Source organism: Chelonia mydas, chromosome 7, assembly GCF_015237465.2.
Source record: "Chelonia mydas isolate rCheMyd1 chromosome 7, rCheMyd1.pri.v2, whole genome shotgun sequence".
In the NCBI taxonomy this organism is placed as follows: domain Eukaryota; kingdom Metazoa; phylum Chordata; order Testudines; family Cheloniidae; genus Chelonia; species Chelonia mydas.
Window position 1 is genome coordinate 24127254 of NC_057853.1, and position 144179 is coordinate 24271432.

General features: G+C 42.1%; 1 protein-coding gene across 8 annotated transcripts; it reads right to left on the bottom strand.

Moving 5' to 3' along the window:
• Window positions 1-2030: 2030 nt before the first annotated feature.
• FLNB (filamin B) lies at window positions 2031-114958 on the bottom strand. 8 transcript variants are annotated; one of them, XM_037905333.2, is made up of 48 exons: window positions 114819-114930; window positions 113989-114541; window positions 70764-71012; window positions 69475-69572; window positions 67805-67952; window positions 64369-64487; window positions 62907-62984; window positions 60482-60644; window positions 58184-58381; window positions 56157-56294; window positions 54538-54664; window positions 53900-54036; window positions 53351-53544; window positions 52759-52872; window positions 52063-52206; window positions 51566-51689; window positions 51098-51258; window positions 50157-50247; window positions 49680-49849; window positions 45797-45914; window positions 43597-43859; window positions 42312-42909; window positions 41892-42065; window positions 41341-41503; window positions 40705-40865; window positions 37533-37700; window positions 35918-36010; window positions 34949-35072; window positions 34233-34389; window positions 31857-32046; window positions 29615-29862; window positions 27730-27804; window positions 26878-26980; window positions 25720-25860; window positions 24672-24800; window positions 23855-24028; window positions 22872-23030; window positions 22212-22415; window positions 21200-21352; window positions 20030-20152; window positions 17660-17926; window positions 16496-16633; window positions 16284-16399; window positions 14059-14191; window positions 12470-12646; window positions 8025-8243; window positions 6336-6539; window positions 2031-3811 (listed from the first exon to the last, which is right to left on the bottom strand). In XM_037905333.2, exons 2-48 carry the CDS (start codon window positions 114428-114430, stop codon window positions 3624-3626), a joined length of 8055 nt encoding a protein of 2684 aa, XP_037761261.1. In that variant the 5' UTR covers window positions 114431-114541; window positions 114819-114930; the 3' UTR covers window positions 2031-3623. The 8 variants fall into 8 exon arrangements, with proteins under 8 accessions (XP_037761261.1, XP_043408395.1, XP_043408394.1 ...); XM_043552460.1 differs by lacking the exon at window positions 114819-114930 and adding an exon at window positions 114627-114645 and having other exon boundaries at window positions 35948-36010; XM_043552459.1 differs by lacking the exon at window positions 114819-114930 and adding an exon at window positions 114627-114645.
• Between the last annotated feature and the right edge of the window lie 29221 nt (window positions 114959-144179).

Genomic DNA, 144179 nt, shown 5'->3' on the forward strand with positions numbered 1-144179 from the left:
AAAAAGCTGGTATTTCAAATCTGAATGGTCGCAGCTCCTTCATCGTCACCCTTCCCCCAGTTCAGAAATAAATGAGGCACTATCCACACAAAGGATTTTTGGGAAGTTAGCCAAATAGCCACATTTATGCATAATCTTTATCTGTAAAATTTTAGTGGTGGCCATATTCCAAGATATGGATTGAGACCCATTGAAAGAGCCTTGTGTGCAATCCCACTACTGTTACTGGAACTATAGTGGGTAATGGGTTTGTGTAGCAGAGAAGGGAACCCAGAGTTAAGTTATTCTAACGTGTCTAAAATTCAAGCTTTATGGTTGTGGTGCTGAAGTTTTGATTCCAATAGGGCGAACTTTGCTCCCAGAGCGGAGACAAACAAACACACAGCCAGAGTGATAAAGGTTACATGAAACTTGAGGGTTATTTACACTAAATCCAGCATTTGGTAGCAATACGTTTAGGTAGTTCAATTTTGTGGATAAGTCACACCAGCTCTTGTATATACCAGTAGAATTGCCTACATTCTATAGCATAAATAGCAATATGGCACAGAATCAGTGTTCAGAGTCTTGCATAAAAGTAATCTGGATGAAGGACTGTGAGGACAATTCTTTGGGTCAGCTACAGGATAAGGCAGAGAAGGATTAAATGGTAGCAGGCAAAAAAACTTCTGCCAGAGCACAGTATGCAACCCTTTGGTAGTGAGAGTTAGCAGGACAGGCACACCCATTTTCTCAACTCCTGTTTGCTGCAATGGGTGGGATAGTTTCACATTAATGAAGAGGTCAGCCTTTCCCTGGCTTCATTAGCTTTGTGCTAGGTCAATTGTAACTAGGAAAGACAGATAAATGCAATACCGGAACCTCCTTGGCAGCAGTAGCCTGCAAACAGTTTCTGGTTTCCCAGCTATTATTTGGAGTGGGAGTGCTTGTTTAGAGAAACATCTGCTCGTTTCTACGGCAACATATTGCTGAGTTAAACCTAAGGAGATAAGGGTGTAATAAGCAGGTGGAAGCCACCCACCTTTTCCGATTTTGTAAATGCAGGTTCTGCCTTTCAGTTATCAAAGGAAAGCCCCTAGCCTAGAAGGGAGTTTTGGACCATCAAAACTAATGAATTTAATGACGGACCAAATAAGTGCTGCTGTATTAGCCATCCAGACTGAAGCACAACAGATCCAGCAGGAACAGTAGCAGCTTTGAAAGCCTGTGCTTCATGCAGAACACACTTCAGTTGCCACATGCAGTCCTTGGCCGAGACCACCAGCAAGGTGCTGGGCCAGGCCTGGACACTACTCTCCTGGGAACTGGACTGAAGCCTTCAACTCCTTTAAACGAAAACCTCACTGAACATCCAAATGTTCATTACTAGAGACCCATCTGCAAGCCGTTCAGTCCACCTACTGCCTTTGGAGTTGGTAAACCAAACATTTATCATCAAGTGCCTCATTTTTTGAGCCAAGCACAGTCCGATGTTTACTACACATCGGCCACACAATTGCAGCTTATAAACAACTAATTTAAGTGAAGCAGGTGTGGTTGAGCATGAACTGAACATTAGCAATACCAGTGGTGAGGAGGACAGTAATTGAGTGGAGACAGTATAGTGTATGCGCCTTCTTCATTTCTACTGTGTATCTGTAAGTCACTATTTGTCCTCAAAACTGTATCAAAAGGCAGACCACATAGCGCTGCTAGTTCACTCTGAATCATGTGAACTGTGAAGCTTCTCAGTGCAGTATGATTGTTTTGCCTAGATTTAATATCATGTACTGCCCAGTCGTTTTAGCAGCAAGAGAGTCAGGAATGTTTTAGACATGGCCAAATAGTTTCATTACGAGAATACTTGTCAAGTCTAAAGTAGGGTCAAATATGACTGTTTTAAGGATTATTGTTGGTGACTAGTTTTAGGGCCAGTAGATGTACACAATAACAGTACATGTGGTTGGAAGTTAGACATGAAGCCACACAAGCGTGATATTGTATTAACCAAGCTAAAACTACCGTTTCTTCAAATAGAAGACAATCTGAGGTGGTTTTTAACATGCACATTTTAATGAAGCCAACATTGTTTTAATAAGTTAAGATACAATTTTACAATCCTGCATTTTATTCCAGTTTTATTTGTTTTTACGTCCTAGTTTACAATGTAGTAAGCATTTCACATTAAGGCACAAAGCACAGTAAAAAAAGTCAATTTCCCCAAGAAACTGTGCTCAAAAAGTAGTGCATTGACATACAACTCCTACAGAATAGCTGTATGTGGGAACCTCTCACTAGGGATAGGAGGTAAGCATCAACATATTTCCAACAAATCCTTCCTAATCATACAAAGTTAAAGCTATTTAGCCAAAACTTGTGCTCAAACACAGCAGTTGGCAGTAAACTTCAGTTCAGCATTTGGAATGTATTTGTTATGGAGGAAAATGTCACAATCATGAAAGTTAGAACTAAACATTCATTCCTTACTCATAAGAAGGATGGATGAGCCCTTGTGCATTTTAGAAACTTTGCAGCATGAAAGCGATTTCAGGAGATAAAGGTGCTTTACTGAAGTCTTTGGATTGCAGTTCTCATAAAAGGATTAGGATGTGATCAAGTAGCTTGTGCCTACTACGGTTACCTTGTGGATTCAGAGCACTATTAGACACGCTACTGTGCAGAGCTAGTTTTCAAAGTTAAAGTTTGGAGCAGGTGAATACCCCAAATGTGAAGCTAACCTTTTGATCTTTTCCTTTTATGAGAGGCTTCTGAGCTGTATGGAGTCACACCTGGCTTGGATAACTTGATTTAAACCAACTGACTGGAGTTTGTGCTTAGAAGCAAAGACTTTTGGGAAGTTATGACCAAAGTAATGATTGATCACACACTGGCAATCTGTGGAGCAAGCATCTATAGTAAGTTTCACTAGAAGCCCAAGCTAATTAAAGCCACCATTACAAGCATCATGGAAAAAAGCTAATATATTTTTACAAGGCATTAAATGCAGAAGGGCTGAAAGCAGACTGAAAGTTACTTCCTGGTAGCTTAAGGGTTGCTATAGCAAAATTAAGCACTCTTTTCTTAAGTGTAAACAATTAGCAAAGCATTTTGTAAAATATTCTCTTGAGTGGTAGTGCCACTTGAATAGCTTTTCATAATGTTAAGTATTAAAATTGGTCAAGTATACAAAGGCACGTATTTAGTACCAGTTTTACCTCACTTCTTTACAGAAAAAATCTGAACTGGGGACAGCCCAAGTCATATTCCACAACTTAATGTAAAGTCTCTAGTCAAAAAAACAAATCAGTAGTTTAAGATACCCAATTTCAAAAGACAAATTCCAGTTTTCAATTAATACCTTAAGTCTTTAACATCCACAAAGGAAATTAGTGTCTTAGTTATCCACGATTAATGTTGATAGTTACCCACTGACAGTAAAGTTACAATTTTAAAAAGGATATTAAATAGATTTACATTACATAGTATTCTATTTAGGTAAAAAGTTGGAACACTTCTAAAAACAGTTATAGAATTTACTTTTGGATGTATTGAAATGTGAGCTGCATGTATATAGTCACAACAGAACTGCAAACAGTTTTAAAAATCTGAATTGCAGATGCAAAGATTATAGATCGTAGAAGAACTTAAGGAACAGTGACATGGAATGGACTTCCAGGAATGTGCGTTTCGCCCCACTTCACTGCCAGAGTATAGTCACCCTTCTCTTTGACCACATAAGTTACATTGTATTGGTGGTTTCCCAAGTGTTTCACAGAAACTTCTTCGCATGGTGTTGTGGGTCCATGGACACCAACTAACAGCATATTTGAACCTGTGGTACAAATGAGAGACCATTAGCTTTTATAATTATGACTAGGTAACCGGTGACTTACCAACAGTCTTTGTTGCTGTACCACCCCAAAAATGGTCTCCCAACCCAAAGCGCTTACCATCTTGTTGCATGTTTTGGGCCATTACTGTAGTGATTTGTTTATCTAGCAATAGTCTGAGGCTTGGTTAAGCCATTTTAGAACCTAGAAGGATTTTGTATTTACATCTTTGGAAGTACCCCCCTCATTAAGCTAACATTTAATCTGCATGTATGGTGTCTGACCTGCATACAAGATGTTGCTACCATCATTGGCCTGGGTTGACATGAGTAAGTGGACATGGGTGGGGCCTTATGTCTTGGGAGACAGGATTAGGGAAGTAAATGGATCAGCAGGCTGGAAACAATGACTGTACTAGCTAAAATGAGGAGGAATACCCAAGGAACCATTTTACAGAGGACAAGATAACCCTGGAATATTATGTAAGAGAAAGACTAAGTCATGCATGGACAATGACTGATATACAGGGACTTTCCTATAAAGGGACCAAGACAATCCCAAAACACATGATGCAATGTATAGTAAATGCAACAACGTACAAGTTTGCGGTGTAATTTTGGATGTGTGGTACACCCTATATCCACCCCCTATGCTTTCATCTGATCAATTAGCACAGCTTTGATGTGTGCCAAATAAAAAGGAACTTGAGGGAGAAGACTGGAGTCGAATGGGTTTTTGGGGTGCCCCCCCAACATAGTGGTGCCCTGACTCATTCCATTCATCTGGAGCAGGTAACAGTATAGCTTATTACACTTGTAGGTCAAGGTCTGAGGAAGTTTGTACCACACTGGAGAAGTGGGTCAAATAGAAGGGTGGACCCAATGAATTCCCCAGAGAACTAGAGGGAAAGTGGGACTGGGTGCAAAAGAAACTCCAGAGCAAGGTATTGGAGAAAAATGCTTGGCAAAGCACAGTGAAGGTCTGTTAAATGCCACTGAAATTTTCAAAGAATAGAACCCCTTGGCAGCAATGGAAAAGACAATATCTAGTTATCCTTAAGGCAAAGGGAACCCAAATCAAAGCAGCAGTTTCACAAGGATTATTTTTGATAGCTAACACTAACAAAATGTGCCACCTTGAGGGAGGACTGTAAAAGTCATAAAAGGCAAATTAAAATAGTAAAAAAGCAACTTAAATGTGTTATCTGCTTATAACTTCCAGTTTACAAAAGAAACTTCTAGAGTGTAAAGCCATTTTAGGAAAAGTTCAAAGGGGCTTAGCTATGCCAAACGAGTTTAAAATATTTATTTGGTCTTGCACAACTGTTTACAACTTAGCAAGGGGCTGCAAAAATTTTTTAAAAATACCTCTTAAAGTAGAACGTGTAAAATAAATTGGCTTTTAAAAAACTCCGTCCATCCAAATCTTGAATTCAAGGTTGCAAAGCTGACACACTCTTTGGGCAGTAGCCATCATCTGGCATGCTTAACTTTGTTAGTTAACCCTCAAGGGGTCAAGGCTTTTACAGAATTCATTTTTTAAATTTGGTTATCAATGTTAACCATAAATTGAAAATAAGGACAGAGCAACCAGAATTTACAGCACAAGAGGGCCAAGTACTGCAAAAAAGTGTACAATTTTTGCTTTAAGATATTTGTAGGTTATAACAGTTTGGAGTAAGGCTGTGCTATCTTTTCCACTATAAAAAAATCCTTTGTGACACCTATGAAAGTTGGCTCATTAATTGTTGGGATTTACAGGGTGTCATTAAAAGATTAATAGTGACTGCTGATTATCCTGAATACTTCACTTGCATCTGTTAACCCTGCTCCACACTGGGGGCCAGGAGGAGTCGACCTAAGATACACAACTTCAGCTACACGAATAGCATAGTTGAAGTCAGCGTATCTGGGGCCGACTTACCAGGCCGTGAGGACAGCAGCGAGTCAACCACTGCCGCTCCCCCATGGACAGGGAGCGCATTCGGGGATCGATTTATTGCATCTAGACGAGATGTAAACAAACCTATCCGCAATAGATCAATCACTACCTGCCGATCCAGCGGGAAGTGAAGACCTGCCCTTAGATTTACTTTGTAGAGTCCCTGGCTCAGAGTTCAGGCAGGGTCTGATATCTACTCAATCACTAGTTTATTTGGCCTCGCATGCATGGTGCTATGCACAATCTTCCATTAGAGCAAATGTAACAGTTGCAAGACAAACCTCTCCTTTCACTGCATGGATTTCAACCCAACTGATTTTTCCCCTTCCTGTCATTATGCTAGTTTATGACTGATTCATCAGTCAAGTGCCACTCATTCAGTTCTGATTAATGGCTAACAATAGGCAGCTCAAAAGCACAGTCACATTCCTGTACTCTAGAGATGAATTCAGTTAGCTGGCAGTTTACCTCCCTGGGATCCAAGAGCTTAAGTTTTTCATCCTGGTCTCCCACTGGACCCTTAAGGCCATAAATTAAACAGTTGCATATATGTATTGCTTTGAGATCAAATCCTTAAACCCATACCTGCTTTGCTGCAGTCTACAGTAAAGCTGCTTTTTTGACCCACAAAAGCCTTTGAGAGTCCTGCACCTCTAGAGGTCACTCTGCTGGCATCAGATGTAGACTTGGGAATGGCACTGTAGCAAGTTTCTGTTGATGACCGCGTCACCGATTCCACCATGATTGAGCTCGTTTCATTTGCGCTGCCTGGGCTAACCAGTCGCTGGCCTACAAAAGGAAAGCAGATTTGCAATAGGCAGGGTTCTCAGTACATTTAGAAGGAATTCTGGAAAGTCAGAGAAAGTTATGTCAATAGGCTAAGCTAATATTTTGATCTTAATCACTTCCCTGCAGTAGCACCTGGAGGTTCTGTCAGGAACAAGGATTTAATACTGACCCTACACAAACATGGCACATCCATGCTCTAGAAAACAGACTTCTGGTAATTCAGTTCTCTTCTGTTCACTGCCCACTCTAAGTTTGTGGTGAACCTGATTTCTCATCAGAAAGAAATGCACTCCCAGGACTGATAGGTATAAAGAGGTTAGAGAACAGTACTAGCACTCTTCCACTCAAGCCGGATTTTCACTTCAGCAGTACAGAGGCTAATACAAAGTGTTCAGTTTGTATCTAGCATGGTAATAGGCACACTGCAGACTTCAGAGCAAGTAATCAAGATTTTTCTATTTCTTGAACATTTTGATTTACAAACCAGGTGCTGGTTATGCTTGCAAACTGTTTAAGAGTAGTACGTGAACCATGATTAAGTGTTGGGCAATATTTAAAGATGGATTTGTTCATCATGCTTTTGCAGATTGGCTCCTACTCGGATAGAGGATTTGAATGAACATGCGTTATTTCTGGAAGCAATAGCAACCCCAGTGCTTTTAAGCCAACAGCAAGGCAGCTGCAGTGCTTGAAAGCCAACAGGGACTTCAGATTTCATGAAGTGAAACAAACTGGCTGAGAGAAAGGAGAATTGTGCTCGAGTTGCTAAAGGCCAGTGAGACTTTATACACTTGAGCTGGCAGAACAGAGTGGGTGCAACTTTGTAGAAAACTCTGAAAACAGTCTGCCCAGGACTTTGCACGAGTGTGGTGGCATTTTACAGATGGGACAGCTAAGACAAATTGTCGTGTGATCTTTAGCACATCAAGGCCACTGGCAGTTTTAGAAACTGAACTCCATTCCATGCTTTGAGCACAGTATTAGCAGACAGTGAAAGTCCACTGAGTTTTCCTGTATTTTCTTAAGAAAGCTGTTCAGAAGGTACCATTATCTGTCGATACGCATGTCCTTGTCCTTAAAGGAAGGGAACCTCTTTAAGGAAAAGTCAAAGACTAGACTGCATCCAGTAAATTTGCCTTTTATATCATGGCAAGAGACAAGTTTTGTAGTTGTCACTGGGAAAAGTGAGCTATGTTTCGCCCCTAATGCAGTGTGCTGGAGCTGCTGAATTTTCAGTATGTTCTAGGGAAGTTTTTGTTCAGCCACGGACAAGCTTTCAATAGCAGGCACCTCAGTGGTGCTTGTCTCAACTAGTTCTGAAATAGGATTTCATTATCTAGAAGATATGAGGTGGGGGAATGCTCTGCCCTTCATAGTCTTCAACGTTGCTGCCAATAAATCCCTTTGTGGTATTGCACAGAGATATGCTACAGAGAACTAAATTAGTAGTCTTTAGTTTATGCCATCACTGGTTAGTATTTTTACCTGTGACTTTTGCCTTGAAAGGGCTGCCCACTATATGGGTAGGTCCACCATACTTAATTCCAATAAGATAGTTTCCTGGAGCCATTGGTGTATACATGACATCATAACCCTCAGGAGTTTCCTGGCAGTCCATTTTCACCTTTGAGGGCCCTTCAATTGTAACGGAGAGTGTTCCTGGACCAGCTTTGGTTGTGTTTATGTGAAACTCCGATTGCAATCCTGGAAAGAGGTTTAGCATAAGAATAAAAACCAAGGGTGTAGGAAAAGTAGTAATGCTTACCTATGTATGCAATCACCAGCATGTACTGTTACACAAGATCAATGTGCAATTCAGTTAGTAAAGTAAGGCAAGAATATGGTACTTAAAAGCTTGGTCACCTTTACAGTGTATGGAACAGCAAGACGACCATGAGTAGTCTAAGCGATGTTGATGCTTTGAAACAGATAATTAAATACAGTAGGTCAAGCTCTTTGGCCCAGTTCTGCTCACTTATTCTGGCCTCATGCCAATGAAACTAGTGATTTCAGTGGGGTTACTTCAGCTCTACACTTGTATAAAAGCAGAATTTTGCCTTTAGTATGCATGTTTTACCTATATGAAGCCATTATTGGCTATTCCTAATCAAATGCTTTTACCCATTTCTTGGGCATCAGAAACAGAGGAGAAAAGCCCTTCAGGAGTTTAACAGGAATTGGGGAGGATCTTTTATGCATGAGAGGCTAATTTAAAGGCAATTAAACTCTTAAGATAAACCTTTCAGTCCCCTTTGCAGCCTACACTGAGGCAGGTCTTCTCCAATCCTAAACCCAGGTAAGATCCCCATCTCCCTGCAGGATTATAGCCACTCATCACTGAAGGCCCCCTTAAGAGTTGTCAATAGGTCACACCAGCAACACTTGGTCAGGATAAATCTTTGGCTACAGCTCTTGCAAAACAGTTATTCAGATCGCCTTGGGTAGCACTCCAAGCATTCTGCTGGAGTAGAAACAAAGCTTTGTTTCAGTTATAGAATCAGTAAGTACTGATTTGTGTTAGCAGTAACAGCACAATGCTATCAACATTACAAAGAAAGCTTTAAGCAAGGCTTTCAGTCTCAGTCTACTGTCAGATATCTCGAAGCAGGTCAGCTGTGCACAGATGACCAAACACTACAATTAAGCTTAATTTAACATTCCCTTTCCAAGGTTTCTTATTCCTAGTCTAGTTTAAGTCTTTAAATGTGGTATCAGATGGAACAGAAGTTGCTAATTCCCGTTTTCTCACCAGTGGAAAGCAGGAACTGTTTAGTAGAATGCCTGCTACCATGGGGAATGGAGGAATATAGATGTGCAATCCTGTATCAGACTACAGAATCCACATAATATGGCATCTTCTCTAGCATTAGCCAGTACTCAGGGTCTTTGGGAAGGAGATTCTCTTTTACTCCAACTCAATTTGTTTATTGGAAGAGCATTCTTTCCTTACCTCTGTAAGTGATCAGTTTACACCATGCAGCATAGGAATCTATTCCCTTTCTCTGCTTATGCACCTATGTGTATGACTACACAGGGACAAGAGACCTGTGGCACATCCCTGGCTGGCCCAGGATGCATTTGGGCTCTGAATGCAGCCTGAGCTCTGGGACCCTCCACTCCTGCAGGATCCCAGAGCTTGCGTTCCAACCTTAGCCCAAATATCTACACAGCAATTTTTCAACCCCCAGAGCTGGAGCCCAAGCCTGAGCTAGCTGACTGTGGTCAGCTGTGGTTTATCCATGTGTAGACATACCCTCTGAGTGTGTTAATGTTCAACTTGACCTCCCATAGCAGTGACTTCCACCAGTGTGTTTACAATCAACTGCCCTTTTCTGCAGATTTAAGGGACTAGGAGGGAAAGATGGTTTCAAGCGTTCCTAGCTATTGGCTACCAAAACCTCGAGTCCTTCAGACTGGTCTACTGTTCAGGAGTCCTGCCATGTTGCCTCCAGCAGTTCCCACGTTAACATGAACTCTTAGTTACAGAATGTGGTCAGTGGTCCCTTATGGGAGTTAATACTGGTGTCTTTCAGTGCAAAATTACCGAGCAACATGTTTTATGGATTTAAAAGATTCAATTGGAAATGTGTCAGTGGGGACTTTCGTTTCTCTCAGGTAAAAAAGGGTGGGGATATTTTATATCCCTCACTGCTTTTCTGCACCCCACTGGTTACACTGCCAGGAACAGCTTTACACAGGGATTGCTAGGGATCTACATTCTACCTTTTGAGAATGGAAGTACTGCAAAGAGTCCACAGCAGGGGAAAAGGAAACGAAGCAGGGAAACCATGCTAGCTGTGGGTGACATCACTACATATCAAAATGTGAAAGCTTAAGTTTTAGTTGGCTACAGTGTTTGGCATAATTTAAACTGTCCATAATATGAGCACAAGAATGTCTTTGTATTTGATTACAAAGGGTAAAATTAAGTTATCTTCATTTGTTTGAATGTTTAAAGAAACTGGCAGACTATTTGCAGGCAGGAGAGCTGAAATAATGGAGATTCCAGACTTCCAACAAGAGCAATATTTAAGCAAGATTTTAAACCAACTTTCTCTACACAGTTCCTAATACATAATCGAGAGATGCAATTTCTTTCAATTTAAGCTTTGGCTGCCATTTAAAGACCCCCTTAAACTTCTAAAATTGCTAAGTGCTAACAAGAAGTAACAAGTATCTAGTCAGCTTTCAAGTGTTATATAGCAATATAATTTAAGTTGGGAAATGTAGAGAAGATCTGCACCTTTGCTTGAGGAGACCCCAATCCACAAAGGTACTTAGGAGCCTAAGTCCCAGGTATAAGCTCCACTGCGATCCACAGAACTCCTGGTGAACCCTGTAGGTGCCTAAACTCACTCGGCACTTAAGTTCTGCCCCTCCCCCCCCCCGGGGGGGGGGGAGGTATGTACACACACAGCGCTGTCCCTCTAAGCGCCGAAACACTTATTTCCCACCAAGGCCCAGAGCAATTCACAAACTGGGCAAGATAGGTGGACGAATATCTAGTAGGTGTGGTCAGAGGTCACCTACCAGATTGGGTCCATTTAAAAAAAAAAAAAACAAACACACCTCAAAGGTGCCTCCCACCTTAACTTCTAACCACGAGGTTGCATTGCTCACTTGGGATGTGGGAGACCCAGGTTCCATTCCCCCCCCCTTTGCCAGAGAGAAACTAGTACTGAACAGGGGTCTCCTACCTCTCAAAGTGCTCTAAGCACTGGGTATGTGATATTGTGATGTGGAGCTCTATCAATCTGTTATTTATCCACAGTGGATAATCTTCAAGTCACTGGACCAGAGTGGAACTAACTTAGTCCAGTAGTTAGGGCACCCACCTGCAAAGTGAGACCCAGAGACTCCAGTGCCCCTGCTCCAAACCCTCATTATCCACAGCAGAACAGCTTCAACGGAGAGTCAGTGAGGCTCAGAATACCCTATAGCTCAGTGGTCAGAGCACTCCTGTTCAAATCCTCTTGGGAGTCTCCCACCTTTCTCCCCTTCTGCTAGGCAGGGGAAATCACACCTCCATCTCTCACATATCAGGCAAGTGCGCTAAAAGTGGTTAACTCTCACACAAGAAGATACTTAGGCACCTAAACCGCCTGACTCCAAGAGACTGGTTCCTGTTTATGGATCACTAAGCAGACACAGTGACCTCTCTCAAGGAGTGGTGCATCCCTTGGCTCCATTCCTCCCTGTCAGCATCTCCCATTGGTCAGTTTAGGCAGCTCCCTGCCTAGTGTCCTGGCTTTTCTGGATTGCATTCCAAGGCGCTTCTCTCCCACATTCATTAGGCACCTCACTCAGCCTTTGACTGCAGTATCCTGTGTGTTTGATCTTCTAGGCACCTAAAAGTTAGTCCCCCATGATGCTCAGCATTGCAACACCCAAGTCCCTTTGTGGATCTGGGCTTGAATAATTTTCAAGCTGCACTATCAATTCTGATCCAAAGCTCTTTGGACAAGGAGTTTAAAATGCCTTTATTTAAAAAATACCTCCATCTTCTTCTGCATACCTCATGTGTTAGAGCTTCCCATGTGGGAATAAAGCCAAAGTATTTCCTGAGCTCCAAGGGACCACCTAAGTTGAGTTGAGCTAACTGACACTGATTTGCTTAGCCAAGTTTTTCACCAATACAAGTGAAATCTTTGTTTCAGCCACCAGAATTTGCAGTCTTTAATCCTGCAAGCTGCTGGTTTTACAACCCTAGTAAGCTTTATAACAAGGCAGAATAAGAATGTGTACAAGAAAATAAAGGCGGAAGAACAAACGCTTGTTAGTTTAGCTGCCTTGGCAAGGAGAAAGTAAACATTTACAGTTGTATAAAAATCAGTCTGAAAAACAGCTCTTTGGAAGCATTAGAGAGGGGAATTTCCATTAGGCTAAACGGTATTTTCAGTCTGATTTCAGAATTTTAAGAGGGAAGTTACCTGTGATGCCACTCTCTAGGCCAGGTCCATATGCAGTAACAAGTGCTGGATTGCCTGCCTGCCCTGGTTCCCCGACTCTGACTTTAAATGGGCTGCCTACCACATGGCTTCCATTAAACTTCACATCAATGGAGTGAATACCATTTTCATGTGGGATGAAACGAACAGCATACTTATCTGTAAGACAAGCACAGTGAAATATTTCAGTAATATTGCCAGTGAGGATGTAAAAACTCAAACTCCCTAACATTCAGTAAAATTTGAGGACCCAGAATAGGCAAGTTGGGTTGCACAAGTTGTCCTGCTTTCAATCTGAAGTAGGACTTTGACAAATTCTTCCCTTTCCCATCTTGTTTAATAACGAGTGATCTTAACTGTACCGAAAAACCAGTATAACTTTAGATAGATCTGCTAATAGAGCCATTTGCCTCATGCATCAGTTAAGATCACCAGCTACATTTGAGAGACTTAGAGGAAAGCTCTGCTGTCCTTGGGCTCATCATTATAGCTTAAAGCACAACCTGTTATCCATTCAGTATATGGATCAAGCCAAGCCAAATCCCCTCTCAAAATAGAAAGGGGAATATGCAACTCTGGGATGATTGCTACGTCACTTGGGGTTCCACATTTGAAAGTCACTTGACCATATAGTAGTGTTTAGCATTTTTGGCTTCACACATTAACCCAAAGAAAAAGGCTGAGTCTTTGAGCAACTCCCACCGACATTTGTGGGAAAGTCCCATTGACTTCAGAGTCTGAATTTCACTTAAGTTCTGTTTCCAGGCATCAGAAACACTGTGCCAGAGGCAAACAGCATACCCAACATTAATGGCAGAACTGTGCTAACTGCTTTTGAAGTCCAACAGCAAGTCTTTCCCATAGTCATTTAGACTTTGAAATGAACTGCTGTACTGAAATCTGTAAAAGGAAAACAGTAATTGAAATGGGAAATTGCTACAGAAATAGAAACCACAAATGTTTAAATTCTTGTGTAAAGAGTCAATCTAAAAAATCCATGTCAGCCAACCACGACCAATTGAAAATGTAGCTTTGAATAAAGCGTATTGACCTTTTGGAAGAATCAGGCTCTGTACTGACTGTTACAGAACAAGTACTTTGCAGCACCCAGAATGAAAAGTTTCAGTAACAGCACTATCAGTGAATAGGGAGTACTTGGAACTCATGAATTTATACTGAGCAAGACAGGTAACGAAGTAATTCTAGCCTCCTGAAGTAAGGTATTATTCAAATGATCAAACATTTTCCCTCTAATTTTTAGAAAAAGTTTACACTGAGTTGATTTGAGAGACTGGGCAAGAAAATGCACCACAATCTGATTGGACAATTCTAGTTGGAAGAGTTCCAAAAGGCAGGTTTCCACACTAGTTGCTCACTTTTCTGGTTTGTTATGAGTAAGTCAGAATGATTTGAGTTGCCAGCTACATTGGTGGTGCAAAGATAATAGTCAGCTAGTGTGAACATGGTATTCAACCACTGTACTTACAAAGTTATCAACTATTTATATCTAAGATATGGAAATCTGTGCTGTGTTTGAAATACAGTAGGCTTTCATTCATACAAGTTCTTACCAGGCTCCAGTTCAGAAACATGACATTCTTCTACAGCTCCAGAGGGGCTATGAACTTTAGCATCAATCTTGCCCTTAGCTCCATTAAGCCTTATAGCAAAAGATGCTGGCTGGTTAACTTTTAATCCAGATTCCTGAGAAAGCAATATATTTAGATTGCCAAATTTAGTTTTTGCAGTGGTTTCAGACAGACATTGTTAACAGAATATTTACAAGGACACTAGGTTTAGTTACCAAAAAAAATCTGTGCTAGGAAACAGAGGCATAGTTGAGTATTTGAGAGTTAAGTTATCCTGACCATAAGCTCTCTCTGCATTATCTTCATTGTTTGCTGTTTTAAAAAATGGCAGACTTGTGTCCAGTAGACATTAAACAGTGGATTTGTCAGTCAATGATTAACTGGGATTATTACACTTTCTACAGCTACCCAACAAGGCTTGTTTACTTATGGCTAGGAATCGGACATTCCATCAATAGTTTCATACTCCTACTCTGTCATGATGCAATCACCAATAACGTTCAATATTGGTCACCCACTATCAGTGCAGGGGGAGTCAGTTTTCAGAGGTTTGAGATTTTAGTTACATATTAGCTATAGTTCTGCCTCCAGTCTGCTGATTCATTCCAACGTTAATTCAGAAGAAAGACAAGTCTATCAATGCAGCTGTCAGAGGCTCTAAACGCATTTTACATTTCCTGCAACATGCTATATTTAGTGTCATCACAACGGACAAATGACAAACTAAAGATTAACGTGAAAACAGATGTTGCTATGCTATGTAAAGAGATGTTTTGCATTTGACTTCAACAAGTAATCAGTCCCAACAAGTGTATTTCATAGTTATTCATGCAATTGATAGGGTCCTTATCACAGAGGAATGGTTACATTTGGTTATGCTTTAGCCATGTTGACTATAATGCTTTGTAATAGGAACATACTTTACCTGATCCCATTTGCACCTATATCCTGAAGAGGGAAATAAATGTAACTGAGTAGAATTTAAGTTAGATTAAAATGCACCTATAAAAAATTTAACTGATGGTGCAGGTTTTTGGACAGGTCATACAGAATATTCAGCTTTATCTCCCTCTGCAGAGAAATTAGTTAAGAGCAATCCTGTCAAAAGTCTTTAAATGAAACACAAGAAAATCATCAATACCACAGTGACTAATTAAGGTCCATGCAACTCCTTGTTTAGGCTCTCAAAAGAATTACTCTCATGTTACATGTCAACTTTAATTTTAAACTGAAAAAATTAAAATTCTATCTCTGTTTAAATCAGGTTGTGTTAAAGATGAGGAAGAGAGTGATCTCACCAACCTAGAACAAGAACTCTAGCAAGAGCCACTTGAATGGTTCAAGTGCAGCAAGATTTAGGCACAACATACTAACTTACACTGGGTTCTCAGTTTCACTTTCCAGTGACTTTTTAGGTTTAAGCCACACTTTTAATGCTACTTATATTAAAATACAAGAAGCAACTCATGATTTTTTGTGGTTAAATGTAACAGAGGAGTCCAGAATGAGTAGAAAGCTGGAATTCACTCACATTTGCTGCTGTTTATGAATTCAAAGGGTTCAAGTCTGTGGTTTTAGGACTTTGGCACATAAGTGAATTACTGCCTTGTATTCATCTATTTGCCCACATGGATTCCCAGAACAAGTCTGAAGTAAATGCTTGATTACATTAGTGTACATTGTTTTGTTTGGGCTTAAAGCTGTGGCTAAAAAAAGTGCACCCTTACAAGTCAACTCAGCATTACTTGAGTAAACACAGTGACTGTTCACATTACAAGAGAGGTTTCAGGGATAAGGAGCTCTAGGCTACATTTAGAAGCTATAGGTTCATTCAACTAGGCAACTCTGCCAGCTAGTTGGAGCAATCCCAAGTTTTACAAGACCACTGTTCCCCCCTCTTTATTTGAATTCCCAAATCTCCTAGTGTTAGCAACTGAAGCATGGCGAATGTGTTTTAAATACGGGTTGTTTAGAGGTTGACCTTTAAGAATCTCCTCTAGACTAGTTATATCTCCCTTGATTGCCAAAGGGCTTTCAGTTGCTTAAAGTTTTTTCTTGCTAAAAGTTTCATTTGGATGTGGACATATGAATCTATTTAAAACTGATCACCTAATAAACTTAGACAGAATTATTACAGCCTCTTTGAGAACAAGGACAAAAATCAGTCAGCATGTGGTAAATTATGAAGATGCTTCCTTATGTCTCACCTGAAGGCTAGTAACAGTGAGTCTACGAGCATCATCTGAAGGTTCGATGACAGGAACTAGGTAGGGGCTTTCTGGAATATGCTCATCGTTGAACTTTATGGACACCTCATAGTTACCTGAAAGACAAGGAAGTAGTTCATAAGAAAGCTCCAAAAGTGACTGCACTGGAAATTTCTGTAGTTATTTCAGTAGTATTTGGTTTCACTACATACCAGGTTCTTGAGCAATGTAGGATACACCACAAGAGCCATCTTTATGGTCTTCAAAGGCAATTTCTGCTTTACTTGGGCCTTCTACTGCAATAGAAAGCCCTCCAGCGCCAGCTTCTCTTGTCCATATACTGAATTCAGCTGTTGACAAAGCATACAGGCATTGTTCTCACTGGAGACAACTGCTAGTGAAGATTGAGTCCTTCTCGTCAAGAAGTATATTCCCTATGCAATGGTTTGAATACTGATACCATGGTGATGACTTCTACCATGTGAAAGCCATCGACAAAGACTAACAGTTTTACCATTTAGATTTAGAAAAAAATAGTAACGGTTAATTCATTCTCAGGTAGTGTTACTGGCCACTGACAGGCTGAAGGTACATGCGCCTTCAACATATAATTCTGCTTCTATTCATTGTATCATTCAGGTTTACTACAGTTGTCTGAGTCTTAATGCCCAACCTGGTGAGAGTTCTCTATTAAGTCAGAACAAACATTAAAAGTTATATTTTAGGCCCCATCTACACTTTTTGCACTGATTTAACACAGATGCAAATCCCTAGTGTAGACGTGCTGCACTGGCATTAGGCTAAGGTAGACCCAGGCAAGTTGCATGAGTGTTTTGCAGTGCCTACTAGGGGTTTGTGCTCTTTAGCTAAAAAAGTAGACTAGGAACCGACACCTGTCAAGACAATCTAGGGTTACCATGGTCCTATCAATATAGCAGGTCATTGGACACTTGAATTTAAAAAGCTGAAGATTGTTATACAAGACCTTCACCACCCATTCAATGCAGCTGTATGTTATTTTTCTTGGCCTGTATTTCAACAGCACACTACACAACTTGAAGTGATGCACCATTACAACTAAGCTCTAGCTGAGCCACCAAGCTGTACAGAGTCCTGTTTACAGCAGTTGACTGTAGTGTACTACCTGACTTGCTGCTCTAAAGACAAACATGTAGTACACCGGAACCTCGCTAGAACATGCATCTATATAGCGCGAATTTGCATATAATGTGGTCACAGCCATGGATCCTAAATTTAATTACAATTCATTTTAACGCAGTACCATGCATGGATCCCAAATCCTGCGTTCTAGTGAGGGTTTGGTGTATTGTATTCCAAGCTATAGGAGTCTGGTAGTGAAGTCAAGGAATTCTCACCTGGGATGCCGGCTTCTGCTCTCTCAAGTCCTGGACCTCCAGCTCTTACTTTATTAGCCCCACCTTCACCAAGTGGCCCCACAGTGAATTGGAAAGGACTGCCTGGGACATGCTGTCCTCTGTATTTGACATCCACAGTGTGGACCCCCATTTCTTGTGGCACAAAGCGGACACAGTATGTGTTTTTTTCAGCTTCATTTATTTCTGCATCTGCTGTTCTTCCAGAGGGGCTAGTTACCTGGGCTGTCATATCACCACTGTCAATTTCTGGACAGAAAGTGAGAGGTTAGCAGTCACTAATGGAACAAAATCATTAAGGTTGAGATTTGAGACAATGGGCTTTGTAGGGCCAACTCCCTTAGGTACTTGTAAAAATATCCCACCTAAACAGACATGAGCAAATCTATTATGGGCTAGATTAAATAATGAATTTAGCTTTCACTTAATTTTTAAATAAATCTGTGCATCCATGCTTGGTCCTGCCAAGGCTATCCCAGACCCAAATCGTTTATCTGTCATGGTAACTGAGTCTCTGGGCAAGGAGTTTTACAGTCTATCAAAACTACTTCGAAGTTCAATAGGGCAATCCAAAGCGCCCTGCCACAAGGGCAGAATACACTGTTTCTGTAGTTCTACCCTCCTAGTATGGAAGACATTAAGCCCGAGAATGTACATCTGACTGCCTGGCATGGCTGAGCAAGACCCATATATGGTCTGTTGCTTGTTTAGTTGGTCTATTCTTTCTTGTTCTAAGTGACAAAATGTTATGGATTTATGACCATGCTTGCAGAGCACCATGGACATGGTTAATAGAAGATGGTCAAGAACTAGTATGCATGGATTTCCACTGTCTTCACAGTGGAGTCATTTACCCTAGCCAGCAATATCCAGGTAGTTTCTTAGGAAAAAGGTGAAATATCAGCCAGCCATTAAAGCATGAAATGCCTGCACAATTATTCAAAATATAAAGGAGCATACTGATGGTGACATTTATAAAAACAGTCACCAATATCATGGAAATAGTTTCAGAATATTGTGGTTTAACTCAGCAGTATTCTTGAAAATAAAGGTATTTGTTCACCATAAGGTAATTTACCTAATCCAGAAAGTAATAAATATGGTGGTTAAGTCTTTCAGATTGGGTATGTCACTTCAGAATAGTTAGGACTCACACCTCTACATTATGGAAGTAGCTACAAGTCACTTTTCTGATTGTTTTTAAGGGGGCTAATATGAGATTTGCTTGCTTATTGAACTTCACTTAATTCTTTAAAATTCCCTCCCTTACTGCACTAAATTTCTGCCCACAGATATTCACTTTTTAACACCATGCTCAGTAAGAATGGGATTTTATGCAAGTCAGGCTGGGTAATTAAATGTGAGCACACTGCCACTCTCGGACTCCATGTGCCTGGTGCTAAAAATGCACCCTCCATAGCCTCCACTGAGCACTTTGCACTGCTGTGGACCCAAAAGGCAGACTGGAAAGTCTGGCTCTTGACAATAGCTCGTCCAGCCATGAAAATATGACAGGTTCTCTCAACTGAGTCGGGCAATTGTCCTGCAGCTCAGCAGACAAAAAAAGTGGTTAAATTAACAAGAGAAATGAGGGAGTTCCTACAGAGAGACAGCCATTTGGAACAGAGTCACTAAGAAGGCAGTAAGGAAATTAAAGGGAGGGGAAGATGCAAGAATAGCTGGGACAGTCATTGTAATAGAAGTTGAGAAATATTGTCAAAATACAGCTATAAAATTCTTCCACTAGAAACAGTAAGTGGCTCAGGTACTATATCTGGTTTACATAAGTTCTCACCTTAGGATATATAGATAACTAGTTTATGTTATGAACATCTAAATACCGTTTGCTGAATGAAAAAAACTTCACTGAAAATTTTTCATAAGCATTTTCAAATATTTACACCACACTAAGGAAGTGATAATGGATTTAAAGAAGGTTATATTATTCAAAAGCCTATGTTTTCTCTCAAGTTTGCCAAGTAGAAATACAAACAAGAGTTCCACAGAAGTGGTCTCTAGGTTAAGTTAATACAGTAACTGTTGTATAGCTCTACTTTCCACTTCACTAGATGTGGTTTGATTTTATTTATTCAGCAAGTTATTCCTCCATTTGTTAAACACTGTTACATGCTACTTTTTAACAGCTTAACCAATGCATCTGAATTAAAATATAAATGCACTCTAAATAAGTTTCAGGTCTCATTAAGACACTTAGCATTTTAGCTAACAGCATGCTAAACAAGCAATCATTTGCAGGTTCCATGTTCCCACTAGGTTTTCTGTGGGAAGTGAGGCATGGATGTAAAACAAGTTAAACCTTGTGCAGTGTAATAGCCAGTCAGGAAGTGTTACCTGGAATTTTCAAGTTAAGGTCACACATGCTTCCAACTGTTGCAACAGAGGGAGCTCCTCTTGCACGTGTGATACTCTCCTTCACTCTTCCTTCACCACTTATTTTCACAGTAAATGGACTACCTGTAAGAAGCACAACACTTCAGCTCGGAAATATTTGAAAGCTAGTGAAGTGTTTCCATCTTTAATGAAAAATCCTACAGTTTTTTCTAATTAGTGATGAGAAATAGAAGACAGTCAATACCTAGCCAGAGACAGTAAATAGATACAATCTACACAGCTAAGAAATTTGGAACACTTTTTCCTAGTGATGAGTATTGAACCTTTGCGTTTTTCACGAGTCTGATATTGGTACCATTTCCCATGCAGCAGATAGTCCATAGCTACTGACTTCTTCCAGACCTTGTGTATAGCCTATGGACTATGCATAGTCCCATGCAGCAACTGAAGAACTAGCAAGATTAATGGACCAGCTACTCTTTAAGTACCTTTTTGATGCCTCTCCAATAAAGGCCACCACTACTGCACATTTCTTCAGAGAATGTGTGCGCAGACACTGAAGGGAGAAATCCACTCTCCTCCCACACCCAAGTTATGGTACTGGGCTCCCCCTGCTCTGAACATGCTTGCAGAAGAGGATGACTAATCCTGGTGTCTGTGCACCTGCAGAAAGTATCACGCAAGTCAGGATTTTAGATTCCTTTCCTCTCCTGCATTGGTATGCAGTGTGAATTCAGCAGTGGAGAGAGATTAGTTCAGAAAGTAGGGCCTTCTAGTATCCTTTCCCCCTACTCAATCTGAGGCATGGTCCTGCCAATATTCTTGGTCTTTTCCCTCCCTAAAGCAGTTACTCTGGGAGAGGTAAACTAGAGCATGTAACCCACTAAACACCTGCCCCCGCCCCCTGCGCATTCATACCACCATTTTATCTTTTGAGCATCACTTAATTTGGCTAATAGACTGGTATTAGAGATGCAGTACACATCTTCCCTTGATGTTACCTCAGTGCTCCCTTAAAGACCTGCTGTTTCAAAACAAGCACATCTTAACATCAGCATCAAACAGGTCACAGCCAAGGCAACAAATATAAAACAATGGATCCAGTACAGCAGCTAGGAGGTATTAACTCCCTGAGTCAGGTACAGCAAGCTGTAAGCCATTCCTTCTTACCTGGAACATGCTCATCTGCAAATTTAGTGGACACTATGTACACACCAGGTACAGTTGGAAAATATGATACTAAACAGGTTCCATCTTCTAGGTCTTCTGTTTGAATATCTACCTTGCTAGGTCCTTCAACTGCCAGTGAGATCCCACCATAACCTACAAGTTGCAACATGTTAGTTTAGCCCCACATACAGTAAAAAAAAAAATCAAGTTACGAACAAATGATTTGAAGTCAAACATGGTTCGAATGCAAGCTTGGCAACTGATTTTGAAGCAAGTAAGCCAGTCATTTCAGTGTATGGATGAACTGGTCACATGAAGCCTTGAATAAAGATAGTCTAATGCTATTTTTATTGCAGTACGTTCTGGCTACCATTGTATAACCAGAGACAAGGTAGGTGAGGTAATATCTTTTATTGGACCAACATCTGTTGGTGAGAGAAGCCTTTGAGCTTACACAGCTCTTTGGGGTTTTTGTTAAAAAACCCACCCACACAGTCAGGTATAACCTGTTTTTACACTAAGATTGTTATGCTGTCAGTACTCAATTAGTTTCAGACAGGGGAAGAAGTTTCAGGTACTATCCTTGGATGCCCTGTCAGAAACTGGCAGTTTTATACCCACATTTTCCTGATTGTGTAAGTGCACCTTCCCCTGTTGCAAGAGAGGCCCATAAAGAAAAAAATATATATAATAGTTATCCCACTACATGGGAAAAAACAAAAACCCAGGAAAGATACTATACACAAAATATCAAATAGGCTTCTTGAATCTGTTAGAAGTAACACCTAAGACTAAGCTAACAGGCAGAGAGTCTCTGAAAGGCTTTACACTTGTAAACAACTTGAATAGCATTAAAATGTAGTAGCATGAATACTTAGTATGTAAGAATGTTTGGGTCCAGCAACTAATTCACACTTTGCACTAGACAACATAACGCAGGCCTCCTTCAGAAAAAAAAAAAAAAGAGCGCTGAAGCACTGTTCCAAAATGGAGCCTTCCCATAAGCACTAACCTGCATCTCTTGTATCTACAATGAAATCACACATCTCAAACGTGCGTCCTTCTATCAAGCCGCGGCCTGAAACTTTTGCTCTGCTGGCATCTCCAATCTCTGACTGAACCACCATGATAGATACTGGGCTGTTTGGCACATGACTTCCATTTTTCTTAATGCTGACAAGGTGTTCGCCTACTTCTCGTGGAATGAATGAGATACCTACAGGGCAGACAATCACAGCAGGAATAAGACAGTCTGGCTTATAGGTTTGCATATATGCCGCCCAGATTAAAACCCTTGTCACATGAATCATGAAGCACTGCACTGACAAAGCAATTAAGCCTTTTAATTTTGCTGTATAGATGCAGTACTCGTTTAAGGGGCCAGTAGGGAATACCAGGCTCCAGAAAATTGTTAATCCAAGTTGATTCATCCTGGGTAGCAGCACCAGAGCACCTAGACATGTGCCTCAACCCCAGCATGGAGTATTACATCAAGGGCAAGCCAAGCATTCAGTCTCCATACCCATTCTGTTCCTGGCCAACACTCTTGCCAGGTGAGGATTGGAGGACACTGGAAAGAGGTCAACCTGTTCCACAAGCTAGTGAATGACCAGCTAGTAACAACTGCAAGACAGCATTTTAGTTTCCTTTCTTGGGAAGAGGCTGAGCTTACCAATGTGGTTATTGGGTAATCTTTTCAGAAGACAAGGCTCATCACGACCAGATGGGGCTCTAATACTGGCTGTTAAGAGGCTGAGATCAGACTCGTTAATGTCCAGCAAGAAGTCAGCAGCAGAACCAAGCTTAACTTGGGATCTTCTTCTGCCATCATCTACAAAAATAAAAGCAGATTCCAGTTAGAATTATGCATGACTAGCTTTATAATGCAGGCTGAGCTGGGAGGCCCACATCCTGTTCCTAGCTCTGTCAGATGGTCAGTCTGAGCCAACTCTGCCTTGTTTGCTTTATCAACTGATAAAGCACTTCAGTGCGTTTTGAAATCAGCTGTGTGTTATCAGGGAATATCTGGTGTATCTATATGGGTCTAGTGAAGTAACTGATCCAGAAGAACTTCAGTTCTATGGCTCCTACATTCTAGTAGATTTATCGTATCCTACTATGGTGGTCTCTGATAAGATCTGGAATTCTATCCCATGAAAGGATAAATATGGAACAAGATCATGTTAGGAAGACACTTCAGCATTATTCTCTCAGTCCAGCTTGGTAACTCTTAAGTGGGCTAGTTAGTGTCACAAGCTTGCTGTGTCTGGAAACACAGAGCTCCGTTTCCACTTAGAACAGCTGCAGACCTCATCCAAAGGCATTCTGAGCCAGTGTGAGGCTAGATGGATGACCTCCAGGCCCTCCTCTCATCCCATGCACTTACCATTACAGCAGTTTAGCTAGCACAAGAATGGCAGTTTTGCTATATTTAGTAATGTATAAGTTACTAGCCTTACAGGTTAATTCACAAGGCTAATGTGTAGACTTCACTGACTAAACAAAGTTGGCTGCCTCACCCAGACTGCAGGCCAGAAAGTAACTTCAATTTTACAGTTATACACTGAAGAGGGAGTTGGTCGGCTTACACTCTGGAAATCTGACCATCTGTGGATTAGAACAGTTAATTATTGGGTCAAAACACAGTCTTCATACCTGTGATCTTGGCAGTGAATGGGCTGCCTGGGATGTGTTTGTCATTGTACTTCACCAGTATGCTGTAATCTCCAGGTAGGGTTGGCAAGTAAGTAACTGTGCAAGTGCCATCTTTGTTATCAATGCAGCTAATTTCTGCTTTTGAAGGTCCTTCAATAGCCAAGTCCAGTCCACCTGTTATAGAAAGTAGTATTCTAATTGAGTAACTTAAATAAAATTTAAAGAGGCAAGGTAGCTGTAAGGAAGGCAGTTACTAATAGATTTATCGCCTAGTATTCAAGTTTGATGTTTACTGTTCAGTTTTATCCGTTCAGAAAAAGAATTTTAGCAGGAGAGCCATTTGCTTCAGCCAGCTAGAAGTGTGCCAAGAAGGCCTTGACAGAGCAGGATTCAACCTACTACATTTGATTCATGGAACACGGACTTTTCAGAGTCAATTTACTGACTAATGAATTCCCCCACCCCCCCACAATTAAGCCAAGTTTATTATTCCAGGAAACAGTCTGAAATACTACTGTGTACAGGAAATGTTAGAGTTTTTACTCTGCTATGTGCGCGCAAGTTAAAATTCAGAAAAAGGAGTCTGACGGTCTACTCATGTCAGCATTTAACTTTAACTTGTTAGCTGGGATTCTATAAGGGAAAACTAAAGAAAAAGGTTATTCAAAGGTTATTTCCAGCAAGTTAGATCACTATTAGTTTATTTCTTAAGTTCAACTACACATACAGATTACATCTGAAGTTTGAAATTGCTTTAGGCTTGTTTGTATAAAGTTTGGTTAAAACAATATTTACCATCCCCCTTAGAAGAACTCACCCTCTCCAGCATCTTCTGTGACAATGGTAAAAGTCGCTGGTTTGTTTGCTATACCATAAATGAGACCAGGTCCATAGGCAGACACATTTCCACTGTTTGGATAGTTTACATAGAACTGTAGTGGGCTCTCTATGGAGGATTTAAGAGTTAAACCAGACAATGAAAATATGCACAAAAATCACATTGGGGGTTAGAAGCATTGGATGTTTATTCAATGGTTTACAAGATCTTAACCTTTCTAGTGTTATGTTTGGCATACATAATTCCTTGGAACCTTCCTTTCACCATTACATAAATATCTGAGATTCTTCTAAAAATGAAGGAATTGCAACAAACATGCCAGTCTTCCCAGCTCCTTAAACATATTGCTCAGCTCATTCTGGGCCAAGATAGGAGACTTGTTAGCAAGTCACAAATGCCATAAGATCTAGTTCCCAAAAACCAAATCCATTAAGTCAGTCTTGTGCTGCTGAACTGCACTGGAAGCTCCCTTGCCTCCACTTGCTTGTCTATTGAAACGAGCAAAGCCATTTAGTAAATGCTTTTCAGGGAATTTCTACTCCAATCATGAAGTGAATGAGAATTCTTTCCTAGGTATCTGGCTGGTGAATCTTGCCCATACGCTCAGGGTTCAGCTGATCGCCATATTTGGGGTCAGGAAGGAATTTTCCTCAAGGGCAGATTGGAAGAGGCCCTGGAGGTTTTTCGCCTTCCTCTGTAATATGGGGCACGGGTCACTTGGTGGAGGATTCTCTGCACCTTGAAGTCTTTAAACCACGATTTGAGGACTTCAATAGCTCAGACATAGGTGAGGTTTTTTGCAGGAGTGGGTGGGTGAGATTCTGTGGCCTGCGTTGTACAGGAGGTTGGACGAGATGATCATAATGGTCCCTTCTGACCTTAGCATCTGTGAATACCTCCTAATCTGAGTTATGCAACCTGCCAGTTACAACTAAATTGCCAAACGTATTTGGGAGCAAACAGAACATCCCCAGTTTTACACTGACAATTTGTGTCCCAATGCAAAAAGGCTCAGCTGGACACTCACCTGGAATATGGTTTCCAATGTATTTTATGTGCATTTCATGCAGCCCAACCTCAGTAGGAGAATAGCCAACCGTTACCGTACCATCTTTGTTATCCACAATATCGGGTGTAGCAGTTTTCCCTGAGGGCATATGAACTTCGCCTACAGAAGGCAGTTTAAGAGTTAAACTGGAATAGTGGATGTGTTCTCTCCCCCCACCCACACTCCTTTGAATAGTCAAGCAGACATTTTTAAACCCCAGCATTTCAGATGGTTAAGTTACTTGTCCACAAGTACAAATAGACTAATGAGAATCCCAAATATTTCTACTCTTGCTTCTATATTGTATGTGTATAGCAGACATATGGTGAACAGCCTGGCAATGTAGCACAAGATTATATTGGCAAAATGAAAGGTTAGTAGGATGTATGATCATTGATTAGTTACACCTCACCTCTGTAAGCGGTTCCCCCCAATCCTTTAAAAGTGATTATGAGCACTGTAAAGGAACCCATGTGGGCAATAGGCAAATACTAAGCTGAAGGACAACTGGGCATGTTCTTGAAGAAAACCCAATTCTAATAAATGCAGATACCTGGCTTACAGTGCATTTGGGGTGGGGAACAGTGAGATGGGGCACTTCATATTACTTTAGCCACCATCCCAGTAGAAAATCTTCTAGTTTGTGGCAGCCCCCTTAAATTATGGGTTTGAGGATGTGGCTTGGTGTCACTTCTAGCAGCTAATAGGATGTCAGCTACCGAGGCTGTACACAAGGTCTGGAAGAAGAGTCAGTAGCTCTGGACTAGGATAATCTGCAGCATCTATGCTAGAGAAGTTCACTTGATAAATTGCATTATAGTTTCAGGAGCAATATACAGGTGCTCCAGAAAGAAGCATCCAGAGCCCCTGAATGGGATAGGTAATGTCTCCATTTAGGACTAAGGGGATTGGTGGCAGTGCCAGGAGTTGCCTTTTTGAATTTAACATTTCACATGTGCATATTTTATGTTGCTTATGCCTCCTGTATGCAAGTAAAAAACTCTTAAGTTACATAGTACTTAATATGTCAAGATAGTCAATGCCATTTTCCAAACCACATTTACAGTTATAAATGCTAAAGTGTGCTGTCAAAAGCAAGGCAGCTCCATGCAGCTTGTCATACTATGAAGTGGTTACCTGTTATTTCTCCCTTTCTTACAGCCCAAGGAATAACGAGATCAAAGGGCTTAAATCCCACACCATTCATGTCACCAACAGGAACATAAGGTTCTTCTGTGACCTAAAGGAAACAAAGAGCTGTCATTCTACGGGGACAGAGCAAGTATAGAACAGCTGGTGTTTGCTTAGAGTACAAAGACGAGAATTTGATCTGTGTGCAGTTTTGTGCAGTCCACAAAGTTTGCACTAAGTACTGTGGAGATCAACTACAGAATTTTGCCCAGCTAGACAGCTGCCCAGTTAAACATCCCTTGATGTCCATTAGCTTAATATTGACCCAACTGCCAAATAGTCAAAAATAAGATTTTCAGCACACTTAAGATAAAAATTGAACACAAGTGAAGAAAATGAAAGAAAAAATTTAGCACACACAAGATGAAAAATGGCTCCATCTGAGAGAGTTTTAGTTGCTCAAGGCCTGAAACAAAGTTTTTTTTTTAGAATGGTAGAATGATTGCAGTGTAAGCAGCAGCAAATTTTTGCCTGAAGAAATTCAAGTTTCACAATGCAGTTTTAAACACTGTTTGCCATTTTACTGGGAAAACTTTGCTTAAAGTTATACTGCAAGGTTGAATTTGTTAAGTTACAGAAATAGAAGCAATAAATGGACACTGTTCCTCTTCATGTTTGAGAGTTTGGAGAGTCCCTTTAAGCAGCAAAGAAAACAGATCTGCACATGAAGTCTGAATCCCAAAATACATTTGATCAGCTGGAAAGCGGTGAACAAATGACCAGAAAGACCAAGCAGTCCCAAGCAGCAGGCTGTCATTTCTGAAATAGAATGTGAAGGAAGAGTAAAAAATTGTGTACCCAGGGATGGAATCCAGGGGGACATGCGCTTACTGGCTCCTGCGACATTACTGCAACTTCATCTGCATCCGTAGCCTGGTTAGTGGCAAACGCAGGTTAATTGGATATCAAGTGTGGAGGAATTAATACTTTTAGAGAGTACATAACACTTAAGGGGTTTCACTTTATAGGCATTTCCCACCCTAAAAATTTCCTCCCAGTTCTCTAGTGGCACTTCACCAGGACAGACATTCAACTGCAGGAACTGACTGAGCATCCTTGACTAATGATAGCTGCTTAGTTAATGGATTCTCCTGATGCACATTCATGACACCCAATATGGTTCTTTTCCACAGAAGTCTCCCTTCCCACACATGCAGACAGGATGACTGGCAGACTCAAGTCATTCCTACTTGAAGCAACAGAAATCCAGAGTGTGACATTAGGCCACAACACTTCAGTTGCTGTTATGCCACCGCTCTTGCTTTGCCTGTTTACTTCATTGCAGATCCCTTAAGTGAAGCAATCCACTGGGAATTTACACTGAAACAAAGGTCTATTTAGAGAAACAGCCATTGCTCTTTTGTACTGAGAACACCAAAACCCCCACAGACTCAAATGCATCAGTACATTAGGAAGTAGCAAACTGACTGCCATTGGAACAGGCTCATTGACCTCAAGAGATGCTTCTGGTGCAATTTTTGCGTGGCTGTGAAGGGAGTCACTTCAAGGAAGTGTCTTCTGGGGCTACAGTAACTATCTGCCGAGAACTAGCTAGTATAAATCACGAAACGGCAACACCAGTAAATCATGCTGTGAAGTCAAGACACGCAGGGATGCAACTGGGTTAAAAATGGCTGGCTATAGGTACAATCACTATTGACGGAGTTTTCTAAGCCTTTTAGCCCAATACCACGGAGTTGTTTAGTGATAAGGGGAGTCTGACAACATACGTTGCTGTAACAAGACTTGTTTTTCATAAGACTGGGAAGTAGTGTTGAGACATGTTGTGCTCTACAGTATAGGAACACCACACCACCAGTATTTAGGCACTCAAAAATAGCATAGTTAGGCATCTGAAGAAGTGGGTTTACCATGAAAGCTTATGCCCAAATACATCTATTAGTCTTTAAGGTGCCACTGGACTCCTCATTTTTGTAGATACAGACTAACACAGCTGCCCCTCTGATACTTTAGTGTAGTAAAGAACCTTCTTCACCTCACCTTGTCTTTAGATTGGTTAAGCGGATGTAAGATCATGCTGCGTGCAGAGCTGTTTTATCAAGCCAAGCTTTGTACTCAGCATTTGTTGTTTAAGCTATCTACTGCCAAGGGCTTCTTTGGGTAATTACAACTCAAGGCCTGTCTCAAATGTGTCTGAGACCTCCTTACATAACAGGCAAAATAAGGCATAGCATGCTCATGTATAAATGGGTAGTTGCCAGAAAAGAGTGACTTCAGATTAGAGAAGTCACTTAGCAGGCAGTTCTGCAAAGTGTGTTTGGAAGAGTAAGCACAGTATGTTCTACTCCAGGTTATTTAAAAGGATCTTTAGGATTTGGGATGAAGTTAAAAATTACTGACAAGTCAGACATGATGCATATGTAGCTAAGTGCACAGCTAAGGTAATGGGGACTTTTAAACTAGAGGCTATGGCCACTGATGAATTCTTAACATCTAAAGCAGAGATGAAAGCTCTGAAAGTGAAGATAAAATGTTTGTCCAAAAGACCATCCTTGTACCATGTCCATCACCATGGTATCATGCACCCAATTGTACTGCAAAATGTAAATATTTGTATATGCACAAGTAATGAGTGTCCAAATTTTTCTGCCAGACTATTAGAGAACTACCAAATAAAATCTGAAGTATGACAGAGGGAAGTTATAAAAAAAACAAACCTTACCATTACAGTGAAGGGGCTGTTTGGAATATCCACTCCACCAAAGCGGACATAAATCACATAAGTTCCTGGTTTAGCAGCAGTGTAGAAGATGTCATAAGTCCCATCCTCATTTTCAACAACATCTGCCTCAGCTTCTGTCCCATCTGGAGTCAGGACTGTGCATGTCACTTTACCTTTCCCTGCAGATTTAGCATCTACTACAAACCCAACTTCCTCACCAGTCTTCACAGTGGATGCAATTCCAGGACCTAGAAAGCAGTTTTGGTTACAGATTAAGTTTTACCAGTCATTTTTTTCCCCCCCAAGAGGATGATTTGCTTTAATCATAACTAAACAGACATGCCCCCGTGAAGACATTAAGGCTATATGAGAAACAGTAACATGGTCACAGGACCAGGTTTATGGTGTGGTACAAGTTGTGGTTCTGGTACAAATGTTTTTTGCTTACACATTCATGTGTTCAGGAATTTTTCAGCTGCAAGAGACAGTTTTTGATCTTATTCTTCTGCAGCTCAGTCAAGTAGGCTGGGCGAGAATAAATAAAGCTTCTGAGGGAGAAAGCTGATAGGTTGCTTTCTTAAATGTAAGCGTCCATCACTTTTAATCCTTTATCAGGAGACTGCTTCACATATGGAGCCAACTGGCACTTTGCCTCTTTGTACTACCTAACCTAGTCACTTAACTAGATGCCCTGAGCGAAATAAGATTCAGTTCCTTGGTATGGGCTAAGGCAAGATATTCTAGCCATGACAATTGACCATGTTTCCCCTTCTGACTCTGCCAAGAAGTGCCTCTTAAAAGGTATCATATTGAAACCTTCTGTATTAGTTGCATCTGTTTGAGAAACCCCCATGAATACATAGCAATCAAGCACAACCCAGTTTTAAAGACATCATATTTCTCATCAAAGACTTAAAAATCAAGTGTAAGATTTACAGTACATTTAGGACATCTGCTTTGGAATGAAAACAATGGCATTCATCACTGAAGAAAGCAATTTGTTCACATTTAAGTACCAAAAGGCTCACAGCTTTGGTCATTTAATATAGATCAGCAGCATCTGAGTGTTTCTATGGATGCCACAGATAAGCAACAAAATTTTAATAGTTTATTTTAAGGAAAGTGATTTAAGCAGACAAGGAACTTGAGAAACTTTCAATTCAAGGCTTCAGCAATTAGTGCTGCTCTCAACAATGCTGAATAATTTTCACTGGATCAGAAAGTAGTATGAGGACATTAAGCCAAATGTTCTCTCCCTAATGTTGATTTAGGATCACTGCGGTGCTATTTCTTCATTTGTGATAGGAATCTATAGTTATTTTAGAAGCTTGAAAACATCTCAACTGTCAAAAATACTAACTTTAGAAAGTGACAGTTAAACTTCATAAAAACTTTCAGTTAGTGCCAGTTTAAGTGAAAACATTATCTAAAAGTCCTTATGGGTGTGTAGATGTAGGTTAGACTCACATTAAATTCAGAGATGAAGTCAGTTTTTACTTACCAGCCAACATCCAAGTTCAAGATTCTATGCTTTTCCTGTAACTGTCATCAAAACCTGGAGTAGAGCTCTGCTGTGCATGTTCACTACAGGAATTTAAGTCCTATAAACTGGATGTTTGGATGCCTCCAATCATTACATTCAGTTCTACAGATTGAATTGAGGGAAAGGACTACATCTCTGTCCAGGACCTAACATGAGCAGCTTTGGGCGTTACTGTAATACATGGCGGGGGTGGGGGTCACAGCTGTTACCTAGTAGTACAAGTTGTCTTCTCACTTCTACTGAAGCTGGTTTCTGTACATTTGGCTCTGCTAGAACTTGCATGCTGAGTTAGCATGCGCAGAAGTGATGTTTTAATCACACCCTCTTACCCTGCATAGATGTTTAAGTTCAGTGAGACTCATCTATGCCAATGCCAGTTTCAAACTTCAACTGTCTGACTTTTCTACAGTCAAAGAAGGGCTGCAGTTGAAGGTTTCTTCCTAACCCACAAAAAGGAATCATCCCTAAAAGATGATCTTAGGGAAGTCAATTCTGTTAGAATGCTGTTCTATGAGAAGCTATTTTGGGACCTGCAGGTAACTGCACCTACTATGAAGGCAGTTACTTTATTTTTACTTTTGCAGTCTTTTCAGGCAAGGTCACAGAAAAAGCCTTTTGTAGCTTAGCTAGAAACACTCATGTGAAAAAAAGGGTAGGAAGACACCAACTATTTCAGAACACAGCAGACTGGCTACGTACCTGTGGCTAAACACTTGCTTGCATCCCCTGCTGGCGACGCACGGATTCGGTAAGGGGAAGATGGGATGTCATCCCCACCATATTTAACACCAATCATATAACGGCCCGTCTTGTCTGGGACATATGTTACTGCGTAGGTGCCATCCTTGTTGTCATGAACATCAGCTCTCTTTGGTTTGCCTTCTTGGTCCTGAAGGGCACAAGTGAAATATTAAGAAAGTGTCCTCTCACTAGTTACACATTTAACGTAAGGTTCTCTTTAGAAGAGGGATAGAAGTGTTTAGTCTTGTAAAATTTGTGGCCTGATCACACATCTAACAGGATAGTAAATCTTGTCAGCTACATTTAGAAATATGACTGCATGTTCTTAAACTCTGGAAGAGTTCATTACCTAAACGGATTATACAGATCAAACAAGGACTAGCACTAAAACATGCCATTTTAAGTGGAAAAATTAAACAGGTATCAGAAGCTACACTGCACAACTTTGTCTTTATTTGCAGACAAGTATTTGCCAACACCTGTTAGTAGCATCCAGCACTCCAACTCCTAATCCAGCCCCACCCAAAGCAATTTCCAATACACCCCTTCAGGTCCTTTCCAGATTTTTCAGCATACCATAATAATCTTAACACATTACCCACTACATACAAAAAAAAGGGAGTCAATTCAAATGTTGTGAAAACCAGTTCTGCAATATCTTATTTTCAAAATGCTTATACACTCAGCATATCACCTTATGGTTACAAGACACAAGGATATATTAATGCAAATTGCAACGTAATTCAACCAGATACTTCAGGAAGCATCTCATTTCCAGCATCTGTCTGGACAATGGTTAATGTAGTCCGACTTCTCAATATCCATTTCTGTAGGTCTGAAGATGGGCAGGGTTCAAATAAATTTACACATACTTTGTGTTACACAAGTTTTGCTGCCAGTTGCCTACTGAAAGATTAGCAGTGTCAGGCAAAAGCATTGAGCCTACTTAAGCTTTCATCTGAAGAGACTGGTCTTGTAATGTTTTTGAGCTGGGCATGGGGAAAACCAAAAAGTTTACATTAGTCTAGTCCAACTGCCATTACTACAATGGATATTCAAAAAGCGCTACAAGAACTGAGGAGCTGCTTGGACTTGCTGGTCAGAATAGTATTGAAGCTGAGGCATGCTTAAGTTTCACATCTAATACCAAGGTCACCACTACACAAGATTGCTTCTAACAAAGGTGTTCTGTAACAGTTCCAAACAGCTACAAAGCATGATGTGAGCTTCCAAAAAAGTCCACCTGGACCCCTTCATACTAAAGTTGCAGATCTCATCTAAGTTTGTGACCTAAATGGTTCATATTTTAATGCACTCTGACATCTTGTAGGTACAAGGAGTTATGCCTTGCTCCTTCAGTCTGTATCGGGGGAGCAAATGGAAGTAGAACCCCCAAAAGTCATAATTGGAGAGAGTGTTCAAAGGAGGTTTATGAGAAGAGTAACTGAGTACACAACCACCTTCTATAAGACTAACCGTTAAGTGTTGCTGACATTGCATAGGCTAGAGAATTTTATCTGGCAGGTTACTGCAAATCAGGAGGTTACGTATTTACTACATGTTACTGATACTGTTAAAAGCAGAATTACAAACCAAGCAACTTCATTACGTAATATGACTTCTGGATGCCTGAATCCTGCAAAGACCATGAAATGGAGGATAGGGATAGAGAATGCAAAAGGGAGAAAAACTACCCTGTTTCGAAAACTATTAACTTGAGTCTGGATCAGCAAGCTTTACTAGCTCACTGCACAAGGGGCAATTTTGCCCAAGCCACAGTAGTCTTGCCACAACCCGTCCCCTACCTTATCAGATATTTGGGGGAACAAAGTATTTACAGCAACAACAAGATCCAGTTGTATCAGTTAAAGAGCTTGTAAATTTAGCAGCCTGGAGAGAGGATCATTTGATTAGTTTATCCTCCAACATAACTGCAACAGCAGAAGTATAAGACTGTGGCCTTGCTGGATCTGATAAGTAGGAAGGTATTAACTTAAAAATTATAGTCCCCAACAGGAAGCTTGATCCCCCCCTTCAGTATCAGCATGTTTGATCTTTGGAGAAACATCAAAAAATCTAGAAGTTTGGACAACACAACTGGTCATTTAGTGCTTGACCAGCCTTACGTTTCAGTTGTTTGATGTTTCGGGATTAACACCCTGAAGTATATCTTCCAAGCAATATCTGAATTTGAGTTTGTGTTTTAGCCAGAGCACACCCTTCAAAGACTCCAGGTATTTCAGGGTGTGGCAACTGATAAGATTTGAATAGATTTTAAACCTACTCCCACTCAGGAACAGAGTGTGTTTGGATAAATAAAAACGAACAATTTACCGTTATCTGTACGGACAGAAGCCCCTCTCCTGCATCTTTAGCATCAACAGCAAATGCCACAGGTAAACTGGCTGGAACTCCATATGAGCTGAGACCTGGTCCACTTGCAGTCACTTTACTGGCATCATATGTAGGAAGCACTTTTACCTTAAAAGGACTTGTTACAGGGGAACAAATGTGGTGTTAAGTCATTTGTCAGGCTTTATAGTAGGTACTATCACTATTCAGGACAACACTTAAGCATGTGCTTAAATCCCACTAACCAATATACTTTCCTGAATTGGGAACCAAGACTAATCTAGATACTAGTTTGAAGGTAAACATTAAATTGAGATGCTGTAGTCTAAGGGTTCACTTTTATCTTGGCATTCACAAGCCACTGCATAATCTTCCTTTCCATTTCTCCCAAGTACTAGGAGACAAGAGGAATCCAACTATACAAGATTAACCAGAGGCCACCTCAGAACATTGCTGTGTTATAGTCTGGGAAGTAGACATCACTTCTCAAGTCCAACACTAAAGTTTAAAAATGCAGACTGGCTCTTGGGATCAACATCCAGAAAACCCCCTTTTTAACTACACTGACTTAGGAGGAAACAGGCATTGAAAGCAGTCAAAGTTACAAAGGTTGTGACTATTCAGAACATGGACTCTGAGGTGAAGTGCTATTTAGGTAGGTAGCTTGTTCTGGAAAAATGGAGGCTTTGTTAGCTTACCTGCGAGGAATCTCTTCATCTCCATATTTGACAGAGATTGCACATGGGCCCTCCTGCGTAGGTGTGTATGTTACTGTGTGAGTGCCATCTCCATTGTTGACTACATTAACAGGCTCCACCATTCCTAAAACAGAAACAGGCTATTTGTTCAACAGCACTAGTCAAACCCATCCTATTCGAACAGCAGAATTGCATTAGCAGTTGTCGCTTCAAGTGCTGTTGATTTAAAGCCTTACAATAGATCTCACATATAAGCCTCTGAGAATGAGTGCACTGTGCAGGTATTAGGAGATAGTTTCCACTTATGTTTATGAGCCATAGATCAGAGATAAGCAGCATCCATCACCACCAGCCCTTTAGGCTTTTTGCTGACTATATGGCAATAGCACACTTCTAGAGAAAGCCGGAATGGTCTTGAAAGGCAGGCTAAGGGCAATTAGACCACATTACTCAAGTGTATCTGAAGAGCTTTACAAAAAGGGAAAGGTGATAGCTGTCTCAACTGTCAGTCATTGATAAGATTACACACGATCACTGCAATACAGTGCAAGCAGAGTTCAGCTCTAAAGCATGTTAGTACAAGACAGTGATTTTAGTCTCATGCTCCCTCAGCGTATCTGGAAAAAGTTTTACTGCCCAACAGAGATCAGTTACAGTAAAACAAAATGTTTAAGGAAACCAGGTGGTCTGAAGCAGCTTCTTTTTAAGCTACAGGAAATCTTAAGATTTCTACTGCAGTTACAGCAAATTTCTTAGCATGCAGTTAATCAGTTCAAATCACACATTTCAAGACAAGCTATATTTATAATTGCAGTAATGCTTTAATGTAAATTTAATAATTCAGCAGCTATTAGAGAAGTTTAGTTGCCATGCAAAGCCTATGAAGCAAGCTATATTTACAACTGATTTTTGCTCTTGGCAGATGGATTGGTGCACATATGCTGTCAGCAGTTAGTGAAATATGCAAACCTGTCTTATTAGCTTCCCCCTTTGGGTCACCTTTAAAGAACTCTGAAATCGCTTTCAGTGGACTGCGCCATGACTGGGAATCCGTTTCATCAGCTAGAATTAGATAATGGTTATTTGAAGGGCACTCATGTTTACAGAATTATGGCTCATCTTTCCTTATGAAACAGGAGATTAGAGGCTTGTGTGGTCAGCAGAGAGAGAACAGGCCAGAGGTCAAACAAAATATCCCCCCCAGTCAAATTCTTCTAGCACTTAGTTTGTTGCCTGTCTTAGCACCATGAATCCTGTATACGGATACATTTGACTTAAGCTCTATGAGTTACTGAAAAGCAGACACTATTACTAACATGTGGGTCATAGCTGTACCTAGTCAAGTCGTGCAGGCCTTCAAAAATGTACTCTGCAGACTTCTCAGGAAGCTTCCTACTGAAAGAACCACCTTCCATTTTAAAAAGGGGAGTTTGGTATGCCCAGCATGTTTGTCTTTTTTTTTTGACCAAAGAGGAGTAATCCTACAGGGTGGGGGAGAAATGAACTACCACCCCTTAGATTTAGCTACTGGTACTTGAGATTGCATAGTTCAAGACAGAGCTTTTATCTTCAGTTGAAGTGGCATGTGTGTTCTGTCTGTGGACTTATTTGGCAGACTGGATTTGACTAGTAAAGGCAACAAGAAAATGCAGTCCTAATGTTACATAGATCAGGGCACTGATTAGTATCTTTGCCTCTCACTTGACCGATTTGATTGTTCATGAAGCTAATGTGCAGTACAACTTAGGTTGGGGCTTTATGGGGACAAAGATGCATGTCTCACCCCTCAAAGGCAGGGAAGATTGATGCACTGCTTTTTTTTAAAAATAGGTCTGAATCTCACCCCCTTATTTACCTCTTGAAATAGAAACACTTCCAAGAGGAAGTCCCTGTTCATTGTAGCCCCTCACTTTCTTCCAAAGTTTGAGACTGAGATCTATTTAAAGCTAATGTACTGCTAAAGTTACCCAGGAGAGCACAATTCTAGTATTTATGGAACTAGTCAATGGGGCTAGTCATTACTCATAGGGCCAGATTAACCAACATGTACTCTGCACTTTCACAGCACCCCCATCTCAAGCTCCCCCCAGATTTGGGCGAGTGGTGTTGTGGCAGGCCAAATCTGTGCAGCACTGAGGTGCAGCAATGCTACTCACTCAAAATTTGGCCTGTGCCACACGGAAGCAGGGTGGGTGATAGGAGTGGTGAGTTGGGGGCATTGGCAAGTAACTAGGAAGGCCCTGGGCAAGCAGGATGTCTGCGCCCCCATGCACATCCCAGCAGTGCTGTCAGGATAAATGAGGCTGGTGGAGTATACATGGGGTAGAAGTGCTTTGCTGAGTAGCTCCCATTTATGCTGCATAGGGCTAGCAGCAGCTGGAACAGAGCTAGAGCAGGTCACAGCACTGTTCAGGTTTGGCCTGACACTCTCTCTAACAGCAGCCAGGCCAAATTTGAGTGCAGGCACCGTCCCATACCCCCCCCCCGCCCAATAATGAACAAGGCCCCACAATTCTTTAATTCAGCACTGCCTGCAAGCTAGAAAAGTAGGCATATCAAAGTAGGATAATTCTAAGGTCCTTACCTCTGGGTCCTGCCACCATAACTTCAAGAGGTGCTATTCCAGCCTTACTGGTGTCCACAGTAAAGGACTGTGGGATTTTGGCTCGAACTGCTGTTCCTAGACCTGGACCTGCAACCTTTACCTTGCTTGGGTCAACAACATCTTTCACAGGAACTTTAAATGGACTGCCTGTAAAAAAGAAGTGTAGAAAATTGGCAGTTTAAGGGTTTAAGTAGTAAATGCAAGCTCACTGTAGCCCCCTGCCACCATCTTTTGCACCCCCTGTATCCTACAGTATTTCCTTCTAATATTAAGGGTAGAGGTTTTTTGCTACACCTGAAAATAAAAAGCCATATGCACTTCAGTTTGACAAAGGCTTTCAAGGGCTGTTGTGGAATTCCCATCATTAGAGGTTAAGAACAGACTGGACAAATCTGTCAATGATGGTCTAGGTTTATGTGGTCCTGCCTAAGCACAGGGGCTGGAATAATAGACCTTTCACCTTCCCTACATTGCTGTGCATCTGTGACTATGATAAGGGAACTATCTTTGAAACCAGTTCTGAATTGGAGGATAATCAGATTTGGGGTGGAGCATTTTGAAGTTCTGGTCACTTTTGATCAAGCAAAGTATTTAGGTCAAGTGCTCCAAAAAGTCTTTTAAAAAGTTGATTAAGTCAGGTTTCAAGGCTCTATAATTGAGAGGTTGTTTCTAAGGCCATTGGGTACAGTTTCCACTTGAGAAAGTTAATATAAGCTAAGGATGCTTAACACCTCAAAAGAGAATTAGAAGTCTAATATTTGAGAGGCTAACTTAACATGTTAGTTTCAATGGAAGCCAGTTCACTTTTGTACCTTGATTTCTTTCAAAGTCTGTATCAGTAAGAAAATGTTTGAAGCAAGTTATCTACTCCCCACTACAGAGGCAGTGAGTCTTCCAACATTGCCAGCCACAGCAGTGAATAGCCTAGTTTAAGATTTAGGACATTGGCTTTGTGCTTTTGCAGCATTCAATATGTTTTACATTAGTGGCTCCCACCTCCAACCAGATAGCAACCTGTCCAAAAGTATACGGTGTTATGGACAGGAATAAATAAGCACTTGAAGTCACTAAAGCTTCTAGTTACAGCCACAGGAAAGTTTTAGCCTTCTCATTTCGTGTGTTCCTAGTAATGCTGAAAACTATATACTCGATTTCACATACCACAGGTACAGTACAGGCTTCCTGGTGTTACCTTACTATTCCTCAATCTTTAAGGGGAGGGGCACTTTTAAAAGCCTAGTGAAGTTAGTTGCCACACTCACTGAGTCTTTTGTACTTCCGTGAGAGCCAGCTATCAAGCCTAATTGTTGTGCCCATCCACTGAGACTCCGCTACTAGGTGGATAGTTCTAGTTACTTACTAATTTTCTTGCCCCATACAGAAAGCTAGGTATCACTGTTCATTTTACCCTGCTAGTATCCTGCTCACTTATGGCAGCTGAAAGTGACAGCTTAATTGTTTATTTGCTCATAAATTAAGGGCTTCACACAGATCCAATTCTGTAAGCTATTACACTTTTACGCCTATTGTGCAGTATAAAACATGCAGTATCCAGATAGAATAAGTTAAATTACATGTCAGTATTCCCTTTGAATTTCCATGCTGTGTTTTCACAAGTTTGACCATGTGTTAGCAAAATGCTATCAAGCTGTGCAGAAGTAGAGTGTTCCAAAAGCAGAGATGTATTAAGCAGTAAATCAAGAGAGAAGGCTACACTATGTAGATTTAACTGCAGGAAATAAAGTCTTGTTGCTTTTAAAAAAAAAAGGAGGGGGGATAAAGAACCAAAGAAACATTTGAAGGGCCTGCAGACAGCAACTGGAAATATCTGGGCTATATGCCATAACTGGCTGGACCCAGAGTGCTAGCTAAAAAATACAAGTTTCACTGTTGAAAGTGACCTGCCAGCACCCTGCTCCTGTTCGCTGGATGTTTAGCTGTGAACCATTTGCTTGTCACAATGAGGAAGGAACAGAGTACGGGCAGAGGACAAGGCAGAAGCCCAAATGAAGGAGCATGCAAGCATCCAGTTCCTTGGTAAATTGCCAAGTTACAGTACATTGATAAATGGGATTGGTGGGGGTAGAGTCAGTTCCATGAAGTCCTAGAAAATGCACATTGTTCTACACACAGAAGTCAAGGCTAAATGTTCAGAACTATTTCAGCAGAAATTAAGACATTTAATCCTTGGTACAATGCAAAACCACCTTAGCTAAAATGCAAGTTAGTTGCTGCCAAACACTTGGAAAACCATTCATGTGTTACTACACTGTCAGCTGGAGAGCCAGTGCACCTTTGAGATAAACAGGCGCCTGTTTGTTTTCATGGAAATGGTAGCACTAAAATGCTTTTTCAAGTGACAAAAAAGTTTGCAGTGCATGATATAATCCCAGAAGACCACATTATCATTGCATCATTTTACTGCAAGCCATGGTTTTAACGTTCGCACCCTGGAAGGGCTGTCTTAGTCTGGCCCTGTCAAACATCATTGTGCAATTTGTTTCCTAAACTGGCAGACTGCACTTTTAGAAAGCAAGTTCCCACACTAGTCTACTTAGTTTATGTCATGTCCCAATATTCCATTGGGCTAGATTTAGATAAGATGCTAATACCACCTCATGATGCAAGAGCAGACTATCCACCAAGACGGATTGCTATGTCTTATATCAGTCAGAGAAGACTGAAAACCATTCGCAGATTCTCAGAAGTACCCAGAGTGAATACAAAAAGGGCTTTACATTTTATTTGTTTGTATTGGGCACCTACCCATCGCTTCATACTAGCTTGCAATAGCAGCTAAGGTTAAGAGTGGTCTGGCTTCAGTTATTTTGCAAGTTGATGTTTAAACTGAGTTTATTTCTAAAAATCCTGAGTAATTTCAAAAGCCTGCCCAATGCTCCCAAATATTAGCTCAAGCAGCAGAGTGTCTACAAGTAGGGAACTGCAAGATTGTCTGCCAGCTTTCTGAGGAAGCTCTACAAATCTCTAAACCAGGATGACTGCATTCTTAGTGTCACCTCAGCCACTATTTAGCTACAATACACAACATTAATATCTGAAGACCTTCTACTTGGATGCTAAAACTGATTTTACAATCTTACTTTCAACCCATTATTAGTTTTAGGGCATCTTCTAATGGAAGAATTCTTACCAGGTATGTGTTCTCCCCCATATGTGATGTTGACATCATAATCTCCTGTAGCATAAGGGATATATTCAGCACTGCAGCTGCCATCTTTGTTATCTTTACAGCTTATCTTTGATTCAGAAGGTCCTTCAACGGTTATTCCAAGTCCACCAATTCCTGCCCCTCTGCGCAAAAAAACCCCAAAAAACCGCAGCACATTAGTATGCTTTCATTTTTTTTGTGAATAATATACAGCAAACATCTGATGTCCCACTTGCATTTCAGAGTGTGTGTAGTAATGCTAGCATGGATAGAGTGTAGCTTTGCTGCATTTTACCCCAGAGGTGGCTACATTTCAGTTGTGAATCAAACAGTTCAGGAACAGTTTGTGAAAATGCTTTGAAATGCCAGGTATGGATTGGGTGTGAACTTTAGTTGCACAAGAGATTTGATACAAGACCACCAAAACAGGTTTGTGATAGCTACTTTCTGGAGGAACATTACCAAAGGTGCACTGAATTTGATGGAAGTAACCTATGTGACTCAAGACATTAGATTACTGAAGTTCAACCCTTGTAGTATTATTGATTTAGCATCCTATGTCAAGTTGTCCTGAATTACTTGCTATGTTGTCTTCCACTGATCATGTGACTTTGTTACCTTGTGACAACAGTAAATTCATTTGGTTTATTGGTGAATGCTTCCTTGAGTCCAGCTCCTTGGGCTTTTACACGTGATGGATGGCAGCCTTCAGTGACATCCACTTTAAAAGGACTGTTTGGAACAGGTACATCATCATAAGTCACTTCAACTGTGTGTGGACCTGTTAAGTGAAAACCCATCATCTTTAGGTTAAATGATTAGCCACCACCTTCAAGGAGCCATTTCATTCAAGATACTGGAGACTGACTACAACAAGCAGTGCTCCTCATCTACTCAAAAATGGTGTTTGGCATGGCCTCAGAATTACCCTTTAATTCTAGGTTCTTTAAAATAGCCTGTTCTGCTGAAGCTATACTTACAAAGAGATGAACATATAGTACATATAACCCTATACTATTTATCTCCTACAGAAATCGCTCTTCAGTCAAAGAATCTTGTACCTGGATGCTAACGTTTAAATACTAGCATTACTAGTGACAAGCCCATTAACAGGGTATTTTTTAGTCAGTCTTCCCCTTCCCACACAGGGTAGTCAGACAACAGGTTACCTTTTTCAAATGGTGTAAACTCTACTGCATATGTTCCATCAGCATTGTCTTTGATGAGGCAGTCTGTGGAAGCTCCTGAGGGATTTGTGATTTGTGCTTGGATATGGTCTCCTCCAGTCTTTGTTAAGGGCTGGGCATTTACAGTGAAATCTGTTGTAGCTTCACGGAAGACATCTGCAGAACAATTTGAGAAGCCATTCTATTTAGATGGGCCTAATATTTTAGTCTATGAAAAATCCTTGATTATTCTTAGGAATTTATGAAAACTATGAATGACTGATAAAGGTCTCGAAGATATTCTCTTGCAAAAATCACTAGTTGTAATACTGTATGTAGACATATCCACTATAGCCTTTCCGCTCCTTAAAATATTCTGTGCTCGAACAGGTAGAGGCAACTTATATGCTTAAGTCTGCTTACCTTTCCCTTCTATTCCTGGTCCAAACACTTGAATTTTGCTTGTGTCCACAGCTGGATCTACTTTGACATGGGCAGGAAATTTTGGCACTTGCTCTCCTCCATATTTCAACATAAGTGTATACATTCCAGCAGAGAGTGGCATATATGTAACTGCATAAGTTCCATCTTTGTTATTGTGAACTTTGACTTCGGCTTTAGAGCCAGAATCTGATACAGCTTCTACATCCAGTTCCCCAGGTCCAGCTTCTGAACAGTCAACATTGAGCAATCCTGCTTCACCCACTTTACCATGTTCAAGACCTGGGCCTGTAGCAATCACTTTAGATACATCAAATGGCATTTCAATATCTGCTTTAAATGGAGAACCAGGAATGTGAACCTCTTCAAACAGAATATTTACATAGTACTCTCCAGGTTTAGTAGGCAGGTAAGAGACTGAGCATGTCCCATCACCATTGTCTGAGCATTCAATTTTAGCTTCACATGGGCCCTCTACTGTCAAACCTAAACCTCCAGTTCCTGCTCCTTTGGTATCTATTGTAAATTCTGCTGGTCTTCCAACAAGACCTCCTTGAAGGCCTGGACCATGGGCTTTTACCTAGGATAAAAATATTCAGTTAGATGCCATTACATTTTACACAAATTCTCATCTGGCAGTTGCCTGGCAAAGTAAAATAAAGCAGTTCCACAAAGAATTTCAGACTAATTCATTTGGTAAGTCTTGTTAAAGTCTGCTAAAAACTCAAATTACATAGACACATTACAGCAAGGAATAGGCTTCTTTCCTTTGATGGAAGAAAATCTTAATGTCAAGTTACATTAGACACAATATGAAGTCTGCTAAAGTTTCCATGCTTACAGACTTAAGCTTGGCTGTCTTTGTACACCCATTAAACTAAAAGGTAGCAACATTAAGCAGTGTTTATATGGTGTTATTAGCCAACTGTATTACAGCATACATTCTTCGAGGGTGAAACCTCAAGTGAGTCTCATTAGATTAATATGGAGTCACACTTCACTTCATATTGCTTAAAATACCTAGAGTTTGTTTTCAGTATTGAGCTTTTCAAAGCTGCTGTTTGAAGAATAAAGTCATTAGTTATGATTGTGAAGCAAACAATTTAATCTTTAAGTAGCTCTTAATTAAATTGATGTACTTGCACCATAATCATAACAGTTCAAACAAGATGTGAAAGTTTATGCTCTTATGTGAGAGTGTAATTCAGTTTGTGGCTAGCAAATATTTCCTGTGTGTCAACAGCTGAAGCATTTCCTATGCATTTACCTTGGTAGGATCTGGAGGTAGAGTGGCTTCCACAGTATAAGGACTTCCTGGAATTGGATTGCCATCATAACTTACATCAACCATGTAAAGTCCTTCTTCTCTTGGGATATACTTTGCAGTGCTGCACTCTTTGCCAAGAGCTGGCTCCACCACACATGGCACAGCTTTCCTTGTAGGGCTGGAAATACTAATGTCCAGTTTACCCTGTCCACCAGCTCCTCGTGTGTCAATTATGAATTCCTGATCCTTCCCTACTTCCACTCCTTAAAGAGAAAGCCCATATTAGTATTTCAGGATTAATGGTCTGGTTAGATTTCTTAAATCCTATAGTTGGACATACTCAGAAATACCTCAGCCACAGAGCATTGAGAGAACGTTTTACAAGGATTTTTATCAACTAAGAACATTTCTTTAGCTGCAGAAGCCTGTCATGACAAGCAGAAGCAGAGACAATGGGTTAATTGGAAACTGCAAAGGGTCAAAGGCAAGCAAGATTGCTTTTGACTTGTTTACACAGCCTCTCAACACATCTGAAATACATAATGCTCATCCAGGAGTTTACCACTATGTTGCAGCCTTCTGTGTCCTACCTCCCTGCCAATTTACAGGTAGAAGGTAATATGCAATTTAAGCCCTTTCAATAATTTTGTATATTTGCTCAATTTTTTCTGTTGGTAAATGAGGCTTGCAGAACAGTACTCCACTAGGTTACTGCAGCTGAGCCTTGTGAAGAAGCAGCAGCTCGGAAGTAGTGGGATGGAGGAGTGCCACCATCCTCCACTTTCGCTAGAAGCCGTTGCCCAGCAAGGCACTTCATAGAAAAAAGATCTTTTTAGAGCTAGTTTATGGTATGTGTGTCAAAGTACAACATTTGGAGCTAACAAAGTGTCTGGATCTTTCATCTAGGACTTTTAACATGAAGGGTTTTCTAGACCCACCCACATCACACCAGCATCTCTGCAACAAGGCATACTAAAAAGTTTAAATTTTGAATGTTCCATGGAACAGTCGTGTGCTGGACATTACTGTTCAGGTTATTTGAGCAATGTGTTTCTAACTCCAGAGCCAGAGTTTTAAAGGTATCCAATGGGAGTTAGACTCCTAACTGCATTAAAGTGGGAGCTAAGCACTTGAATCCCACTGAACACTTAAGTGCTTACCTGCTCCTTGAATTGCCCACCAGCCTATAAAAGAGTCTGGCCCCTGGGTTATTTCATTTCAGTCAGGCACCCCCAGTCATTGGCATAACCCAGTTTCTAGAAGTCAGCCAATAAAAATAGTGTCCACAGCTCTATCTGAGAGCAGTCTCAAAGGTCTGAATGAGCTTACAAAGCAAGCTACTTTACAATCTTGTTCTTGTGGGAGCACAATAGGAAACAGACTGTAGAGGGAAGCTTGTATTGCTATAACTATATAGGAGACTAATCCATGGGATTTAAGTAGAACAGAGGTTTAGAGGACAAAAACCTCGTTAATCCTTATTGGAAGCCTATTGGGCACCCAGCTCAGGTTTAAAGCTGGGCACATTGATTCAATAATTAACTGGGTTTCACTGGATTAGTGTCCACTGACAAATGACATTGGAGTCTGAAGTGGTAGACTCATGTCCATTTCCAGGTATTCGTGGTGCAATTTAGCCTTAAAACGATTCTTTCAGTGCAACTTCTATGAAGTGTTACCTCCTAGCAATAAAAAGTTACCAAAACCTTTAAAAGGTAGAGATGCCACAATATTTACTACAAAATCAAAAACCTTGAAGTTAGATGCAAACTGGATTCAGAACCAACTTCTAATCTAACTGGAGCAGAGAAAATAAACTGCCTGTATTTATGACCAGGAATAAGATTTTAATTAAGAAACTCATTTTAAAGTTTGCTGTCCTTCAGTATACTTCACAAGCTACACATACGCCATAATCCTATTGGTAGTAGTACTAGATGTTCAGATGGCTGCACAGCCTTAAAAAATTATCAGATTGAAACAAACTTCTAAGAGTAGTCGCTTATATTCAAGTGGGTTATGGTTACAAAATTACAGTGTTTGGGCTAGAATACCAAGTTATTGTAAAAAACAGCAGAAAGGGAGTTTTTGTATTGGTTTTCACTCAACATTCTAGCCAAGTTACTCAGTGATCAGACCTTAAAAAAATTTAAGGTAAACTAGACTATGCACTGCATAGCTCATTTGCAAGTGTACTTACTGTTTTCAAGTCCATTGACTTTAATTTTGCTGAGATCCAGTGGAGCAGCAACCCCCACAGTGAAAGGGCTTTTGGGGATAGGATCACCACCATAGGTTACAGAAACCTTCATGGGACCCTGCCAAAAGGTTAATATTGTAAGTTAGGTCTTCAGCCATTTCATGCTTGTGCTTTACTAGTTGGACACTATATACTAGTTTATGACTCAAGGTATAATGGCAGACAGTGACCAGGCTCCAAGTGTTGTGTGAGCTCCCTGCCCCAACTTCCCACTCCAGCCTTTGAGTTTTGAACCCTTTTCATTTGACAGAGGGAGAAAGCTTGCTCTCCTGCCAACACTGCAGTACTATTTTGATTGCCTGGAAGAAATTCAGGCCCCAGGTTGATTCCCACCCTCCCAGAGCTCAGGCATGACAGCTGAATGAATGACCCAACTTGAGAGCAGGTATCCTATTCCACCATACAGACAGCATGCCAAGTCCAGGCCCACAAAGGGGTTATATTTTTTAATAGCATTTGAAATACCAAAGTTAAGATGTATAAATCAGAAACAGATTAATGCTCCTGTGTGCTTTGGCTGGAATGCCAGAGTCATGGCCAGATTCAGCCCAAGATGTGTGCTCCTTTTATGCTCTCCTACCACAGTCCATATTTCAGCTATAATCACTGTTTGCTTACTTTTCATTCTTGGCTGGCTCAGCTCCCAAGTGAAATATCCATGAATGTTTCACATAAGCCAGCAAACAGCTATAGCAGCACTGGGTGAAATCAGGAAGGCTAACTGTAGGTTATTCAGTTGACAATTACTCAACCTTATCTATATCTGGTTAACAGTATTATACTGAGATTTCTGTTCATGCTGTCCCTTAGGAATTTAGCTGCCTAGTAAGTCCCTCATCCCTGTGAAGATTTTATAGAGTCTACACACTCCAGTGAGCTCTGCATGGAGACAAGCTACTGCACAGAGACCAAAATATGGACACCACTTTAAAAAAAAATCAATGCCCAATAGCCACAATGTTTTCCCTTTTCTGCCAGGCTGGCAGTTTCCTCCATTCCTCCCATATGTACACTGTTTTGCTCCTGTTGAGTGGGTCTTGTTACTTCACAGCTGCCCCTGCCCCCAAGTCATTCTCCCAGATGCAGCTTGAAACCTCATGATCACCACTGTTTGTACACCTATAATTTCCCCTAGCTTCTGTACAGCAGCTTACTTGGGTGCCAAGACCTGAATGTTTATTGCTCAGTAGCTATCATTCAGTTCTCTACAGTGCTGAAGAATGGGTACAAGATTAATATTGCCAGCCTCTTGTGTTTTCTCTACGGAGCTTCTAGAAACCTCAGAAGCAGTAAAAGGATAGCATGGGACTGGATACTTTCCAAGTCACATAATTAAAGACTCTAAATACTAGAGGTTCAGCTGATTAGGGAGAATCCAGTTGGTTTAATCCTTTGAATAGGTTTGAGAATGTAGTATTTTTACAGGGCTGGGAAATGTTTGGTAAGTGGCATTAGTCATTGCTGTATTTACAGATGTCAATTTCTCCTGTGAAAGCTTTTAGACTGTCCTTTTCCTTCCCTCCTAGTCTTTGTATGTTCCTCTGTTTTTCCACAGGCTAACCTATGCTGCACTGGTCAAACGAGTTACACCACCCACTGTATTTTTATGTGGGACAGCTGGCACTGTGCTCTCCCCTTTACCCATAGTGAATTATTCAGCTTCCTTTATCTAGCTGGAAGCCTTCAGGGCAAGGTAGATTGATAGCCTATAAACAAACAGTGTTAGACATCCCACTAGCATTAGCAACCACCCTATTATACATACCTGGGAAAGCTTTGAAGACTAGCCAGGTCTTCTAGTTACTAAAATCCAAAACCCATTTATTGGGTAAATTTCTCCACCCTAATGACAACACTGGCTGCCAGGAAGGTTATGGGTTTGGCAGTAGCAGCGATTCTGAGTACACCAGATGCAAGGGGGGTTTCCTAAGTCTGGCAGACTCAGTTAAGAAAGCAGATGTGGTGTTACCCAGTCTTTCAGAGAAGCCAAGAATCTGTTTGTGCTATTTGGAGGTGGCAATCTTTGGTTGGTTTTGCTGACACTTTTACATGCAACAGCAAAGACAGATTAGGAACCTTAGAGGTATATTTTTAACAGTGCTAGAAAGAGGATGTACAACTATCAGAGAGCTATAGTATACTATAAGTAAGCAGTGTTCCTTACTGCTTAAGACACTCCAGGAAACAGATGAGCCAGAACTAAAATCCAGTCCCATTGATATACAAAGCAGCCAAGCTCTGAGATCAGTAATACCACTCCAAATATATTAGTTGAAGCTACTGACATTCTTTGGTCATGAACTTGCCATATCCCAAGTGCATGCGAATTTTATGGTAGATCAAAGTCAGACCAGTTAGATCTTAAGTGATAACTGAAGTTTGTTAGACCATTTCAGTTTGATAGTACTAAATTCCTTAAAAATGGGATTAGTCATTCCTGACTATGGCAATATAAGCAAGCTTACTGGGAAAGTCCCCTTAAAAAATACATGACTTGCTTTTACTCCTCCCATTACTGTTCTTGTCTTGTTACTCTGTATAGTCTAGGCAACTTGGTATCCAAGAAGCTACTGCAGCTCTTAAGAGGACATTACTTTGCCATGACAATTAATACAAATCTGGGGTATTATGCACATTCAGAAGTGCACAAAAAGCTGCAGACAAAAAGGGAAAATATGCTTTCTCTGTAAGTAACCACTTCCAGCTCTTCCCTGTTGTAAACTAGGAAAGCTGCATCCACTATTAACATGAAAGTTCCCTATCTGGGTTCCTTCCTCCTATAGGCAAACGTTAAGCAACACCTAAGCCATCGTGCAAAAAAACTGATCTCAACTGAAAATACTCTTCTATATTCTGCATAAATTGTGTGTTGGGTCCTAAAAGCAAACAAGCTAGCTGAAGAGTTACTCTGGAAATGCATTTCACCATGAAATAGGAGTTGTGCACTATCGTTTGAGCACTACAAATCTGCAGATACAAATTTTGTATCCATGCAGGGCTCCAGCTATGGTCTACACTCTTGTTAACACTACAGCTCATTCGACTGAGGACAATTCAGTTTCACTACCTGCAGCCCAGCCATAGAAAGCTACAGCTTGCAAATATCTGGGGTGATTTGGAAGTCCTAAACATCTGGACCAGGTCCATTCAGATTAGCTAGTAAACTGTCTGTTGCTAGTTTGTTACCCAGTGGGGGTGCTGGAACAAGGTGGCAGGAGGGGAAGGCAGGGGGCCATGACCCCAATCACTTTTAAAAGCAGGAAGGCTATGCCCTCTGACTTTGTACCCACCTTAAGGGTGAGCAATGGGGGGTGGGTGGAGAAGAACAAGCAGGAGCTTGGTGAGGGAGGGAGGCAGTGCAGGGGTAGGGCCTCTGTTTGGGCACCTGTAGGGTGCACTTGCTTCTGGCCTGCCTTTATCAGTTAATAGACTGACAAAGTCACACTGTTAGTACAGCAGGATCAGTTTGTTACTGTTTCAGTGATTAGTTCTCATGCCATCACCAAAATCTGCACTCATTCTCCAGTCAGATTTTCTATGCATCTTTGTTTAAATTGCTCTCTGGACAGGCCATTCCCAACATAAAGCCTACAGCTTTATTTGTACTAGTGATTGTAGACACTCATAACCCCTTACTGTCTGCTTTTGGGCAGCTCTTGGGAAGAAAGCATTCCATTGCCATGGTTTTCCTTTGATCAGAAAAGTTCAGTCAGACAAGACTTTGTTAATTCACTCACAACATATATTTTCAGTTTTATTTCTGCTGTTAATTGTCATTTCAAGGAGCATAACACTCCCATTTCTTCAGAAGTGGGAGACCTACCTGCTGTACTGGAGTGTATTTAACAGTGTGGGAATAGTCACAGTTGTCAATAACATCGAAGTCTTTCACAGCATCTCCTGGCACAGGTCCACTGAACTGCACATCTAGTGGTGCTTTCCCAGCACCCTTGGTGAACACAGTGAAGTGTGTTGGTTTGCCATTTTCCATACCTTAAAGTAAATTTGAAAGTTAGCACAAGAAACAAGCATATTCTATCTATGCTGTATGTTTAAGTTCATAGTCCATATGAAAATTGAGCAATTTCAACTTGGTCAAGTAAGTTCAAAGACAATACAGAGATACTGTATTTTTAATCTTGATGCCCCCAGATTTGATGTTTGGTATAGAGTAATCCCATTCCAAATCCCTAGTGGGAAAGTTGGGACATGGCTGTTTTCCTACATCATGAGTTTATGCTCTCAAACTCTCTCATGCTCATGTCAATATATCACTTGGCATAAACAAAAGGAACCTCACCAGTTTTGCTTAGTCCAGGTCCTTCAGCTTTCACCTTGGTGGCATCGTGTGATGGGTCCACTTTAACTCTGAAAGGGCTGGCAGGAATTTCCTTCAATATAAAAACATGCTACTTTAATAGGACAGAGTTATACCCAGTTGTAAGCTTTGTCTGCTGAGCTTGACCTAGCATCTGCCTTCCAGTGAAAGGACTACTGTTTAAGTTTGAAATAAGGCACTGTCTCAGATAAGATAGGCACAGCTTTCCTGAAAGTTGTACCCTGCCAAATAAATCTATTCTAATGCATCCCATATGATTACTTCAGCTTTGCACAGGAACAGCTAGCAGCCTTCCCTCTGAATTCCACTGAAACTACTAAAATGCATAGTCACATTAAAAGCCCCCTCCTCCCAATGTCAGTACTGTTCTAGAACATTTCAGTTAACTTTACATTTCGCAGCTTGGACAAAAGAGTGAAGTCAACTAGCCTTTGCCTTTTCAAGTACCAGCATAACATTTGCTGCACGGGTACTTTTGGTGTTACAATGGAGAGTGAGACTCTGAAGAAAGATTATGGAAACATTTCTTTCTTGGAGTTTGTAAAAGTTCTTCATAGTTTGGGCCAAACTTAACAATGACCCCTTTTGAGTAATGCACATTGAATAGTAATTTACATTAGGATTCAAAGCCTTCTGCATAGCTAACATTTCTAATGACAGGTTTCAGAGTAGCAGCCGTGTTAGTCTGTATTTGCAAAAAACACTTGTGGCACTTTAGAGACTAACAAATTTGAGCATAAGCTTTCGTGAGCTACAGCTCACTTCATCGAATACATCTGACGAAGTGAGCTGTAGCTCATGAAAGCTGATGCTCAAATAAATTTGTCAGTCTCCAAGGTGCCACAAGTACTCCTTTTCTTTTGGCTAACATTTCTAGTTGCAAATAAAAAAAAGATACAAACCTCTCCTGCAAAAAGCACTTTGATAGTGTAACGCCCAGCTGCAGGTGGTGCATACTTCACTGTAAATGTATCATTAGCATTGTGTATGATGTCAAAAGCTATGTCTTCCTCTTCCTCACTTATAACATGAGCATCACATTTAATGCCAACGCTGACATCACCTAGGAGGAAACAGTGTGCCACAAGATCAGGAATTGGTTTAGTATCCAAGTAGCTGTAGTACTGAGCAACGAAACAAGTCACATCTTGCTTTTAAGTCCTTGGATATGACAGTTTGTCAAGTACTTGTATGAATCACTCCACGTAATCTTTGTAACAGGATTTTAGCTTCAGATTTCCCTTGTGAAGCAAAAAGCTTGAATCAAGAGTTTATGAATTGAGGAGATCAGATTCCTGTTCAAACAGGGAGTGTTTATAGAATTAGTTTTGATACAAGATAGCAATACATTATCTACAATCTGCTTTTACCTTCTCCTGCTTCTGTGCAGTCAACTGTGAAGTGAGTAGGCTCATTAGCTTTCAGACCAGCTCTCTCCACCCCAGGTCCAACCACTTTCACTTTCTGTGGATGACTGCCTTGTCCTATGAGAACCTAGACGGGTTCACAAAAGCGTTCAGAGTTACCCTATACTTGGTCACATTGATTTATTAAGTTTAGCACCTGACAAAATACCCTGACTTCTTAACTATTGTTCTTGCTTAGTTAAAGAACAGAAAATAGAGTTCCCGACTTCCCTATGTTTATGCTGTGCTCACTCGTTTCAGAGCCCTTTGACATGCTAGCCTGCAGAATGGGACAGGCAACCTTCAGCGAGATTGATGCAGCAAGCGTTTACTCATGAGTAGCTCTATTGACTTGTACTCACTAGCATTAGCAAGGACAAACAAACTATCCTAATGTTTTCTTGTTTTACAAGATGTACCACCAGTCCCTGCAAAGTAATTTTGTAGGTGTTTGTACTTACCCTATATGGACTATTGGGTACATTAACTCCTCCCCAGACAACAGCAATAGTATGTTTGATTGGTTTAACTGGCGTATAAGAACAGGCACAGATTCCATCAGGATTGCTCTTCACTTGGATATCAATAGGGCTTCCTTCTGCATCCTGAAAGAAAGTGTTTAACTGAGAATTAGATGATGACTACATACAAAGGTGTGCAGAGACAAGGTACAAGTAGTTTTAAGATGTGGGACTATCAAAAAAGTTAGTGATCTCAAGAGCAGCAGCTACAGCAGAGCTGCTTGGAATTAAGAAATTTTAACAATCTCTCCTTGGCCACACATACCAAACTGTAGAAGTCTAGAAGACTAACAGGACAATTTATGGGAGACCACTTCAAGAAGTCTCAAAAGGTGCAAGACCAGGGACTAGTCACAGGCCCTAATAAAAAGGGCTTTAAATCTGTACTGAAGTTAGGCTTGCATAATCCGAAACATCTTTTAGATTAAAGGATTACTATGCAGAAATGCAATGAAGGACCAAGATGCAGATCAAGTCTCACAGCTGCAGACAGACTTAGAACAGGATGCTCAGAATCTACATGGGTATACTTATCAGAGGAGTGGCTAAGTAATTAGCCAGAATGTGCTAGGTACCTGTTTCAAAGGAGAGACCTGTGACTATTGATAGTTCCAGATAGTTAATGTAGGTTTTTACCTGTGCATATATCTTCAAAGGTGCATTCCCAGCTTGCTTGGTCTCAACTGTAAACTCAGCAGGATTGTTTACAATGCAGCCAGTTTTCTCCAACCCTGGACCATAAGCCTTTACCTAAAAAAGGTAAAGTGCATAAGTTTTACATGGATTCTACAGCAAAAGAAAGCAAAGCTCATAGCTAAAAGCTAGTATTTCTAAAAGGTGACCCAAAACCCTAGCACAGGCCTTCATATTTGTGGCCTGAGGAGATCATGTGTTAAAAACAACTTCATGAAGGCCAAGCCTAAAGAGGCTTGAGTTTAGAATTTTGGCCTCTTGAGTAGTACCCTGCCATGTTACCTGAAAGGACACTATAGTCACATTCTTGCAACAGCTCTTATGCTCAATATAGTAGGGGCCAAGCAATAGCTTCATTTAGAAGCATTTAAGAAAAAGGACCAGCATTGTGCCTGCCAACCAATCCATGGCTATAGATTGTAGAACATGCATGAAAATGAAAGAAATTACATGTTAATAAGTGTTTTACAAGTAGCTTTTAAAACAGCCATATCAAAGGCTATTGATATACAGAAGAAGAATTCAGCTATCTTGCCTTATCTGGGTTGAAGTCTCCAGAAGCTGGTTGGATGAAAGCCATGTATGGACTATCTTTTATGTCTTCATCATCACACATAATGTGAACAGCATATTCACCAGGTTCTTTGGGCCAATACTTCACATCACACGAGCCATCATTCTGATCATCACATTCTATTTTTGCTTGAGATGGGCCTTCAATGGCAAAGCCTAAAGGAAACAAACATCTTGTCTCCCAAAGTGGGCATGGTGGATTTTAAAGGCTTGCTCAAGCCTGCCTCCCCAGTTGCCAGACCTTTTCCTTGTTCACTGCTCTACTACACCTTTCCTATGGAGTAGGTACTCAATGGTGTTGTCTCCCCTCAGACCCAATACATCCCACATTCTAGAAAGCTAGAAAATCATTTCCTATGCAAGTGTAGTCAGATTTATGTAAGCTTAATGTTTAGTTAGTGACTGGGTGAGTCTGATGGGATCACCATACTTGTCAGAAAGACTATTGTCATCAAGCAGCTCAACATTAAAGGACCTGAAAATCCTAACCAGGACAACCAGGCTGACTTACCAAGAGAGCCAACTTCTGTGCCAATGGATTCTACAACGAAGTCAGCAGATTTACCAGCAATCCCTTCATGAAGTCCTGGTCCCCAAGCTCTCACTGTCTGAGGACCTGCTTCAGGACCTACTTGAACTTCAAAGGGGCTATTAAATGGGGAAATAGGTCAAAATTCAGTATTAGGAGCAGCAGAAATAGCACCCACTCCTGTCTGTAGCTTCATTAATAAGTGACATTATACAGTGTGCATCGAAGAGCCCAGCCCACCAGCCTGTCATCTAGATCAGTCATGCCACTGAAACAATGAATAAGTCAATTAACTAGACTTAGTGTCTGCTGGACTCCTCCACAATGAGATTTCATAGACCCTACTAAAAGCTCAATGAAAGTCCTCCCCCATGGCCATGCAGTTTAATACAAGCTGTGGATCACAAGAGCCAGATTGGAGAGACTGGAAAGAGACCTATGCTAGCCTCCTTTTACAAACCTTCCAAGGCAAGCTATGCTGGCCCAGGAGCAGGAATGAATATACAAGTTAGCGCAATTAAAACAATTCTTGCCAGAGCAGCTTAGAAAGCAAGTTCAGCCCAGTAGATTCCTGTTAGCATTGGTTCCTACCCACATGATCTACTAAAAATGCAACTCACCTCTTGGGGATATTGTGTCCACCCCATGAAATAGTGACAATGTATTTCCCTGGGCTAACTGGGTAGTATTCAAATGCATATATGCCATCCACAGAGTCCTTTTGTTTCACAAGCTCATCCAAGCCCTCTGTTGAGAGATCAAGTCAGCATTACTCAACAGCTTCCAGCCAACACCTTAAGTTATTCAGGCAAGTTCGTTTTCTAGATTTTACTTAGCTTCTTGAGAATAAAGTTTCCCACCAGAAAGCAGTTAGGAAACCAAGATAGTTCCAGTTGCCGTCTAAGACAGATGGCATAAATGAGAGAATGTTTGAAGTCACCAGACCTAACAGGTTCCCTTATGTTTTGTCCTAAACTTTTTTGTTTTAAGAGGACATGGATCACTCTGCTGATTAATGTTTGTCAGGTTTTGACTACAAATATTTAAGGAATACCTACTTTTAGTTTTCTGCAAGATACATTTCAAGAACAGCTTAGCATAATGAAATTTACTCTGATAAAAGTCCATCACTTCTCTCTCCATACTACATCAAGCCACAGCCAGCTGGAATACCACTTTCTCATGAAACATTAAGGGTGTGCAGGATACTTGGATATTTCCTTGAGGGTTTACTTCAAACTAGGAACAGTTAAAGAACAAGAGCGGGCATCACTGGTCAGCCCTGCCAAATTAAGACAGGCGAAGACAAGCCAGCCACTCCCAAAGCACTTGTGTGGTTGAATAGGCTAGTTGCTTATCCAAGTCTTCACACAAACTGACATTAAAGGGAAGTGGAGTTTAGAAGTGGGTGATGGGAGAAGCAAACTTGAGTTTCAGGCTGAAAAGTTACATAACTGAATGAAGGAGTTAAGCCACACCCAGGCTCTCAACTTAAGCTATAGAATGCTCTACAGTGTTTACTTCCTTTGAGTAGCTTCATAGCATTTCTAATTTCATAGCTGTAGAGATTAGACATGAAAGCTTTCCCAATTTTGAATTTAACTGATTAAATTGGAAAAAAAGACTCCAACCTCTAGCATTCAGTGTTCAACTGGCACATTGTGTGTACACACTCAATTTTAAGTTAATCATGCAGAAACTTTAGTATCTAGCCCAATGATTTCATAGACAATGGAAGTTCATGGTGGACACCAGGCATTGAACCCCTGGATTCTTGCTGCTGGAGGCTCAATAACCAATGCTATGATTAAAGTATTCTTGTCTAACATTCTTCAGTAGCTACAATGATCCTGTGCATCACTTAAGACAACTATTGTACCATCTGGCTATAAAGTAGATGTGGATTAGAGTTGAAGTTTCCCAGCCCACTACAATAGAAGCAGAGTGGAAGTCATTTCAGAGGACAGGCTATAAAAAAAAAAAAAAAAGACACCAAGCCATGATATGAAACAACTGAAGAGTGGCTGGCTTCATCACTACACCCATGAATATACTTTTTCCATATGTAAAATGAACATAAAGAGCCATCTTAATTATTTTTCCTCCCCTATCAAAATACTGAAGCCCCATACTGTGGATATCACTCAAAGTTGCAATTCCTTGACTAGTCCACATTCGAGGCTTCTCTCCTTTTCCCACAATACAGTACTGCAGACAATTTCAAAGCATTAACACTTACTTGGTCCTTTTATGGACACATTGATATCCCCACTCCCTGCTGCTTTAGTGTCAACCTTGAAGTCTGCAGTTTCTCGGATCCGGACTCCTTTAGGTTGTAGGCCTCTGCCACTTGCACGACAAGCACTTGGACTGCATGCTGCAAATGCATTTTAGACATCAGTATAGCCTTTGATTCTCGAGTAGATTCTCAAGCCAAGGCAGCTTACACCCATCTTTTACTTAGCATGTTGACTCAGGGGAGAATATTTTAGCTTTTGAAAATGAAACGTCTGAATCACACTAGTCTCAAGGGGATCAGTATGGAATCTAGCCATTCTACATATGGCCTTTAGGCTGTAGTACTAAGTTATTTCCCAAGTGTTCTGAGTCATGTACATTTACATCAGCTGTTCTTACAGACAGACTAAAAAGCCTTTGACATTTACATAGTGAAGACCAATTGCTATGTAGAACTTTAATACCAAACATTAACTGGAGCATGTTACTATAGTAAAAGTAAGCCCACCATTCCCAGTATAACTTTGCTTTTCTCAAGGTCATTTTTACATTTGAGCCAAACTGCATGCAGTGTATAAAGTTTCACTTTATGAGCGTGCCGTAGTAATCTACTGGGCTACTCCTTCAGGAGTAGGGCAGCGGTGGTAATATCTAAAGTTACCATAACTGGCTTCAGAAAGCTAGTACCTTGGAAGACTGGAAATGGAAACTCTTGCTTTGCTGCAGGTTCATAGAATAATGCAAGATATGCTGAGCATAGCTCAATGCTCAGCATTGACACATGCAGAGACTGAGCAATGCCACATTGTACAGTTAGTCAGATCAGAGTAATAGGCTACAGAAGCAGAGTAGGTAGCAGATTCTTAAACTTGAGTTTGCATAAGTGTAGCTGTCCACAGCAAAGTGTTTTCCCATCCCTGGGCAAAGTTTAAGTGCCAATTACTTCTACAAAATAAGCTATTGGGTAATTCTGAATAACTGGCCTTACATAAATGTAATTCCAGCTATCAGGTAGCCTTCAGTCCAGTAACATTCTAGAGACATAAATCACTCATAGGTTCCCAGTGTAATCCCAGCATGCATTTTTATATTATGCATGTGTGTTGTTTATAGTAGAAGTGTAGTGTACAGCATCTGTAGAGAGTCTGACAAGCAGTTCATTCTGCTTGTCACCAATAGCTTGGAGATAGTTGTTTCAATTGTCATCTGGTAAATCCAACTCCTAATCCAGGCTGTATAAACAAGATCAAAGTTTTAAATCACATGCTACCTACTAGCTTTGGAGAGCTCACAGCAAAGCTAAGTTCAAGTAGGAAAAATCCACATGCCCTTATGCAAGTCAGTTAAGCAGTTAATTTGTGGTTAAGTAGTTACACCAACTTGACTTATTGCAAGGCAAATCTTGTTGCCCTAATTGGCAAGTGCTTTGTATTCTGCTTGCACCTTTTGTTCTGCCAAGGAAGCAAGGGGGAAAGCTGTTGATAGTCAAACAAACAACCTGCAGGCTAGAAGCTGAAAGACAGCAAACCATGAAGAAAGTGTCACCCTGCACTTCTTACCGACATAGCTTGCTCAACTAGGAAGCCACTAGCAGTGAAGTCCAAAATTCCACAAGTGGAGGGTAGCTCAGGAGAGGTGAGCAGAGGTTGAGAGCGTAGAGGCAGGTGAGGATGGAACAGAAAGCCAAGCATCAGTTAAGGAGGAAAAACTGAGAAAGTAAATATAGTAGACTGAATCAGAGCTGAAGAAAGGTTAGACACTGAAATGGAATTTAAGACAGCCTCTTCCAAGAGAAAGGGCAAGCTCAAATTATAGCCCATTGATAGGAGACTAGCACCTAGAGCCATATTACAAATATTGAATTAAGTGGATATGCAAGATCAAATATTAAAGCAAATGAATGGTTTAAAGGAAAAGATTGTCATACACAAGGTAAGGATGTGCATATCCTGTAATCTCCATCAATATGGATGAAAACAGTCCATATTTACAGAAATACTTCGGTGCAGCCATCATCCCAGTACATACCTTCTCCAACAGAAACAATGCAAGGACTTTTTGGAATAGTCTCTCCAGCAAATGTCACTCTGACAGTATGAGGACCAGCTTGAGTAGGTTTGTAGGTGCAACGGTAGACTTGGCTCCCTCTGTCTTCTGTCATAAGCTCCACTATATTCTTTCCTTGAGGATCCTCCACTTCCACGTTAACATCACCCACACCAGCACCTACCCACATGAAAACAAGTTTAGTTCAGCCTTTGAACTCAGACATTGCAAGTTTGCACTTTGCTGGAAGCAAGACCCTTCCAAGTCTGACTCTGCTAAGATCCAAGATTAAGGTACTGTTTTGGGTTGGCAGACTGTGTGAAGGGATCAGCCCTGAGGAAGCCAACTTTGGAATGTTTTGCTATGGCCCAGCCACACTACTGTAAGGGCATAACTGACACATTAAGTGGTCTGGAATACTGATAGCAGCCTCTACTCAAAGCATTAGAGGCATCTGTCCTTACACCACTTACGTTCAGGAGACACCCGAGTAGCAGAATAATTAAATCCTACCTCAGTGTTTACTTTTACCTTCTTGCCTCCCCCCCTGGTTTGCAGTCTTATGGCAAAAAGGGCCAGATCCTGTTTGCTAGTAAGTGAAGGCTGGCAGCTCCCTAAGGTGAGGGAGCAGCAGTGGCAGGGAATCTGTCACTGCCTCCAGAATGGTTTCACAACAAGAATTATTCATCACTCTTGGCACTACATAGACAGCTCTTTAGACAAACTATACTGTTTGGCTTTTCCTCCCCACAAAACCCTTTCACAATTCAGTCTGTGTGCAGAAGCCATACGCTATGGAGCTTGGGTGAGGGGGTATGCACCCAACTCAACTGCTTTTTGGCCACACCAAGTTTGAGTTGGCCACAACCCCATGTGCTAGGTTGCAATGCGATCATCTTATGACAGAGGGACAACTGGGTCAAGTCTGAGTGAGGGTCATTGTGACCTGACTTGCAGGGTTCCTACAACATTTAAGTTCGGCCCACCTTCATGCAGGGGAAGGTGGGCCAAACATAAGTGAGGTGTTCCAACCCGATACACAAGTTGAAATGCCACTCAATTTTCAGGGAGTTGGTAGAGGACAAACCTGTGCTCCACACACACACACAATAGGACTCCACAGCCCCCAGCAGAAGATGCTCTATTTGAAAGTTTGAGAGAATTTGATAAAGTTGCCAATACAAAGTAAGGAGTTCCCGGACATTAACCAGGACTTAGAGATTCCAAAATGGTAAACTGGAACAACTCAGGGGAAAACTAGTTCTAAAGAATAGAATAAAATTAAAATTTAAGATTAGAGCTTCTACACCAGTGGTTCTCAAACTTTTGTACTGGTGACCTCTTTCACATAGCAAGCCTCTGAGGGTGACCCCTTTTATAAATTAACAACTATCCATTTACCACCATTATAAATGCTGTAGGCAAAGCAGGGTTTGGGGTGGAGGCTGGCAGCTCGACCCCCTTTCTTCCCCCCATAACAACTTCAGGACCCTGAGGGGTCCTGACCCCCAGTTTGAGAACCCCTATTCTAAGCCAACATCCTACTCTAGACAAGGGTGTTTAAGTTTGTTCTTTTCTTCACCACCACTGAAGACACCCGTTATTCAACCATCTTGTATTGCTGAATAAGCAATCAAGGTGCTTCTTCAACATCCATGACTTTTAGTCCAGACATGTCTTTACATGAAGCAGATTACTATATCTCCCAATTAGAAACAGTGTTTTGCTAGAGTAGTGTGGCAAGTCCCCTAAATCAGACAGCTGCAGCCAAGATTTTAGGAGCCTCAGGCAGAAAGCAGTTTAATACACTAAACACTGGGTTAAAGTGTTTAAATACTTTAAGTAATTGCCCCATTCTCTTTTACAGTGAAGTTCTGCATCAGCATTTGCAATACCTTAAACACACATTGTGTAATATAGTATGGCCACAAAATGCTGTGAAGTAAATGGTCTATGAAGAAATGGTAACTTACAAGCTCACTAGTCATTTTATTAGACTGACTCTGGTTCATCACTTAAGACAGAACTCAAATAGTAACTGGATGGATTCTTTTGCTGAAGTTAGATACAGAATATGTTAAGCATTTGGAGTGTTTATATTTACAGTTAATCTTCAGTTTCTCTAGGAGGCAGATATATCATGCCCCATTTTAGCAAGTAGTGGAGGGAACACAGGTTAGTACTGACCAAAAACAAGTCAAGCTGCAAGAGCTACTGTACGGTATATAATTGTGTAACTGCTTTACTAGGGATCTATAATATTCATTTAAGCATGCTTACCTGCTGTGTAAATTTCAAAGTAGGTAGGTTTATTGGCAATGTTTCCGATTGCCTCCAAGCCTGGTCCTTTTGCTGTTACTTTGCTGGCATCACCCTGGGCTTTGTCAACATTTACATCAAATGGACTCTTAGAAATATGCTGTCCAGCAAATAAAACTGTAACCTAAAAAAAATCAAATCAGACATTAGCACTGTGGAAGTAAGTTTAGAATTTAGAGGCCACCTTGCAATTATGTTCAGGCCTGACAGAACTTACTATTTGAAATCACAAGATTAAGTGCTTGAACTCTTAAGGTTCATGGCTAAGTTAAGAGGTCCTGTGGAGAAACTAACGTTAACTCCCTCACTTTGAGGCAACTGGAGGTACCATAGCTGCTTGCCACATTTAGAAAGACACAGGAAACACTGGCCCTCAATTAGATTTAAGTCTTAATGTCTCCAGAAGATAACAGTACTCTACTGCTGGAGGCCCAACTGCTACTTGCAACAATTATACTAGTGTACAGGGACAGAGGATGGTGCCCCATTGTACTTTGCACTGTACAGACAGTTGTAGGCAGACAAGACTGAGGGCGTGGGGAGGGAAGGGTATAAGTGAACAAGCTCATTAATTTTCAAGATTTGGAGGGAAGGGGGTTTGATCAGCTAAATTGAAAGACTGTCCATTGTGAAGTTGTGCTCCATCATGCTTTTGGCATTTAGACTCATTAGGCCAGGATGTGGCACCCTTTGGAGAACACATTTACTTGGGCAGTGAGCCTGTACCACCATTTTACTAGTTTCTGCTTATTTTTTGCACTACAGAAATGCATCTTTGTCTTCCCTGGATCAGAATTAATGGACTCAAACTAGCGATCAGTTTGTCCACCAAGGACAATAGCTAGTTATGAGGATTAAGTACACATCTTGGACTATGGACCTGAATACAGCTCTAAAGACAAAATCCAAGGGCCACTTCACCTAGTGTGCCTGGAAAATACACAGATCAAGCAAGCAGATATGGCACACTAAGTTACATAAAGTCCCTGACTACTTTGGCCATGGATACTCCGTTACAATGAAGCAATGTGACTCAAGGCAGCTAAGGTAGAGATGTTTGCTTCTCACTGTCCCTCCTACATGCTTCACTCCCAGTATATCCAGAGAAAAATGACACTTTGAGGACTGAACTCATTGTCGTTGGCTCTGGAACAGGCCCTAGTTGGTTGCCAGTCACAGTGGTGGCAAGGAGAACAAGACTGGAACAAAGTTTAGAGCTATTGGAGATAGATTCTAGGTCTAGTTCCTCCAGCAGAACTTGCAGGCATGGATGAGGACCTGCTGGAGATTGAAAGGGGAGCTAGCCAAGGGGGCAGACTGCAGAGCTGGAACAACTGAAGAGAAATGCAGAGACTCTCTGCAAGGGTCAGCTTTCATACCTTGCCTGGTGGAACCACTAAGCTAGCAATCTAGAATATAGGGGGCTAAAGTGTACCCAGCTGTACAGCTAGGGGAGAGTTTGGAAAGGAAGTTCTCCAGGTATGGGGCAGGTGTGAAGACTAACAGAATGATCCAGGGGTTTGGCTTCGTCATAGTTTCCCCACTAGATCTAACTGGGACAGTGCAAAGGACTGGCCTGACCACTCTAGTGCATTTACTTTGGGCCCTCCCCACCGCAAAGTTGTCTGCATAAAGAAAGATTCCAGGAGCCCAGGACCAGCATTTTAGAACCACCCTAGAAGGCTGCTAGTTTTTCCTAATGCTTGAGCTTGGGAAGTAGAGGGTACTGGAGAATCATGTATTGTAGCAAAGCCCTTTCAACCCTGTGGCTTAGAGGGGAATAAAACTTGAGATAAACTGCAGCACTGAGGCAGCAGGAGGAGCTGAATGGAGCCCATCCCCCAATTCATTCTTGCCAGCCTCTCCTTGAGTGTGGTAGGTGATCCACTGTAGTTACCCTCCTGGTGGGCCCCCAAATCAGGCTGAGTCACAGGCCTTACTCCTGGTACTAAAAGCTCATGGAGACCAAAAGGCTCTGCTCATGCTCTGAGTCTTTGACACCAGTGTGAAGAAAACAGCAGAGGATGAGCCCAGTGGCACAGAGTGAATACTTCCCCCAACCCCTTTTGGAGAGGACAGACATCCTTTTGATCAGCAGGTCGTGTTATCCTTGCACATCACATCAAATAGAAGTACAGACCACAGGACCATATTCTCTCAACCTGGAGAAAGGGATGAACACACCCATCTCTTAGGGGAAGGGAAAGAATAGTCCATTGGCCCCAAACTGTGGAGACTTGAACAGAAAATGGAAACAGGTTACTTACACCAGGGTTTCTGGGTAGTTATATCACCAGTAAACATGCAAGGTTAACATGCCCATGAATAGTGCAATACTAACTTAAGCACGTTGAGCATCCTGAACACCAAAAAAAAAATCTCTCACCTTGTGAGGTCCAGTAACTTTTGGCACATACTGCACAGAGTAGGTTTTGTTCTTGTCGTTGTCAGGTGTCACTTTTGCCTAGAAAGGAAGGCAAAGCATTTGTCCCAGAAACATTGAGTCTACACTTGACTTGATCTGCTAAATTAGGATTTTTCACAAGTGACATTAAATCTTTAGTTGGTAGACTTTGATGCTGAAACTAGTCAAAAGAGGAGAACAATCATCTCTTTAGGACCCACAGCAATGCTTTAGATATAGTTGCCATGGCAGCAAGTATACTTGCTAGCTATCTGTTCCCCTATATTTGTGCAAAAGCCACTGACATTTCTAGGAACACATGAACCCACTTAGTATAAACTGGGTGACCTATTCTGTTCCTTTACTAACAACAACAACTAAACTGGAGGCTGACCAACATGGTTAATCAGTATCAACTACAGTGTATAATTGGACTGTCTGGAATGTCTTAATTCAAATTCTCACTTGATTAAAGTAACCAACCTTTATCACATTAATGGAATTCCTCTAACCAAACCAGCATTTGTTATACTCCCAAGATTGTTCTAATGTACCAAGTACTAAGTAATTAGCAGCAGATATCCTACAACTTTAGTCATTGCTCTTGCAGAATGAGCAGGGCTATCATGATTTAGTTCTATCTGGTAACAATGTACTGTCATTTGATTTTTTCCTTCGATTGGTCAAGTACAGTTCACTGCAAGAATTTACTTCTAGTGATTCAACATTTGAACTCTGTTGGTTGTAATTGGTCAAGTTAATTGATAAATCACACTCTTCCAAGTGGTGAACAATCAGGAGGAGGGCTTGAAGACAGTAGGGTTTTGAGTCTGGTAGGTACAATGATCAGGAGACTATTTTAAAGTGTTTTCTTCACTACTACAACATTGCTTAGGGAAAACCAGCTATGGAAAGATTTCAGAGTTGCTTCTGCAGTCACACTGCGCATGGTAATTGTGCCACTGGATCCTAGCTAAGGAACACCTTTTTCTAGCTGGCTTGTTTATGATTTGTGTAAGAGCCTAGAAAAAAAAAAAAAAAAAAAAAAAAAGAGTCTCAGGAACACTATCTCCCTGGCAATGTCAAGGCACTGAATACCACTTCAGATTCAAGTCCAGAGTGTGATGATAGTTTTCAATATTCATGCTAGAAAGCAAAACTGCTTAATAGGACAACTTGACAAATAAAACATGCTCATGTCCCACCTGATCAGTTGTAATTGAAAGTTTTCTATTACTTAAGAACCATGTACATTATTTCTTAGCAAACTGTTGTCAGTTATTTTTGGAATTTTAAAATATTCATATATTCTATTTAAGGTCAGAGAAACTACTTAAGTATTGTGCATTAAATACAGTTTATTTCACTGAGGTACAGTAGTTAGTAATCATTTAAGCTATTTTTCCCTACCAATTTTCATGCAAAATATGTTTAGCATACAGACCTCTTCTCTGTTGCCCTCTGGATCTTCTATGAAGACCATTACATCTCCCTGCCCAGCACTGATAGTATCTACTGTAAAGATGGCAGGTTGCTTCACCATGTTTCCATGAGGCTCAACTCCTGTTAAGGGGATAGGACACAAAATGGCACATTTAGGTGGTTTCAAAATTAAGAGGTTGTTTATGACAATCACACAAGCCACCTAATACAAGTTCTGATATGGCCCCAGTAGTGAGACATTAAGTTCTAACAGTTTCTCAGGCCTGCTTGCTTACCAAAAGACCAGTGGTGTTAGACAACTGGCATCACAACTCAGGGTAGCTACACCTGTCTTTCCCCTTATTGCTCCAGCAAGGGCACCCACTGAGGCTTCCAGCTCTTCAGCTGTTGCCTCTGGGATGAAGACCTGCATCTCTCTCCCTTCTAACTGGGGTATTTCCAGATGGCACAGTTCCCAGCCTTTATGCCAGCACAGACAGGGTGCCCAAAGGACCTGCTTTGGGTCTCTTCAGAGACTTAATAGTGATTGTCAGGTAATTACCACAGGTCGAGGCAAGCCCACCTGATTCTTAAAGGCACAAAGCATTAGCAAAACCCAATGAAAATCTACATCTCACACATGCCAATAAGCTTATCAGGAAGCCCAATCTTAACATGGATTCTAGCAGGATAAGTCATTGAATGCCCCCACCCAAGGGGGATTCCTTGTGGTTACCCAATTACCACAATTTCAGCTCAGAACGAGCACTCCATCTTATGGGACCTCACTGGACCAAATCCCTCTGACCCTGCTATAGGGATTTGGGCCCTCCATGTACCAATGGTCTTGTCCATTTGCTGGATCAGGAAGAAGGCCCTGAGTCAGTTTAAAAAAAACTCAGGCTTTTACCCAGAAGTCTTCTCTTGGTCTCTGGAAAAATCCAATTTGAACTAGTCTATGAGTTTCTCCCCTGGGAGTGGCTTCAAAGGTTGATGACAGAAGTCCATTAGCATCCCCCTCTCTACTAGAAAAGGCACATTCAATCCCTATTGGGTACACTGTACTATAAATGCAGTTGTGGCAGTGTATGCGAGTTACTAATGTTGAACTTTATAGAATTAAGATACTTATTCAATAAGTTTTGTTCAGGATATTAGTGTCACAACCTGCACTTCCTACAATACAGGCACCTTTAAGCATTTTAATGGTTAACACAAGGTCACAGCAGGCTGATCCCAGAATGAAGTCAGGAATTCTGAATGCCACTTGGCTTTAAGTCTCAGGATAGGCTGCCAGATTCTCCAAGACGGAGCTAGGACTGTTCAGAAGAGCCACCAAAAGTTAGAAGCAGTGTCCCATGACCCAGCTTCCATAGGGTAGCAAGGATTGTTTCATTCTAGTTACAAGAACTATGTTGGTGTTACTTCATAGAATTGGGAATGTTGAAAGTATTACAGAGAAGCCACAATGTTAAAGCGGTAGAGAAGTTCTGAACAGCAATTCGATAAGATATTTGTAAAAAGATTAGCCAGCCAGTATTGGTTATTGTGGCTAAAAGTTTAGTTTGTAGTTTTCATAGGCATTCTACTTTCACTACATGTAACTGACACTGTTGTGGTTTATCTGCTGGTGAACATCCACATCCCTCTAATTTCTCCCATGCAAGTCATTCAAAACATCTTGCCAAAAACTAAGCTTACACAGCTAATATACACCAGCCATAGCTTAAGTGAAGGTCTGTGCCCTGCAAGACTCCGTGGACTTTTAGCCTAACTAAGTTCCCGCCCCCCGAAGTGCTAAGATAAATACAGAGCCTTTTCACAAGACTTGTCACAGCATGCATTTACTGCAACTTAGTTACTTGATCTTTTTTACACTTAGCCTTGAGCTATACACCTGTCATGCTGTTGACTGAGTGGGTGGAGGAGTTTCCCAAAGTTGCTTGTTCTATGCTAGTCCAAGCATATATATATATATATATCATATGTCCAAGAAACTGCTTCTCATGAGCCAGTGCCTCTAGTTTTATTAAATCTTGGCTTCTCCACAGCCATTTGTACAGTTAGAAAATGCAGTGTGATTGCTTATCCAAAAAGTGGCTGTGAACAGCAGAATTTCTGAACCGATTTATCTCTAGAGAAATGCAACAGTAACATGAGGACATATTCCTAGTCACACATTAGGTGTTAAATGCATCAAAGTCATCAAGAGTGAAATGCATGTTTTGCACATAAGCTGTTAAAGTTCAGGCACTGTACCAGCATTGAGGCAGCACCTCAGAAGGTTGTTTCCCCTTCCCTTGGACAGGGAAAGCAAGACAATGAGATAAAGCTACTTTCTTGAAGGCAGAGCTGAAGTCAGAACTTACCACTTCTCAATCCTGTTAGCCCTCCAGATCATGCTGCCCCTAAAGGGCCTTATTTTGCCTATGATAAAGGTTACTGCAAACACTCTTCAGGGAGTCATTAGTGCAGTTCTATACACAAACTGTAACCGCATCCTCTCAATTGAGAACAGTTGTCCTTGCAGTAAAGAAAGGTTGTGTTAGCTTGGAATACAATAAGATACCATCTTGTTTTACCTACATGCACACACCATGAACGGACATGGTAACAAGAGATTTTCCTAGTATTCAACTTTAGGTTGCTGGTAAACCTCCTGTTGGACTTTTTTCAAAGCCACAACTCCCAGAAAGTTTAAGATTTGGACCAAGATGGTTACCAGCTAGTTACCCTCATCCAATAGAGGGTCTCCTCTGCCAGAAAGCCCACATGGCTTCTCACCACTAAGCACTGTCCATGTTTGCACTAAACTGAACTAACAAGACAGTGTATGGGCTGCAATGAAAACCTTGCATTGTTGATTCCTGATTAATAGTTTGGCTATTCTGGGCAGCAACTGTGAGCCTCATGTTATTGTAGATGAATAACTTGGAATCTCAGTAAGTTTCACTATGACTGTTCTAGTATCATGTATTGACCCACCCACCCCCAGCAGAGGCAGCTAGTCTTCTAGGGCAGGAATATCTGCCTACATGCAATCAATCTTTCACTTACTTCTTAGCTGCACTTTGGTTTCTGGGCTTTTTTAAAAGAGTGCATGCTATATGGTAATATGCAAATGGGGTGGTGCACACTATGTCTGAGTATTGTTTGAGACATGATCCTGTACATTTTGTTAGAAGGTTTCCTTGTCTGCCATCCCACTTTTCCCAGTGGTGGGTCGTTACACATGTGCAAGGCAGCAGGCTTCCCAAACGTGCTCAGAAGGGGTGGTTTTTTTGTGGGGGGGTTGCATTTTAGAAATAGGAGTGTTTTTTGGACTGTCTCCACATATTTGAGCCAAAGCACCACAAGAGAAGTACACAAATCCAGCTTGGACTCCAGGCCTACTGTGGACAACACAATCAAGCAGCAACTTGTTTTTCTGAAAAGTCAACCTAAGTGTTCTTCCTTACCTCTGCCATAGGCCCTTGCCTTCTTTGGATTCAGTTTGGGTTTTAGAGGAGCTCCTGGTTTAAGCTTGGCTTTGGGGAACTGCGACAGGTAAGTCATCACCGAGTGTTCATCCACACTAGGGTGAATAATTTCTTCGGGAGTAATCACCTGGAACATACACAGGTTACAGTGTTTGATACATGTATTTAGTCTACCACCAACCAACATTAGACTTCAAGAGCAGTACAATTCTATACATTCCATTAGCTCCCCTTACGTAGTTTCCTAGGGTTAACTGGAAGGATTTACAATTTACACGCACACAATTCAGTTTGAAAGTATTTAATGCTGTACCATGGGTTGAGTTAGTAGTAAAGAAGTCTGCATTAGGAAGTTTGTAAAGCTAGTCTACTTATGCAGTTTTAGGAAACAAAGATGGAGACCACCACTGCCTGTTTGCTTCAATAACTAAAGAATTCAACAGAAGCGCATTACGTTCGAACCAGAGACCATTCAAGTTACCCTTCTGGGAAAGCAACTTGGGGATATTCCTTCAGTGAAGGATGGTAGATGAACAGCAGCAAAAGTGAAACAGAAATACACACTGACAGCTGTGATGCTGTCATGTCCATCTCAGTTTGTTCTAATGCCATGAGCATAGTTACTGCTCAGAGAGCTTTACAGATTTAACATATTGCTTGTTATACTATGAGCATAAAAATCTGGTTTGAAGATCCATGGGCTCCTGTTCAAGTGAGATCAATGCAAAAGAAAGCTACTTTCTTACAAAAGTACTTAAGACTTCAGGTGGCAAACTAAATGAACAGGTTAACCCCAAGGACCCTGTTCAAGCAAGTACATTTAGTAATGAAGCATGAAGAGAGTTCTCCCCCCCACCCCCACTCAAAAGAGAACGATGTGTTCCAATACCCAGCCATATCTTTAGAACAAAAGTTAGTTTTATTTCGAAAGGAGAAGATTGTATAGAAGAGTTCTGGGTGTGCACTGCTGTTGAAGTCAAATCTACTTAAAGACTTGATAAAACTGCTTCTGATTAAGTCAGAGCAATTTTAAGGGCCTGAGTCACTTCAACTATTCTCTCATCCAACAGAAAGAAGCTGCAAGTGGGCAAATAACCAGAAATAAAAATAAAGTCTCAAGGTTAGAACAGGAAAAAGTCATCCTGGCCTTGAAGCATTTCCCCTTGAAACCATTAGTTGGTGCACACTAGCTTCTTCTTGCATAAGAGCTGTGCTCTCCTCCATAGAGCTAGCATGTAAGCCCTGGTCTACACTACAAACTCATGCCCATTTAACACACACCCCTACACCTGCTGCAGTTATATCAACCACACCCCCACTGTACACTGCATGATGTTGACAGGAGGGCTTCTGGAAAGTGGAGTACATATGCCAATGAGAGAAGCAATCTGGTCAGCAAAGGCAGCTTCTGCACTAAGCGCTACAGCTGCTTTAAGTGTAGACAGGCCCTTAGAGTCAAAACAGGGATTCAAGTTACTGAAGACAGACTACAGATTTCTAGCTCCACACCGTAAAGACGTCTGAAGGGCTACTATTGAAGAGAAGCTCACATAAATTTAACAGGACTTGGCTGTCAGAATTAAGTTAGTGATAACAGCACTGACTCAGTGTCCTCTCTGCTCCAGGCATTTTTGCTTTGTCTGCCTTACCTGAGGCACACCCAGCCAGTCATCAGCTTGCTGCATGGCTTCACGAGCATTGTCAACTGGTTTCTTAGGGTCCCAGGTCTCCCAGTCAGGGCAGAGACCTAAGAATAAGCAAGTTATGCATTCAGAACTTTCACATTGACTATTTGCTAGAGGTGGTTTTTTTTAAAACTTGAGACCATCACATGCAACAGTGCTTATTCTGGGTAATGACTTTCCAAATCTGTGCATACGACTGCTTTTAGAGTCCAAAAAGCAACTGGCTCTCAGGGAAGGATATCTAAATAGGAAGTTCTAATCTGAAAGCAAAACACTTACTATGGTAGAAGGCTAGCTTCCCCACAGTTCTAGAACTGCACTTATTGGTTGCAGCCACCATACTTCCAAGGAAGGTGGCATGAAGTAGGATGTGTGTCACTTATGACTGCCAAGGGTGTGCACACTGCAGGATACAGAGCAGTCTTCAGTGACACCAAGTACTTCCAAGCTAGCCTATGAACCAAGATGCCAGTCAGGAAAGACTCCCACTCAGCCATTTGATTGGGAGGTTTTAGATTTAGCCTGAGGAATGAGGTCTCTTATTGTGCTTTAAGTCCAAAAGATTTAAATGACAGTCCCGATGCTCTGTGGAATCTTGTGCAGAGCTGACAGTCTATACTGTGAAGATAGTTTCTCCTAATGCTGCACAGCCAGAATTGCACTAGATTAGCTCAAGTAATTATGTTTACAACACCATCATTTCATGGCAAGAAGAGGTACTTGTGCTGCTCTCCCCTTCATGTTATTCTTGCTCTAGTAGAGAAATACACAAATAAAAGGTGAAGATTTAGAGTTTTGGAGGTGTACAGCTTCCTGTAACTCCTGCATTCTGTGCCCAGTGTAAGTGTTTTAAAAGCCTTCATGCAGAACCTCCTGCTATGATCTTAAAATGAAAGCTGTTCATGTTTGGCCCAAACAACAAGTTCTTTTCAGTTTAGGAGCCAATGTTTGCTCCTTCATACCTTGTGTTGATCCAGCAGGTTAGGACAGACAACTGTAGTGGGGGCTGTAGTAAACCAAACTAGATTTTCATCTTTATGCTGATATTTCCAGCAAAGCCTGGACCTTTAGCCAAGTCATTTAAAGCTTGCTTCCACAACTGTTTTGTAGGCTGTTTTATAAAACAACCTGTAGTCTCATCTAGAAGGGCATTAGATGTCTAATCTTATTGCTAAATTTAGACCATTAGCTCAACACTGCCACAAGGAACAAAAGAGGGAGGAAAGACATTGATCTACAAAGAGAACGCTTACCTGGAGCACAGCTATCAACCAGGGCACCCAGTGCTTTGCCATCCTGCCAGTTTTGATTGAAGTTTGTGATTGGCAAGTAAGGAATTTTGTTCTGAATCCAACCCAGCAGTCTCTGCTTAGGGGTCTGTTTCTTGGCATCGTCATCTCCTTCATCCTCCCATACTGGCATTGAGATGGAATAATGGAGGATAAGGGTCCATACTAGGCCAAGGATCAGTTTTAAGTTCCCATCAACAATTGCTTTGCTATCTGCAAGACAAGAGAAATCTGGTTAAGTCTTATTAAATTGGTAAATGAAAGAGCTCACCACACACTTTTAATCAAGCAAGCATAGGAATTACCGGACTGATTCCAGTGGTCCAGTGTCCCCATCTGATCCTCTGCCCAGTACCTACTGGTTCAGAGAAGCAAGCAGCACTCCTGAAGGCAGTTTTGGAACAGTCTGCTCGGAGGGGTGGTGAACATTCAAGTCCCATAAGTAAAAGGGTTTATGACCTGGAGCACATTTTCTAGAAAACAGATGTTTCATGATCCCTGAGAGTGGATAACCTTTTGACTCAGGCTAAGCTCTTGGCCTCAATTCTCTTTGGGCAGCAAGTCTCACACAATATTTATTGCTTCAGAGTATTCCTTTTCCTTAATTTAAGGTGTGCTGTCTCTAAGTTGTTTAAGGTCCCCTTTTACAGCTGTTTAAGGCCCTGCCATTTTAGAATGCCGCTTGTTCTGCAGGGAATTTCTTACCTTGCAGGACAAATCTGTTGATTAGAGTTCCAATAGGGAAGACTCCCCCTGTTTCTAAGACAGCATTTGAAAGCCTTAGGGTGGGTCTGTATTGCAGTAAGACACCCTTGGTGGGGCTGTGTTGCCCAACTTAGGCTCATAAGGGTTCAGGCCATGAGGCTATAAAATATCAGCATAGATGCCTGGGCTCATGCTAGAGCCCAAGCTCTGCAACTCAGTTTAAAGACTCATTTAGGTTCAGTTTAGAGGAGAACTACTGTGGAAGCCATGTTGAGAGACATTTGTCTTTTGAGAATGCACACTCAAAACCGGGTTTCAGAAGGCAAGTATAGGAGAAGCAAATGTAGGACATTCCAGTGCACACCAAAGCAACAGTTTGATATGCAGTATGAAACCATGCCTGCCCACCCCGCATCCCCTCCCAAGCTCAGACACTGCATGCCTGATGGCTGGATATGCCACTTGACCAAGTAGAATAGTGAAACTGAAGAGTGTGGGAAGTGGATTACTAATTACATGTAGGACCAATTTTAAATCCAGGAAACAAGCAAAGCAGAGTCTCAGTGGATCCTCTGAACTCTGCATAGCCCAGCCATGAAATACTTCTACAGGAGCCTATGGCAGAGCTGGCATCTGATGCCAAATGGCCAACAGCTCCTTGGAGCAATCAGGTCAGTCTGGCAAAGTTACCAGGTTGCTGAACCCAAGGCTTGGAGCTCTGTCTTTATCAGAAGTAGGGAAGGGGCAGCTACTCCCTGCAAGGACCAATTCTATACAGGTTAGGGACTCCCACAGCTGTAGTGGGCAAGCATTCCCAGCATGGGGTTGATCCCCACAGAATGAAGTTCTGTCTCACCAGTAACAGTTTAAGTGACTGTGCAAGATAATACAGGAAGACTGTTAGAACCAGAAATAGGAGGCAGGTTTTTCAAACCCCAGTCTAGTGGTCTTGAACCTAAGTCACACTTTGTCACTAACATCAACTGATTTAAGAATTTGAACCCAGTTCTGCAGATGTTAAATGCTCAAAGCTAGCCTTAACTAAAACTGGTAGAGAAAATGGAGTGCTGGGTAACAGAGGCCACTTCTTGATAAGATGTTTTAAAGTTCTTTAAAACAGTTCATCCTCCCCTTTCCTCTAGGTCTTAGGCCAGCATGTCAAAATCCTGACATGTGATACTGTCAATGACTTTTTGCCAAATGAGTTGGCCTCATGTGGTAGCCCAGAGAGTAAGACTACAGCTAGTCTAATAATGGATTTTTGTTTATTGGGAATCCTGGGGAGGGAAGGGGAGACTATTTCTGGTTGAACCAAACTTTTTGGCAAATCAGGACCCTCACTCTTTCCCTGGCCCAATGGCTGTCACGATTCAGAACAAGCAATGGTGGTTAGCAGATCAGTTCAATTCCCTGCTCCAATAACTTAAATATTGCTCTTAAGAGAAACACCATACCAGAATGTTCCATAGGCCAGCAGCAAGGGCACTCTTCTGCCATGTACAAGAGCTGAATTCAAATCTCTTCTCCACAACCTGCTAGAGGGGAACTGAACCTGGGTCCCCACACCTTAGGTTAGTTACCTATCCACTGGGTTAAAGGAGGGCAAAGGAAGATGGAGGCCACTGCTGTTTTGTTAATTAGTCCAAAGGTTCTCAGCCTTTCCAGGCTACTCTATGGCTTTCAAGAGTCTGAATTTGTCTTGCATACTCCAAGTTGCATCTCACTTAAGGATGATTTCTGTAAGCAAGTTTAACACAGAAAGTGTCAAAGCACACTGAGAAATTGCTTACTTTCTCATTTTTACCATAACAAATTGATTGGAATATAAATACTGTATTTCTATTTCAGTGTATAGTACAAATTGCACTATAAACAAGTAAATTGTATGATTTTAGAGTCTGTATTGATTTTGCTAGTGCTTCTTATATAGCCTGTTGTACAACCAGGCTATATATCTAGATAACTTGATGCACCTACCCCCTGAAGACCTCTGTATCTGCCCAGGGGTACGTGTACTCCAGTTTAGAACCACTCATCTAGTCCTTGGTTTTTGCCAAAAACCCAAATATCAAAATGAAGGGTTTTGACATTTTGATTAAAGCTATTTTGTGAATGAATAGTTTTGGGTCAACAAAAACTGCCAAAAGTTTTGCCCAGCTCTCAACCATTACTCCATTCAGTCACAGAAGTTGAAATACCTGTATCGGATTACAAACTTAATTTGTGACCATCACCAGTGCATTAAGATTACCCTCTTTCAGGCACATTCCCGTTAGGCCAAACTACCACTGAGAAATAAGGCTACTACTGACATCTTAGATTTCAATACGTTGACAACCCTTGCAATATGCTTTGGTTTTAAAGAGTCACCAGAAGATGACTTGGTACCTGCCTTTTAACTGTCTGCAATTGCTATGCGGATTGTTTCACCAACCAGTATTCTAATTTCTTTTTGCTGAAGCTCAGACATGCATGAGGGATCCCTATAATACAACAGTGTATTTTTGACAACTATCCTTTTAACATACCCAGATGCCTCAAGTCTACTAAGACTTATACTGCAGACATTTCTGGTTCTCATTTATCTTGGTCTCAAGTAAAATATAGAAGCCTAGAGGAGAGAAGGTAAGGGTCTTGGAGACTCTTGCATTATCTTTGAAAGCCTGCTTGACAGTCATTTTGCTACTACTGGCAGCTTTGTACACAATGGTCTTAGAGCAACTCTTAGCTGGCAGGTTGACAGCTCAAAAAAAACATAACCCATGTGGTTCTGCCCTCTAAAGTGAGTGCTGGCTCGGAGACCAGGACATTTAGGACTGAAAGTCTTCCAAGTCCCACCTCATGATGCCCAGTTACTGCTAGGCACATGTAAACAGGGGGAATAGTCCTGCTACTGTGGGGAACTTTCCTGGCTTCTGCACTACCCTGGTGAAGTGGGCTAGCGAAAGGATCTGAGTCCTCGCTCCCACTTCCTTTACCCAGTGGCCTCCCTGCCCTTGAGGGCTCCCTCTTCCACTCTGTCTGGCAGAGTCCTTGTAACCCCAGCAAGGCTGGGCCTAGGATTCCTGGGGGGCTTGACGCCCAACCCTGCTGTGGTCACCTAGGACAGGCTAGGGTGTCCCCACTCCAGGGTACTCTCTGCACTGGGCACTTCTGACCATTACATACAAGTTAAAGCAAATGCAAGTTATTTAATCAACAATTAATTCTAAAAAGAATAAGGGAAAATGGGAAAGGTTAAAGGAAACATCACCCTGTTCTGTGGCAGGGAACATCACAAACAGTGTCTCTGGAATGTCTGGGCAGTTCACAGTCTGTTCCTTGTAAGTCCCAGGCCTTCTCAGGCCCTGGCTTTGCTGCAGGTTGGACACTTGCTCGGGTGGTGGCCACATGCTCTCAGGCTCTAAGTGGTAGAACCCTTCTTCCCAGTGTTGCCCCTGCCCTGTTGGGGTTATGATTCAAGCCTGGCCTGCAGAGCCCCTTGGCTGAGACGTCTCCCTGTGCTGGGCCTGCTGCCCAGGGTCCCCCTCGGTCTTCCCAGCTGCTCACTGCACCCAGCTCCAGACTGCTCCAGCCCCAGCTCCACCACTCTGTCTCTGCACTGTTGCTGCTCTGCCTCCAGCTCCCCGGCTGCTTCTTTGGCCCCTCTGGCTCTGGTTGCTGCGGCTCTACTCCCAGGACAGGTCTGCTCTGCAGGCTGCTTCTGTGACTCTGCTCCCAGCATGGACCTGCTTCCTGGGCTGCCTTTCTGGCCCCTCTGGCTCTGGTTGCTGCAGCTCTCCTCTCAGGGCAAGTCTGCTCTCTGGGATGCTTTTCTGGCCCTTCTGCATCTGGCACAGCTCTGCTCCCCAGCTCAGCTCAGGCCCCTGCTTTCTCCTTAGCTCAGCCCCACTGTCTGACCCATGCAAATCCAGCTCACACAGAGGACAGGACCTCCCTGGCCTCCTGACTCCCTAATTAGCCTGCCTGCCCTGTCATTCAGGCTGACCTGGAGCATTGGCCTCTCCCTATTGTTCCTGGGGACTATCAGTCTCAGGGTCCTGGTTTCCAATAGACCCTTCCCATTTTAGTACTGGGAGCTAGCCAACCAAAACACCCACTGAATGTTAGTAAGGGGGCAACGGTCCCCTTACACACATTTCTACACTGCAGTAACCTGACACCAGTGTCAAGAGCTTTCATTTTGGCTCCTTTTAGCTTATTACCAAAATAGAGTTAAAAATGACAGCCAAGTTTAAGATTATAGCTCGCTGTATGCAATTACAATACAAGAATGTTAGCAGCAAGTTAATGTACAGCAGAGGTATGTAAATACACATTCTGACAACAGTATGTTCTGTACAGAACTGAATATCATCCCAATTTGTCTATCACTCATTCTAGGAGGCTAGTTTGGTCAGACTGTTTTTGGAAGCCAGGTTCAGCAATACCTAGCTGAGTTGAGACTGTTTAAATACATGAAGATATGTCTGCTTTGGTGTGAAGTACTGTTAATAAAACCAGACTGCAGGCTGTTGGCACTTCTTCTGTGGGAGCTTCAAGAGAAAGTTCACACAATGCAAGTTGTTTTGTATTCTAGCACCAATTAAACAGCCAGTCCTTTATACTGATCATGTATTCAACCAGGTTCTTTACCCTAGTTTCACTTAAGTAGGGAATATTCATGAGAGGGAGAACTTGGAGCCTATCAGAGCACCCTTGCCCTGAAGTAGGATTTGTATGATCACAAGAGTCTTACTTATGGCTTCAAGGAAAGACCGACTAGGAAGCTTATTTTGAAGACTGGAAACTAGAACGTACTGAATTTAGGAAATGGCAGATTATCTTCACAATTTAACTATCTGCTTCCTATTTTGGAAGCTATTCTATCATGCTTCCTCATTTTGTATTTTGCGCTGCTTTATGAGCGAGCAAGCATTCATGTATCAGACCAAGATCCTACCATTTCATGGTGTGAATTATGTTGTAATAACTGGGAACCCAGCTATAACATCACTCAGGGCTTGGCTACAATTTTATAGAGCTCTAACTTGCTGGCTCAGGGGTGTGAAAAGTCACCACCCTGAGCACAGCAAGTCAGCATGCTTTAAAGCACCAGTGTACACAGGCTGAGTGCTGGGAGCATGGCTCCTAGCATTGTGAGCTAATCCCCTCGTGGAGGTGGATTATGAGGAGCACTGGGAGAACTCCCCCAGCACTCGTGTGTGAGCACACCTCACACTTCAAAGCACTGCTGCAGGAGTGCTCCTGAAACAGCACTTTGAAGTTTCCAGTGTAGCCAGGCCTTAAGCCAGAAGTTTCTCAGTGCTTTGGTTTCAGAATTCATACTGGCCATGGGCATTTTAGTGTTACCCTTGATTCAGTGAACAGGCAAAGCAATGACTTATGTTCTAGTTAGAACTAGTTTAATTTTTTTTAAAAAATAGCAATGATTTAAGTTTGAGTCAGAAATATCCATCCAGCATTACCAGGCAGGTTAACCAGTCAGATCAATTCACACTAATCAAGTTGCTGTATGTGAAATACTGCTCAGCTATGACAAGGTGTGGCTTCCCCAAGTTGAAGCACATCACTAAAAACATCTATTTTGCAGTTGTGCCGTGACTGCAAATCTACAGAGATTTTAAGACTGATCATTGACTGCAGCGAGCAGCAATAGAGTTTAGTGGCCTGAATCATCTTCCTGTAGTGCTTGATCCCCACCATTTCCTTGGGTGGGGCTCAGCAACAGTCCCTGACAAAAACAAAAGGCAATTTAAAAGAATGCCAACTGACTGATATATAGACAGACAAGACAACTGAGGAGAATTCAATAGACACTGATCTGGAAGAAAGTCTGATATGAACAGGACCAATCTCCCTCTTTGCAATTTGGGCCAGATTAAAGAGATATCCTCTATCAACTCAATTTGCTCACTTGACCACTACTAGGCAGTGGTAACTTATTTGGTCATAGCCAAAGCTGTCTATAATAGAGTCCCCTAACCCAAGCAAAGCCACAGGACATTCAGATACTATGACCAACATTAAAACTGCATCAAGTTATCAGGTGGGGGTATATTTGGCACAAATACTAGAAACTGTCAATTTGACAGTCACATCTACTTTTAAAGTATGGTTAAAGCTACAGTTTGTGTCATGACTATTTTTAGGAAAAGTCAGACTGGTCACTGGCAAGAAAAAACCTCAGAAGCCCATGACCTGTCTGGCTTTTACTGAAAATTTGGGACAAAATAGGGAGCTCAGCTACAGGTCCCCATACTGCCTGCAGCAGCTATGCAGCTTGGGGGCAACAGGGAGCCTGCCACTGTGGACTGAAGTCATGGATTCCGTGACTCCTGCAACCTCCATGAAAGAATTGTAGCCTTAACTGTTGTTGCACCAAGGTTAACTTTGGAGATTACAATTTCCAATTTTACTTGTGCATTTGAAAGTTGGCCCCATTTGTGGGTCTTTTACAGGAAGTGGTGAGAAATAAAATAGGAAAACAAGGCTGTTAAAGCTTGACAGGGCATCAGTGAGAGGTTTTGTTCCATAAACAGCCTCTTGTGCTAGTTTCTATCCCTTTAAGAACATTCACCAATCTCTGCAATCTCCATTTTGGTTTCAACATGGTTGATTGGTCTTTAAATATACAGACTTATCCAGCTTACATCAAGCCATATTGCTACACTGATTAGCTCAGTCTTGTTGGTGAATGAGGAAAAAAGTTTAACAGAACTGATCAAAAGTTCCAGAAAACATGCAAATTAGTTTTTAAACTCTCCATCCAGCTCTAGTGAAAGTGTCCAGCACAAGTTTTAAAACTTACTATACTACTGTTCCTTTTTAACATGACAGTTTAGCAGTCTATTTTGCTGCCTTGACCAGTTCTCCAGTCTCAATTGCTTGCAATACAAATACCAGCAAGATGAGCTAGTATCTTCTTGTAATCACTGCATAATGACCAGATGCTGATTATGTATCACTCCATGATAATTAATCCAAATAGCAAAACTTGAGTGTCCAGGCCCCCTAAGGCTATTCCCAGGCCAAGATGTCCCAAAAACCCAAGTCACTTCAAAAACTGAGATGACAAAATGCTTGTTAGCTATATAACCTCTTGCTTGGGAGGAAATGCTGAAGTGTGTTACCACAGCTAGGGCCAAGCAAGCACCAGAGCTTGACACAATTAGAGTTCCCATCTAGGAAGAATAGGCATGTTCTTTTTGCCTTACCTACTATCCAGGACGTGTGGTCTGATATTTGGGGATATGCAGAATTGTGTTGATGAAGCCTTCCAAGCTAAGTCTTTCTAGATCTTAGAGTCAGTTTAGATTTGTATACAGTTGTCGCTCGAGATTGGGGTGAGCAAACTACAGCCTGCATCTGGCCTGCCAGCCATTGAGCTCCCACTGGGGAGCAGGGTCTGGGACTTGCCCCAGTCTGGCACTACAGCCAGGGAGCAGGATTGGTGGAGGCGGTGCTCCACACAGCTACCAGAAGTAACTGCCTGGTCCCCCTCTGGTTCCTACATGTAGGGGCAGCCAGGGGGGTTTCCTCTGTACACTGCACCTGCCCCAAGTGCTGCCCCCACAGCTCCCATTGGCCAGGAACTGCAGCCAATGGGAGCTGCTGGGGTGGTGCCTGCAGACAGGGCAGCATGCAGAACCACCTGGCTGTGCCTCTGCATATGAACCAGAGAAGGGACATGCTGCTTCTGGGAGCTGCTTGAGGTAAACTCTGCCCAGAGCCTGCATCCCATTGCCTCTCCCCACACCCTAACCCCCTGCCCCAGCCCTGATCCCCCCTCTTCTCCAAAGCCCCCCTTTCCCTCTGAACCCCTCAGTCTCTGCTTGGAGCACCTTCCTACACCCCAAACTCATCCCCATCCCTACCCCAGAGCCTGCACCCCAGCTGGAGCCCTCACCCCCCGAGTCCCCTCCTGCATGCTCAACTCTGCATTTCAGGCCCCACCCTGGAGCCCACATCCCCAACCAGAGCCCTCACCCCCTCCTGCACCCCAACCCCAATTTTGGGTGCATTCATGGCCTGCCATACAATTTATATTCCCAGATGTGGCCCTTGGGTGAAAGTTCGCCCACCCCTGCTTTAGATGTTATTTCAAGTTGGGCATGCAATTGTACTGTAATGCTTTAACTTGCATTTCTATTAGCAATCAACATGATGCTTTGAGTTCAACCTGTTGACAGCTTATTCTGGGATATGCCAACACAAGTGGCTCACTTTTAGTTCTGTACAAGAGTTCAAGAAGCACCACAGAAGACAAGTTTTGGAAAGGATTAAACTGCTTGTTTGTAATTATGAATATGCCTAATGAGGCTTTATATGTTTCCTTTATGTTTCAATGCTGGAGACCCAGACTGTCTAATCCATTGTTAGCAACAGACACATTGAAAGTTCATCATACTCAGCCAGCTGGCCAAGTACAAGACATGGAAGCCTAGTTAAAAGTACTTTTCAAGCTTTCAGCATCCTTATTCAAATAACTGTCAGTGGGAAATGAGTAAGTTACCATGGGCAGAATGGGCCCTGAAGTAAAAGCAAGAGGAATTGTCAGCTTTACTTTTGGCTCTTGCAATAGGAGCAACATAAATACAGCAAGAGCCTGAAGGGAATGTTGCAGGGAAGCCACAGGAAAGGATAAACAAGATAGCTTTGAATAAAAGCAACATACAGAAGCCAGAAGGGAATGAGCGGTGTTCATTCTACAAACCCAGACCACAGACAGAGAGAAGCCCCTAGAGGAGCAGCACTCTAGCAGTAAGCCTGATGTCTGTCCACCCTAGCTTGGAAGATGTTTGTATCCGATTAGCTGTTTCCCCACCCCTGTATATTCATCTCTTGCATGACAACTTGCAAGCTCCATAGTCCCAGGTCAACAGCTAACACATTTGTCCTTATGTTTGCAAGCTGAGAGAAGATTTGTCAGGAGATAAGTGACTGAAGGTTGTTTTGGCCCTATTAGCCCAGGCAGCTTGAATGTGACTTTCCATATAATTGAAACTCAGGAGTTGTGTATTGTTCACTTTTAAAGTCAGCATGTGCCCTCTTACATTTAAATCACTGCACAAGTTAGCAGCTCCAAGTGTCACTGGTGTGCCAAGAGATACTCATTTATCAAATCACAGCTCAGAAATCTACTTTTCACAGTTCAGGACAACCGCATGTTTATCTGCTCTCCAACAGTCCAGCAAGGGCACTATGTCTAGGCTCCCAGCTCCAAAGCAGCCATTTCTGCTTGAGAGAAGCCAGCATCTCTCCCCTGCTCCTGATCAAGGTATTATTTCCAGGCTGCAGAGTTCCCTGCCTATCTTGAGTTCCCCACAAGTTTCATTCCCTAGCCAGCCTACTTTGTTTATAGTCCTCTGGAGAGAAAGCATTGTAATTGCCCACGGTTTTAGTCACCACAGTGCACTCTCAGCAAGCCCATTAAACTGAAACTACTACAGCTAAGATGACCACAAAAAGAACCTCCAACGATGCTAAGCAGTTTACCAGGGATCACCTCAAACTGAAACAAGGGCTCTGGCAGATCAGTCCTTTCCCAAATGGTTTTTTCCTGTGGTCACAATAGCTGTTAGTTCAAAACAAGCACATGCATCAACAAGTTGCTACTTTATACTGTTTTGGCCTCTGATCTTGTCTACATATAAGAGGTGATCAGACAGATTTACAGCTACAAAGACATATTTGCATATACCTCCTTCTAGAGTTTGAGAAACCCACAACTTAGTTTGTCCCAGAAGTTCCTTCTTGTCTAGCATATTGGTTCAAATAGTCCTTTTAAATCCATGACACTTCACTAGATTTAGATTAACATTGGGGGGATCTGACTACATACAATCCCACAGTACAAATATTTGCATTTTTAATACAAAAAGAAAAGGAGTACTTGTGGCACCTTAGAGACTAACCAATTTATTTGAGCATAAGCTACAGCTCACGAAAGCTTATGCTCAAATAAATTGGTTAGTCTCTAAAGTACTCCTTTTCTTTTTGTAAATACAGACTAACACGGCTGTTACTCTGAAACCCATTTTTAATACAGACTCTTAAGGTACTTTAATGCAATAAGGTTCCTTGTGGATATTGCAGGAAAATGCAATATCTGTCACTATACCATCCCCTCAAGAATTGTACCCCTTGTGAACACTTACTCAGGAAGCGTCAGCTTTGTAGGTAAGCAGATACTGGGAAATTGCCACATGACTGATTCTTCCAGGAGGGGCATTTTATTGGAGTGGATTAGTGACCCAGGAGCTCTTGGTCAATGTGCTATGTGGCACTCAGTAGAGCATCAGTGCTCTACTGCCAGCCTCTTAGCCAGTTATTGAGGTAAGCTGCCAGAGCTGAATGCACGATGTCCCGACAAGGAGCCAAGAACTGCGATCCACATGCTGCACTGCAACTGCTATATTTAGACCTTATGAGCATGAACTAGAAGTTACCTAGTGGACTACTTAATCTTGATTAGGTACCTTTTAGTCTGTGATTGCAGAGTCACATTCCTGTAGCCTGAACTGCAGGACCATGTAGACAAGCCCCTAGCAGCAGACTAGGTTCTAACTATAACTAGAATTTGCCATTTTGCATTTCCAAGAATAATTTTTCTGGTCCTACTCATCCTGTCAGTTGCATATCCAATGGACTTCAGTGGGATTTGTATGCAACTAGTCAGGTACCTGTGGCCCCTTGGGGACCTCACTCTAATACAGTGGTTCTCCATCTTTCCAGACTACTGAACCCCTTTCAGGAGTCTGATTTGTCTTGTATACTCCAAGTTTCACCTGACAAATTACTTGCTTACAAAATCAGAAAAATACAGAAGTGCCACAACACACGATTACTGAAAAACTGCTTATTCTCATTTTGCCTGTATGAATTTTTAGACCATATGGACTTCCAATAGTACTTTTTATTTAACCTGTTATATATTTGTTTAGTTTTTGAGTTGATGTACCCCCAGAAGACCTCTGTGAACCCCCAGGGGCACATGTACCCCAGTTGAGAACCTCTGGTCTAATACACAAACTGACCAATGCCCAATGTGCTAGGAGTCACAGATAGGGAGAACATCCAACACAAGCAAGGAGTGGAATTTAAGCAAGCATAAGTCATGCAGTTTAGGATTTCTATTAGCAACCTTTGCTCCTGAACTATAATTGTTTAGTCTGTACCTCAGTTACATACAGACTAGGACATGCAAGTCAGCTTCAATATAAGTAGTGGTAGGTTACCTAGTGGCACCACCCTATGTAAGTAGTGCCCTACCAAATTCAGTCCATTTTTGGTCAATTTCAGTCCTAGGATTTGAAAAATTGTGTCATGATTTCAGATCTTTAAATCTGAAATTTCATTGTATTCTAACTGTGGGGGTCTTGACCCAAAGGCGGCTTCAGGGGGGTTGCAAAGTTATAGGGGATTCATGATATTGCCACCCTTACTTCGAGCTGGGTGGACAGATGTTGGCTGCTGGCCAGGTGCCCAGCTCTTAAGGCAGCACTGCCACCAGCAGCAGTGCAGAAGTAAGGATGGCATGGTATGGTATTGCCACCCTTACATCTCTGCTGCCTTCAGAGTAGGGGGCCTGGAGAGTGGCAGCTGCTGGCCAGGCACAGCTCTGAAGGCAGCACCACTGCCAGCAGCAGCAGCACAGAAGTAAAACAATGGATTATGGAGTGTCATAAAGCATGCAATATACACCATTTTAAAGTCTCAAACAGGAACCATGTTTGAACTAAGCCAATCGATAATTTTTGCTTTGATTGCCTGTTGAAGATGGTTACCCTATTTGGGGGGGACACTGCAGAGTCTACAGTAACTTAGTAGTGCTATTCTAGTTATAAGCATAGTGTTTTGGCTCCCATTGGAGTCTTTAGCTTGACCTAGGCCTAGTCTATGCTAAAGGGAAAGTTGATCTAAGCAACTCCATTTGAGTTAATAGCATAACTCAAATAGACTTAGCTTAGATCTACTTAGTGTGGACCCCACACTACATGAGGTCAACGGGAGATGCTCTTCTGTCGACTCCCCTTACTCTTCTTGATCAGGTCGAGTACAGGAGTCAATGGAAGACGGATTGGCATTGATTTAGCAGGTCTTCACTAGACCTGCTAAATCTGCCAATGCATCGATCATACAGTAAGTGTAGACAAGCCCTTAGAGTAAGATGGGGAAACAAGTATTTTTATTGCATGCTGTAACAGGTCTGTCACCAACCTGCAACAAGGTGAGTTAAGTTCACATGTGAAATGCAGAGCCCTGCATTTCAGATTTGAGCCTGTCAAGGTAGGGGATGCATGCCAGAATTTTGAAAGCGGGCCATGGATTTTGAGCCTGGAGCCTTAACCTCTCCATCAGTTTAGGTCATATTGGAGGATTGGTTTGTGCAATTGCTAGTCTGGCCCCTCTTTGCTAGATCTCAGGGTCAAAGGACCATGCTAGGCTCAAATAAGAGTCACAAGATCAAATTCTGCCTTTCAGCCTTTTGGGTTCTCAAACTTTTGCACTGACCCTTTTCACACAGCAAGCCTTTGAGTGCAAACCCCCTTATAAATTTAAAAACTATTTCAATGTTGGGGGAAAAGTGGGGTGGGGGGGTGGAGGCAGATGACTTGCAACCTCCCACCAGTAGTAACCTTGCAGCCCCCTCAGGGGTCACAACCCTGAGTTTGAGAACCCAACTTAGGCCATGTTTTCAGGCTTTCCTGCTGCCACAAAAAAGTTTCTAGCTTTCAATTAAAGCCAATTCATAGTCACAGGACTCCACAAGCTGGAGCTTTAAGGCATTCCTAATGGATTTTTTTTTTTTTTTTTACAGGAAGTATGTACTACCCAGATAGCGACAGCTAAACTTGTATTCACTTGGCTTTTGGTTTCCATGCCTAGTAGTCATGGCTACGGCTTTTCTTTAAAAAAAGATAAAGACTCTAGAGAGCAAGAAGTTTCAGTAAGATTAGCTGGGTGTGGAACATGAATCCCACAGCAACCCAAGGATGTAATTCACAGAAACTAAGTTACTAGCATCTTTTGTTCATGATGGTTTAAAGTTATTCTTCAGACAGAGAAGAAACACGGAAAAAACTAGTTAGACAAACTGCATCAAATACTTCTTGAATTTTGCTCTGCAGTATTGGACCATTTGTGGAAGCAAGATGAGATATTGCAGCAGACCTTGAGTCAGCTTCATTGTTAAACACAGCAACTTTACATTTTACTGTCTGGCCCTGTGAAACAACTGAAGGGGACAAGATCATGAGTACAGAAGATTTTGAAGCATATGCACATTAGAGGCTCCAGAAGGTTTGTACAAACTGAGTTTCCAACCTAGGTTCTTAGGAGCACCTCAGACAATCAAGATCAGATTTAGACTACTTCAGCCCCCTCTTTCAATTTGGTTTTACTAAATAGTTAAAGAACAGTGTTACTACACTAACTCAATGTACAAGAGCCTAGCATTCCTTCCAATTAAGGAGCCCACAAGTTCCTCTTGTACTGCAGTGTTCAGCTTTTTTTTTTCTCCAAAGTTTGCTTCCTAGTACAAACTGTATTGTTCATTTATAGCAATCAGTTGCTTGCATTGCTTCACTTCACCCACAGAGAGTTCTTGATGTAATACTGCTTTGACTAACTCCATTTTATTCATGCCAGCTAACCTGTGAAGACCAGCTGTGGTCTACACCTTTGAGTTGTAGGGAAGCCAATAATGCTAATTATTCACTTTTGGAAAAAACATTCAAGTATCTGCTTTTTTCAGTCTGTCAACTAACTGAAACTTGCCATGAAGATTTAGTCTGCCCTCTAAAGAGATCATTAAGAGTTACCCTTTGTTTGTTCAGCACCCCCACTCCAAAGGTTGAAGTGCTGCTGTAAACCAGACAAGATTTACTTTGGGCATCCAACCCTTTAAGACCAATGGCTGGATTTTCAGTTCTTCCACTTATAGGAAAGAAGATCTTGAAGGATGAACATATCTTAAATAGTGTCACCCTAAATTTGCAAAAAATCTCAAATTATGTACTGCAAGTTCTTTGCAGTTTGATTCATCATAAGTAAATCAAGTAATCATATACAGCAAAAAGAGCACTGCTTTGCATTGTGACCACACCAAGCAGAGGAGTCCCCTCTTTCCTGAATATTTACAGGGATGTTGACTTTGTGCCTGGCTGTTCTCAAGTCATTAATAGTATCTTTCATGTTTAGGATCCAGTATAACTTACTAGATCACCACTAGTTTAACACTCAGTAAGCACACCCATTGGTACTCAGGCATTTTGTATACTACATTAGCTTTTAGTTATCCATTTAAGTGTGATGAGAGCAAGTTTAACTCCATCCATAGAATAATCAAAGATGTAGCTTAATGTATCTCCTGATATCAGTTGACACTTACTACCATAGAGATCTTGTGCTGCAGATGGGCAAGAGCCATTTGCCTGTTAATTCCAACTATAAGAAATAAGCTTCATGCTAAGGCCTCCATTTGTTGAAGACTGGACTAGGCCATCAAATAGCTAAGTTAATAGCAGCCAAGCTGCACGTCAATCCAACCTGTACATTAACATAGTTAAGTATTTTGCTCTGCTGTATTAAAGGTAATCTTGTTTACAAAACCACTTTCCCTCCCAAAGCACTGTATGAAGGTGTTATAAAGCTCTACTGAAGTATTTCCACCTCTGGTCAGGACAGCCACTAAACCACAATCTGAAGGAAAAAAGAAAGCAGCTACATTTATGGTTGGGTCATTACAAAACAAACTTAATATCCCAATACTAATTTCTCCCTACTGTTAGTCACACCTTGTCAACTGTCTCTAATGGGCCACCCTTACCACTTCAAAAGAGATTTATTCCCTCCGTTGGTATCCTGCTGTTATTTATCTTGTTAGACTGCCCTCACACTTGGTAAAGCAACCCCCATCCTTTCATTTATACCTACTCCTGTATTTTCACTCCATGCATCTGATTAAGTGGGTTCTAACCCACAAAAGCTTATGCCCAAATAAATTAGTCTAAGGTGCCACAAGGACTCATTTATTTTTTGCTGATACAGACTAACATGGCTACCACTCTAAAACCTACATTCTTGTCTCCCAGCCACACTTGTATTGCCCATTATTCACTAATGCAGGATGTTGTGTATTTAACCTATGCTGGCAGGGCCCAGATAGCAGTTGCTTCATTATACTTGTCAGTCCAACTACGAAGGCATTCGCCAGCCCCACTGTAACATCCCAGGGATTTAGATAGGAGAGTGGTATCTGAAGGGCTCATGTGTTCAGGAAAAAGGTTCTTTCCATCCACAGCCATAACACTGGATATGGATATTTTGCCCACTGAAGTACAATACTATGAGAAGGCAGCAAGACTTCAACTGTCCCCAGCAGCTCAATCTCTGATTTAAGTCCTATAAAATGAGGATTTTGCACATGTGAGCGTGCAGATGAGACTCACTAAGTTGAGTGAATTGGGAAAGGAAATTCTTTGCTGAAGTGCACTGTGTACATTCATTCCATAAGCTTACTGTGCCTGGTAGAGCCATTAGCAACATCCTCTATGGGGATAATGTGTCTAAATCAATTAGACAGGTTCCTCTGTGCCTTGAGAACATACTTCTGCTATTTCCTCCAATAGCTCTTCAGTCTAGACCTACCTAGCAACTTTTCTGGGCCTGGAAGAAACAGCCTGTTGTCTGCTTCTACAGTGATCCCAAAAGTTTTAGATTCATAAACATATGATGCCAACAAGCTCCACAGGTCTGTGACAGACTAGTCTGTCCCCAGCTTCAGTGCTATTTACAGTTTGTTCAGAAACTGAAGTCTTGTGACCAATGGGTCCCAATGTCTAATTGAGCTTAATTTCTTTATGGGTCAAAAAGTGTTACACAAAAGAGTGACCATTACACAGATAGTTAGTAGCTTAAACAAGTGAATGCAGGGGGTTCACCTACATTTTGAGGGGTAATTGAGATATTCTGATGTATGCTGTTCACTGCAAAGGTGTGGATTTTTGAAAAAGTGGCCGATTTGAAGAGAGGTTGGCTAAGCTGTCAGACTAGAAACTTGGGAGAGCATTCAAGTGAGTACTGCCAGAAATGAGGGAGTTGTGCTCACTTTTTTGGCCTGCCAATCTACAGAAGCAGTTTTATTGGAGTGCTGATGTTCATTTGGCATTATCTGTGCCCATTACTTTTTTGTTCAGTGGCTGAACAAACCATCCAGGTCAAGTGACTTTTCTAGGTTTAACCTTTAAGACTAACAAAAACAGCATGTTGAGTCAAAAATTGACGTGGTCTCAAAGATTAAAATGAAATGGTTTCAAATTCCAAAAAAAAAAAAAAAAAAAATATCAATTCAGCAAATTCAACCTGAATTCACTAAATGGTTCAGTCATTCTCAAACGGCTTTTTTTGGCAAGAAGTTTTGGCCAAAAAAGATTTCACCCAGCTGTACATACAGTGCACACTGGGAAGGGTACCTTTAGGATGAGATTTCTACTGTGAGAAGTCAAATGCATTTTGCAGCTTTCGTGATAATTTTCTGTCTGGTAAGAACCTGCTGTTTAGATTTGGGGCCACCCAGGAGGAGCAAGAGGGACCACCACCCTGGCCCCCCAATCAAGTGAAGTTGCAATCTGGCACACTAGGTTGCAGCCCTAGTCAGGTTTGGCCTGGCAGCCCCATCATGGAGGCCAAACCTGAGTAGGGCTGCAACCTAGTGTGCCATGTTGTGACACCTGGAGCAGGGCCCAGTCCCCATGTGACAGAAGCCACTACTACAGGATAGGTTTGCTCTCCAACTGTTGGATCATATTAAAGTTCTGTATTAAAATGACAAATGAGTTTGATTCCCCATAGTTTAAATTCCATGGTATTACTAATTAAGAGGTCTCTTGGCACTGTTTCTCTCCCTCTGTGAAACTTGCAAGCTGCTAATTGTGTTAGTACATTCTAAGACAGTCTGTTCTCAAAGCAATTCTTTGTAAACTACTCAGAGACTCAAAGCAACAGAAACAGCACCCAGAGACTCTCCGCCCTTTTGTTGTATTCATCTCACTTTGTTATAAATTGTGATTAAGATAGAGAGGGGATGTATGTGGATGGATGCTTGGTGTGGATAACTGAATGATCAGGGAGGTGCCAGCCTAAGAATCCAGTGTCCATCAGCTGAAGAAGGTGTCAAGTGGAAATAACCAGAGGACCCCTGGAGGGCAGACTGGAATCCACCCAACAGCCTCAAGAATGGGAGAACCAAAGAACAAGATAACATCTGGCAGCACGGAGCTGTCAGGAATCTGCTATCTGCTGATTGATTCAGCAACAGCATGATGAAGCAATTCTCAGACTGGCATAGGAAGAAATTCCTATAAAAATGGACTCTAGAAAGTGAGAACTTTGGGGTCTGATTCTGCAAATTAACTTCCAGGAGCATCAGACAAGGCCCTGCTCCCTCCACATGTCCAGTGGCTTGGCATGAGCAACTCTAAGGCTGGTAACTATGGTAACAACCTTGCAGAATGCATGTGTAAATATGAAATTGAATGGAATGTTATAGCTATAACTGCTTACTAGGATTCTCTGTATTCACAATCAATGTGGCATTTTGCCTTTTCCCCTTTAATAAGATCCTGCTAGTTTTTACTTTATTGGTATAACACAACACTGCTCCCAGGTCCCCCTCTGGTAATTTTTTTGGGGTGGCTGGGAGGGCCCTCAGTTTCAGATTTTTGCCCTGGGTCTTAAAAGGGATTTGAGGCCCTGAGTAGTTTCAGCAAAAAAAAAAAAAAAAAAAAAAACCTGAAAGATAAGTCTGAATGGATTCAGATTTCAGTAGTGCTTTTAATGACACCACCACACCCATACACCAAGTTCTTGTGGTACAGGGCATGGACCTCAAAGACAGGAATCCCTACACTCACCTGAGCAAGACAGGCAGCAGGAAGAAACTTCCTCCCCTCAACATGTGGGGAGATGCTAGAGTACCACACTTTCTACAGAAGTGGGTTAAAACTAACCCATTGAACCACAAATTGCTTCCATTAAGGGTGGCTGGGTGAACAAGAGCAGGGGTCCAGACAAGGCTATACAACCTGGTAGGGAAAGTACTAGAATTTAAAAAAACTACCTTTAAATGATGGCATAATATCCCACCATCATTTGGTAGAGCACTTGAAGATTAGATTAGAAAAGCCATGTACCATGTAGATGCTCCTTAGTATTGAAGTGTGCTAGAAGTACAAGGAGGGCATCAAGAATCTTTCAGAAGGCCAGATAGTTTAATACTGCTTATCCAGTTTCAGTCACAGAAAGCAGCAATGTTGTACTGAACCTGAATTGATGGCCTCCATACAAGTTAACCATTTAAGAATCATCCATCTGGCAGCGAACAAGTCTTCTTGCAGCTGTACTGCTAGGAGGCAGATATCCAGCCCCCAATTAGTTTAGTCACATGTATATCCATGATCCTTCTTTAAAGGAAGTTTGAATGTTCAATCTTTATATGCCAGTAAGCTTTCATAAGTGCTGCTTTGTTAGTGATACTTTGTCCCTTGCCAGTTTTGCAGGGCAGTCTGCCAATACGAGTAAGTTTGCCACCACTACATTTTGAACTAGAAACTTCTAGTTGTTAAACTGTAAGCTAGTCTGGCAGTTGTGCCTGAAACAGGAGGCACACAGTAATGCTTCCTGTTCTAATAAATTCCTCCACACCCCACCTGTGAAACTCTACATTTGTTTATTACTAATCAAGAAACTAGCTTTCAGACCCCTTCTTGTGTCTTTGAGGCCTGCTGCAGCATGCTTTGGTAAATGACATCATTGACAAACTGCTTATTCTGACAATAGGCCCCATGAGCACAGGCCCCTCATACTTAAAGTACATTCCTCTATAGTGAAGTCACCTTTGCTCCTGTGTTAAGAGCCCCCAGAAGTGGATGATGAGATCACAATTTTTTCCTGCATGGGACAGGCCCTGACTGAAACAGTGCTTTGGATACACTTCCTACATGGACACTGCAAGCTTTATTCCTGCAAAATTTTCTTGGTAACTTTACCACTATGCACTAATACACAAGGTAGCTTTCATAACATCCATTCATTCTGTATCCAATTTCCTCATGATGCTTGAGGAGTAATGTTTCATATTACTCCACTGCCTTTTCACATTGACTAATTTCTGTACTATTGGTAAAAAATGCTTCTTGCTTGTGACATTAAGTCCTACTTGGAGTCTGAATATAAGGCGATAGGCAGAGGCAGGACTGGGCTTGTGTCCTTTGGGTTTACTAGACAAAGCTTTTTTGGCAAAAAAGCTTTTCTAGATTTAAAATTGAGGTCCTATCTAACCTGGAACACTAGTGAAATTGAGATAAGCATGATGTGAAAAGCTGTAAACTGGATTATGGGAGAAGGGATGGTGACTAAAACTTCAGATTTGTGACAAGGCCTCATTGACCAGTGATCATTTGAGACAGACTTCTTGTTAAAGGTGCAGGAGTTCACATCAGAATTCCAGTAGCGCTCCACCTTTTTTTTTTAAAGTCAGTACAACAAGCTTTTATCAAGAGGGCACAAAACCAGGTTTGTTTTAAGTATAAAGTAACTTTAAAAGGTCCCTTAAGAACCTCAAGGTCTGACACCTTGAAAGCTGTCTCAACAGAAGTTGGTCCAATAAAACGGTATTACTGCACCCACCATGTCCCTCTAAACGCTCTGCTTGAGTTGCTTATTGGTTGAAACATCAGTTCACCCTTGTAACTCAAGTTTACACTGGAGTATTTCTCCAATAGAGATGCTATGCAATGAGTCCAAAAGGACGCTCAGCTAAAGAAAAATTGGAGCATCCACTGGTCATTGATAACCCCTCTGCTTTGCTTCCACTCAAAGCCTCCTGCCCAGGCGATCTTAGAGTCAAACTTGGAGCAACAGTGGTGAATATGACTGGAAAGTGGGTAGCAAGAAAGCCTCCCAGAAAGCATTTATGACAGAGTTCCACTTCTCTGGGTCCCTTAACGCTGGAATTCTGGCATATGTACATGAGGTAATGCACACCCTCTCCCTGACCTGCTGTAGCAGGGCAGAATGTTTGTAGTGGAAAAAATCTTATAGATTTTGATGCTGGCAGATTGGGCTGGGAATATTCTGAGTCAGCAACTTTTCGATCTAGTTCGCCTACCTGTAGCAACTTTAAGAACAGACAATAAAACCTTAGCTTAAAGACAGCTGTATATTGGACAAAGTTTAGTGAGATACTAGTGGTCCTAGAAGCCTGAAACTCAGATGAAGTTGAGGCAAAAGTGATTCTAGTTTAAATTAAAGAGTATGCCGCTTTGCAATTTATGCCTTGTTTATATTTAGAGGTAGTTACTGATAAGAACCTCATTAGCAAGGTATTCAACAATGCTCAGGTTTTGCTTTGTGTAGGTTTAAAGATTACAAAAGATGCAAGTTTGTGAATGGAGCATGCTTAATGTGCCAACAGGAGTTTAAGAATCTCTTTACAGGAAGATAGTACAGATCCAGAAAACTGGAGACTTCAAGATTAGTTAGGGTTGTCAATTTTGGCTTGATGTATTTCTGGAGGCTTCATCACAGGGCATAATTTTAATTAAAAGATGTGCTTTAATTCCTGGCGAATCCAGGACAATCCTGAAGGGTTGGCAACCATAGGATTAGTGCTAGGTGTCAGGTATTAGGATTCTTATTGCAGGGCACCATTTCCAGTGGAATGTTAGAAGCACTGTGTGATGAGAAACTCAATGTGTGTTTCTTCCCCTAGTTCTAGATAAGGTATAATGTTTAACTGAAGGGTCTGAGTGGGGAGAGGAGTCTATTCCCATATTAGCTCAGAGTGGAATCTCAATTTGCTGCTTGTCCTCCCCACCCTTTTTGATGCTGTAAAACTGTAAAAGGATTAAAGATTCTGGCTTGCTGACTCAGGAGCCCTCCAACTAGGTAGGCAATGGTAATCCAATTTCTAATTATATAACCTGATGTTGAATAAGTAAGTCGTGCGATGTAGTATGTTATAAAACAACTTTGCCTTAAGTTTCAAAAGAGACAGGACCCCCTAAAATTGAAGTAGAGATAGTAAAGTTAGTATCCCTTAACTAGAAGTATGCCTGACTGCAAGTGTTCTCCCCCTCCCAGAAGGGGCAGCTAGATACCTTGGGCCAAAGAGGCTGTAAAGTACCCCTAGGGAACACAAGAGGCCTCAGTTGAATGGACTATTAACTGAAGCAGTCCCCAGCACTTCAGGGTAGCCTCTTCCCTACAGAGCTACAATAGACCAGCACAGGAAATAGCTGTTTCATGGCTTCCTTGGAAAAGTTTGAACAGAGTAAGTTACATCCCTGTTTTACAGTTTTCCCACTTTAAAGTTCAAGGGTAACTTAGTGACTGGTTGTTTCCCCTGAGAATGTCACTCTTGCAGCATGATGCCTCAGCTAAGAATTAGGAATGCCAAATGGCAACAAATAAGCTAAAAGGTTCCCAGATGCCAGAGTGACCTCTACATTGCTTAATAAGGAGTGTTTACTCACACTATGTGTAGGTCAAGATAGTTCTGAGGCAGCAAGTAGACGACTGCTGAGATAAATGAGCCTATTCAGATATGGTTCTGTCTGATGTCTTCTCTGCAGCAGATGCCAAATACTAAAGCCAGAGTGGATGGAATTTTTGAAGCCAAAACCAACACATTGGAAATAATCAGTGATTACTGTTTGGGGAAATCCTTGGCTACAATGTTCACTTTGATTCAGTTTTTCCATTTGGAGTCACTGTACTAACAGGATGGGCAGGAAGAAATCCCCATTCATGCAGCAGTAAACAGTTCAACCAAGCTCTATATACTGAAGTAGGTTTTGAAGCAAGATGAGTTTGAGATAAAAAGCTTTTGGTGTTTGTAATCTGGCATGATCAAATCTTCATGTTACCAGTTAGCTATTTTAAAGACTTCAAGTGCATGTGAACGATCTGAGGGACTCTGAAAAAACCCAAAATCTTGATATTTTATCTTAAGATATATGCATGGATTCCTAAGCAAATTTCTACTGTCGTCTTCATAGATTTATACTGCAATTTGTATAGTTAGTATGACGCCAAGTGGCAAGATTTAATGGAGACAGACATCCTATACACACTTAAGTTTCATGTAATGTGAAGTTGTCACATCAATAGCCTACAGTTTTAAAACAATTTAATGGAAATTCAGCTATCCCTGATTTCCTTGGGCAGAGGGATAGGAGGCAAGCAGACAGTAGGTTTTATACTGCAAGTAAACATTTTAGTTGCTTTGTGAAGTTCATGTCTGTAGTGCTACTCATTTGAGCAATGGAGTAGAGAATTCCCCCTAACTTTGGGCATGCATACTGCAACTAGAGTTGCTCTTGTCAGGCAAAGCTGACAAGTGCTAATAGTGGTGTTGGTTTAGTTGATCCTGTAACAGCAGTTGAACTCCCTATTCTAGTGTAATCTACTATAATGCTGGGTTTCTGATCTGGGTAGGCAACGCATGGTCTAGAAGATAGTACTGCAGTAGAGTTTAAGCAGAAGCTAGTCAATTACACCATGGCTGCATCCACTCCAGTCATGGAGATATGCCCAATTTGCATAAACACTCCCTCCTCCAAATAAAGATTCAGACCAGCTGCACAGCAATTGCAACAGCATCCAAGTGAGTTGGATGCAGGCAAAATGCACACCTCATATGTCTAACAGATCAAAGTCATACTGCTGACTCCATGGCTGGTGAATCAAGCCCACGAAGTCTTTGTCTGGTCTTCCTTTTTATTTCTCACTTTAAACAGAGTGCAAACTTCTTTGCAAATCTTAGAAAGTTGTTTATTTCTACTATGACTTTGGTACTTCCTGTGTTTGAGCCAACTAGTATTCCGTTTAGAGAGTTTCACCCAGAACACTGATAATCCTAACTGTCACTGAGAAAATAGCTTCTAGTATCACATCCTTTAAGGTGGTTGAGCCTTAATGAGGCAGAACACAAGTGTTCTCCAGCTCTTTAGGTATAAAGAAATTTCCCCCTCCACCACTAGACTTGAAGTCATTTTAAGCATAGTTCTGTACACCTGACACTATAACCAGGGCAAGCAGACCACCAGAGGAAGCAGCAGTACTTCCATCAGCCCACCAAGTTAATACAGGTATTCTCCATTGCACAGTTGAGATTTAAGATCTGTATATTTAGCATACTGCATATGACACTTATGTTTATGTAATTTCAACTAGAAGTTGCTAACATAAGGAATAAGAATGTTGGCTTGAAGCCCAGATAACTTGTCTGATCATGGTGGCCACTGTCAGAATCCCCTTTTGAGAAGCTTCCAAAAACAAGGATAGCAGTGATGAATCTGTGCAGAATACATTCTGCATGGGTGGTCTCCCAGCACCTTAAGAAGGGCCATATGGGATTATTATAACTCTGGGCACATGAGCCACTGCTGTTTAATGCTTATGTGCAGGATAAATGGCCACAGAATATATTTTAGTTTAGACATGAGTTTCTATTACATATAGGATTTTATATTGCTAGAGAAAACTCTTATCAAGCACATGGTGAACTTTTTAAGCTACTTCTAAAAAAGCTGGGGGGAGAACTGGTTCAAAGGTGACTTTTGCAAAAACTTGATAAAATTAGTCTCATCCAGCTCTAGCTGCCAGTGAGCAACTCCATTTGTTAATGTTTTTAGACAGCTACATTAGGTTTGTTTTTGCCCATACAGTAGGTAGCCCATTTTATTTTGAGCAGAAGTTTTTCTGCATTTGTTAGTCTTGCCAAACTTTCACTCTTCCTTCAGAGCATTCTGTCTAGTGTTCAGAAGCCATTCCTCTGCCAGTCAGTTTGTCTTCAGCTGATTAATTTGTGGTAATTAGGCAGAAGAGCCTCTTAATGGTGACTGTTCAGGGACAGTGAGATCAGGGAGTTGCCCTGCTCCAGTGTGGAACAGGGATTCAACAGCTAAACATTTAGAATTAATCCAGAGGCAATGCCACCTTCACCCTCCAGCACATGACAGGATCAAAGATTCTCTATTGTTCCAGCACTAGAGGCTGGACTATTGCATTTGTGCTGTACTTAGATTGGAGAAAGCAACTTGCTCAAATTCTAAGATCTAGTATTACAGTATTAAAAGATTAGGATGCAATTCATTACAGCCGATAATTCACTAGACATTGCAGTCAGACTAGATCTCAGCTGCAGACAAGCAGACTGTTTACTTTTACACAAAGCATGTATTTTATAGTTATGTATTCCTCTGCTCATTTTGGCACCTGAAAATAAGGAGCAGGTAGCCTATATTGGGGTTCTCAACCTTTGAGGGCCCCTCCCTCCCCCCCCCCCCCACCATGCTATAAAAGCTCCATAGCCCATTGTGCCACAATAACTGGTTTTTGGCATATAAAAGCCAGGGCCAGCATTGGGGGTAACAAGCAGGGAAATTGCCTGGGGGCCCCCACGAAGTTACATTGCTCAGGCTTTAGCTTCAGCCCTGGGTGACTGGGCTCAGGGCCCCAGGTGCTGAGGCTTCAGCTTTATGCCCTGGGCCCCAGCAAGTTGAATGCTGACCATGCTTGGAGGACCCCCGAAACTTGCTCATAGGCCCCCAAGGGGCCCAGGACCCCTGGTTGAAAACCACTGGCCTGTATGCCAGTTTCGTAGATTTTGTTTGCTGTTATATTCAAATGAGGATGAGAACTCATCAACAGTACAGTAACTCAAGGAGCCATTGTTTAGTTTGGAAGCTAGCCAAGTTGGTACAATGCTTTGTTGCATAGATGTAGGATACTATTTCAAGTTTTAAAATGTTCTCTTACAGGAGAGAAGGTCTTAACATGACTTGTGATCCAGCTCTGCATCAGCAAGTTTCATCATGAAAGGGAAGGAAGGTGGTTCAGAACTTCAAAGATGAGTGTACATACGAGGAGTGTTCCTAGACTAAGTCTGAATTTCAAGGATGGTCATGCACATTTATAATGCATTTAATTCAGCTGAGTTTTACTCAAATCTAGCCCCTGGAATTTGCCTTTGTCTAAGGATCCATGTTATTTAACCACATTATCAATGCAGATTTGGTTTAAGGGTTTGAATGCTTCTCCCAGGAGAAGCAATTTTACATAATCCCATAAGAACGAACAAGGTAGTGTTGGTCTGCACAGGCAAATCTACTTCCTTGGAGTCCACAAGTTCCAGCTTTGACTGTACATCTCATGCTAGAAAAGACTTTAAAAGTTCATCTCAGTTAAGTGAAGATTAATTACTCCACTTTGACAAAGAATTTAAGAGACTACACTTTTGAAAGCATTCAGACAAAACACCACTGTTGCCTGCACATGCCATGCAGATTTAGCTAGGTGGAGACACTATCCACATATGGTGCAAAATATTCTTTAGCTGATGAACAGGGTGGTCTGTTTTAGCCTTAGGTATATGTTTCAGTCTGAATACTTTCTTTGTCCAATTATAAGTTTCAGAAGCTTGTGATTTCTCTACAGCTCCAGTATGAAAAGTACCATAGCTTGTTAAAGCCTATATTTGTGTAATAAACTGGTTAATTAAAATTAAATTTAAGCTTCTCTCCACTCCAGGTAATGTATTTTCAGCAAATACTGTGGAAGTTTAAATTAAATAGTTTCCCTACACCCCACACATTTAAAACATCTTTTCATAGTGTAATTCAGGCTCAGTTATAACTTTCTGCACCACAACTTAGAAAGTGTTCTTTATTTTAAGATGTTGAGCTCCCAGCTTGCCAATACTATGGTAGTGCAATGTTATGCAAAGCCATTACAATCTTTGCCTAATTAACATTTCATGCCACACTATTTAGTGAGACTGCTATAAATAGTATACAGGTGCATGTATGAGCATCTCAATGATGACTGAAAGCAATGCTAAGATTACAATAAAAACCACTGCTTCCAACTCAGTTCTGCTGCTTGATTCATGTCTGCCAACTTCAAGTTTAAACTCACTGTGGGACCTATAATGACAAAAGCAAGCTGGTTTCAGAGTAACAGCCGTGTTAGTCTGTATTTGCAAAAAGAAAAGGCTTACTTGTGGCACCTTAGAGACTAACCAATTTATCTGAGCATAAGCTTTCATGAGCTACAGCTCACTGTAGCTCAAGAAAGCTTATGCTCAGATAAATTGGTTAGTCTCTAAGGTGCCACAAGTACGCCTTTTCTAAAAGCAAGCTGGTTCTTATTCCCTCTTATATACCAAAATCTTTATGTTCCAGGGCTAATTACCCTGTTCAGCCTCTATTAAGGTAGTAGGGTTGCCAGGTATCACCAAGGGGATAGTTTATCCTCCAAGAATCTGAGACATACAAGAAGAGAATGTGACTTGCAACTGAGTAAATGTTTAGTTTGCAGGGCTGAGACAATTTTTTCTGCTCTATTAACTGAGCACATTTGAAACATTGAACCCCCATAATGTTTCTGAAGAGCAACTCCTGTTCTCCAAGTTCTTAGGAAAAATTTAATGAGTCCAGAACTGCATAATAAGTTGACTAGCATTAAAGTCCAGTGCAAGTTAAATCATGCATTAGTTGGTTCTGTTGTACAGATGCTATCAGGTGCTCACAAATGCTAGAATATACCAGCTGCCAACTTACCCTTCCATCTATGGGACCTGCTGAACTGAATTTACCACATTTCCTGTCAGAGCACATGCAATGCAGATAATTTCTAAAGCCAACTTCAGCATAGATTACTTACTAGCAGCTACAGTTTGTGCCTCATCTACAGACCATGACTAGGAAGCAAGCAACAGGTGTATCACAGAAGACAGATTCCAGAGTCAGTGCATGGATTTGATCAGTGGCCTGAGCCATCTTCTCTAGAGGTAAAAGCCATAGCAGTAGTCTGGAGACATCCCATCCAATATCATGGGCCATCATTCCATTTTAGGAGCACCTACCCAGGTTGGAGTCTCCCCTTTTAAAAGTCCTCCATTTTATTCCTTATCTGGTATAGTGTTATGGCAGCAGGGCTGGCTGCTCACTAGCAGCATCTGTTGATTCCTTATTCAGGCTTAACAAACCTGAAGGGTTTGTTGGCCTGCATTTATTGTACTTAAGAGCTTAGCTAAGGTACAGTCCAGACAATTTAAACTGGATAAGGTGGATGGTTTGTATTCACACTCTGCTAAAAGCTCTGAAGGACCCATGTGTCCAGCCTCTTGAAGCATTAAGTGCTTTGTCTAACCTAATCTGTAGCAACTGAGAAGTTTATTCCACTGATTATTAGTTCAAAAGGAAGTGGGGCCAGAGAGGGAAGTGTGCTTAAAAAAAACCACACCACCACCCCCTGACGAGGTATATGAAAGGGAAACTTATGTATGAGCTTCCCAAAATGCCTTGAAAGCCTAGGCATTCATTTGCTGTGCCAAGCCATTGTGCCAGTAGCTTTTAAGCAACTCTGGACCCTGCTCAGTGGTCTTAACAGGATCTCCCTCAGCTTGCATATTGTGTGTTTGGCACACTAAGTGAATAAGAAACAGTAGCAGAGACTATCCTAGTTCAGGAGGCACATGTGCTCCTGTCTGTGGAATGGCAGATGTCTGCAGGTTGTTAGCTTTAGTAATGCCTGTGTAACACTAATCTAGTTAAGACAGCACCAAGGTCAGGTTTGTCCACTACTATACACTAAAGGTTGGGGGAGTGAACAGAAACAGGGGATTTAAGTTAGTATCTTCCCCTGTGCAAATAGCAGAATAGGCTAGACTATAAAAGCATTTAGACAGTAGGTTTATTGCAGCTGCCTGCCTTCAAGAAGCAAGGAGTCAATATCTTTATAAGCTAAAGTGGACATGGTCCATACCCAGATTTGTATATTGCAACAGACGCCCTGAAGCTTTGCTGTAAAGTAATGTGTACAAGCTATTCCAGTTCTAGAGATAAGTGTCTGCAGGCCATAAAGTAATGGCTTGTGCTGGCACTCCCTTGCTTACTTTCAAGCCATCATGTTATGATGTTTTAAAGTAACAGCCGTGTTAGTCTGTATTCGCAAAAAGAAAAGGAGGACTTGTGGCACCTTAGAGACTAACCAATTTATTTGAGCATGAGCTTTTGTGAGCTACAGCTCACTTCATCGGATGCATACTGTGGAAAGTACAGAAGATCTTTTTATACACACAAACCATGAAAAAATTGGTGTTTACCACTACAAAAGGTTTTTTCCCCCCCACATCCCACTCTCCTGCTGGTAATAGCCTATCTAAAGTGATCACTCTCCTTACGATGTGTATGATAATCAAGTTGGACCATTTCCAGCACAAATCCAGGTTCTCCCCCCCCACTCCTGTTGGTAATAGCTTATCCTTGTACCCACCTTAAGACTACTAGTACCAGCCATATGGCATTCCATTTTAGATCTCTCTAGGTTTGGTGAAAGGGCAAGATGTGATATTTATGAAGATTGGCAATTGCCACTGCCTCTCCCTAGAAGAGGTTTAGTCTATAGCTAGCAGACTTTGCAATTTATGAGGAGTTTGGCTTAGGATCAGGCACAGAAGGGAGAGAAGGACTAAGTACAGAAGTGCTGTGGTGATGGGAGTTTTGATCATGTCAACTACTTCTCAAATGGCAGCACAACTCCATGAGCTCCCTGGCTTCTACTACTTTATGGGATAGCCAGCCATACAAAACCAAGTTCTGTGTGCTAGGTGCTACTTTCCCACAAGCCTATTCTCCCAGAAGTTACTTCAAGTAACTTAAGTTATTGATTTTTATCCTGAAGATAAGTGGTTGGATTTTGTATCTGTTTCCATCACTATCAGATTAGCTTGAGCCTGGTTTATAGCATGACAGTGCCCTTTAAAAATAGGCTTAGAAACACTAGCATTAGGCGTCCCTTTAGGAGTAGGCTACAAAGCAAGAGCAGCTGATGGAGTGTTCTGGTTAATCTGAAGTTGTCTGACTAGGGCTCTTAACATGGGTGCTAGAGTACAAACAGCAAGATACTACACCCTGTGCCACTCAAGGTATATCTACATTGCAATTAAATCAGTGTTAGCCCACTTGGGCTTAGGCTAAAACGGATGTTTAATTGCATGGAAAATGTTTGAGCTCAGGCCAAAATGTTTGGCCTGAGCTCTAGGACCCTGTGAGGTGGGAGGGTCCCATAATACAGGGTCTAGCCTGAGCCCAATTGTCTACATCTCAATTAAATAGCCCCTTAGCCTGAGCTGGCAGGCAGAGACCACCGCAGGGTTCTATCTGCAGTGTAGACACACCCCTCAGTGTATCCTGTCCCAGCTTCACTGGCAGTAGGTCATCTTCTACCTTAGCTTAACTTTGAGGCTTCCAATTGGTCAAGTTAAATATTTCATATTTAAGTTACTAATGTCAGTGCTTGTGCCATGCATACATGGCACAAAAGGTCTTAAGATGGATTGATATTTGAACCTCAAATCACTGAGTAGATGGTAATTTAACCCTTATCTACCTAACTCAGTATATATAAAATGAGGTGTAAACATGTTTGTCACAAATTAGCAAAGAGGGTGGCTTCATTGTCAGCTACAGAAATAGCATATAAAAAGCCTGAAAGTGTTCCCACTCCACCCAGGTTCAACAGAACAGCTTGAGGTTTTTTTACTGCAATGAGAGCTGGAAGCTGTTCTGACAGTCTGTGGTAAACCACAAACACCCCACCCCACACACATGCAGTCCGCAATAGTATGCCACTGATCGGGTGTAACTGTTACATGTTAGAAGCGGCTTCCAAATATAGCTCAAAAGTTACAGCCCTAGATGAATTTGTTCTATTTGTTCACAGGAGGTGTATGCTGGAATGCAGCTTATCAGTGCATTCTTGGCACAACTGAGTCAGTTTATTCAATGACAAAGGGCATGACAGGAAGTGGTTTTTAGAAGTAATCCACCCATGGCAACAGGAGCTCTACTTGTCTGCTGTATACTGGAAAAAAAACAGACAAGGCAGTAGAGGTCTAGAAACAGCTAGAGTGGTTAGCTCCTACAGACAGTCTAAATGGCACTCATCTAATCAGCATGCAGCTGAAAGGCAGTTGGGAACATCCTTGGAGCAACAAAAACCACTGTTAGACATCAGAGCTGACTGCTATAAGTGAACAAGCCATGGTCCCCAGAAGCTGAGGGCTAAGAGCCAGCTGCTTTTGCTTCCTAGTTCTACTTCTAAAGGAAAGTGAAGAAATAGGTAGAGCTAATTACCTGGGATAGCCAGCTTGCCCCCTACCTTAAGGTCACACAGGCTCTCAGTACAGAACAGGATTTACACTGCTTCCCTTAGAAGCTCCATGGTTCACTGAGAGTGCCGTAACTATAGTGAGACCTTTGTAGCCCATATGTGCACCAGGATCTCAGTTCTCAGAGTTCCTTAAGGACTGCCATTCTGGGTGGTTAAACTTTACATACTTTTAAATACCATAACAATGTAAATTATGAATTGACAACCTGTATTAAGGCCTGATCTATTAAAATTGTTTAAATTAAAACACTCAAGCAGGATATACAAAATCCCAGCAGTAAAGTCCAACTGAGCTGGTGTAAGTCACTGGCTAAGCATGTGGAACCAGTCTGAAGTGTTAGCATGAAGCCAGCCTTTGACAGCCCTAGCATAGATATTTGGCATTTCTGATTATTCAGGTTTAATTGGCTTCTTCATTCAAAGTAGAGAAACCAATTTTCCCACTGCCAATCTAGGATTAGAAACTAGATGTCAGAATGAGAACTACTGGTTCTCAAATCTTGAAGGACACTGACCAGAAACAGTTCTGGTCACTAGGTATAGTTTAGACTTAAAGCATTAAATGCAAGACATTACACAAGTTTAGAAGCCAGCATATTTAAGCTAAAATAACTAAGCCCTGTTTGTGCAATGTAACAATGCCAGTCACCAACCCAGGCATCTTAATAGCAGCCATAGTGTAAGTTAAGAATTCTTCCATCAACCTAGCCATGGCATTAGGCCAGCTTCACTAGCTCTCAGGGATGTAAATTTTATACCCTGGAGCAATGTAGCAAGGTGAACTTCAAACTCCAGTGTATACCCCCAGTTAGCAAAAAGCAGAACCAAGTTAAATCTTCTTAAAGAGGTTGAGTATAAGTCAGTTTCCTGCTTTAATCACTCCAACCTGTTGCCACCTCCACTGAGCCATAAAGTTATGCAGCAAAAGTTGTTTTAGCTTTGCAGTTCCTTGGGTAAGTAAGAAATGGTTCTTCAATTACTTCAGGTCATGAAACTTACTGTTCATCACTAGCCTGGTTTGAATTTTAATCTAGTGCTCTATACAGAGATCAATTCCTTCTCATTAGGAGCTGTTGGATACTTATGCTTGGTCTAGACCAGGGGTTCTCAAACTGGGGGTCAGGACCCCTTAGTGGGTTGCAAGTTTATTACATGGGGTGTTGTGGGCTGTCAGCCTCCACCCCAAACCCTGCTTTGCCTCCAGCATTTATAATAGTGTTAATATATAAAAAAAGGTTTTTAATTTATATGGGGGGTGCTCAGTGGCTTGCTATGTTTGAGAGCAACTGGTCTAGACCAGTGTGGCCAACCTGTGGCTCCAGAGCCACATGTGGCTCTTCAGAAGTTAACTCCACAGCTGGAGCTACAGGTGCCACCTTTCCAGTGTGCTGGGGGTGCTCACTGCTCAAACCCTGGCTCTGCCCCAGGCCCTGCCCCCACTTCACCCCTTTCCCTGAGCCTGCCATGCACTTGCTCCTCCCTCCCCCCACCTGAGCCTCCTGCACACCACAAAACAGCTGATTAGGAGGTGCTGATCAGCAGGGCTGGTGGTGGGTGGGAGGCTGAGAACATTACTGTGGCTCTTTGGCAATGTACATGGGTAAATTCTGCCTCCTTCTTGGGCTCAGGTTGGCCACCCCTGGTCTAGACTACATACTAGGTCACTTGGGTGTGATTTTTCATACCCCTGAGTGACAGTTATACCAACCTTAACCCCCTGTGTAGGCAGCACTGTCAGTGGAGAGCTTCTCCTAGTGACATAGCTAATCTCTAGTGGAGCTGGAAAGAAGCCAATGGAAGAACTATCAGCTTAAAGAGCCTTCACCAGATGCACTACAGCAGTGCAGCTCCAAGTTTGTAGAGGAGGCCTGCCCATAGCAAATTCAGATTCTGCATGTACAGGAAAATTCTTGCTTCCTCTACCACCCCTAGAAGACTGAGGAATATTCTTTAATCCCCTGGTGTCTTCAAAAGGATTTGATACAATACTGAAGTGGGACTGCATCGTACCTTAAATCTTTCCTCAACTGCTACATTTACATGGAGACCTGAGAGCCCTGCAATAGGATTGTTAGCCTTTGATCCCCAAAGGTAGTGTTATGGTGAGAAAGTCTCTGCATCAGCTTTGCACTAGTCTCTATACCTGCTGGGCTGTTCAAAAGGGGTCAGGGCTCCTCAGCAATGTTTAGTACAATACATTTTACCAAGTAAAATTTGTCTGCTAGTAAGCAGACATCTGCATTCCCAAAGCAAGTTAGGAGATTTAGAGACAGTGCTTGTGCATGTGAGACTACTGGAAGTCAATATTGGCATGTATAAGTTGACCAAGATGAACAATTCATGCATTTAAGTAACTAGCATGTTAGTCTTCATTATATACTCTATACGTACACTTACTCTAATAGAGGTCAAATCAGAAATAGTGGTCGGAAGAGACCAATTCTCTGTATAAGTTCCTGCACTCTAAGAGAGGAGATTCCTACATGTTTGGTAGATGTTGAGAAACTGCAACAATTCTCCAGATCTAAATAGTTGACCTTGGTGTCAAAATTTAGAGTGCCATTAGGCTATGACAGCATTGCCCAGCCAGCCACTAGAAATCCTTCTGGACAATGTGGCAGATGCAAAAATCCCATTCAAGTATCCTAAGCCCTAGGGGTAATGCCAAGAGGTTTATATAGAGATTTGAGGAACTGCTCTTGCTTGTAAGAAGCCAGGAAGAGTGGAGAAGTGTGCTCTATTTTTTGCTTGTGAAGGAACCAAGTGTAGACATTATAAAAATCCCCATACTAAATCCTAGCAATACAAGCAAGGCTTGAGAGACTTACTCTAGCATAGCTGTTAGTCTTGATTCATAATACTAATCCTAGAGTTGCAGTTTTAAATGAGACATGTTCTTAGTTGATGGCAACCATTAGATTTCACCTGAGACTGAGCTGAAGCAAGACTTGCCTGCTGACCTAGTCTAAGCACTGTGTTACAAGATGACTGAAGTGAAAATTCACTGAGATCACATGCAAAGCACTATATTTTTGGAATAATCAACTGCAGAAATTCAAAGTGGGAAATGACTGCCTAACTAGGAAGAAAAGGTACAGCAGAAAAGGCTCTGGGGAATAGAGTGGATCACACTAAATGTGTGAGTAATAGTGCTGCAAAAAAGCAAACATTCTGGGATGTATTAGCAGGAGTACTGTAAGCAAGATGCAAATAATTCCACTGTATTTATCAGGCCTCAAAACTGGAGTACTGTGTCCTGCTCTGAGCACCACACTTTGGTAAAGATGGACATATTGGAGCAACAAAAATTCAAGGTCTAGAAAATGTGACCTATGAGAAAAGATCAAAAGAATGGGATTTGTTTAGTCTGACGAGAAGACTGAGGTGAGACATAAGTCTTCAAGTACATTGAAAGGTTGTTACAAGAAGGGTGACAAGTTGTTCCTATGTTTAGCTACCCTTACAGCTAGGAAGTTTTTCCTAAAATCTAACCTAAGTCTCCCTTGCTGCAATTTAAGTCCATTACTATGTATCTGGTCTTCAGTAGTTAAGGAAAACACATTACCTAGGGAAGCTGGGCAATGTCATTGGATGTTTAAGAACAGGTTAGACAAGCCTGTCAGAGGCTATCTAGGCAATATTCAGTCCTGCTTCACAGCAGTGAACTGGACTAGATCTATCAAGGTGCCTTCCAGTCCAGCATTTCTATGACTAAATAGCCACTGTGTTTTAATTGACAGCCTTGTTCACTCAGTGACAAGAAACAGGTGCTTAACTAGCAACTCAATGCTACTAGATTTTCTATTGGTGCAAGATGTTTCCTTAAACTTTATGTACAGGAAAACTTTCCAGTGTCTTGATTCACTTCAGATTTGCAGGCTTAACAAAGTAATGGTGCCCTAAATGTGAACTCTCTTTTAAGAGAAGGTCTTGTCACAGCTTTCAGCCTGAGGCCACTGCTCCCAGGAAAGCACTCTAGAACCCCATGGTCACAAGTAGAGGGAAAGAAGCTCAGCTCCTTCTATACTGGAAGACAGTAGTCCTCCAATCCAGTAAGTGAAGCTCATCTAGACAGCTTCCTCCCCCCATAAAAGATTTGAAACATCTTATAGTGTAATGTAACAAGATCCTACATTTGGCTTTGTACCATCAGATATTCTGTCCTGAAGAAATCTAACCAGTTGTGTTTATAGGAAGAGGATATGAAGTAGCAAGAACTCATCCCCACTTTTACCTACTGCATGGCTAGCTATGGGTATGCTTGAAGCCATAAAAGGAACATAAGCAGTTTTGTCTGCAGTCCCAGTTCCACCCCCCTCCCACCCTTGCTGTAGCCCATCCCTAGGAAATGGGATTGACACCACTCAGGAGACAAGCTGAGAAGTATTACTCTTCTCCTTGTGCCCAAGAGGGGTCTTTAAATCTGTTTCATTTTCTGGTTACCTTACCAGGAGTCATGGGTACAGCAAGTTTAACCCTGCAGATGCAATAGTCACTGACATTTATTCTATGTCTACTGGCACTGAACTCTAGCTGACCCATATCTGGTGTCTGTCTGGAGTTCAATTGTACAAGTCCACTGATTGTTCTGTTCAAGTACCTTAAAAGCAACTCAGATTTGAGGGCCCTGTTGTCAGTGCATAGATGGCACTTCTGTAAACCCACCATCTCACAAACTGAGAAGTCACGGGTAACCATACAGTGGGAAGCATTCCATGCATGAGACAAACATGTCCTCCAGCACAAGTGCATGACCACTTAGTTATGGCTAACAAAGACTCCATAATGCTACAAATACACAAGCTAATAATCAAATTTGAGTGTTCACTGTGTCTGCTTAGTTTATTTGTGGGCCAAGTAGCAGAGATTCTCCCTCCCACTGTGAGTTCCTTCAATCCCAGGCTAGCAGTGCACTTCAGAGTAGTTTCCATAGGGTGTGGAACCAGCTATGGTATACCTTTGTGAAGTCTATTTTGGATGGGAAAATAATTCAGAGACAAGCAATAGACCCTAAAGCATAAAAGTTTGAAATGAACAACTGAGGAGGAGCATCCAGACCAGGGGGACATACAAGACTGAGCAAATGGAGGTTGCCATTGACTGTCAGTTAACGGTGAGGAAAGAAAGTTTTCTACAAGGAAAAGGATTGCACAGTAGCCTGTCTTTCAGAAGGAAACTTGTTGCCCAAGGGAGGGGATTACATGGACAGACTAAGCCAGGGTTTCTCAACCCATTGGGCGTGACCTAAAACTGGGTCACTGAAGTGTTTCAAAGGGTCCTGCCCCTCACTAATCCTGCAGTAGTAGCTCCTGCAGTTCTGGTCCCATGGGGCTGGTTGGGCTCAGCTGCCTGCTCCAGGTGCTGCACAGGTCACAGTGCTGCTTGTGTTCGGTCCAGCTGCCCTTTGTCATGATGGGGAGCCAGCCAAGCCCAGCTGGAGTGAGTGGTACTGTGACTCCATGCAGCTCAACACAGGAAGCAGGGAGCTGATCCCAGCCAGTTTTGTGGGACAGGAACCACCAGTATGGCACACAGGGTGCTTGTTTAGTGTGTATATTCTATGTTGGGGGGGATGGCTTGAGCGCTAAACAGTTGATAATCACTAGAGTAAGCCACCTTAAACTTTAGAGGACCTTTCAGGTTAGGGTTGAAGTCTGGTGACAAGGTGACATGGGAAGCTTTTGCTACAAATTGCTTATGTCAATAGCTGTAGAGTACTTTGGTGTTAAAAACCAAATTATATCTGCTTTGTTTCACCAAGCCTGTGTCTTCACTGTAAAAAACCTCTTAAGTAAAGGAGTCACTAAAATCTTGGAGGCCACCTCCCTGTAGTTTACACTTTGAGGCAACTATGCCTCTCAGCTAAGTCTCCAGTAAGATTATGTACTGGGTTGGGGAATACATGTTCCTTATCCTGTGATAGAGGCTCCTTTTTAAGCAGTGAGACAAAGGCTAAGTTTTAGTATATAAACTCCAGCCTGTTGGACAGTTTAGTGCAGTTACCATCACTAATCCTGGCAACTTGACACCAAGTTGATCAGTTTTAATGTAACCTGTTAAATGGAATTCACTTATGGAGTCTTCCTCTCCTAAACTTGATCTGTCAGCATCTATTGCTGTGCTGCGAAGGCTTCCTACAGTCATTACTGACAAACCTAGTCCCAGCAGACTGGCCCACAAGACACTTTTGCTCAAGCTTTTGTTTGAATGCAGTTCTGGGTCCCATAGGCTGATTAGATTTAATCTCTCATCAAGCCTTGAATGAAATCCCTCACTCCTTGTCCCTGCTATGCAGCATTTTGTAATTGGCACCCAGCACAATTGCTTACATCTGCATAGTACACATCACTACATTTAGTAGCAGTTAATATTTTGGGTAGATTGTACCCTCCTGCAACTTTAGGATAAAATCATAAAATTATCCATACCAGTCAATACACCCTCAGCTACTCCAACAGGCTTTCATTTCTACCTCCAATACATACCAGAATGCACCCCAAACTTCAAAATTGCACTCTAAGCAAAACAAGTGACCTCATGCATTTGATAAGGCAATACAGCCTTAGTGTTGCTGAGGTACAATGAATATTGAGCAACACAATTGCTGACATGTTTCAGGAGTTGTCTGGAAGACAAATGTCAGATACCTTCCTGATAATGTTTAGTCAGAAAGCTTTGGTAAAGTATCCTCCGGCAGAGATCAGCTTGTAGCAGATATCACAGTAGTTTTCCTGAGTAGCTTGATCTGATTTCTGCAAGCTCAGTGCTTTAGATCTCAGCATTGGAGTTCTTTAGGAAGTCTATCTACATAGATCTGTGCTTGCAATTTAAGGCCAATATTTGCCCGAGTGCAGTTTTCACTTCAGTGCAACTAGTAGGTTGTCTGAGGTTTGACACTTATCAGAGGTAAAGTGACTTCAGTTAGTAGGTATTAGTTTGTTGGCTACCAATTTTCTAGAATAGACAACATTATGCTTCTGTCAGCTCAGTTGCTTTAGACCTCACAATGTCTGCTTGGAGTGTCCTTCTCTTCAGGTTTCAGAGCAGCAGCCGTGTTAGTCTGTATCTGGAAAAAGGTGTATTTGTGGCACCTTAGACTAACCAATTTGAGCATAAGCTTTTGTGAGCTACAGCATGCATCTGATGAAGTGAGCTGTAGCTCACAAAAGCTTATGCTCAAATTGGTTAGTCTAAGGTGCCACAAGTAGGCCTTTTCTTCTCTTTAGGAGAGGGTATAGTCAAAGTTGCTCATTTCAGCTAGGGTACAATGTTCAGCAGCACTTCTATACAAGTGAGGTCTGGCCTGAAGACTACTTTAAGGGGATGGACCATGAAGTTCAGGTAAAGGGACTGAGGGTCCATAGCCCAAGTTCATTTTCTGAACTTATGCATATACTGCCTTGTCTCATCTGTTAAGAACATTAAGCTGTAGAACAGTTTGACAGCTCTGGGGACTTAAGGTCTTTATGTAACCTGCACAGGATGCTCTACATGGTAGAACCTTGCAGGATGGATTGTGTTGCTGCAGCGCAGTGCTCCATCAGTAAGGAGACATGAAAACTGAGCCTGCGCAAACTAGTCAGTTCACTGGAACATTGCTGCTCCAAGCTAGCATAGTTCAAGGGAGCGCCTATGGGCAAAAACAATATAGGTATAATACTGATAGGACAGGGATGACATTTACAAAATGGAAGGGAAGTAGCTTGCCTAGTTTTAGAGGAGGCCAGTAGCCAAAATAAACTCCGTTTGCAGTAAGGTTTCTTAACCCTCTGCCACTGGAAAGTAGGATGGAAAGAAGATCTGTCAACAAGTGAAGTTCAAGCATCAGCTAGGTTTGCACAATTACCAGAAAGTCATGAGTGAATAATTAATGGCTTCTTTAATTGTTTCCCCTACCTAGTAAGCTATGGTGCCAAATAAAAACACTTATGTTTCCAATTAAAAATGCAACCAGGCATTAGACTTGAGTATTTTTCTATAATGTCTAGTAGTTTATAATAAGGGTACTATACAACCCAGTTTTAATGCTCAATTTTAGTTCTATGGACTTTCCTGTTAGAACAGTGAGCAACAGCATTGAGTCCAAACACTACATAAGTGCAAGGAGAGTTTGATATTTAGAAGTAGTTAGATTTTCTTGCTCTTTTAAGAGACAGAAGGTATAGAAGCATTTTTTACCTTGTGCAAGATGCCTTATTCATCCTACTTCACCCACAGTTCACTGAAGCTAGAACGTGGTGGGGGATGTTTAGATTAATCGATCTTCAGCAGTATCATAGGCATATGAACTACTGGTTTCCAGATGTGAGTGTATTGTGACTAAGCCTGAACTGTTACCCATTTCATAAGAGTATTACACTCTTGCTTGAAGGGTTATGTTTTAGTTGCATGCCAACAAATTGAGATCCTATGCAGATTTCATCAGTATAATCTACATATTAGACCATGAACTGGCACTTCATAATGTAGTCACTCAAGTATGATGCTAATTAAAGCAAGCTGTATAATTTTTACAGAGTCACCAAATGTGTATGCTAGCTCCCATGTAATCAATCTTTTTCTTTCCTTTGTCTTATCATTGTGTTCCTTGTTATGGAGTTCATTACTCTGAGTCTTATTGACAAGAAGGTTTCCTATAAAAAGTCATGCACAACTATGAAGCCTTTTAAATAAAAAAGCACATTGTTCCAAAAAAGTCAAGTCTAATCTACCATGCCATAGCTAGCAACATGAAATTTTCCATTGTTCATTTGCAACTTAAGATAGTGAAGTATCACTACCAGACAATAGTGAATTAAGACTTCAAAGTTTGTTCAGTTGAGGAATTTATGTTGGTCATAAAGTGTCAGCCTGATATTTTAGATTATCTGGTTTGATTACTTTTGAAGCAACATTGTCAATTTAGTGAGTTTGAGACCTGTCAGACTCAAGACCTTGTCTTCACTAGGGACAAAAGCAGAGTTAAAATCCTAGAGAAGACAAGGCAGTTGCTTTCATGTGACAAAGCCATTAACCACCACTAACTCATCTGAAAGCAAATGGTGGTTTTCTTTAGGATCTTAATTCATTAGAATTTGCATTTAAGTCACCTTTGTTCCTAGTGAAGGATCACCCTGCCCAAGCATTGCTGATTAACTACAGCAGTTAAACACCAAGTAGAGCTCATAAGATGTTTAAGAAAAATGTGCTTTATGCCACATTTGAAAGATTCCAGCTATGCCCCCAGAGAGAACTACTGAGTATTTCAGAAGATTAAGGTCTATAATGAGGGGGAGTGGTCAACCACAGCATCTTTCACCTATTCCTCCTTCATAATAAGCTTCATTGAGAGGAGTTTCCTTCTCTTTAGGATAGGCTCAATGGAGACAAATAAGGTTCCTTCCCTCCAAACTCTTCCCTGCCCCTATTCAGGCAGACCACCACCAGACAGAGGTCCTCCACCCATAGTTCACAAGGGTAAGAGACCTCTATCTTTCAAGAGCTGATCAGTTGATAAAATTAACACTCTGATCACTGGTCCGTCAACTCCCACCCCTCTAGTCTCCAGAGGTCATCCTGGCAGTTACAGGCCAGTAAGCTTAATTTCAGAACCAGGCAAACTGATTGAAACTATAAAGAACAGAATCAGACACAGCTGAGCACCATTTGTCAGGGAAGCACCACAGTTTTTGTAAAGTGAAATCATGCCTTGCCTATCAGAATTCTTTGAGAGTCAATACACAGACAAGGGTAATCCAGTAGATCTAGTGTCAAAGGCTTTCCAGAAAGTCTACGATCAAGGTCCCTCAGAGGCTCTTAAGCCAGGTAAGCAGACATAGGATAAGAGGGAAGGTCCTCTCATGGATCAGTAACTGGTTGAAAGTCACAAAACAAAGGATAGGAATAAATTATCATTTTTCAGACTGGGAAGATGTAAATAGCAAGGTTCCCCAGATATCTGTACTGGGACCAGTACTGTTGAATATACAAGTGATTTGCAAAAAAGGTATAAACAATGAGGTGAGTAACTTTGTAAGTCCAAAGCAGGCTGCAAAGTTACAATGGATCTCAAAACTGGGTGTCTGGACAATAAAATAGCAGATAAAATTCATGTTGATAAATGCAAAGTAATGCATATTGGAAAATAACATACAAAATGATTTGGATCCAAGTTACCTGTTACCACCTGGAAAAGATCTTGGCATCACTGTGGATAGGTCTCTGAAAATGTATGCTTGATGTGTAGTCAAAAAAGCTAACAACGTTAGGAAAGGGACAGAGAAAAATAGTGCCACCACATAAACCTAATACTACATAACCCATGTTCTGGTCACCCCACCTCAAAAAAGATTAGAACTGGAAGAGGTACAGAGAAGGACAATAAAAATGCTTTAGGGTATCGAACAGATTTCATATCAGGAAAAATTTAAAAAATTGGACTTCTCAGTTTGGAAAAAGAGAAAGGGGATATGAAGAGGTCTATTAAACCATGAATGGTGTGGAGAACATGAATAAGGCAGTGTTATTTACACCTTCACATAACAAGAACCAGGAGTCACCCAATTAAATAAATAGGCAGAAAGTTTAACACAGAAGGAAGTACTTGTCCACATAGTCAACTTTTGGAACTCCTTGCCAGGGAATGTTGTGAAGACCAAAACTATAACCATTCAAAACAAATCAGATAATTTCATGACAGCTAGGTCCATCAGTGGCTATTAGCCAAGACAGTCTGGGATGCAACCCCATGCTCTGGAAGTCCCTAGCCTCAGATTGCCAGAAACAGATAGTGGATGACAGGGGATGGATCACTTGATTGCTTCCCACCCCCCCTCCATTCCCTCTGAAGCACCTGATATTGGCCACCGACAGAAGACCGCACACTGGACTAGATGGACCACTGGTCTGACCCCATATGGCCACTCTTGTGTTGAACTGCAAGGAAACCATTAGGCACTCCATGCCCACAACCGTGTCATCTGGAGAGTAACCACTGGCTAAGGCTAATCAACTTTGGCATCTGGAGCATCCATCAAGCCCTTGAGAGGAGGGGGGAGTATTTCTGAGGCTGTTCAATATAACACCTTAGTGTTAAGGCCACACAACCCCAAGTCTTGAGCAACACTGCCTATCCAGGCACCCTTTGTTATAGAGGTGAGCATACCATCCAAACTATAATCCCAACCCAAGAACAGCTAGCTGTTCCTTTGCTAGCATGTGCTTTCACATCAAAAGGGCCAAAGGTCTGCTCTGTAGTTTTGCCAGTTAATACTGTCTATAGCAAGCAAATGAAAGATCAGTGATGGCCTTAGCTTGTTTTCAGTGGAATCAGCAGTGGGACCTTCATTAACAGCATAACCCCTGCAAAGCACCCAAATCACAGCAGCTGAGAGAGTGCCTCTACCTGCAGGGACAGAGGCAGCACAGCAAATCCTGGCTTCCTGAACAAGGCAGACAGTCTTCACCTTCCCTATGGGTAGGAATAGGCCTAGCCAACCTCTGGCCAGGCCAGAGCCCTGAGGGTAGGCAAAGTTGGGGTTTAAGTCTCATGGAGTCACATAAGGCAGCTCAACTGGGCCAGAGCACCCTGGGATTTAGCCAGAACTCCCCCACACCAAGAGCCACAGCCCAGATTTGTTAGAGACCCTGGTAAAGGCCCCCTGCCTTGGTAGCTGCCTCTAGTCAGCACTAGGAAAAAGCAGCCAGATGAGCTGGTTTGGCAACCACCAGCCGAGCCCCACACACCTGCCTTGGGAGTGTCAGCTCGGCTCCTCCTTGGGGGCCCGCCCAGCCACCGGGGACAGGCTCCACCACACCCCAGGACGGGCTCCCGACCCAGAGGGAGCCCTTCCCCTGCCCAGGGTCACCTCCAACACCGGGCAGCCCAGGAAGGAGGGCGCGTCCAGCGCCCTTCCCCACCCCCGCCGGGGAGCAGTGCAGGCTCCTGCGGGCAGCGGGAGCCTGGTCGAGGGCCAGTGGCCGGGGGGCGGACACAGCCCCGCGGTCACACGACCGCCCTGGCCTCTGCTGGCCGTGAGCGCCACGGCCCTAGCCCGCAGCAGGAGCTAGCGAGCGGCCCGAGAGCCGCCGCAGAGGTGCGGGCCGCCCGGCTAGGGCGAGCGACACACCCCACGCCCGGGGTGGGCGAGCCCCCCGGCCGACCCGCTGCCCCAGCCCGCGGTCGCCCGGCTTGTTCCCCGGGACAGGCGCGCGCGCCCCGGCGTGGCGAGGGCTCCCTCCCCCGGCCGGCCGGACTCACCGATGGAGACCAGCTTGATGCTCTCCCGCTCCAGGAACTCGAGCGCCACCGAGACGTTCTCCAGCTGCATCTGGCGGAAGGTGGGGCGCTGGTGGTACTTGCGGTACATGCGCTTCTGGCTCAGCACCTCCAGCAGCGCGATGAGCCGCAGCCCGTCGCTCAGGTCGCTCTGCAGGTTGCCGATGCGCTTGTTCACGCAGCGGAGGTGCTCGTTGCACCAGCGGGTGAACGTGTTCTGCTGGATGCGCTTCCAGGGCGCGTCCTCCGCCAGGTCCTTCTCGGTCACCGGCATGTCTGCCTGCTGCTCCGCCTCGCTGCGGCCCGCGGGCGCCTGCTGCTGCTGCTCTAGCCGCCGAAACTGCAGGGTCTGGCTCCGCGGGCTGCCGCCGCTGCTCCAGCCTCTGCCGCGAGCCCCCGGGCCCCGCGCCTGCGCGCTGCTCATGCTGGGGCGGCCGCCCCGCCCTCTCCAGGGGATGAGCGAGCAGGCTCCGCCCGGGCGCGCTCCTTCCTCCTAGGCGGCGGCGAGCTCAGTGCCAAGGGAACGCCAACAAACCTGCGGGCAAAGGGGCAGCGGTGTTAGCAATCCCCCCCCTAGGAAGGGTCCGGGCTCCTCCCCCTCCCCTGTACCGAGGCCCCACCTGTACGTACTCCGAGCTGGATAAGGCTCCTGTCTGCTCCCCGGGCTTTAAATACTGTCCAGGGCTTGGGCCCGGAGGGAGGAGCAGCAGGCGGCCAGAGGTGAGCACAGCTGTGCCGAGGTCAGAGAACCCAGGCTGTGATTGCAGCCCCTTATCATATCATTAGAATCGGGGGTCGTCAACGCCTCCTACCTCGCCCTAGCCGGAGCAGGATCTTTGTCCCCTTCAGCTGCGTGAAGAACGTCTGCTGCTTCGTTACCATCTAGCACTGAGATGAGAGACCTGCTAGTGCCAAATCTCCTAACTAGCGAGGAGGGAAACGCCCTCACTTTGCATTATTACTTTACTGCATTGTTCTATAAACTCAGCCCCTCCAGGGGTGGTGCAGGATTTTGTGATCTAAAGAGGCGTGGGAAAAGGTTGGGTGTGTAGCTAAACTAGTGGGGATAGCTTGCAAACACTTTGATATACGCAAAAAGAAAAGGAGTACTTGTGGCACCTTAGCGACTAAGCCGATGAAGTGAGCTGTAGCCACCAAAGCTTATGCTCAAATAAATTGGTTAGTCTCTAAGGTGCCACAAGTCCTCCTTTTCTTTTTGCGAATACAGACTAACACGGCTGCTACTCTGAAATTTTGATACACGGTTATACAGGGCCAAGATTGGTGTGGAGGCCCATGTGGTTAAGACCCCTGGGGACTTAACCATTCTATTCCTCAGTTTCCCCATGCATTAAATGAGGATAACAGTGCTGTACAGCACGGGAGTGTTGTTGGCCTTCATTTGTTAGGGCTGGCCTACATGTGGTTTTTGTACCAGATTTTTTCAGTGTAACCGTCTAATAGTGTGGATGCACTTATACTGGTGTAAACCAAATAAAGACTGTTAAATTGGTACAAGCACAGTGTGTAGATGAGCCTTTGATGTTTGTAAAGTGCTTGGTGATCTTTCCATGAGAAGCAGTAAATAAAAACAAAGTAGCATATAGGTGCAAGTTTTGATTACTTGTCTTATATTCTTAAAAACAGTGACATTCTTTGTTATAAAACATGGTAAAATAACCTCGCCATTAAAATCCAGTAGATGTAATGTAAGGAGTACAATACCTTTGTGGACATCCCAATTGCTGTTTCATTATTTTTAAGGGAGTGTCAGTGCTCATAACAGCGACAATAGCTTATAGAACTGATTCTGCAATGAGCTCCGTGCATGTGGGTGCACATGTCCAGCTGCACAGAACAAGATGCAGGATGAGGATTCCAAATCATGCACACTGAGGATTTGCCACAATTTCAGCCTTTGGCGGCCATCTCTCATATAGCTGTGCCTTTGCAAAATCCCTAGTGTAGACAGGTTTAAGTGCTGCAAACCATCATTTGCAATAATGCGGTTTACTCCAGTTTCAAGCATGGGTAAGCTCCGCAGGTCAAAATAGAGGCTTTAGCTGTCCACAATAGTGTTTTGTAGCATTGCAGCCATACTAGGGCTGGCCACCACTGGTGGTCATCTAGGCAAATCCCCAATGCAGACAAGGCCTCCAACTTTAAACTCTTTGGTGCTGAGATTTGTTTTCTTGTATGTCTGTAAAACGCTATGTACCCCAATGGTGCTATTTAAAGAATAGGAGTTCTAACTTGGGGCAGGGACCGGCTCCTTTATTATGTTTTTACACCGTGTAGCATAGTGGGGTCCCGATCTCAGCTGGGGCCTCCCAGAGGTACTGTAATAAAAATAATCATTAATAAATAACTTTACACCTCCAGTGTCAGTAATACTCAGTACATTCAGAAATAATGAATGAAACCTTAATTTGTGAAATCCCTATAACTAATCCTGAATCAGATCATGAATTCCTTCCCCAATAGGCAAATTTCAAACCCTAATAAACTCTGAACCTTAATATAAATATTCAGATTGGATAAAACCAAATCTAATCCCCATAAAGAAAAAAATGTGTAAATACTATAGATTTTTAAGTGGCATATTAAAAGCCTGGCAGACAGGGCAGATGGTTTTGTGGTTAATACACAAGGGTGGGACTCAAAAGACCAGCTTTCAATTCCTGCATCTGCCACAGACTTCCTGTGTGATCATGGACGAGTCATGTAGGCCCTAATCTTGCAAACACGCACTGGCGTTTACGTCAGTGAGACTGTTCATGTAGTTTAGTTAAAGCTAAGCAGGCTCAGGGCCTTAATGTCACAAGGGGTATGTCTACACAGCACTTAAACACACGTGGCTGCCTTGTGTCAGCTGACTCAGACTCATGGGGCTCGGGCTATGGGGCTATAAACCTGCAGTGTAGACGTCTGAGTCTGTTGACCCTGGATGTCTACACTGCAGTTTTAGAGTCCCACAGCCCAAGCCTGAGTTAGCTGACATGGGCCAGTCACAGGTGTTCAACTGCAGGGTAGACATACCCTTATATCTCAGGTTTCAGAGTAGCGGCCGTGTTAGTCTGTATTCGCAAAAAGGAAAGGAGTACTTGTGGCACCTTAGAGACTAACAAATTTATTTGAGCATAAGCTTTCGTGAGCTACAGCTCACTTCATCGGATGCATTCAGTGGATCCCCTGAATGCATCTGATGAAGTGAGCTGTAGCTCACGAAAGCTTATGTTCAAATAAATTTGTTAGTCTCTAAGGTGCCACAAGTACTCCTTTCCTTGTATCTCAGTTTCTCCATATGTAAAATGGATATGATGATAATTGATGGTACTTTCTTCCTCCCTAGCCTCTTGGTCTATCTTATCTATTTGGACTGTAAACTCTTTACAAGAGGGACTGTGTCCTACTATGTGATTATACAGTGCTTAGCACAATGGAGGCCTGATCTTCATTTGTTACTTCTAGGTGCTACCAGACAACTACTAATATTAATAATTGTTAAAAGGACATCTACGATAAGACTGTGTTTTTAGAAACACCAAACAGGGCTTGAGCTCTCACCCATTTATTCTGACTAATGTATTGGCGTACCACTCCCTTCCGCAAAAGCACAACTTGTGATTTGTTTCTGACTCATCTGATGACAATAAAGAATCAATAGGACTACCTTATTTGGAGTTGTCACATCATAATTTCCCCCAGTTTAGTGGTATTTTTCACTGCAAATATGTGACATTAAAGGGCATAGTCAGCTTTCTATATAAGCCTTCTCCCCTAATTAAAAACCCTTATCTACCAAGTATAGTAGTTTGATAACAACAGCCCTGATCCTGCAAAAATATACACATGTACTCAACTTTACTAACAGTAGTAGTTCCACTGATTTCAAATTGAGTACATCTGTACGTGTTTGCAGCATCGGGCCCATTGTTAATATGTTTTTATAAGTATATCAACACACTATTTTCTTTAAAACACAAACTCATACCTGTTACATGACTCTGACTTTGAAGATGCTAGAATGTGTCATAGGAAACAAATCTATTAAAACATCATAAATATAATTTTATAAAACCGTCCTGCCTTCTGGACATAAAATTAAATACCAATTAAATACCAATTATTAAATTATTTACCAATTCTCAATTATTTCTTTAAAAGTTTTTTAATGACAAGACCTTTATTATAATGAAGTGCAAGGGTATTCTGGATTATCTATAGAGAAATCTAAAGGTTTTTTTCAAACAATATCATTTCTCTGATGTAAACATATCTGCTAGGAAATGGAATTAGACCACCCAAAGCAAAGATAAAAGTGATATTAACTAATATTTGAACCCAATTCTTTTTGGTAAGAGAGTAGGAAACAGTTTAAAACAGATCTAGATAACAGGTAATCAATATGTAACACAAATTAAAATGAACTGAGCTCAGTGAGTCATATTTTATGGTCTACCTCCTATTTCCTTTTTTTAAAAAATATGATTGGCTCAAACACTGACTAAGCACTGAGTAAGAATGTTCAGATCTAGGCTAATATTTACTTAGGCCCAGCTCCTCTGAGCTATTCAGGTGCCTAATTCCCACTGAACTCAATGGGAGTTAAACACCTAAATGCCTTTGAGGCTCTGGGCCTTCGTGTTTTAAGTGAAAAACTAAACAGTGGGAGAACTATGCCAAACGGTAGTTTGCATGCCCATAGTTACCCATGTGCCATGGGCACAAGCTGGTATAGCACAGAACAATAAAGGCTACTCTGCACTTCATCGTATAATTTGTATTCCTAATTGTGTATCGACCTTAGCACAGGTTGGGGGAGGTTTTCCCTTTGCCATATAGCAACCCTTTCAACAGCAGGATTTATCAATTGTTTATAACATTTTAACTTCAGCAATTTTTGCTGTAGTGCTGCTCAAAAAAGTATGGTGTCAAAAGTTACAATGGAAAAAAATATTATATTTTTCATTCTTCTGTAATTTAAAAATTGTGAAAGGGATTTTGCTCAAACTTTCCAAAAAAGTTCACCTTTAGCACAGAAAATGTCAACCCAAAAGATGAGTGTTTCATAACATTTTGAGCATGTGCAAACAGGGGATTTTAATTAAAACTGTTTTGCATTTTATACATCTTCCCCTTACTTCTCTATCCTCTATATTATTGCAAGTATATTAATGTTTGCATTGAAGAAATACCTTACCTATATATTTGTACTAGTAAATGTGTGTTTATGTGACTATATACATATACACATAGATATTGCAACACAATAGTCAAGAGTAGATCCTGTTTCTTTTATTTGTTCTACTTGGCAATTATTGAGTTACCATGTTTCCTCACCAGCCCTTCTATTGCACAATTAGACATCTATGTAGAGGGGAGAACTTCATCACTATTATTTTCTCCTTCAGTAGTTTTTTTCCATAATTTTTTATCACTGTTTGTTTATAATAGTTCAATGAAAGCCTGAAAATGAAATGTGCTCCTTTATTTAAAAAACAGTGTTCTTCCGTTGCAGTACACACATTGGTTTGTTATTATGGGACTGCTCAGAGTATTTTGGATCAAAGGTGCTATAACAACACATGAAATGCAATGTATTATAATTCTGAGCTACTGACATTTAATTTATGTGTACAAAAAACAACACTGAATTATGTTTTGAAATAAAATGTGACATACCAGTATTCAGACTGACATGGAATTACTTTGCAACTAGGAATTACAAAACCAAAAAGGTACAAGAAACTTTGGGTCTGCCAGCCTTGACAATGGGTCTGACCCCCGTGACCTTTGTGGGAGTTTTGCCTAAAGTTCCATTGATAGAAAATAACCTCATCACAAATTATGTATGATATACATAGCATGGTGCTAAACATGTCACAAAAACAAAGTGTCCTTAAATGTTAATACTGTACTGAACTGGCTAATACCTATGCCACTGCCATCTGGTTGATGGAATCAGAAGTGCTGAAATGCATGTCAGAAAACCTATACTGCTATTCATTAACTGAAATTTTCTCTTAGCTCCTTTGGAAGAGGATGGATTCTTGGAGCAGGAGGATCTGAGTTCTGTCTCTACTGCTTGAGCTCTGTGTATATGTAGAGGAAAGGAACACTTGCCTGCTATTCTTTGTATATCTCATCACAGAAAGAAAATGTAAATGTAAAAGATATCTCTAGTGTAAGAATGTATCTCCTCTCAGTAGCAATATGCTATGAAAAGCCAATGATATTCTACTTTATCCTTTAGAAAATCCTCTTTCAAATCCAAATCTGACAAAATGGAAATAATGCCTCACACCCCAAACTACAGGAGTACAACTTGCTTCTGAATCCCTAGTTCTCACTCATGACAAAAGCATTAAGCTACTAAAATGAAGTGCCACGTAAGAGTTCTAGCTGAAAATTACATCTTGGAGATATGTGTTGATTAATATTGGGGTCAAATTAGGATTGGGGTATCATGCAAAGATTGCTGTATATAGTCTTCCGTTCCCCACAGAATCCCTTAAATTACCACCAAATTACAGGGCATATGCCTTCTAGAAAGAATTGTCCAGCTAGAACTCCGCAAAAGGACTTTATGTTACACACTTGTGCTTGGTTTTTCTGAAGACTCGTGTTAGGGATAGGGAAAGCAGCTCTCAACTCTCCTTGTTTCTTTAAAGAGTGGTCTTTTTAAACTTCATTTCCATCAGAGGGAGGGTGTGGAAAAGACACTGTTGCTAGCATTCATTGATATTATTAAACTGAGAGCACATGATTGTGGGTGACTAATACAGTCTAAGTTTTGCTTCATAATAACCAACTTTATCATAGTTTCATGTGATTGTGTTCTTGGATCACTCAGAATCATATATTGCTTATGAAATAGATCCCAGACATCTTGGATACAGTGCATACTTTCATTACAAAACTTTTTTGCATTCAATAGTAACTGATTGCGTTGATTTTAGGAGAGGAAAGAATGAAAATATCAAATGTTAATTGATTATATGCAGAGTTTTGGGAAAGTGGGTGTCACTATAGCTAAATATAGTGGACTTTGTTTCAGTTGGTGGAAAGATTGCTCTCTGTTTTTTGACACGGTTGCAATACCACTTGCCCGCTATTCTTTGTATATCACATCACAGGCAGAACATGTAAATGTAAAAGATCTCTCTAGTATTAACTCATATAGGGAGTGATAAACTAGTCTCAGTAGGAGTACATGTGATATGGCTAGGTACATACATTCTTTAACTAGGGTGTATCTCCTCTCAGTAGCAATATGCTGTGAAAAGCCAACAATATTCTATAGAAAACCCTCTTTCAAACACAACATACCATGAGGGTTTCATACCTCCGTGTTGTAGAGCTGTGGATCTCAACCTTTCCAGACTAGTGTACCCCTTTCAGGAGTCTGATTTGTCTTGCGTACCCCAAGTCTCACCTCACTTAAAAATTATTTGCTTATAAAATCAGACATAACAATACAAAGGTGTCACAGCACAGTTACTGAGAAATTGCTTACATTCTCATTTTGTCTGTATGAAATTTTAGTTTGTACTGACTTCACTAGTGCTTTTCGTGTAACCTGTTATAAAACGAGGCCAATATCTTGATGAGTTGATGTACCCCCCTGGAAGACCTCTGCGTACCCCCGGGGTACACGTACACCTGGTTGAGAACCACTATTGTAGAGGCTTGGGAATTGTCAGGACAATGACTCTGAAACAAAGCGAAAAGGGACAAGGATTGTGGGACCCAGCTCTCTTTGGAAAATTAGCAGTGGATTTAAAATATTTATAAGACTTCAGCATGTACTAGGCTTATACAAACACAGTACTGTGTTGTATGATACAACCAAAATACATGTACAACAAATGCCACAAAATAAAATTTAGTATTTAACACAGTCAAAGCACTACACAAACTGTGATGAAGTGGCCCTTAAGCATCCACTACCACAACTTTGTACTCACAGGTCACTATGATTCACCTGGGCCCTGCACCAACTGAAGCAAAAGGAAAGACAGCTAATTGGCATTGAATCTGATTGATTGCATCATAAAGAATTTTTGAGATATTTTATGCAGTGGCTAGACAGGAGGCAAAGGAGTTCTTTGCCTCTAGCCTCTGCAATAGCAGCTGCAAAACTTTGAGCAGATTTGTTCTGAGTTGCGGACAGTCTGGTTAATCCAACTTCTTTGCCTTCTGTGACCTTTACCTAGTGTCAGGCTGAGACAGCAGCAAGGGTGGGAGTGATGTGGTTGAGACAGGCAATCCAGATAAGATGGAGGTGATGTCTGTAGTCTGGAAGAAACAACCAGAAGCTATTGTGGAGATTGTGGTGGCCCTTGGTACTTACATTCATAATTTGGGAGCAATTAGACCAACATCTGTTTTCAGATGATCAAGTAGCAGCTGTGGCCAGTGTGGTCTTTTTCATCTATTCTTGGTCAGAAGAGTACAGCCTTTTCTTTCATATGCAGAGGTCTTGCTCTCTCCATCCTTGCCTTTGTCACTTCAAGATTAGCCTACTGCAATGTGGATCTATATCTTACATGTATCCAGGAGCTGAAATTAGCAAAGAATGTAGCTGCCCATTTGCAGAGCAGAATGTTTTGCTGTGAACCTGTGTTGCTGTTATTGCTCTGGTATCTGCCCTGGTTCCAGATAGTCTTTCAGGTGGAATTTAAGGGGTTTGTTTACCTGAAAAGCTGTAAATGTCATGGGAGGGACCTGCCTACTTCTGAGACAACTCCCTCCCTCTGCCATCTCACCATAGTTGTGATCAGTGGAGGCACTAGCATTGTGAGAGGAGCTGCTGGCAGGGCATTCACCATGAGATCCTCTCAATTTCAGAATTCACTCCACTTCTTGATCCAAAATAGCATGAATTTGTTGCTGTTCAGAACGTGCTGCAAGACCCATCTGTTTTCCTGGACTTTTGGGGCACGCAGCAGTATAGAGGGAATTGGGGAGGGTCTCAAGAGGAATGGGGTTTACTGGGGTACGGCTCATTGGGGTGCTCCGTTACATTGCATAATTTTATATATGCTTTTAAGGGATGGCAGAGGACTCATAACTTAAAGTAGATACCTTTTTGTTTCAGAAATCAAAATAAATAAATAAATGCTCTTTTCCATGCATAGAGGGTATCTGGTAGTTCAGACATATAGGCCCTGAGCCTGCAGTCGGTTCTCAGGAAAAAATCCCATTGAGAACTGACTGCAACAACTGCCACTGTGGGTATGGCCATGGGGGTTTAAATGAAATTTAATTTCATAAAATAAAAACTTTAAAATATTAATTTAAATATAATTAAAATAAATACATTGATTTGAAGAACTTAATTCAGGGTCAAACATCAAGCTTTGAGAAGCCAGGGCCATGCAGGAAAGCAGCACATTGTACACCTACTCGTGACTGCATATTGAAATCAGTTATTTGTGTGTGCCGTTTTCATTCGACATCGCAGTGGCTAGTTGCACACGCACCAACAGCTTGCATGTGCAGTCACAATAACTGCTGGTAGTTTAGGAATACAATTGCTCATCCATTTTTGCCTGTGACCTTGGGCTTTTCTAGGTTTTGAAATTCAGTCCCTGAGAGGTGTCTGTCTGTGTTTAAGTGATATTTTCAGAACAAAATATATTACTTCTGCTGGGCCATGTGGATCTCTGAGACAGAAATGAATAGTGTTAGAGTACAGAGGGCTGGCCAAGCCCCTCCTCTGGACAGCTGGATGAACCTTACAAGAAAATGTCTTCCAGTGGAACAGATCATACATTTTTAAAACAAAAACCAGAGGACTTCTATGTGAAATAAATAGTCTGCAACAACAGGGAAAGAATATTAGGCTATCTTGGCAGCTCATGCTTTAGAATGCAGGTTTCTGTTCTGAGGAGAATGCAGATGGATGGAATGATTGCATGTAAGCATATTCATGCTATTTAGTAAGAAAGGCATGACACAGCTGACTGTTCATAACTATCACTTCCATTGTATTGCTCTCATGGTGGTTGAATAAATAAAAACAATCATTTGAAATGCATTTGCAATCTTGTAACTCAAAAGGAGCCAAATCTTTTATTTTTTAGCTTTCTCACAAAACAAATTTTTCCCAGATGGAAAACTTGCACGAGAAGTCAAAGTCTTATAGCTCATTTTTAAAGACATTGTATGGACCTCCGGGACGGCTGATAAACCTTGGCTGTAGCTTCAAAAACACAATTCTAAAATATAGTTCTAGGGCTCAGTCCTGAAATGTGTTGAGCCCTCTGCTCTTGACTCCACCAGCCACTTAAAAATGTGCACCTTTAGGTACACAAGTAGTTGGCCCAGCTTGGGAGGTCTTACAGTCAATTTGGTGGCATTTCTCTGTTTGGTATTGTTGGTTGATGATAGCCATTAACACATTCCAGCATAACACGGCCCCTCATCCCAGCCCCATTCTTCCTCCCCACACAGCTTAAAAATGCTGACATCACGAGAAAGAAAACTGGGAGATGGGAGAATAGGGATTCACACACAGAGCCCCTGGCGGAAAGGGAGAGAACAGGGAATGATCCTGTGTGGGGAAAGGGGGGAAAAGAGGGGACTCTAGTCTAGAATAGAACAGGGAAATGGGGAAGGTGATCTTGGGGTTGCATACAGCCCCTGGAATGAGGTGGTGAGAATAGATGACCGTGGGATGGGACAAAAGGGGAAAGAGGGAATACCCAAAGCTGCTGGCATGGGGGAGAAGGGGATAATAGGGGGGCACATGGAGTATTTGACACAGGGGAAAAGGGGATAATGGGGTGAGGGACACAAAGTCCCTGGCTTGGGGGGGGAGTTGGAGGGAGTCCCTGAAATAGAGGGACATGGAAGAGTGGCATACATGGAGCTGGGGGGTGGGGGCACTGAAGAATGCAAGGAGTCCCTGGTATCTGCAACATGTTTGGCCTACAGAAACAATGACATGTGCAGTGACTCTCCAGTCCCACTGAAGTCAATGGGACTACTCAATGCTTACAGTTAAGCACATGCTTAAATGCTTTGCTGGACTGGGTCCAGAGTGCTCAGCACCTTGCAGTATCAAACACTCAGGGTCCAATACACACATACGCATAGTCTGCTAAGGGCAGTCTTGCCCAACAGAATGAACGCAGGTGGTGGCATCACTTAGCAAAGTTCCCAGGTCTGTCTCAGTCCTATGAATCCATGAGTTTCTGGGGTGACCCTGTGCGTGGCACCAGGTAGGGTCAGGGCATGAACTCCTTCGCAAGTTGATGGAAAGTTTGAGAGCGTGGCATGCTGTGTCGTTCTGTCCATCCTGATGACGTTGGCAAAGAGCATTACCAGCATTAACGGTGCTTTCGGATATGATGCGTGACTGAAGGGAAGCCAGATCTTTGTGAGACTGTGACATTTTGCACAAAATCAAATCACTTTATCCTCAGGATTTGGTCCTGACAGTGTATGTGGAATACCTCTAGCTGCTCGTGGTCTGCCTGTGGGAGGGTCCAGGTTTCTGACCCATATAGCAATACAGGTAGTACACAGGTTTGCTAGATCCTGAACTTAGTCTCAGCACAACAACATTTTTGCATCCATAAGTGAGATGTGGACTTCACGCAGGAGGCAGCAAAACCTATTTGCTGAAGAACATCCATTTTGGTACGATCATTTGAACTCTGTCTAGGTAGATAAACTTGTAAAAGCTCTCCACGGTACTCGATTCCACCTGCACGGGGTTCTGGTGACCCAGCTCCGCAGTTCTGGACCTTGGACTTCTGCCATGAGATAGTCAGCCCATAGTGCTGGCCGCATCTTGGATACCTTGGAGGGCGGGGCTGGAATTCTCTGACTTCTCTACAAGCAAGTTGGTGTCATTGCTCTGGATGACAATGGCTGTTAAGGAGTGGCTGCATCCTACCAAGCAGAATGTGAATGAAGACCTTCCAGGGACTGATAACAATAAGATTGGTCAATAGTTGCCACAGTCAGTGCGAGGTCCCTTGCCCTTGTTCAGGGACAACGTGATACCATCTTTCCATTCTGCTGGTACTTTGCCACACTTTTAAGAACAGTTGATGCAGGCCGATGCTCACTGGTTTCAAAGCACCCTTGAGCAGCTCAGGTGGAATGCCGTCAGGTCCAGCAGCTTGTCCATTCCATAACTTTTGGATGACCTTTTGTACTTCCTCGAATGATGGAGGATCAATGGTCATCCCCAGTGCTACAGTCTGTGTGAAGTCAATGAGATTTGGTTGCACATGGACTGCTGGGTAGGCCTGTCGTAGGGTGTTCCTGCCCTGTAGGGTAGGTAGTTAGTGTGACTCAGTATGTACTCCCTGCCTCACTTATCCTTCTCAAGAAGCCAGTAACTCTACTTCAGGCACTCTTGATGCTTGACTTAGTAATACCCTCCTTGGGGCTTGTTTATGACAAAACCTCATCCATGATAAAAAGTCCCAAACAAACATTGCTTCAGGCTTTCAAGGTTCTTCTGAAGCCTGCCCGCTAAGCTCAGTTTCTGGTCCCCTAAGGGTTAGGTCTCTGTCTTTGTCTGTCCTGATGGTAGGAGCCCTAACCCTCCTCCTGGAGCTGGGTAGTTCAAGCAGTCATTATCCCTCTCCTTACCTCTATTAGTTTCTACCACTTTCTACTCCCGGGACTGCTTCTTCTCTCCCAGTATGATCCAGGTCCTTGAATCTATAATCGAACTTTTCAACTCTGACAGAGCTATGCCAGGTGGTGGGATGGACTGACCAGTAGGCAGTACTGCCCATTAGGGGCAGGCTACCCTGTCACAAGGCCCTAAAGGGATTCATTTTCCTCTCTGTGTGTTTCCCAGAGAGAGGGCACACATAATAAGAGAGGAGTTTCGCTGGTCTAGTGAATTAGGCACCAGATTGGGAATCAGGAGATCTTGGTTCTGTTCTTGGCTCAGCCATTGTCTTACAATGTGACACTGGGAAAGTGACTCAACCTCCTTGTGCCTCTGTTTACCAATCTATGAAATGGGGATAATAATGCTTACCTACCATTGTGAGGTTCTATGGATCTATATAAGTTATACTATCAGGCAATGAAGAAGCGAATACAGGTGTTATTGGCAAGGTGAGATGGGAAGCAGATGCTAGATTTGTCCATTTCAATGTGTGCCTCCCATAGAGCTGAAACAACGTAGGATAATCCAGAGAATAACCCATGTCACATTTCGTCTGATTTACACAGGCAAAAAATAAAAAATAGTCCCATTTCAATTGGATCCAAAGTGAATTCAGCTCAGCAGCGTGGATTGATTGGCAGAGAGTTTCACATTCACCATCTGGTACCTTGCTCCCCATTAGGAACACTGTCTTCATAAATAATATGTACTATATATTTCCTGCGGGTAAAAACATGCGGAGTCATGCTGTGAAGAGAAGAAAAATGCCCAACTCTTATAATTTAGAGTCATTAAGAGCAAAATTCAACTCCAGCACAAAGTCTGTGCATCACTTAATACCCTATTTTGAGGGCTTTAGTAAGACTTAAGTCTTGGACTGGCCCTTTGTACAGGGGTGAATTAAGTTCACTTTGAATGCACAGCCAGAAGTACAAACTAGAAATACAAAGAATCCTCATAATGTGTATATACCTTTAAAGCTGATGGATGGCAATCACGTGGTCAGCCTTGGAGAGCCTTAGAGGAGTGCACTCCGGGTTATCCCCTCCCTATGCCTCGCCTTCCACAAACAGGTCAGGACTAGTGTGTAACTTGGCACACCTGACTAGACTGATTGGGCTTGATTCTGATCTCTCTTGCTGTGGCCAGATTTTCAAAAGAGCTCAGCACCCAGCAGCTGCCCTTCAGAACAATAGAGAATTCCCCATTGATGAACTGGGAGCTATCTGTATTATTGTGATGAATGTAAGGGGGACCAGGGATTTCCCTACACCCCCCCTGAATTTCCCCAACACCCCTCCCCCCCCCCAGTTTTGTGAACTAGTTACATGCAGTGTTGCCAATTTAGACATTGTTTGGAAATTTGAATTGAAACCGAAACATTAGTACACACTTTAAAAGCATATAAAGTGTATGATAAAATACGTGTATCTGAAAAAGTATAATAGATTTGAAAAGTATGAACATAGACTAGCTTCCTTATACAGCTGTTGTTTTTTATGACAATGTCAGTGCATTCATTTTGGTGACGTTGGCCAACCTAATAATTTCAAATTATGATTTGTAAGCGAAGTCTAAATGAGCTCTCCCTGACAGCTACTGATGAGCTGGGGACTGGGGGGAAAGGCTTCAGGACCAGATCGTATTTACATTCACACCTAATCTACCTAGGTATCCAGCAAACAGAAGTGTGTTGCCCAAATGATAGATTTTGGCTGGGGTTGGGTTACAAATCACTTGAATGCAGGGAGGTAATGAAATGTTGTTATTCTTATTGTCTGAGTAAAGGGCAGTAGAACTGTACTTAGCCTGTGCTGATTGAGGGCATCAAGAGAGAGGGTGGGGACAGGTGTTTTGCTTGATGGTCTGCCTGAGTCACAAGTACTATTTGACCTGCCCCTCTCCACTGTTTAAAGACAGAGCTGATTAGGCTCCATAGAGAGTCTTTGTTTTGTTAAGTGACCACTACAGCTGAAGTCACTGATAATCAGGTCTAAGTGCTTAGGCCTGCTGTGGGACAGTGTATCTGTGGAAGAGACAACACAGTCTGCACCGGCAGTGAGGTTCCCCCACTAAGAGCTCAGCTGAAATCACTGAGAGCTGGGGGGAACCTCAAGAGACCAACTTGAGGAGGTCACAGTGGCAGGTGGCGCAGGGCCATTGGCAACAGAGCGATGGAGTAAACGGTGGCACAATGAACAACAGTGGCCAGAGCGAACAGTGAGCAGCTGGAGGAATGAGCAAGGTGCCTTCTTGCCCCCCACCTGGGAGATGAAATCATGTGAAAGCAGCTCTGAACTCTGAGTCTCCACTGACCAAGGACAACACCAGTGAGTGTTAATGAAGTTGTTAAGAATGTTGGAGACACAACACAGTTCATGCGAACAAACGTGGCTGTGGCATCCTACTTTCTATTTAACCAAGAGATACCACACACTATAAACTGGAGGCCAATGTTAAGTGCATTGTCACTTGTTCATCCGGAAGTTGAACACTGGTTCTGAACAAGACCAGAAATGCTCACTATCTTTCTGCAAGAAACTCAACTGACTGGCTAGAAGCGTGTGGTGTAACAGTGAAAGACTCAACAGTTGAAAAAGTGAAGAAATCTCTTACCACATTCAAAAATTTTCATACATGGCTGATAAATGCACCGATGCAAATGGGCATCAAGTATTAAGTCATTGTGTATGTTATCTTGATGTCAATCGTAGGCCAGTAGATGCATTTCTAGATGTTCAAGTTATAGAAGACACATCGGCTGCATCTGTGACAACCCACATCTTAGAAGAGTTAAATGCTTGTCAGTTGGACCCCAAACAGATGGCTGCTTGTGCATTTGATGGAGCTGCAAACTTTTTTGGAAGACATGGTGGAGTACAAGCTTTGCTCAGAGAAAAGTGTAACCCTAATCTCTCCTATACACACTGCAGAGGCCATCTACTCCAACTAGTGCTAGTACAAGCTGCAGATTCTTCAAAAGACATTTTAAAAGCTTTAAATTTAATGTCTTCATTATATTCTTTTCTCAGCAAGAGTCCAAAAAGACTAAATATCTTGGAAAATATAGAAGATATACTGGGACTGAAGTTCAAATTAATCCAACCTGGGAAAACCCTCTGGCTTTCTCATGAGTGATCCTTGGCTGTTGTCTTAAAATTACTCCAGTCGTTGTTATCCCATGCACCACTACAGGCTAGGGACCGAATGGCTAGGCAGCAGTTCTGCAGAAAAGGAAGTAGGGGTTACAGTGGACAAGAAGCTCGATATGAATCAAAAGTGTGCCCTTGTTGCCAAGAAGGCTAACAGCATTTTGGGCTGTATAAGTAGGAGCATTGCCAGCAGATCGAGGGACGTGATCGTTCCCCTCTATTCGATATTGGTGAGGCCTCATCCGGAGTGCTGTGTCCAGTTTTGGGCCCCACACACAAAAAAGATGTGGAAAAATTGGAAAGCGTCCAGCAGAGGGCAACAATAATGATTAGGGGACTGGAACACATGACTTATGAGGAGAGGCTGAGAGAACTGGCATTGTTTAGTTCGCAGAAGAGAAGAATGGGGGGGATTTGATAGCTGCTTTCAACTACCTGAAAGGGGGTTCCAAAGAGGCTGGATCTAGACTGTTCTCAGTAGAAGCAGATGACAGAACAAGGAGTAATGGTCTCAAGCTGCAGTGGGGGAGGTTTAGGTTGGATATTAGGAAAAACTTTTTCACCCGGAGGGTGGTGAAGCACTGGAATGAGTTACCTAGGGAGGTGGTGGAATCTCCTTCCTTTGAGGTTTTTAAGGTCAGGCTTGACAAAGCCCTGGCTAGGATGATTTAGTTGGGGATTGGTCCTGCTTTGAGCAGGGGGTTGGACTAGATGACTGTACGGGGGCAGCGCCTGCCGATGTGGGCAACATGCAGAACCCCCTGGGCCCTCCTCCTAGGAGCCAGACAGGCCAGCCCCTTCCAGGAGCCACCTGAAGTAAGTACTGCCCAGCCTGAGCCCATGCCCTCACCCCCCACCGCAGGCTGGAACCCCCTCCCACAGCCTAACTGCCTCCCAGAGCCCACACACCTCACCCACTCCCACACCCCAACCCCCGTCCCTGCCCTGAGCTCCCTCCTGAACCCCAAACCCCTCATTCCCAGCCCAACCCTAGAGCTCACACACCCAGCTGAAGCCCGCACCCTGTCCCACACCCCAACCCCTCAGCCCCAGCCCAGAGTCTCCTTGTGCACCCCAAACCCTTCATCTCTGGCCCCACCCTAGAGCCCTCACCCCCAGCTAGAGCTCTCACCCCCTCCCGCACCCCAACCCCCTGTCCAAGCCCAGTGAAAGTGAGTGAGGGTGGGGAAGACCAAGCAACAGAGGGAGAGGGATGGAGTGAGCGAGGGCAGGGACTTGGAGAAGTGGTAGGGCAGAAGTGGGGTCTTACAGAAGAGGCGGGACAAGGGTGTTCAGTTTTGTGTGATTAGAAAGTTGGCAACCCTAGTAGGCCTTTTACTGTTATGCTTTGTACATGTGAGGAATGAATAAATTATGCTTTGTTTTGAAGAACCTGGCTCTGTTGCATTACAAACATATACTGTCACCGGCTCCCAAAGGGAAACTCCTGGAGAGTCCAAACCACAATTGGACCTGCTGAAGTAGTCATGGCTGGTGCCCGGCATTTAACCAGGTCTGGTCTGAGCACGGGTGAATTGCAGAATTCCACCCCAGGAGCGGTAAAGGCCTGAGGCCTGACACCTAGAGAAGTGCATTCTGAGACCCCAAGAAGAGATAGTAGCACAGCTAGCCTGGTAAGGATGACACCCCCCTCAACTCAAACAATGGGAGCTGCTGAGTGCAGAGCTTTCAAAAACCTGGCTCTCAACTGCTCAGTCTCCGTTCTCAATCTGTAAAACGGGGCGACTAGTCATACTATGTATTTGTCAGCTCTGATCTCAAGTGGGGCCTGTCTGCGTGGCCATAATGCAGATAATAATTTATATTATCTTCTCTATTCACAAGTAGGGAAGTTTTTGATCTCATTAGACCAGTGGTTCACTCAACCTCTGGTTCATGTGTCAGCAGTGGTCCATAGGGTGCATTTCACTGTGCTTCCCCTCCCTGTCTTAATGATGGGTCCCCTCCCCACAGCTCTCCACCTCCTGTTCAGTTGTGCAGTAAGGACAGGAGTTTGGAGGAGTTCCAAGCTCCTTTGCTGGCTGGAGCCTTGCACACCACTGAATGGAAGTGGTGAACACAAGCTGGGTCTGCCTGGCCCTTAACCTAGTAAACTGCCCTAGAAGTTTGGGACCCACTCTTAAAACAGCATTGAGTAGACAAAACATTTGATAAAGTGACAAATTCTGCTTTTATTCACACACAGGCAGCTGCATCAGAATTTTTTAAAATTAGTATGGTGAAGTAAGGAATCAGCACTGTGCTCTGCTGAGATCTAGGCGGAAGGGTGTGCTGAGATTCTGGGCTGCAGGCACCTGTAGTTGGGGATGTCTGGAAGCCACTTGAGGAAGTGCCACGGACTCTGCCACACCCAAGTTACAGACACAGTTCCCATGCAGCAAAATAATACTCTGTGGCTCCGCTTGTAGAAGCAGCTCAAGGGCTCCCTCCAAAATAACATGCTAATTTCCTTCCCAACCATATCCTCCTTACCCTTACTCATGTGGCACCACAGAAGACATGCTGATAGAGCGCACGTCTCCCAGACTGCCAGGATAAGTGTGGTCTGACATCCACAAGATTGCCAAGTGAGTTTAGGCCACATTATGTCATGTGCAGTTGCACAGGACACATCAGGATATCAGTTACAATTTGATAAGCACTAGTGAGCGCCAGGGACATAGACAAAGGACTACATTTAACCCGAAATTACACCAGGTATGTCCTGTGTACAAGAAAGGGGGAAATGGTCAGTCTTTTGGAACAGGAACAAAAACCAGCCCCAACCAGAAGTGTCAAGTCTAAAGACAAGGCCCTCCAGCTGTAGTTAATCATCAGGAGTGAACAGAAGAAAAACAGGGCAGGCCTCAGGAACAGCTGCCCTAACCACAGGGATATACAGTATACATCCCTGGAGGAAGCTGGGCAAACAGGGTTAAGACTACAGCTGGCTGGTGGGACAATGGACTTCTATGGAAAAAGGGAAGCCTCACTCTGTGAATGTGAGTCTCTGTCCAGGCCTCCCTGAAGGATGGGGAGGACTAGATAATTCTCCTTCTCTTACTCCCATTTTCAGAGAGCCCATACCCAGCTGAGGCAATGTTTCTGTTGAGTCTCTTGCTTTTTACTTTTAAGTAAGAGTGTTTTCCCAACGTCACTTGGGGATGGGTCCTTTGTGGCTTCAATTCTGGCTAGTTGGCCCACTACTGACATGACACCAAGGCACAGAGAGCCTGGCTACAAGAGAACTACCCAGAGGTGATTGTAGCCTCTTCTCCTAGGAGTCTGTGGCTGGCCAACTCAGCTCCAAAAGAGTGGGATGCTGGCCGGGAAAAGAGTGTGCCCTGGGAGGGAATGTACTGACCCAGTGCATTTCCTGGGCAATCTCTACTATTGGGACACTCCGGGCAGCAGCTTAAAGCTGTCCTCCTCTGGCAGACTCCAGCCGTTATTATCCCATGCACCGCTACAGACTAGGGACCGAATGGCAGTGGCAAGTTTCCAGCAGCAGAATGTGGTGTATAGGTGTCTACAAACTGCTGAAATGCAACTGTGAAATGCATCAAATTCCATCATTGGTGCTCTAAATTAAAGGTTTCACGGCAAGTGGAGCAGTGTTTGAAGTAGCTCCCACCTGCCCCAGAGGCACATTCCTTGCCATCTGCCAACTCCTAGAAACAACAGTTTGCACACAAATATGTTAGTTACTAGCTTAGCGAATAAAGGGATATTCAAATTAGGCACTTCCAATAACAGCTTGATTGAGTGCACAGTTTGCTTCTTTACAGTTCATATAGGGCATACACTGCCAATCAGAATGGCTAAAAGCAATAACAAAATATCTGTAGGGACAAAATAATGGGGTTTCTTTGCTATTAGTAACTGTACTAGCAGGGCTGATGGTTATCAGGAAGCACCAAGCCTCTCCCACCAAACTTCAAGAGGAGAAAAAACCTACCCACTCATACTTGCGTAAACAAACAAGAAACCTGACTGTGCAGACAGGCCCTGATTCTATTTCCACTATTCTGCCACTGACTTCAATGGAAAAAGGAGCAGGCTCTTAAACTGTATACAAGAACCGTATTGAATTTATGCTAACAAATTATTGTATTAATCTGTATTAATAATAATAATTAATCTGTATTAATCCAAGATAAGAAGCTAAAAGCAGAGGCACAAGTATTTTACAATGCTGCCACCTACTGCCAACAAATAAGACCAACAAGGGCACCGTTAAATTGTAAAATCCTGAGATTAAACTCCTGATCTGCTTCTCCAGTGCTTTGTGCCTATGTACTTATTTGCACCTGTACAGAGTGTGCCTGCTATTCATTTGCTCTTACTCAGTTTGCAGAGGTTTGCAATGGCAAATTGGTGCCTATTTCTCTACCCACTTAGTCTGATTAAAATTCTGCATATACAGGGGAGGGTTTAGCAGTACAGAGTGCAAAAATTGTGATTTTGGGTGTCTTCATGCTAGTTTAAAAATACTCAGCCCCTGGCAAACTCAACACCTGATTCTGATCATGCTTACCTTTGCGTCACTAGGAGTCACTCCACTGAAGATAATGGAATTACCATAATGTAAAGTCCGCTGAAGTGTAACTAGGCGCAAGCCCTCACAAACCAACAGCAATTTCAGAAAAATAAAACATCTCTTAAACCTGCTGCAAGAAAGAGCTTACATCCTCTCTTAGTGCTGACCAACATAATCTGCTTTAATCTGAGGTACGAAGGCAGGAAAGGGAATGTGGTGCTGTTCCAGATTGGGGAATATTATCTAATGTTATAGGAATGCAGTTGTGTCACAGTAAGTAACCCACACACCCTGTAATTGCCTCATTGCCATTCTGACATGAGAAAGCACAACACTGTTCTCAATAAATAGTGGGAAGTATTGTTACAGCTGAAGTTAAGGCACAAAATACTGCTGATAGGACTCATTACCGGGAAAACCTGCAAACCATAACAATAGGCTATTGAGACCTTTCACTTGACAATGAAGGGCGTGGGAACCTGCTTCACTGGCAGGAGCTGTTGTCAAGTTTAGGGTAAAGTTTTAACAAGTCTGGGTTTAGTACTTAAGCTCTGTCAGGAACACAGGCCAAATATCGTCAGGTCTACATGCACAGTTGCCACTGACTTCGCTGGCAGTCGTGCACCTGTATTCAAAGGTAAAAACTGCCCTGACTCCATAGCATTTATGGAGACTGTTATAAACTGCTGCTTCCCGCCATTTTAATTTCTCTTACCAACAGGGGAGTTTTGTTATCAGCAGAAAGAAGATGAAGTATCTTTTATTAGTGCTACTTCTTTTCTTACGGATTTTTAAAAACATTGCTTTCCTGGCTCAGAGCAGAAGAATGCTGCTTTCATTATAGTTCACAGAAAGTATTGCATGTCACTGAGATCCATATGTACTCTTCAAAAGAGAGAAATGAGGCCAAGTTACTCTTGACAGGGCTGGGTAAACATTTCTCTTTAACACCCCATATCTTGTGTATAACGGTGCATACTGTACACGGGCACAACTATAAAATAGAAGGGAACCAGCACAAAGCCAGAAAAACCCAGCTATAAACCTGATTTGAAAAACAAATAACTAACCATTTCCATGCGTTTCATTTAGAGCTTTAAAATACACATTTTTCATCTGATAGTCTAAAATATGTCATGCATTAAGAGTTAGATTCCAACCCAATGAATGAGTCATCACCCAGTGGATGAAATCCCATATCTTCATGGTCACTCATAAATAAGACAAACTAAACTTTACAGTAAACCATAAGTAAACAATAAAATATATTAAAATTGGAAAATCAGAATCAGCTGTGGCCAACCATGTTTAAGAACAAGGGCAATGCACTCACACAAAAATGAAAAGCGAATATGATACCATCACCATTCAGCCTTTAGCTAATGAATTTTGGATTGCAATTCTACTGAGGTTTCTTATAACACTGGGTGGGGCTAATGGTCACACATGAGAAACCACTGCAGATGTCTATTTGTAATTACCAAAATATTATCCTAACCCCACAACCTCTTCAATTAGTCTAATTCGTCTACTGGTCCCCTTTTCTGAGACAGCCACTTGGAAGCAGTTCTCATCTCTTGTCTTCCTACTACAGACCAGTATCTCCAGCTGTTGACAATGTTACAGGGGTATCATTTGCTCTCGTGGCCTGTTATTGGGTCTCAAAGTTAACTGCAGTCTTTAATGTTAATAAGCAGTTAGAGTACCCAGATAAGCAGCATTTTGGGAGTGTCATTCCTTTACTCTCCAGCAGTACTTACAAAAGCATTTGGGGGTTTGGTAGGTCATATAATTACTATTACAAGTATCCAGGATCGGTGTTGCAAAGTATATTAATAACAATTTCAAACAGTACTATCATCAAAAAATCTTGACAGCAATGAGTTGTAGAAGGCATTAATCACCATCAACATCACTACTCTTGACTACGAAGTCAATGGGAGTTAAAGCTACTCAGCACCTTGTAGGTGCACACCCAATATCAGCTTATGATTCTGAAACATACCTGATTGGTGAGAAAGAAATACACGAAAGGCAGCATTTTGCAAACTCATTATGACAAATTCCATGGATACTCTATGCAAGTCAATAGCACCTCATGTCATGTTGGACAGGGCAAGGGAGCGGCCAGTGAGGTTCCTTGGGAGCCCTTTCTGAAAGTTTAAAGCTCTTGTCCTCTGGCACAAGGTAGCACTAATAGTACCACTGTCAGACCCCCTCGGGTACAAGTCCCTCCTCCTGTACGTGTAGATGTACCTTTGTCCACATGAGTGTTTCAAGCCCACTGTATTTAAAGAAGCTAGGACGTCAGGTTTCCAAGAGGATTTACTCAGCTAAAACCAACCTGCTTCTGAAGAAGAAAAATATTTTGCCACTTGTAAAAATCTTTAGGAAATGGGAATTCCCCCAGCGGCCTCTTATCCTGCCTATTTATTGGTTAATTATGCAGGCTAGACATTTATCTTTAGACCATCAGAGGAAGTGGATTCTTTTATACAGGCAAAAACAGGATACACTTCACCAGGAATGGATTCATGTCCTGGGGAGGAGGAAGTGGCAGATTGACTTTTTTTTTAACTTGCTGCTGCGACTATTGTTTCCAATTGATGGTGCTTTACATGTTCAAATGCTGTACAACCTTTACCCCAACTCATATATTAGTCCTTAGGAAGAGTTGTACTAATTTAAATGTCCTAGCATTGCACAGAAAATTATAGTCATACAGGCATCCCTATTTGCCAGCACTTGAAAATACGTTCCTGGGACTATTTTGTGAAATAGCCATAGCTCAGGCACCTGCTGTGGATGGAAATGGTCTGGGGAAGTTGGGGGAAGGGCTCTTTTAGGTTTGGAGGGCTAAATGGGGTTGGCGGGATTCGTTTGAGGTGGGGTGAGAATCGCTGATTCTGGTCTGTAGCAGCAACCCTCTGTTCTTCAGTGTAACAACCAGCGACCCAAGCTATGCTCCTCCTCACTGCCATTGAAACAACTAACGGCTCCCCTAAGTGAGCCAGGTCGCTGAGCTTTTGTACTGAAAGAGAAGGAGATCGAGCAGCATCATTTCTCAGGGAACAGGAAGTTTCCAGACCAGCCAGCAGTCCCAGAATGCCAGCTCCCTTGGGACTGTCCTAGCAAAATGTTGGCAGATATCAGTATCCTCCTTATGGGGATGTTTATATATTAAATGTTGAAAAATTACTTTCAGTAAAAGGAAGAAGAATCAAAACACACACATACAAAAGCCAGAGTTGCCAGAAAACTTGCATTTACCAGAATGAATTCACACCCTGCCTGACTGAGAAATCTGACTGCAGAGAACTCACTGGGGTTGGGGGACCAGACCCCATTCTCCCAAACTCGGGGCAGGCAGGCTGTAGGGTTATAGTGCGGCCCCCTCCAGAGCCACTATAGTACCTCTACGTCCCTATGCAGTTCTACATAACTAAAGTCACATAAGCATGGATCATATGGCCTCTCTCCTTGTCCATCCACTTAGCCTCCTTGGTATCATTTGTAGTGCACATGGAGACTCCTACAGCAGCATGCATAGGCAGGGCTGGATTAAGGCAATCTGGGACCCTGTGCATACAACATAAGGGGTATCCATGGCTCCATTCAATACCCCTCCCTGCCATTTACAGTGGTAGTAGCAGGGGACCTCCCACTTCTCTTCCAGAAAGGCAGGGTAACATAATGACGTCACCTTCTCCTCCTAGGTGTGGACTAGACCTGCTGCACTCTTCTTTTGCCACACACCAGAGGTCTTTGCTGAGGTGGCAATGGCAGGGCCCTCCAAAGCAGTGGGTCTTGGAATTAACACCCATTGAAATGCCTGGGGCAGTTCACTGCTCTTAACTATTGTTTCAGGATCCCTGCAGACTCAGGAAGACATTCACCCATCAGTTACTCTCAGGTCACATTTTCAGGATTTTCTTTACAGTCATGAGACAAGAGAGTTACTGTTGTTAACATGAAAGTTGAGGTTCTGCTGTAATTCCATGACTCCAGAAGCTGGCGCCGTAGGCATGGGTAGGTATAGAGCAGGGGGTTCTCAAACTTCATAGCACTGTGACCCCCTTCTGACAACAAAAATTACTACAAGACCCCAGGAGGGGGGACCGAAGCCTGAGTCTGCCTGAGCCCTGCCGGCACCCCGGTGGGGAGGCCAAAACCAAACCTCAAACAGCTTCAGCCTAGGGCGTGGGGGGCTGTAATCTGAGCCCCACCACCCAGGGCTGAAGCCGAAGCCCGATCCTCGCCACACAGGGCTGAAGCCCTGGGGCTTTGGCCCTGAACCCCAGCAAGTCTAACGCCAGCCCTGGCGACCCCATTAAAACAGGGTCACGACCCACTTTGGGATCCCGACCCACCATTTGAGAACTGCTGGATAGAGACCCTTCTATATAATGAGCTACTCCACCTGCCTTCGTGTAAGCCCAGCACCAAGAGGAGGCACTGCCTCCTCCACATCTAGCTCTGTGAGGGGGAGGGGAGCCCTGGCTGAGCAACCTAGGCTCACTGAGGCAGATTACTGGATTGCCCATCCTGGTCCCATAGGGCAGAGAGAGCCTCAGGGAACATGATAGGTTAGTCTATAGATTAGCTGAGCCTCCGGAAGGGGACACCCCGGGTCAGAAGGGCTCCCCTCTCAATTACATAGACACCCAAGCAATGAGGGGACAGGAGCCATCCAGGAAGCTGGGATAAGTGGGGATGTTGCTTCAAGGAGCAGCAGCCCAGAGTCGGTCCCTTGAGTACAGTAGAAGGGGATCACCTGCTCTGTGTGAAAAAAAATCCCAGCCCTATCAACCCAACATCAACCCTATTTTGAAAACATTGCTTTTGTGTCTAACGAGGCCGGCAGCTTGTGCTTTGGAGCCCAGGGTTTTGGTGCACATTTGTCAGTATTTAATTTGCCATTTGTTTTTGAATCCCAGATAACAGCAGTTTGGGTCCACCCTCACCCCTCAATTTTTTTTTGTTTTTGTCTAAATTATTTTAAAATGCCAGAAAGCGCAGAATGCCTCCTAGACCCCACTTCAATTTTTAAGCCTCCTGACAGCCTTTCTATTTTTGTTTGCCCAGCTATGGGCCTGCTTCCCTCACTGGGCACAGTCACAACTGGTGTGGAAGATATTGTGCAGCCCTCAGCATCTGTGGGAATTCCTCACACATGTCATAGTTTGCACTAGGGAACAAACTGTTCTTTAAACCCTTATCTATCTGAAACAGGGGAGCACCAGTCCAGACATATTGCCACTTTTGATGTAACTCAGCATGGTACTGCTCTGCTTATAGCTCTGCGTTTGCTCTGACAGCTTTGCCAGCTCAGGTCCTGTGTATCAGTTGCCTCCAGGAAACCATAGCAGAATCCATTCTAATTTAACACCAATAAACCACCTTGACTTGTTAACAAAAGTCCGAAACCTAGTGGATAAAAGCTCTGCAAAAGTACAGAGTTAAAAACCTGTAGAAGGGCTGTATTAGTTTCCTTATAACGTTCTTTCTGTCTTATTCTCTCCAAATCAAATGAAGCACTACATTTTCCAATATGTAATTATTTTTAATCATCCCAAAACACCACATTTAATGAAAAACATCAAATTTCTTCTGTTAAAGAAGCAAAATATTATGCCGCATAACACACATTTTTCCTGAAGTTTCACATACAAAGTGGATTGCCTAGTTTAACATGTTTCAGAATTTAGTTGTGAAAGTTTAAATCGCCTTTATTGATCTGTTTGTTGCCAGATTCAAATACTCAGAACATGTTTGCTTAGAGCAGTTGGGTCTCTTGACTAAGGACAAGTACAACTATACTATAACATACATTTGATTTGTTTGTATATGTTACAGGGAAATAATCAATGCTGTTCTTATAAAGTGTCACCAATAATACTCATGAGTATAAGGCTACATTATCAGACTTAATGTAAACCAGGGAATGTACTTTGTTTAGCTTTCTTGTTAATAGACCTGTGCAAGGGATGGAAGTTCCATTTCAAAGGATTTTGTGATTTCAAAATTTGGCTTTGTTCCAAATCAGAACAAAAAATTGAAAGTTTTAAAGCTCTCTGAAACAAAATTCCAAAACGTTTTGTTTTGGGTAGTTTGAAACATTTCATTTTGATTTTGACTTTTTAAGTTTTACATATGGTACAAAATAAAAAAATTCAAAGAAAAGTAATTTCAAAACAAAAACATCAAAAGATTTGTTTTGAAAATGTCAGAAATTCTGTGTTGACATTGTCAGAACATTTTCTATTTTCTTCAAAATGAAATTACAGTGAAATTGACCCAATTTTGCAAAGCATTTTGATTTCGATGGAACCACATATTCTGATGCAATATTGTTCCACTGAAGTTTCTCTGAACAACTGTACTTATTAATCATGGTTTAGTCACATAATAGCTCTACGGTGCATTAAAAGCGTGTTTTGTAGACATGTAAATACAGAGAACTGGATTAAGTGATTACTCAAGAAGACTGTCAAAATTTGGCTGCTTAACAGAGATGGTCTTTTATTAAAGTTTTTGCTCTGTTCGTTTGGGGAGATTTGGAAGTGGTCTTTCTTAAGAGAGGTTTCAGAGTAACAGCCGTGTTAGTCTGTATTCGCAAAAAGAAAAGGAGTACTTGTGGCACCTTAGAGACTAACCAATTTATTTGAGCATAAGCTGTAGCTCACGAAAGCTTATGCTCAAATAAATTGGTTAGTCTCTAAGGTGCCACAAGTACTCCTTTTCTTTTTTCTTAAGAGAAGTTTCCTAAAGAGGATAGATTTTCATACAGATTCTACTGTAAGTTTCTTTTATTAACAGAAGAATATGGAGCCTTCCAGTGGCAAAAATAATTCCATGTGTAAATATGTGATCAAAGACTTGTCACTGGTGAGACTGCTACTGGAATACTATGTCCTGTTCTGGTGTTCACAATTCAAAAAGGATGTTCAAAAATTGAACAGGGCTCAGAAAAGAGCCACGTGTATGATTAAAAGATTTGAATACATGCCTTATAATGAAAGACTTAAGGAGCTCAATCTGTTTAGTTTACCAACGAGAAAGTTCAGGAGTGGCTGGATTACAGTCTGTAAGTACCTAAATGGGGAACAGAAATTAGATAATAGAGGGCTCTTCAATCTAGCAGACAGGTATAACAACATCCAGTGGCTGGAAGCTGAAGCTAGACAAATTCAGATGTGACATAAGGTACATGTTTTTAACAGTGAGGGTAATTACCCTGTGGAACAACATATCACGGGCTGTGGTGGATTCTTCATCACTGGAACTGTTTAAATCAAGGTTGGATGTTTTTCTAAAAGATCTGCTCTACTTCCAACAGGAATTAATTCAGGGAAGTTCTATGGCCTGTGTTATACAGGAGTTCAAACTAGATAAGCACAGTGGTCCTTTCTGGACTGTTAATCTATGAATCCTAGTGGATAATATATCTGTCCTACCTATTGCAGTGGTTGTGAGTTTTACCCCTTTTAGAAATTCTTATTTTGTTACCTCTTCTATTTTTTTCATCACTGCAATTAGAGTACTTCTTTTCACTTTCCTAAATCAAAAATGTATATCTGTTGTAAATGTTTTAGAATGTTTAAAAATAGCCTAGTTAGAGAAAGAACCATTCAGCCATACAAAAAAGGAAGCTTTTTTATTACAGTATAAGAATTGTTTCAGACTGAGGTGATGACTGAGGACGGCTGCATAATCCCCCAGCTGCAGCTCTTGGGTTTCTCTGTAGTGTGAAGTTGGCTCTCCTTTCATTACTGATAACAGATTTACAGCATAGGCTTTTATCAATGCTGTTTTCAGACTTCACTATATGTAGAGGCTTTCAACTACAAATTCAAAGACTGAAATCAGGAAGGCAAATGACTTTTGTGCATGCTCTTGCATGTTTCTATGGTTTCATTTATTTTCCTAATTAATTTATTAGCTATTCCCTTTCGTTAACTTTTTTTTTTTTTGTAGCTCCTTTTTGACTGTAGTTTTAAAAAAAAATCTTCCAGGAAGCAGACAAAATTTTCCAATTGTTTTCCACCGTGTTTGTTTTCACTACTACTTCTAAAAGGAAAAGATCTTTACAAAAACAGGAAACAGCAGAGTGCTCTGTACTGTAATACCACACACACACACACACACACACAAACAGTGTGTATGTGTGCATGTTTTAAACTTTTATGAAAAGTCAGGAAAAGCAGCATGTACCATAAAGACCATTAGGGCTTGATCCTGCTCCCATTCAAATCAATGGAAAAATTCCCACTGAGTTGAGTGGTATAGGATCAAACTCTTAATGAACAAAACCCACCATCTCATCCTAGTTCTGCTCCAGTCTGACTAATAAAACACCCGCCAAAAACTCTCCATGTCAATTCAGTTAGAGACCAGATTTGTCATTATCTGTAGTTAGAGACCAGTAGGTGTTATCACTATAGAACCTGCATGAATTTGAAAAGACAAAAGCTGTGGCCCAGTACCTTCTTACAGAGCATTGTTAGTGCACAGAGCTTTCATTGTGTATCGCAAGGCTGGCCTGAGGTACCAGCAGAAGGTTCTGCTGCACAGGGCCCTCACTGTGGAGGACTCTATGTTTGAGAAGCATGTACCTATGTCCGCTGATCTGAATACACACAGAAATACTCTCCAGAGATGCTGTCCTTAGAGAATACATGGAGGAGGAGGCTATTTGGTTCCAGGTGGGGACCTCTTGTCCTGCTGCTTCACCTCTACAGAAGAAAGATCTGTCCTTACCACTGATCCTCCTGGAGGAAGACAGTAAAACCTCTTCACAAGAAGAATGAGGGGCTGGAACGGGACCAGAAAGGATACAAAGGAGAAGATCATGATGGTGCCCTATGTTGAGTCCATCACTACAAGGTGATGTAAAGCCACCTCCACACTTCATCAGGACCCTTCCATGACAGTCACCGCAACTGGGGAGTTCCCCTTCCTCTTACCTACTTCAAAGTACTGGCCTCCACTGATCTCAAGAAGGCTGGGAGCTCTACAGGCTCATTTCCTGTGGAATGTATGGATGTTTCCCAGGATCCCCACGCATGTGACTTTGCACAGAAACCCTAGGACTGTCCCTGGTGTATCGCTGGAAATAGAACACTTCGGTGCTATTCTATTTCAAACACTATTTTAACAACTTTTCAGAGCTTCTTTTTAATGTATTCAGCAGTCATCACTTTTTTTCCCACAGACAGTCACCCTAATTATTTCTTTTTCTTGTTTTATGCTGCATGCTTTTCATTACTTAGGTCCCATGATATGGCAACAGCCTAAATGAAAAGCCATTGACTCCAGTCACAAGAAATTACTGGCTGCTTTTATTGTGAAGTACATTTTCAAGGGATAGTCAGAGAATACTAAAGATCTCAGTATTATTGCTCTCCACATCTTACAATTGTGAACACTTTCCACAAACAACTCTGTTTCCCTGTAACATACAATAACAAATCACACATACCTTGCAGGGGGATTGTCCTTTTTGGTATTCAAGAGACTCAACTGTAGTCGGTAAACACAGTCTGGTAATTTTATTCTAGCAACACAAAGATCAGTAAAGAGCAACTTATGTTTTTCTGACTAAATTCTGAAACACATTGATTGCAGTCCCATTCACACTTGTCAGAAGCTACTATTTAAGAGCACTCAGTGCTGACTACCTTCCTTCTCATAGATCACTAGATTTTGATAAATTACACAAACCAATTAAATCACAGCAGTAGAAGAAGATTGAAATAGTCTTAGGCTGTTCCCTCATTGTAACTAGATAATAGAGGAAAAACAACAAATCCCATAAGTTTTGTTTTTGGAG

What these genes read in the sequence shown, in the direction of transcription:
- FLNB (XM_037905333.2), bottom strand. Translation starts at nt 114,430, where the DNA reads ATGAGCAGCGCGCAGGCGCGGGGCCCGGGGGCTCGCGGCAGAGGCTGG. An exon ending in TGTGTCCATAAAAGGACCAA is followed by an intron (nt 54,665 to 56,156) that starts GTAAGTGTTAAT and finishes ATCTCTCAACAG; the next exon opens with AGGGCTTGGATGAGCTTGTG. An exon ending in ATTACCCAATAACCACATTG is followed by an intron (nt 22,416 to 22,871) that starts GTAAGCTCAGCC and finishes TCTGCCCTGTAG; the next exon opens with GTATCTCATTCATTCCACGA.